The 126,272-nt window shown below is 49.3% G+C and overlaps 1 protein-coding gene across 1 annotated transcript; it reads left to right on the top strand.

The window, feature by feature from the left end:
• The first annotated feature begins 16,737 nt into the window (after positions 1-16,737).
• GABRA3 (gamma-aminobutyric acid type A receptor subunit alpha3) lies at positions 16,738-90,449 on the top strand. The gene is made up of 10 exons (XM_033072341.2): positions 16,738-16,811; positions 26,260-26,379; positions 30,375-30,496; positions 55,668-55,735; positions 58,933-59,153; positions 66,889-66,971; positions 70,499-70,642; positions 72,128-72,280; positions 75,410-75,621; positions 82,212-90,449. Exons 2-10 carry the CDS (start codon positions 26,291-26,293, stop codon positions 82,539-82,541), a joined length of 1,422 nt encoding a protein of 473 aa, XP_032928232.1. The 5' UTR covers positions 16,738-16,811; positions 26,260-26,290; the 3' UTR covers positions 82,542-90,449.
• The last annotated feature ends 35,823 nt before the right edge of the window (positions 90,450-126,272 follow it).

Raw genomic sequence — 126,272 nt, 5'->3', positions numbered from 1 at the left:
ACAGCCCTGCTCTGTGTGACACTGGGTACAGCAGCGCTGGCAGGACACGGCCGGGATTGTCCTGCCCTGCTCTCACCTCGAGTGCTGGGGCAGTGTTGGGTGCCACAATGTAAAAGAGATGTAAAGCTGCCAGCATCCAAAGGAGGTTACAGGGTTGGTGAAGGGCCTGGAGCTGCTGAAGTCCCTTGGTCTGTTCAGCCCAGAGAAGGACAGACAGAATGCTACAGCTTCCTCCCAGGGGACAGCACCCACCTCTGCTCTCTGGTGACAGTGCCAGGAGCCCAGGGAATGGCCTGAAGCTGTGTCAGTGGAGGTTTAGGTCACATCTTAGGGTGGTGGGGCACTGGAACAGGCTCCCCAGGGCAGTGGTCACAGCACCAGCCTGACAGAGGTCAGCAAGTATTTGGAAAATGCTCTCAAGCACATGGGGTGACTCTTGGGGTGTCCTGTGCAGGGCCAGGAGTCACACTGTGATCCTTGTGTGTCCCTCCCAGCTTGGGATATTCTGTGAGACACTCGCTCCCCACGGGGTGCCAGGGCTGGTCAGAGCTGTGTGGTGGCAGTGCCTGTTGGGGCCAGCCCAGTGTGGATGTGGCTCCTCCACTGGAGCCCTCAGGGACAGCACCTTTGTGCCAGGGACAGCACCTGGGCTGGACTGGGCTGGGCTGGGCACAGCACAAGGATTTTTCTCTCTGGAGCAGTTGACTCCAGGCTCACATTGATTTCCATTTGAGTCAGGCACTGCCTAAAAGGCCCAGAGGGAGCTTGCACAGCATCTGTATTGCTGCAGCTTCCAGAGCGAGCCTTGCCAAGGCTCTCAGGGTGTGAATAGCTCAGGGAATCCCTCTGCAATCCCTCTCAGGGATGCCTCTTCCTAGGTCTGACACAGGAGTTGTGCTGCTGATCAGTGCCAGAGCAGAGGTCCTGCCCTGCACAGCCCAGCTCCTTCCCAGCTGTGGTTTCACTTCCCTTGGCAATGCAGGAAAATGTGCAGCTGTTCTCAGCACAGAGGCACAGAATGGCTTGGTTTGGCAGGGACCTTAGAGCTCATCTCATTCCAGCCCCTGCCATGGGCAGGGACACCTTCCACCCTCCCAGGTGCTCCAAGCCCTGTGCAACCTTGAACACTTGCAGGGATGGAGCAGCCACAGCTTCTCTGGGCAATCTATTCTGGTGCCTCACCACCCCCACAATAAAGAATTTTTTCCTAATATCCAATCTAAACGTGCTCTCTGTCAGTTTGAATCCATTCCCCCTTGTCCTGTCACTCCATCCCCTGTCAATTGTCTCTCTCCACGTTTCTTGTTGGCTCCTTCAGGTACTGGGAGGTCCCAGTGAGGTCACCCTGAAGCTTCTCTTCTCCAGCCTTCCCTCCCAGCAGAGCTGCTCCATCCTCTGGCCATGCTGCTGCCTCCTCTGGGCTGGTTCCAGCAGCTCCAGGTCCTTCCCATGCAGGGATCACAGAGCTGAGGGCAGCTCTGCAGGTCAGGTCTCACCAAGAGATGTTCCAGCAGCAAGGACAGGGGCAGGCTGTCACCTCCCAGCCCCTGAGCACCTTCCCAGCTGTGCAGTGCCACTGCAGAACACCTCCCATGGGTCTGGGGGTTCCCCAGCCCCACCCTCACAGCCAGGGCTGGCACTGCTCCTTGTTCTGCATCGATTCCTGCTCAGCACTGCCTGCCTCCGAGGCTCTGAGGTTTGCCTTTGCTGTTATGCTTTGCAAACTGGTTGATATTATCAGCCCATCTTCAAAAAGTATCTTTAGTGACAAGTACTAAACCCTCTTTCTCTTTTCTTTTTTTTTTTCCTTTTTTTTTCAAGAGGAATGTCTTAGAATGAGAGTTGAATCTGGTTCAAATGGGTGGTTTCTCATCCATTTTCACCTCAGAAAGCTTTTTTTGTTCTGGTTTATTTTTTTAACCTTTTAATGCAAAGACTTACCAGGCCTTTCCACCTCCCTCAAAGTGATGAAAACCCCTCATTGCTTTTCAGACTGGTAAAATGGGAGTGAAGAAAGGGACTAAGGCAGTAACTACTTGCTCAAATATTATGACTTCTTTGTCACTCAGGTGAAAATAAAAGAATAAAGGGAGAAAAGAGCTGAAAGAGATTGTTCTGTTTCCTCTGAAAAATTCATCTTTTTTATTGTTAGTCTGGTTTGTGGAGAGCTTAAAGTGGATACATAAGAACCTACAGAAAAAAAAAATGCAATTTTTTCAAAAGATTCGTTTTACATTTTGAAAGTAAAAATTTTTGGGGGTTTTTAAGCAGAAAGGTAAAAGACCCAGTGGAACAGGAGACAAAACACTGGAAAACAAAGGTGTCCAGGGCAAGGTGCTCTGAAGATGGGGCACAAAGAATCAAACCAAAGTACCTGAGATGACTGGGATGGAAAGCACTCTGCCTGCAGCAGCCTCAGCTGGGAAGGACTAAATTCCCTGAGGAAGCCAAGAGCTGCAGGTGGCCCAGGGAGCCTTTGCAGTGGTCCCTGGGCTGCAGGCACAAAGTGCCATGTCCAGAGCAGAGCCCACCCAAACGCTGCCCAGGGCACCACAGGCGTGGCTTTCCCCAGTCCCCATCAGGACATCACGTGGAATGCAGAATGTGAAACCCTCCTGGTGAATCCTCTCCTGGCCAGCAGCAGTTGGCCATCCCCAGCTGTTCCAGATGTGCTTGCTGTGGGCTGCAGGCCAAGGACAGCTGGCTGCTGCTCAAGCTGCAGCTGCAAAAGCCAAGGCAGGAGAAGGCATCAGATGGCTGAAAATCCCTCCCCAGAGCTGTGGTGAGACCTCATTGGTGTGGCAGGGGTAGGAGGGGTGAGCAGAGCTTGCTGGGGGTGCTTTTAATGGTTTGTAGGATGTCTGGACTCAGCTTTCACAGAATCTTTAAGATGTCAGCCCTGCTTTCGTACATGTGCCTTTCTACCTTTTTATTTGCCTGCTGTTCCTCTCCTCTCACCTCTACAATGGATATATTTTACAGCCAAGGGCTTTAGAGAAAATGAAGTTCTGGCTCTTAGATCAGCCTTTTCAAGAAGTTGTGCTTCCTTGTCAGCAGCTGGGCTTTTTTGCAAACCTGGTATTCTCTACCTTGATTTCATTAGTCTTTTTGGCCTAAAACTTTCCTTTTGTGGTGCTTGAGTTCTTGTTTGGTTTTTTGCTTTTGTTTTTCTCTGGTGTTTTCGTTGTCTGTGCTTTTCCTGTTTGTTTTTTTCCCTACCCTAATTTTTAACCTTCTGCTCTCTGCCAGGCTTTTCTCTGCTGTGCATCCTGATGTTACTGAAACGTTTCAGCAGTGAAGCCTGAAGTTCAGGGGGATGAAATTTGAACCTCTCTTACCTTACCCCACTCCTTGCTGTGCCTGTGCATCAATAGAGCCCAATTATGTGACCCCCACTGCTCTTCTCCCCAGCACCTCTGCCTCTCTGAGCACTTGCACTCAATGTGGCTTTTAGGGCTTTTTCTCCTCCCTGTTGTACAATCTGCTCCTTTGCTGGGTAGTACTCATCACTATTGTATTAGAGTGCTTCACACATGGTAATGAATTTAATTTCACACCACCACTACTGGAAGACAGGTTATTTTTAGCCTCTCTTTAAATTTGTGAGAATTGACATGCAGAGCTTCAAGCAGGAGAGCGCTGGATGCTTCTGGCTGGGGTCATGATTTCGGAGTGCTTCACCCCAGAGGGTTCTCTGCAGAGTAAGAGTGAGGGGTGCCTGGCACAGCTTTCAGTCAGACCCAGGATGTCTCTTATACCTCTGGGAACCAAAGCAAGTGGCTCCCTGTGGAAACTTGGGATCAAATCCTTCTGTAAGAGCCAGAGGCAGCACCTGCTCCCACAGTGTGCCATTACAAGAGGAGATCCTCTGTCCTCCTGCAGCTTCATGGCTGTCTGCTGTTTGTCCCTTGTTATCAGCCACAAATGGCAGCTCCCTGCCAACAGGAGCTGCTGCTCCTCACCATGCTGATTCCATCTGGGACACACATCTGGCTGGCTGCAAGAGCTGGAGGTGCTGTGCTGAGGTGAGGGGATTCTGTAATTAAACCCTCTCGTAATTTGCTGCTCTTCTGTCGGTGCGGGAGGGCAGCAGGGCTGCTCTGAATCCTGGCACTCCTGATTGCAGAGCTTGACTCTCTGACCTCGTGGATATTGCTTCTGGAGAGGCTTCACGGGCTGTTGGCAGCAGACACTTGTGGCCATCGCAGTGTTTATGGGCTCTGGTCCCCTCCCCACGTGCTCTGGCTGCTCTTTATGACCCAAAGTCCTGTGTTTTCAGCCCAGAGTCTGAGCAGTGTGGCCTTGTCTGAGCTGCTCCCACCTCCCCCACCAATTCCAAAATCCCTGTGCTCACAGGTAGAGCTGTCAGCCAAGGAACTCCTTCTTGTCCTTTTCAATTACAGTAATTTCACGATTATAAGCTGCACCATTTTGACTAAAATTTTGGTCCGAGCTCAAAGTGCGGTTTATAATCAGGTGTGGCTTATATATGGACAAAGAACAAAAAGTTGCTGTTTTAGTTTGGAGGACAGGTGTCTGCTGAGAAAGGCAGGAACTTCTCTTTGAAATGGAGAATGTAAACCCCCTCCCTCCAAGTTATTATAATTTTGAAATCAAGGGGCTCTCAGGCAAAGATATGGGAATTAGGAATAACAGTTCTTTACTAGGGAAATTAAAATAGAAATACAATACTGCAAAGAAACAAACTACAAACCCTGACAGAGTCAGAGTACAACCTGACACCCTGTCAGGCAGGGTGTTGGCAGCAGTCCCATTCCATGGTGGCTGCATCCTCCTGCAGTGACAGATGTGGCTCAGTTGGAGCAGTGCTCCTGTACAAGGTGCAGTTTCCCTCTGGAGGTCCAGTGGTGATGTGGAGAAATCCAGTTTTCCTCTGGAGTCCAGTGGAGAAGGGGGCTCCCTTAGTGTCCCAAAACCTCTGTTTTTATCTTGGTAAGAAATGTTGAGCTCTTCCCCCTGGCTGGAGCAACTTCCAATGGGATGCAGTAATTTTATCAGTCCCACAGTGGGACTCAATGGGCCATTAGCAGAAAATGACTCGCTGGAGGAAGGATGGGTTGTGCAAAGGTAAAGAACAATGCCCTGCCTGGTTTCAACAGATGGTCCATTAGCAGAATATCTCCCATGGAGATAAGGATTACTGCCCCCACCCTCAACAGATGGTGATAGAACAGATAATTTTTATCACACTCTGTATTGTAATGTGCGGCTTATAATCGTGAAATTACTCCCCAAACACCTTCCTCAGCTTTGCCAGCTCCAAGGAGACCCTGCTCTCATCACGGCTGCCACCAAACAGCAGCATAAAGGTGCTGGAGGATAAATCCTAAGGGAAGAGTGAGCTCTGCACTCGGGACCTGCCACAGCTGGACACAGTGCATTCCACACAAACCAGATTTATTCCCACTGTTCAGTGTGTGTTTCTTGAAGGGCACTCAGGTTGCTTCAGGGCTGAGTGGAGTCCAGCTCCCTGCAGCAGTGTGGGAAATATATATGTCCCCTTGTCCCTGGCATTTCTGCTCCTGCTAATAGTGGTGTTGGCCAACACTCCATCAGGGATAATGATATGGACTCCAGGCATTGCCATGTGATGGCTTTTCCTCCTGGATCGATGCTGGGGTTGGCTCAGCAACACAGCCACAGAGCACGGATGTCAGAGAGAGATGGGGGAGCAGAGCAAGAGAGAAGGAAGGTGGCAATTCCTGCAGGAATATGTGACTAATTGCTGTGCTTTGAATCCAGGGGATTTGAGAAATGTCTGTACAGAGGCTGATTAATTAGTGGTGATGTCATTCTACTGGCAATCCCAGGGCAGGCCAGCTGAGACATCACCTTTGGATGTAGATCTAATCCTCAACAGAGCGTTCTGCATTGGAGTGCATAATGTGGAGCTGCTTTAAGACAGCCACAGGGAGCTGAAAATGCTGCCACTGTCAGGGCAGGGACAGGGAGTTTGCCCTTTGGTTTTGGTTTGGTTTTTTGGTTTGTTTTGTGTGACTGAGGAGCTGAGTCCGTGTCTGAGGGACCTGGAGAAGTTGTAGCTACATCAGGTTACCCTGCTGCTCACAAAAGCTTTCCTGCTGCATGCCCCTCCCTGGCTTCTTTGCCATCTGGAGACTGCTTTACTAAACCCCTACATCCCCCAAAAATAGGAAGGGGTGAAATTTTGCAGTAATATTGTGTTGGGCTGAATGCAGTGCTGCCTTGCTGAACTTTATTGCCATGCCCTGCAGGAAAAAGCTTGATTTTTTTCATTGAAAGGATGAATCTTTGCAGGCTGACAAAATGGCCCTTTGGTAAAAGTCTTTCTCATTTGAGGACAAAGCTTCCACCATTCCTTCCTAATAGTGTTGAAGTAAAAAACATGGGAGGGCTTCTCTCCCTCCAGTGGTCTGCCAAAGCCTTTTGTGCCTGGGGGCTGCTTTGGCTTTGTGGAAAAAGGCAGAAATAAGGCAAGGACTGACTTCTGTGGTTGTTGGGGTGAAGTAGAGCCAAACCTCCTTCTTCCCCCACAGCTTCTCTTCAGTGTCTTTTATTCTCATAGGTTCTGCTTTCTTCCCACTTGATTTTTTTTTCCCCTCCTCTTTATATAATTTTTTTCAATTTTGTTGTTGGCAGCTCCTCTGTTTCAGATCCTCTTCAAACTTAATTAATGTGCTGCTTATTCCCTCTTCCAGATCAGTAATTATTATATTTAATAAGACCAGATCTAGTCCTGATCTGTGCATTACCTCCTGCTATCTCAGCCCTTTCCAGCTTTGCCAGGATGTTCCAGCTCACAGCAATGCAGCAGCACATCAGCCCATGCAAAAAGGTCAGAGGGGCTTCCTTGGCAAATGAAGAGCAAAAATGCATCAGACCTAGGGAAACCCAGCTTGTGTTGGTAAACAGGAGGTGGAAGGAGAAGCTGCTGGAGTGGTTCTTTCCCTGCCACAGCTCCTGACACGTTGGATGGATCCAGGTTTGCAAATCCACGGAGCAAGGTGCTCTGTGCTGCTCCTGGCAGAGGAGGTGAGCCTGCTCCCTCTGTGGAATGGGACTGGGGGCTCCTGGAGCTCAGCAGAGCTCTTTTTTTTCTCTCTGCCTTCCTAATTGTCATCTCTGCATCTGCTAATTGTCAGGTTTCCATCAGAATCTTGGTGGTTAGCATGTGGAGAAATTTCCACTTATGGAAAAGGGGAAAACGCCCTGTCCTGCTGACTGGCTCTGTCTGGGGCCCTCTGAGGAACTTTGGGATGTTCCACATCCCCAAACGCCGCCTCCATCGCCTCCTCCAGACCAGGGAAGCTTTCTGAGGCTTGCATAGCTAATGCCTGATGCTTCCCACTGATCTTTTGTGCAGAAGTAACAAAGTAGTCTGATTAACTGGGATTGAAGGAATTAAGCCCGTGTTTGTGGAGATAGTGATCAATGAGGTCCCTTTTAACACACTTGTTACTCTGGGCTTCCTGTGATTGGCATTTCAGGAGCTCCACACCATAAATTACCTTGATGGATTCCCCTGTGCACCTGAATTTAAAAGAGATGAGGCAGAGGGTTATTTTAGTTAATATTCCAGTGTGTGACTTGCCAGGTGCTGTGCAGCTTCTGCCTTGACTCATAACCTCTGTTCTTTCCCTTCCCAAGTCCTGTCCCACAGAAATAGCACTGCAGCTGCCCTTGAACCTTCCTCTGGGCTTTCTGCAGCTCCCACATTCCCTGACCCAAGAGTCCTTTCTGCCTGGACCATTCTTTCAACAGTGTATGCCTTGAGGAGGGAGCAAGTGCTGTGAGGCTGAGGCAGATGAATTACTGACCCAACTCCTGGCAGGACCTAGCAGCTACTCCCAGGTGACCAGCTGGGGCTGCTGGCATGGAGAGTTTTGCTAAAGAAGTGTTCCTGGGTGCATGTGGGTCCAAGGGAGACATTTTGGTGCCCCCACTGCAGCCCATTAGCTCAGTGAAGTGAGAGGCTGCCTTCCTCGGATTAGAAAGCACTTGAGGATGTCATTTACTCAGGCAGATTTCCCAGCTGACTGAGCATTCTGATTCCACTAATTACAAATCAAGAGGGTGGTGTGTGCATTGGCTCCCAGACAGGAGGAGCCCTCCTCCCTAATGGTGGGGCTGGCTGGGCTGGGGGAAGCTGAAGGGATGCTGGCCATGCCATTATTATCCTGTCCCCTTCTATCAGCTGGAACAAAGTCAAGCTCACTCTGGTAACTCCTGCTAAATTTGGTGCTCAGATGCTGCAGCATGGTGCTCTCTGTGTTGCTGGGCCCTGCAGGTGAATTCTGTCAGCACTGGGGCTCACTCAGAGCCAGACCCCCACTCATTCTGCTGCTGTGCCCCTCACATGAAGGTGAACCACTGAACCAGAACCTTTGGTAGCTTTTGATCAGTGCTGTCTTATTCAAACTGTTTTCAGCTGCTGTGGGAGGGAGAGCACACAGGAAAAGGTGCTGGTTTCAATTTCCCAGGGCTGAATGCTGGTGGGCTTTGGGATGTGGAGTGGAAACCACACAGCCCAAGCAGCCCCAGGGCTTCCTGCTGAGTAGGGCTGTTCTGGATCACACAGCTTGGCCTGTTGTGAGCATTGCTGCTTTGGGGGAAGTTACAGCAGCTCTTTTCTCATTTTGAGAGTCCCTGGGTCTGTGTTTTCCTACTTGGCTGAGGCAGGCTGCATTTCCAGAGGCTCCACATGCCATTGGCAGGCACTGAGAGCAGCAGAACATCTGCCTGGCTCCGTGCCCCGTGCTGCTTCCTCCCGTGCAGAGCTGCTCTGCTCTGTCACCAAATGCACAACTGCCCTGGCTGTTTGTCTGGGACCTGTTTGCACCAAACACCCCCTCCTGAAGCAGGCAGGCCCTGGGAGAGTGCTGATGATCAGTACATTTGTATGTATGCTGTGCATTTGTAGTCACAGCTCCAGCTGGATCCTCCCTGCCAGGGAGGAGTTCCTGGGACCCACAGCCTCGTGCCTGGCCCAGTTCTGGCAGCAAACTGCTGCTGGGCTGTCTAAGGGATGTGACTGGGTGTGTTCCAGAGTGGGGGTCTCCTGCAGTCTGGGGGAAGCCAGGGAAGGCCAGGAGCTGGATCAGGGCTAAGCCAGGGTACCAGATGGAGCAGCATGAGGAGCTGTGGCTGTAACAGGAGAGTGCTGGGGCTCTGAACTGTTCTTATTTTGGTGCCTTTCTGCTAGGACAAGGCTAACACACAAACCATTTCTAAGAATGATGCCTGAAGTTTTTAGCTTTTATGTTTTCCAGGTCCTGTACTGCATTAGTGAATAATTCTGAACTCCATACAGTGTCAGTGAGCTCTCCTCACACTTTGGGCAGACAAAACAATCCTGCCAGCCCTGAGAACCAAGGCCACCATCACAGCCTCAGGCCCCAAAAGGTACAAACAGAAGTGAACTGGGGGGGAGCAAACTGGGGGAATGTGACTTCATTACCTGAAGCTGTAATTGGACAATTAACCCCTGATATGCAAACAGACCAAACTTATATCTGCCAAAAAACCTGTGACCATCGTGCATCTTGGGTGTAGCCTCAGAGGCTTTTGCACTGCCCAAGGTGTTCCTGTTAAAGGCCTTTAATAAATACCCACTTTATTCTTTTAACTTTGTCCAGCCTCTATTCTAGGTAGCCATTCTCAGCATTAAGAAATTCCTCCTTTCATTGACCTGAGCTGCTGGGTCAGCCCCAGCTTCCACGAGGGTGGGTCCAGCAGCCAGGGCTTGGAGTGGCCTGGCCCTCACAGCCAGTTTAATACATGAAGAGCTTTTATTCCCTGGGTCTCTGCTGTTTTTTTTCAGCTAATTAGAGTTGTTAGGCATTGCCTCAGCCTTCCTGTAAACTTCACCAAACATGACAACATCTGAATCCTTCCAGGGACCATGGCACAGGCAGAGTGGTGACATTTAGAGCTCTTGTTAAAGCAGCAGGTTCAGCTGAGGTCTTTGGGAATCTTCTGCTCTGCTGCTGACAGGCTCTGTCCACACCCACACTGCATGGGTGACTCTCCTGCTTGATGGAGAGGATCCTGAGATGGCTGTTTGGAGAGAAATAAGCTCAGAGTACAGATGTGGTAGGTCCTGAGTGCCCCAGAGCTGGGGATTTATTCTCCTGATGCCCTTTGCACCCCGAGCTCAGCAGCATCTTGGTGCCAGAAGGCTGCTGATGTAAACTGAGCTCAGTTTATCAAGCTATGATGAGACCAGGGTCTCCTCTGAGTTGCCAAAGAAAGCTGAGGAGGGTGTTTGGAGGGGAGGGAAGACATGGTGTCACATATTGTGTGAAACATGAACAGAGGGCATTTTCCGAACGCTTCAGCTGGCGTTGTCAACCCCAGCAATTTTTAGTGTAAACCTCCTCATATCTGGCCCTGTTTCAAGTTCTAGGTTTTGGCTCCATGCCACTCGATTCCTTCAGAATAAAAATTGAGTTCACAGCTTTGTGGGTGCAGAATAAAACTCAGGACCCTGGATCAGAAAAAGCCAAGCCCAAACAGGGACTCTCCAAGCCAGCCTTTGTAAGCACTTGGTTCAGGTGTTAGGTATCAAAATTGTTTAAGAATATTTGGAGTTGACAAGCATGTGCAACGTTGGAAATAGAAATGCTGAGGCATCGAAAACCCTGTGGCTCCACAGGGGGATCTTTGAACTGCTGCTGTTGTAGCTGCAGAACAGAAAACAGGGAGTATGTGAACAGGTCTTTCTCTCCAGGTTTATTTTTGCTCTTGCCAAGGGACTGCAGGACAAATACAGTCTCTTTCAGGCCCATTAGCTTTTATGAATTTGTTCTACTGCCAGCACACAGCTTTTGAATTTCGAGACAGCTCCCCCTGCTAAAAGAGCTCTGGTACTTCTCCATGTAGTTGGACCTGGCTTCTGGAGATTTGGATGGCATGTTTTGTCACAGAAACAAGACTCCAGCTCTCTGCTTTACCAGGATCTGCCTAGACACAGCCCTTGAGCTCTGCAGTGCCTCGCAGGAAGGGATTTTTAGCTCTGTGAGGTGTTGTCTGGATATGCATGTTGAGCATCTGTGTGAAATGAAAATTTACAGCCGTCCTGATGGTCATTGCTGGGTTTCCTTGGGCATGTCTGAGCTGTTGGTAAGCCCTCAGATATGCTGGAACCCTCATCTAAGGCAACAAAGATTGTGGTCTTGTGTAGAAACACTGCAAACATCACTCAGGATTTTATATCAGTAGATACATTGATCAGGTCCTCTCAGGAATGTGGAAAGGAGAGGAAAAAATATCTTTTCCACTAGTGCATGTTTGGCTGTGGATTGTGAGTGATCTCAGGTGAGCCACTGGATGGCTCTGCCTTAGCCCATCCCTTCCCACCAGCACAGCCCAAACAGCTTCTGAAAATGATCATTTTTCTCACTTATTTTGCCAGGCTGCTTCTTCAGTTGCCTGAACTTCTGGTGGTGGCAAGAGCCACTTTTGGATTTGTCTTGCCAGGATTTAGTCCCAGCATTATCAGGTGCTTGGAATTTATGGATGGAGTGACAACTGCATAACACGTGGGATGCAAAGTGAGAGCTCTCTCCATTTTCTGAGGTTTAGGTGGGGGAGTTTCAGCAGCAAGAACAGGTTTGGCTGTTGTTTGAGAGGGTGAAAGGAGCGTGTCCTTTAGCCCCTTCCCATGAGGAAGAAGTGTGTGGGGAAGTCTGTTCTTGTGGGGACCAGCAGATTGAAGTCACCTGCTTTGAGCTGTGCTGGGCTAAAGTATCTCTTGAGCTGGGACACCAGGGACAGCACAGCATTTTAGGTGGCTTTTGTCCCCTCAGGGGCAGGCTTTGAGGGCTTCACCACGGACATGGAGGGGCAAGGGGGAGGAGATTGTGAATAGTGCCTGTGTCCCTCAGCCCGGTGCTGTTTGGGGGATGTCCCTGCACTCTGCCCAAGGGCAGCAGAGCTCCAGCTCCGTGCTGCTATTGGGGTGGCTCCAAACCACCAGCGTTTGGATGCTCCCTCTTTGGATGGATATTTCTTTGCTTGAGGGGTGAAGATGGGGTGCCACAGATGGCAAGCAGCAGCCCCAGCTGGAGGCTGGGACAGTGGCACCCAGGGCGAGCCGTGACCCCGCGTCCGAGCCGGGATGAGGGCGGGTGGCTGATTGATGGCAGAGAGGAGCCGGGGGTCTCTCCGAGTGGAGCTGGAGGCGAGTTGCCATGGAGATGGGCTAATAAAGCACCGGCAGCAGCCGGCTCTGACGCTGCTCCGGTTGCAAAGAGCGGGCGGGTGGGGAGAAGGGGCAGTGCCACGTGGGGATGGAGAGGGAGAAGGTGACACCAGGAGAGCGGGACGAGAGCTTGGTCTGTCAGGCTGTCGAGCTGTCCCTGAGAGCTTTAAAAGTGGAAGGGAATGGGAGGAAAGAGCCCTCCTGTCCCAGCTCTTTGGGAAGCAGGACATCATCATGGTGCTCCTTGGCGGTGAGCGACCAGCAGCTTCCAGGAAAGGCAGAGCATCTTTGTTCTGGCCACTGCCTGCAGGCTGGCTGCTTCCCCTGCAGCAGGAGAGGGCTCTGAAGTGGATGCCAGCTTGCAGGGACCCCCTCCCACAGGACTGGCACAAAGAACCCCTGTGCCCAGCACTGGGTCCTGTTTTCTCCACATGCCAGCTGCACTCAAGGCGAGTGCCTGAGCCCCAGCAGGACATTTGTGACCGCAGCGCCCTCCCCGGGCTGGTATCTGATCCTTGGAGCGGCTCTGTGCCTCGCAGTGCCCCTGTGGGAGGTGTTACTGGGACGGGTCCCTCCCTGCTGCCTTTCAGCCCTGGCTCAGCCCTTCCCTGCAGCCAGCTTCCTTGGATTTTGGCTTTTGGGAAGAATGGGGATGGCCTGGACTTGTCCCCAAGACCTGTGTGCCCTGCAGGTTTGCTGCACATCCCTGAGCTCTTGCTCCAACCTGCACCTGCAGAATGGACCCTCCTACTTTGCTGTTGAAGGGCTCAAATCTGCAATTGCATTCCGTTCAAGGGCATTGCAGCATGGACCTGAAAGCAAGCAGACTTTTATTCTGGTTTGTTGAGCAGGTTGATGGGAGGGAAAGGCTTTGCTAATTGTTAGCAAGGTATTCCCAGGCTGCTGTACTTCCATTTTAAGAGATTACTCTTCAGTAATATGGTGGCAGCCACATTTTAACCTTGATCACCATAAGAAAGGTTTTGCCTCAAAGCCAGGAGCTCCTGGACTGTGCCAGAGCTCAGAGAGATGGTCCAGCAGGTAAAGGCAGAGATGGAGAGGTTAGATAGTTTAAAAAAGAAATTAAAAGCCTTATGAGGGAGAGATGCATTAAAAGATAATTGCTTACAGGTTTCACAAGATGTTTTTATGTCTCTTAAATTGATGAATGTATCCACAGGGGCTGATACTCTTAATGAAGGGTTACCTTTACTTCTGAATAGAGCAGAGATCAAAGCAATTACAACTAGGTATTGATAACACTACCCATACCCCCTAGAGAAAAGGTTGTCTAAAATTGGACTTCTTAAGCTACCTAATGCCTGCTTCCCTGGCCAAAGCATCTTCCTTCCATCCTGACAGCATCCCCTGTTGTCCAAACCCCTCCTGTGCTGCTGCTGGATAGCCCTTATGTCTTTAATTCCATCATCATGCACTGTGCAGATGGTGGGAGCACTCACTTCCCTCATGGGTCAGCTGGTTTTCAGCACTGGCTGGGATAAAGGAAGATTTCCACAGCCTCCCTTGATGTCTCTGCAGGCCTAACAGGTGGGGTGAGCAAATCATGAGGGGCATGAAGATTTTTGGCATCTCTGGCACAGCCTCTCTGCTGCAGGAGGGCTTTGACTGGTGGATATTTTGATTAATGATTTGGCAGCTGGAAGCAGACCTTGCTGTGGTGCTCTGCCAAGGATTGGCATGAGTTGATGATGGTGTGGATCAGCACATCTGGAGGGGCAGAAAGGGTTAAAAAGCCCACAGACTCCGTGGTTTGGGAGGTGTACCTTTCTTAGGTGCTGCACCTCTGGCTCTGCTCTCAGCACTGTTCATGTGGTGCTTTCTTTTCTGTCTGACTCCAGTTGGTCCCTTCCCCACCTTTGTAAGAACCTGGCCTGTGCTGTGGCCACAAGGAGAGGGATTCAACTTGATTTTTAGACTCTTGGGAAAGCTCTTCCAGTAAAGGGGCTTACACCCAAGACTCATCCAGGCTGCTGGCAGTGTCAGAGACCTCTGAGCAGGGGAGGCAGCGTTTGGTGAAGGCATCTCAGGGTAAAGTGAGAGATGTTGCTCCTGGGGAAGTGTGTGTGACTGTTGCTTGTGGAAGAACAGGCCTCAAAGAGAAGCATGGTTTTCATGCCTCTGACTGTTGTTAGCAGTACTTAAATGTGTAAATCTTGGAATGTTCTTCAATACGAGCCATTTGAAATCCTGAGTCACTTCTGTCTCCGGATATGCCTGTCTCACTGATTCTGTTTCATGCCTCTTCTCATATCCAAGGCAGCTCATGCCAGCAGCTGAATCAGTTTGGAAAAGAGGAAGAATAAGTATTAGGATGATTTCTGCTCCCAGCCTCAAGGCTCTCAATGCCCTTGAGTAGGCCAGGTGCCCTGTCTGGGCATGGTCATCCTGGTGTGGTCCCCAGTGGAGCACACCTGCCAGTGGGAAGATGGTGGGCCAGATCCTTGGGGCTTTTAGCTAAGGGAATGGCTGTGCCTTGGGACTCCCTCTGAGCTCTTCCCCGTTCCCTTGCCAACACTCTTTTGTTCACAAGCATGTAAACGAGGAACAGAGGAGGTGGCTTGGAGGAAACGTGGATGTAAGCAGGAATTCCGTGTGAAGAACTACGGCCAAATTGTGTTCCTTAGCTGACCATGCCCTGAGCAGGACACTGGATTAGCTGATGATGTCCTGAAATCTCTTCCAATATGAGTTTTCCTATGATCCTATGATTTGTCCTAGTTTTGGAGACCAGCAAAAAGCTCCTCTGCCGGCGTGCACACACAGCTGTCTTCTTGAGTGATGCTTTATTATGGCAGGAGGAATTCAATGCAGAAACAGACTTTTTTAAAATGGCAACAGCCCTACACCCTCTACTGGGTGCTGTCATTCATGTGTGAACAGTCTAAGGACAATTAAAATGCTGGCTGTCCGCATGAGATCTCTAAAGTTAGGTCTCTGCTTCTCAGGCAAAATATTTTTCACAGGACAGAAAATAACAACTTGAAGGTCTTGCTGCTACTGCAAAATTGTCCTGTGAGTATTTAATGTCTATTGTCTGGGGTTGGATGTGATGTTGAGGGCTGGAGAAATTTATCTTGATTGGGGTTTGTGGTGGTTCAGAGTTCCTGTAAGTGAGCCAAGTGTTGCAGTAACACCAAAGATGCTTCCTGCTCTGGTCTAAAACACTGCAGATTTGATTGTGGGGGCAGTGACTGGTTTTTGTTCGAGATGTTGGTCTTCAGATCTTGTGAGCTCCTCAGGTCTTGCCTGTGGACCCTGCCAGCAGAGGAAAGCAGAACACTACTGGCATTTAACCTGCTGCTTACAGAAACATCTGGATACACGGGTTAGTAAAGACCATCCTTAGATCACAGGGAGATGAAATTTGGTTTTGAAAGAGAGATGAGGTTCTCTTCCTACTGTCCAGGAATGCCATGATAAACACTCCTATCTCACCAAAGTCAGGATGACTGTGGTCTGCAGGGATGAGGTAGAACTGTGATTGCCCCTAACCTTCTCCTGGAAGCAAGAACTGGGTCATTTTCTAATACCTCAATGCAGAGAACTGACAGTTAAAGTGGATTTAATCACCCATGCCTTGAGGGCCCTCGTCCTGAAGTATGTTTCCGTGTTACTTTAAGTATTCAAAGCCAGGAGTATTTTCCAGAGGAGCTGTGGGGTGGTCAGCAGTGCCTGCAGTGGTGCTCACCCCGCACCCTCAGTGATGGAGGGCTGGTTCTGTACCTCCGAGTCAACTGCGGCTGAGCAGGGAGAGCTCTGCAGGGACAATATATTTTGAGTGTGCCTCACTGTCAGCTTTCGCCTTCCCAGCTTCGCTGCCGTGTGGCTCTGCAAAACCTCCCGAGCCCAGCCAGCTCTGGCCAGCCCTTCCTCTGGGATCCCTGCGATTCCACATCGCTTCTACCCCTGCCTTCGCTGCCTACTCCTTGCTGCATTTTAACCTCTCTTCTCCTCTCTCCTTCCCCGCGGTTGTTTTCTTGGTTTTATTGCGATATAAACCTCGGCAACCCCAAGTTGTGGGCCAAACTTCCCTGCCCGGGGGTTCGGCCGGGCCTGGCAGCGTGCAGGCGGCTCGGGGTGCTGCCCACCTCCTCTCAGCAGCATCAGCGCCTCCAGGAGCTCCCCCCTTCAACAGGTAGGGAGCAGCCAGCCCCGCTCTGCTCGTGCTCCTGCGCCCGAAGGATGGCGGGGCTGTGAGGCCGGGGCTGGGCGGAGGACCCCGGAGCATCCATCGCTCGGGGGAGGTGGCCCCAAAAACCGGGGCAGCGCCAGCGCCCGCGACCCATCCCCGCTGCCTACGCCGCGGGGCGGGCGGCTCGGCACAAAGCGGGTGGGTAAACCCTCCTCCGGGCGCGGGGAGAAGGAGGAGGAGGAGGAGGAGGAGGAAGGCGGGGGGATGCTGCTCCCCTCCCTCGCTCGCTGTCTGCCTCGCTCGCCGCGGCCGGAGCAGCGCGCAGGCGGCACTGGCAGCCCCGGCCGGGCGGCACGGCGGGCTGGGGCGCGGAGCCCAGCGCACAGCAGCGGAGCCCAGCGGGCTCCGGCCGCCCCCCGAGCCCCCCGAGCCCCCGCCGGGGCAGCCGGAGCGCCGGTGAGTGCGGGCGGGGGGCGGCGGGCGCGTCCCCGCTCCCCCGGGGCTCCCCCGGGGCTCCCCCGAGCATCCCCGGCGGGAGAGGACGCGGGGGGCAGCGCGGAGCCGGGGATGGGATGGGATGCGATGGGATGCGATGGGGCAGCCAGGGTCTGCGGCGGCTCCCGGGTATTGTCTGGGGGTCGGCGGACAATAGGTGGAGGGATGAAGGAAAGGGGGGCTCGGCCGGGCGGGTTTGGAGCATCCCTGGTACCGCGGCAACTCCCGCGCGTGTCGGTCCGGAGCGGAGCCGTGCCCGGTGCTCCCCGCCGGGCACACAGCCCGCCCGCCCGGCACCGCCGGCTGGAGCACGGGGAGAGCGGCTGCGGGGACAAATACCTGGAGGAGAACAATCCTGAGCCCTCCCGCGGCTGGAGCCGGACGGGGAATGCAGGGGAAGGGCTGAGCGGGGACAAGGGTGTAGTAAAGCAAAGTCAAATTTCCCCCTGAATCCTGCTGCCAGGCCTAATGGGCACAGATGTTGTGTTGGGCTGGGGAGGGAAAGGAGTTTTGGGGGCTGCGGTTTCTGAGGCTACTATGAGGGGACAGGGCAAAAGAGGTCTAGGTCTTTTCTCCTTCTCCCAGAGTTACTAGGACTGAGATATGGATCATTAAAAAGGAATAGCCTTAAAGCAATTAAGTGACAGAGAGTCCCCACTGCAACACTTATCCATTGTTCCTCGCTCTGCCTTCTGCCAGAATGGTTCTCGCCTGGACAAGAGAAATACAATTGAATAAATAGTTCATTTTCCTGGCCAATTGCATCTATAGTGTCTCCCTCGAATCTGCTGCTGACTGGCTGCAAATGCAGCAGCGTCCCCAGACAGAAACAGAGAACCAGGACCCTCTGGTGAGATTCCCGCTGCTGAGGGCTGCCAAGAGCAGCTCCCAGTGGCTGCTCACCCGAGTTCTGACGGCAACAGCAGAGCAGGTTTGCTCCCTCACCTCTCCATCCCCTTAGTGCCCTTCTGGGAGTGCAAAGAAGGAAACCAGCAGGTGCTGAGGCAGGACCAGCCCACAACTAGAAGATGCTACTTGTGGTTCAGGCAAGTCTTCTCCTTTCTGTAGTCTGTCTCTTAACTTTTCCCTTACCTGGAGGATGCGGGATTTTGAGGGGTTTTGAGGTGATGATTTGTGGAGTGGGTTTGTGCCCGTGGTGCCCCGCACTGCACAGAGGCAGGAATGCTGGAGCCTGACCCTGCTGCTCCTTTCCGAGAGAGCCCCAGCAGCTGGAGGGATTGCAGCTGCACCTGGGCCCTCGGCACAGCTCTCCTGGAGGCTGCTGTGTCCTTTCCCCTGGAATCTCCTCCTGGCTCTCTGCGTGGGGAGGCACAGATGCATTGTCTGCACTGCTGCGAGACACCCTCGGCACGGGGGAACTGCTGCTTTTCCTCGCTTTGGAGCTTCTTATCACAAGTCTGCATCATGGAGCTTTTCTCCTTCTGTTCTTTCTCCTTTTCTCTCCCTTTGTCTGTAGACTGCCACCTGTCCCACTTCACGCTCAGTTTCTCCTTCACCTTTTCCTGCTTAATGTGTTCTTTCACCTCAGTTTCTTTTTGTCTAAGCAGACCGTGTCCTCTTCAGCCTGCCTCCCTCAACGCTGGAGACAGAGCCCAGCCCCTCATCTCAGTCAGAGTATTCCTGCCAACTGTTTACAAAAAGTAGCACAATACCCAGGCTGAACACTGACATAATTACATACCCAGCCAGAGAGTGTAGTAAATAATCCAGCTTTTCAGGCTTTTGCCCAGTGGTGAGTCTTTTGCCATCTCCTCTGCCCATGGGCTAAATGTATTATACTTGGCTTGCATTTACTCATATTCTGGAAGCACGGAGTCAGCGCAGCCGTGTGTGGATCAGAGCGGATGGACAGGGATGCCTTGCACCATCCCCGCTCCCCGTGCCTGTGTGCATTGTGTGTCTCAATCTGCTCCTGGGGCCAGGCTCTGACAGTCGTGCTGGGCTCCTGCAGGGGCTGCCAGGGCAGGGACGGCTGCTGAGGTGTGGAGATTGTTCCATCAGCAGGGAAAGATGGCTCTGGGGTGAAGGTTAACAGCACCAGCAAAAAACCGCGGGGCTTGGTGCGCAGTGTTTGCACTGCTGGCCAGTTTTCCAGAGCTTGGTGTGTACGTGGAATTGCAGACACACAGAACTGAAGATATTGTCAGCACGGTTGTATTTCCAGTTGTGATTGTGAGCCTGAGTCTGTCTGCAGTTGCTTTGATTGTGAGTCAGTCTGTCTGCAGTTGCAGTAGCTGTGAATCAGTGTCTGCCTGTAATTATGTGGGTGAATCAGTGTTGGCTTGTTACACTATGAGTGCAAACGGTTTCCCATAGCAGTTGTGGGTGTGAATCACTCTACAGTCCCTCTGGATGTGTTTTTGAGTAGAGAGATGCAATACTTGGATTAATTTTGTTTTGATGAGGAAAAACTGTCAAGCAGCTTCTCATTTTGGAAAATTAAAGCTGGTTTGGGAGTTGGGCACAGACCTTATTTCTTCGTTACCAGCAGAAGAACTTACCAAAGAAATCCACTTTAAGGCTTGCTCCCAAGATTTACATGTTGATCTAAACCTTTAATTTCTTTGCCTGGTGCCTCTGCTTCCAAGTGTCTTCTTCTGCTGGCGTCCCTTGCAGAGCTGCAGCCAACACATTCGATAACCGTCACGTGTGCCTCGTACCTTGTGTGTGTGGCAGATTCACAGGAAGGTTGTTTATGGCTGTACAGTGCCTGTGTGTTTGCAGGGACGAGCCACTTGGCTAGGTGAGCACAAACATTTCTGTGCTCAGGAGTCGAGGGCTGTGTGGTTCCCCTGCCCTGCTGCGAGCCAGGGCTGTTTCTCTAAGTAGATGGCAAACAGCAAGTTGGATTCAGGTGGATGGAGGTGCTGCTGCCTGTTTCTTGATCTCTGATTTCTCTAAAACATCACAGCAGCTTCTGGCCTTCAGCAGCATCTGTACAGCACCAGCCAGCACTGAACTGAAGGCAAGCTGGAGAAATCTGGATGACCTCAGGTGATGGGAGCAGAGCATGGGGCTGGATCCAGGCTCCCCAAGGCAGCCTGGCCCTGTGCTGGGTGCAGGGAGAGCTCGGGGCTGGCGGGGCTGGGCTGCTGAACTGGGTCTGTGCCTGCGCCGTGCAGCGCACACGGGCGTCCCAGCGAGCTCATTTCAGAACAAAGGGATGCAAACAACCTGGGAAGCGAAGGGATGTGAGACAGGGGTCTGGTGAAACACCACAGCGTCTTACTCAGCCCTTTCAGGGCTTCCAGTTGAACTCTGGCTGCTCATTGCTGCCCCTGACCTCAAATGAAAAGGTGCTTTTGTTACGGGAGACTCCTTTTTAGCTGGAGGGATTGAGAACTGAAGAAACCCCTCCCCAGCAGGGACACAGGGCAGCGTGTGCCTCGTCTGTGTTTATTGCTGCTGCACTGAGCACTTGCTGGCTGCTGTCTCTGCGGAGAGAGCTTGGAGCTTTGCTCAAGGAAGCATTAGACAGGCACAGCAGTGGTCACCAGAAGCCTGGTGTGCTCACAGAGGGTCAGGGACAGCTGGACAGAGGCCAGCCCATGCAGGCTGGATGATTCTACAATCCTTGAGGGGTGTTGAAGGACCTCTCCTACTGCCTGGGACCTGTTTTGGAGAGGCTCCAGTGCAATGAGGAAGTGCTTTAATGAGCTTCTTGTGCTGTGCAAGTGCTCCCAAATTTGGGGGTAAATATGCAGGCGTTGGGAGGTCACTTACAGCACTGTGCTTGGCTGTGCTGCCCTGCAGGTGGGCAGATGGTGCTTGACACCACCAGGGTCTGCATCACCCTCTTCTTCCTGCACAGAAGTGCTTTGATCTGGGCTTTGGGGCTGAGGCTGCCTTTTCTTCCCAGTCTGATTTCCATCTGACTCCCAGCATCAGCTCCTCACTGCACAGCCCTCTCTGAGATACCTGACTTGACAAAAGATGCGCAGCTGCTGCAGGTCCTGGGGGTTGAATAGGAGCTGTCAGTGCTCTGCACCCTCCAACTGATGCCACTGGTGTCCATGCATGGCAGTGGGGATGCTGATCCAATGACACAGGTGGACAGCATCTCTGGGACTAATTTGTCCTTTGGGCTGTTTCTGAATGCTGTCTGCATGGTGAGACTATTGCTGAGTGAATCAGATGGTTCCCCTGGCTGTGCATCTTCCCAGGAGGTAGTAATTCAGTGAGATACTCATGTGACACTCACAAACGTGCCCAGGTGGGTTTATGGGCCTCTTCTGCCTTCATTTCTTTTCTGGTGCCTGCAGTATCCCCCTCTCTGGCTGTTCTCTCAGGTGTTTTTGCAAGCTTTACCTTCCAGTCTCCACCTCCAGAGTTCTGTGTCTCTCCCTTGTCAGTGGTAAGCCTGTGCTAATCACTCTTTCCTAGGAAGGCACTTGAGAATATTTAATGGTTTCTAGAATAAGGATTTCTGGGAAGATCAGGCTCAGTGTGCCAAGTCAGGAGATACCCAATGTTGGCATAGTTACTAAGGTACCTTGCTGATTTGAAAATTTCCAGCACTTTTTTTTTGGTTCTCAAACCCACTTCAGTGGGAGCAGGGGCTGGAGCATGTCACTGGCATGGGAAGGAGGGAGGGAGGGAGGGAGGGATGGAGGGAGGAAGGAAGGAAGGGAGGGAGGGAGGGAGGGAGGGAGGGAGGGAGGGAGGGAGGGAGGGAGGGAGGAAGGAAGGAAGGAAGGAAGGAAGGAAGGAAGGAAGGAAGGAAGGAAGGAAGGAAGGAAGGAAGGAAGGAAGGAAGGAAGGAAGGAAGGAAGGAAGGAAGGAAGGAAGGAAGGAAGGAAGGAAGGAAGGAAGGAAGGAAGGAAGGAAGGAAGGAAGGAAGGAAGGAAGGAAGGAAGGAAGGAAGGAAGGAAGGAAGGAAGGAAGGAAGGAAGGAAGGAAGGAAGGAAGGAAGGAAGGAAGGAAGGAAGGAAGGAAGGAAGGAAGGAAGGAAGGAAGGAAGGAAGGAAGGAAGGAAGGAAGGAAGGAAGGAAATGTTTTCCAATTCCTTGCACATCCAACAGGAAAACTGTATTTCCCTGGAGTGTCATTGTGCAACAACACTCTGGAGATTGGACAGATTGTAATGGAGAGGAGTGGGAATGTTTGTGAAGCCCTTAGGTGTGTGGTTATAACGACACCTGCCAAATTCCACGTGTTGTGAACTTCAAGTATCGCTGGATTCCAGCTGCAGACTGTCAGCAGGGCTCCTTGGAAAATCTGCATTGGATTCAGCTGTGGAGGTTACCAGCAACTGCACAATTAGTGCTGAGCGCATTTGCTAAGTGTGCCATTAAGGAGTGAGCAATGGACAGATGGAGGCAGGAAGAAGTGCAGGGCTGCTCTGAACACACACCATCCCTCCAGACTCCATCTTGCACAGACACAGAGGAGAGCCAGAAGCTCTGGGGAGATGTTCTTTAACTTATATGGAAGAGGGTGTCAGTCTAAAGAGTTGTATCGCTCTTTTCTGAGATTGAAAATTTTTGGTTCTGCACGTTTTTCTTCATGGGCACTGTGCAGTTTTTCCTTCAGCAAGTCCTAGTGAGAGATTTGGGGTTTTTTTTAATCTTTGAGGCTTTTGAGAGTCAATTAACATTCCTAAACCCTCGCTTGGTTACAGCAGTTAAATGCACGTTGCCTGCATCCTCCCTCCCCTTCCCGAGGATCAGGGATCCCTGCAGGTATTCAGATCAAGGCGTTGGCTGATTCAGAGCTTTCCTGAGTGGGAAGTGACAGCTGAATAGCCTTGCACGAGGACAGCCCCAGCACGGGCTGGAGGAGCTCCAGTGCTTTTCCTGAGGCACTCTCGTGGGTGTTCCCATTCCTTTCTGTGCACCGGGGACTCCTTTGCCTGCTCTGCCATCAGCATCCTCTCCCAGAGCTACTCCCGTGTGCTAAAATCTGAGCAGCTCAGTTACTGGGCTGTTGAAACCTTGAGAGTTGTTTTACAAAGTGATTTTATTAGGGAGGCTGTGTGGGCCTCTGTTGCCTGGAAAGGCTGAGCTGGAACAGAGACTAGACAGAGCAAAAGGAATAAAATAGGTGTTGATTGAAAGGAATAACATAGGTATTTATTGAAAGGATTCACCTTGGGCAGGACAAGAGCCCAGCCAGGGCTACACCCAAATCAAATCCAAGATGGATCCTGGTCATGAGTTTTTACACTTTTATCAGTTTTGGTTCATCTTGGGGTCAATTATCCAACCACAGCCCCAGGCTATGAAGCCCCCTGGCTTGTCCACTTTCCCTTGCTGTTGTTTCTGCTTTTTGGGTATCAGTTGTCCTTGATGCTCTAGCTAGAAAGGAATTGTTTTTGTCCAAATACCCTGTGAAGAGAACTTACTAACACATAACATGAAGTTTCAGAGTTACACACTAAGCAGCAGAGATTCTGAAAAATATAAAAGCTAAAACCCAAGACATCACTTCTAAAGCACTTGCACCAGTTGGGTTCTTGTGTGTGCCTGTGACTGGGCTGGCAAGAGCCCCAGGAAAGGGTGGAGGTGATGCTGAGAGCTGCTGTGCCATGGGAGCCACTCTAGGATCTGGCTATGGGAGCTTTGGATGATCCCCTAAAATGTCTGAATGGTGAAATCTCCTCCTCTGCAAAAACCTCCTTGTATTTTCCAACACGTTTCCTGCTTGGCAGCAGGGTGATGAGCAGGACTGGGTCTGCTTCTCAATCCATCTCCAAGTGTGAAGTAGCCACAGAATGAGGGAAATGCCCTGCAGCCTCTTCTATCCAGCTCCCCAAGAAAAATGCAATGCATGAACCCAAGGCAAGAGGTAGGAAACAGTGCCAAGCTGCTTTCCATGCTGTGTTGTCCTTCCTGAGTCTGTAAGTGCAGCCATAGCAAACCCCCATTTTGGGGACATTCTCAGTGTGAACGAACTGAGATTTGACTGCCAAAATGTCTACTTGGGCAAGTAGTGAAAACAGGCTTTGCCCCCAGTGCAGGTAGGTAGAGCTGGTTCTGATGCTTAAAATGAGACTTAAGCACAAATTTGACTTAATTCAAACACCCCTGTTGTCCCTGCCTAGCATCTTCCTCATCAGATCTATCCAAAGGAGAAAATTAACTTTCATCTCTGTGTAATATTGAAGGAAAACTCTGTGAACAAATTTTGGTGAAAATGCAGTTATTGAGAGCTTCCTGGCACAGACAGGACACACCTACATGGAAGGTGTTCTGGATTTTGTCACTGTTCCTGACCCTCTGAATAACCTTGTTCTACAGGAGCCACAACAGTTCCTGCAGAGCCAGGAGGTACCTGCTGCAAATCCAGTGTCCTCCTTTGTGTGGGGATCCCTGGTAAAACTCTGCTGGCTGTGCAAATTCTGCCCAAACAAAGCATTTTTTTTTTTTTAATCAGCAGTTGAATGGGAAAATGTTGATTTCAGGGAAAAATTTCAGCGGTGTTTTGGGGAGGGGAGAGGATAGGCAGCAATGCTTCTTTTAATTTTTTTTATAATTTTATTTTTTTTTGCTTTTGGCTAGTATTTGAAATTGCCTTAGGGGAAACAAATCATTTAAATACTATTGTATAATATGCAAGTTGAAATGAAACAAAAGGCAAGAGTTGAAAGGAAATCTGTGGAGAAGATGCTTACTGAAGTTCTGAATTTGCCTTGTAAGAAAAATCAACATTTTATCTGTCCTTGTCGAGATTTGGAACGAGCCTCCCCGAAATGTTGGAATTTCCCACAGAACAGATGTTCAGCCAGTTAATTTGTGCTTCAACAGCAAATACTTGAATTTCCAAGACTGTGTGTCCCTTCTCAGCTGGAAGGTGGTGAGAGCCAGAGGAGCCATCCCAAATCAGAGCTGTGGGTGTGTCCCTGCCGGAGGCTCCTGCACCTCCTTTGCTGTGAGGATGAGCTTCCCTGGGGGCATTCAGGTAGAATCCTGATTAATAAAGCCTGAGCACACTGTGCCCAAATTAATCCATGCATTAATTTCTGCAAGGATTTTAAGTGACTGATGGGGAGCAAGATAAAGGTAACTAGGGCCAAATGCTGGGTTGGTTTGTTTTTTTTCCCCTCCTGTGCCTGCTGTTAGTGAGTATCTTGCCAAACAAAAGCTGAGGTGGGTGGTGAGGGCTGGTGGTGTCTGGCTCTTCCCTCCTGCCTGCCTGGCAGCTCGTGTGCTCCCAGAGCTGAAAACAAGGATCAGGCACAGCCTCCAGGGAGACTGTAGGGCCACACTGCTGTGGGGAGAGCAGCTAAATGCAGAAATGTGATAAAACACACCCAGCCCGGCCTTGTCCCTCCTCTCCTGCAGGGACAGGGGTAGCCAGGTGCACACTGAGCCATGTGTGATCTCCAGGTGTTTCATCCTGCTTGGCTGAGCCCTCTGCACGGGATTTCTGCTGGGAGTTCTTCTCTCCCACATCCCTGCAGAGCCGCTGCTCCCTGGCAGCACTCAGAGCTCCCCTGCCCGTGCTGGGGCAGCCTCAGCTGGCTGAGAATTGCCATCCAGGTGCTGGGGTTTGGCTGTGCAGCCAGGAGGGAGCTGCCTGAGGCTCTGCAGCGTTGAGTGCAGAAATCCAGAGGTCACATTTGGCTGGCACCAGCACCTTGCCCTGGTTTCTGCCTGCTGTGGTTGACTGGAGCCTTCCCTGCTGGCTCTGGGGGCTCAGAGTGGGGCTGGCTGTGCCTGGCTGCATCCCCTGTGTGAGGGGGAGATGTCACGACAAGCTGTATTTATCCAGGCTGTTGCTTGGCAGTGCTGCTCCAAGGTGCATCACCATAATGAGATACATAAAAGGAGAAGGCAGTTAAATGTGCAATAACATCACAATAAAAGTAAAACTGAGCATTAATGAAAACTCTGAGCACGCTAAGTGTGGTATCGTCGAGCACTCCCGCCACCTCAGGCCCCTTGGTCAAACTTAGTAATAATGTCTGGCAGTGTCATTACCGGAATTAAATGAGGTTTAACTGACTAGAAAAAAGATGTTGGGGGAAATAAAAAAGGGTCTTGAGACTTCACAAGTGGTTCTGCTGTGTGGATGTGAACAGGTGAGCTGGGGACAGGTTGTGACTGAGACTGCAGGGTGAGGTGGAGGAAGGGATGGGTGGAAGAAGAGCCATTGTGGTTGCTTTGGAAAGTGAGTTTTGCACTTGCTGCTGAAGCACCTGGGGAGCTGCAGGATCTGCTGTGAGGGTTTTGATGTGAGTACCTGCTTGGCTCTGACCCTGTCATGCAGCCTCTCCCAGGGCAGCAGTGCTCCAGGACATGATGCTGCCTTTGCCTCCTGAGATTTCAAACCCAGGACCCCAGAAATACTGACTGTTGCCCAACATGACAAACAGAGCTATTTGCTTGTCCCTAGTAACTAAAATCTCTTTTCTCTCCTCTCGTTCCCCTGTGTCCCTCCCTGGCAGGTTTTGGAGGCTTGTTTTGAACGCTGACACCATGGCACTGAGGCTCCTGGGAATGGCGCCCTTCTCCCTCCTCAGCCTTGGAGTCCTGGTCCTGCTTCTGGCTCTCCCTGCTGATGCTGGGTAAGGTGGTGAGTGCTGAGCTCTTGCCCAAGGCTGCAGTCCTCTTACTGAACTTAAATATCCTTAATAGGGAGCCAGTCTGTGTATGAAACAGTCCAGGGAAAAGCTCTAAAGAGTCTCTGCTGTGTTTGACCCTCCCCTTGTCCCCATCCCCAAGCCTTTCACCCAGGGACTGTTCAGGCCCTAATGTGGCTGACTCTGGCATTATTTGAGGTGCTCTCACTGACATCAGCTGTCAGCGTTTTTTGCAACAAAACCTATTTTCAGATTTGGCTCTGCACAATTCATTCCGGGCAAGGACTCTGTTTGCCTGAGTTTTAACCTGGAAGAGAGATTCCTTCCACCCCATTTAATATTTTAATACTTTTTTAAAGAGCAGAAAATCAATCTGCTTCCTCTGTTTGGCTGTTAATGGTGTAAAGACCCACGGGCAGCACACCTGACCTGCTGCAGCCCCGGGGTTCTCTGCCAGCCCTGGCTGGGCTTGCTGCCCTCCTGTGCCTGGGTGTGCAGGCTCTGGCTGTCCTGGCAAGGAGAGTGCTGCTGCCAGCCTCACCTTCCCAGCCTCTGGAAGCTGTCTGGAGGAGATGAAAGCCTGTTAGTCTGTGACTGCATCCTGCCAGAGCCTGTGCTGGGTGAGCTCAGGGAGCCCTTCGAGGAAGGAAGAAGGAGATGCCGCCAGCTGTGGGGAGGGAGGAGCTCTGCACAGAGGTAGAGAAGTGCAAATAATACATGACTTCTATAAAACATTTACAAAAGCCTTTAGAGTGCCAGATACGGACCCTGAAATGCTGTGCTGAGTTAGAAGTCCAGAAGGGATCAAGGATCTTCATGCATGAAAAGATGTCGGCGCTGCCCCTCCTGCCCTGTCCTGCCTGTTCTGCTTTGTCTGCTTGGATTGGACTCTGCAGCTTGCCTTCCCTGGAAGTGCTGCCCCCTCCCCACAATGGCTGGGGGGGTGTCCCCATGCCCTGTGCTGCAGCTCTGCCTTCCTCACTGCTGCCTTCTCCTCCCCATCACGTACTCACCGGAGCCGCTGCTCCCTCGCCTCCTGCCACGCAGGGATTGCTCAGAATATCGGTCCCCAGGAGGATTTGCTTCCTAAATTGTGTGTGAGGGGACCTCTGTGCTGATGTGGCACAGCTCCCCAGAGAGCCTGTGCACAGGTGGCAAGGTAATGACTTTTCCTCAAGCCTATCCTAATTAAATTTGCTGTAAACCTGGGTTCTTCCTGCCTAAAGGATTTTAATTATTTTAAAACCTTGATCCCGCACATCTCTTTGCAGTTCCTTTTTGCCTTGCTAAAGGGCAGCTTTAGCTTTATGCTGAGGTGAGGCAGCCCAGAGCTTTCCTGGAGAAGGAATTATTATCCCAAATCAGGTGCCAGGCAGAGGGGCTGCTAGCTCTCCCCTGCCTGCACCTTCCCTTGTCCTGCCTACGCTGCTCTTCCCCCAGCACCTCCCCAGTGAATCCCACACTGCTCACATTGAAGTCAAACCCTCAAATGTCAGGCTAAGTAAAACAGCTTTGAAATTTGTAAACTCATTTTTTCCCATCACCGCTGAGCCTCCGCCAGGAGTTCCTTCACAAAAATCCCTTCTCTCGCTCTTTATATGATGGGTAATTTTTAAAGATAGCTTATAAAACATTAATGAATGAGCTTTTCATGAGCATGCTAGCTATTCATAAGTTATAGAGAGTTATATACTCATCAGCAGACACTGGGACAGATTGCTTTTAACCATGACATCTATTGAAAGCTGGTACAATTGAAACCCCACTAATTACTGCAGGCATTTGTTAAATTTCTCAAAACTCTCCTTACCTGCAGGGAGTTCAAGTCCAGATGAAAAGCCAAACCCAGCGTTTGGATTCAGCTGGAAATCTTAAAGGCTGTGATGCAGTTTGTAATGTCAAGGCTGTTTTGATGTTTGGATCTGGCAGGTTGCAAAAGGGTGGGGTCAGGTGTTATCCCAACCCTATTGAAACTGGAATTTCAGCACTGTGTACCCTCCTTGTGTTCCTGGAGGCTTAACTTCCTGCCCTGACCACTCCTCCAGGTGTTGCTTTGCTGAAAAAACAGAGGCCAAGTGGTCCTGGGAAAGGTGGGATGTGCCCCTGGAGAAGTGGACCTCAGGCACTTTAAATGCAATTTCCCAGAGTGTTTGGTCAATGAAGCCAATGAAAATTAATGTCAGAATTGCCCAAAACGGAATATTTCAATTAACTGCAGCATTCTAAATAGTATTGATTCAGCCTGACTCTAAAAGTACCCATGTCCTGCTCTCAATTTTTCCTCTTTTGCTAGGCAATACTCTTTGTTGCTCTTTCATCTTACAGAATCTGGGTTTTTCTGTTGGGTGAACACTTTGGTAGAGAATTCCAAGCCAGCTCTGGTACCTGTCACCTTACTGACCCTTCACAGTGTATTTACAGGTGCACCAGCAGTGTCAGGGCTAACCTGTCTGACCAGATGGGATGCAGCAGGAGTAAGCTTTGAACTCCTTAAATAACATTCCTTTTTCTGTAGATTTTTTGGTTTTTTTCCCCCAGTTATTTCATGATGCATGCTGAAACCAGTGGCTGCCACACATCAAAGGATATAAGGCTGAGGTGGCAAGGAAAGAGGCAGAAATGTTAGAAAGTGGCAATTTAGGGGCTTTTTTCCCCCCAGGGTGACACTTCTGATAGTCATAGGTGCTGTCCTTGGTAATTTTAACCATGAATTTCATGTCTACCACCTCTGGTTTGTGGCATTCATGGTCTTCCTCTGGCCAGTGTCCCCAGCTATTCACCTCTCCATTTAGTGTCAATTTGCTGGTCAGGGCTTCCCTGCTCCCAAGGGGTTCCTGTAGCTGCTGCTGAGCATCCCTCTGCTTCAGCAGCCTTTTTTCCCCTGCCTGGCTGGGCTTTCTCAGCCATCTCACTGCCTGTTTGTGCCTCTTAATCTTTTTTTTTTTGCCTCATTTGTCTCTCTCTTATTTCCTCTTCCATCTTCCTTGAAAACTCTTCATCTCTATAGATTTTTCTTTTTGTTTTCTGTTACTTAATCTTTTGCCTTTCCATTTGTTTTGGTCCTAACAGCAATTTCTGCTGGGGAAAGCTGTGCTTGGAGCCACAGCACTGCTGCTCTGTGTCATCTGAAATCTCTTTTAGAGGCAGGTGGCTCCAGAAGGACTCACAATCTCCTTTTCTGTTGATTGAAAGGGAGACACAAAATGCAAATGTATTACTTGAGCCCCTTGTGTTTGCAAAACTGCATTGAAGATTTTGTTCAGTGAGATGTGCTTTTTTAGAGGAATTTACTCCTTGTTTTATTGCACCTGGGGCAGAATGTGTTCTGGGGAAATCATCTTGTTTGGGGGCTTCCAGGCTTCTTGTGTTGAGCAGAGATGGGAATGTGGAAACTCATTTGTTTTTATAAACAGGGAAAGTTCAGCAAACCGCAGAGATGGTTCAGCAAGTGTTTTAATGATGAGGCTTTAAGCCTGTTTACTGAATTCTTACTTTTCTGTCTCCCCTCTTCCCTGGGGCAGAGATCTTTGAAATGGCTCAATCTGGCAAATGACTGGTGTCACTTCTTCCATGCTGCCTGTGAGGAGATAGTGGCACTTGAATAACTGAGCTTCTCATAGCCTCTGCTCAGAAAATGCCCATTTTGGGGGGCAGGCAAAGGATACTGGGGCATCTTGTTAAAACAGGGCTCCTGAACTGCTCCCTTTGGTGCTGCTGGCTCTGGGAGGGGACAGTGGGGAGGTCTGTAAGGACAGAGGGGAGTTGATCAGAAATGCCCTGTGCTGAGTCCTGCAGACAGGATTTTATTTATTTATTTATTTATTTATTTACTATTTTTGATTTTATCAAAGCTGAGTCCCATGCTGCCCTTGAGGCTGCAGCAGGCACCACCCTCCCCTCACTCCCTGCTTGCAGCACACACGGTGCACATTTCCCTCCTAACACTTGTCCCTGGTTTCTCCCCCTGCCCCACGTGCCAGGCTCTCTCAGAAGCACGTCTCAGACGTCGTGGATGACAGCAAAGACAACATCACCATCTTCACCCGCATCCTGGACAGGCTCCTGGACGGATACGACAACCGCCTGCGGCCTGGGCTCGGAGGTCAGTCGGGTGCTCCCACAGCTGCGTGGCTTTGGCAATAAAAATTCCTTTTTTTATTTCTGGTGCTGTCAGGGGCGGGGGCTGTTCAGTGCCAGGCTCAGTTTGTGGCTGTTTCCCCATTTTCTGTTTTGTTGTTGGGTATCTCATGGGCTGAGCTGCAGGTCCCAGGGTGCTGTGGAAGCCTGAGACAGGGACAGGCCTGTTGGTGGAACAGCTGTGGGTGAACCCATTCCTGCTATTTGAGAGGCATCACCCTTCCAGAAATGCTGATACATTCACAAAGGGAGACATTGAGGGGCTGAGGAGTGTCCAGAGAAAAGGTTTGGAGCACAGATCTGATGAGGAGCAGCTGGGGGAGCTCAGCCTGGAGAAAAAGGGGGGACTGGCTCACTTCCTACAGCTCCCTGAAAGAAGGATGTGGCCATGTGTGGGTCAGTCTGTTCCACAAAAAAGGGCAGGACAAGAGGAAATGGCCTCTAGATGCACCAGGGGAGGTTTGGATTAGATGTAAGGAAAAGCCTTTCACAGAAAGGGCTGTAAAGCACTGGAAGAGGCTCTCTGGGAAGTGGTAGAGCCACCATCCCTGAAAGTGTTGCTGTGGCACTCGAGGCCATGGGTTAGTGCTGAACATGGTGCCCAGTTGGACTTGATGACCTTTCGCAACCTGAACCATCCTGTGGCTCTGTACCACCAGTCTGCAGAACCTCCAGCTCACCACCAACATGTTGGTGTTGCCTTTCAGTCAGCTTGCTTTGCTACAGAGCCTCCATCTCCCCATCTTCTCAGTGATTTCCCATGCAGCTGTCACCTGGCAGGCTCTCCCCCCGTGCTGCTCTGGGCACCGGGCACTCACCCAGGCCCTGCTGCCTCCTGAGCTGCATTCCACACTGCTGCCAACATTGCTGCTGCTGCAGAGCTGCTCTGCAACTCCTACACTTCTTTGAGGCTCTTCAGAGAAAAAAACACACAGCCACCTTCCTACCTAATGCCTACAGCATGACCTCAGGGGGCAGAAGGAATGGGGAGAGGTGTGGGGAAGACAGCTGTGAGATTAGGGAGGTGTGGGCCTGGGTGGTTTCCTGGTGTGTTGTTGCTGTGGCAGAGGTGGCCCCTCTCAGGTGCTGGTGGCTGTGTGTCCCTGGGGATGTCTCTGCACTGCTCTGAGCTCTCCTGCTCAGCAAAGGTGTGCTGCTGGACTGTGATTTCCATCCAGAGCTGGAGTCACCACGTGCTATCCCATTTTCTGAAGGTCCTGCTGCCAAGAGCTGCTTTCCTGAGCTCCTGCATGCTGATGGGATCTCCTAGAGTGGCACTTTCCTTCCTCAGAGCAGCCTTGCCTCCTCCCAGCCCCTGTCCACCCCTGTGCCTCTGCCCTCTGCCCTGCAGCTGCCCTTTGAGACCATGCCAGACCTGGGGAGGAAGGGCTTTTCCAGTGAGCATCCTCACCACTGCTGTGCTGCAGGACCCAGGCAGGGAAGGGTTACAGTGTCTGCATAAGCAATCAGTCAGTTTTATTGCTTTTGTTGCTTGTTTCTCTCCCCCAGAATTAACTGTGGTCCCACTAATAGCTTTGCTTCCTCAAGTGTCCCCTATGGCTGTATTGATTTAACTGAAACGAGTTGTGCACGGGGGCTGAGGGGGCATTTATGCTCACTGTAGGCTCAGCTGCAGACAAGCCCATGCTAAGTATTAACAAGAGGAGTCCCAGGAGCCCCTTGCTGGGGAAGTTCAAACCTTTCTTGGAACATCTTTGCTCTGTTGCTTTAGATCCTTTAATAACGTGTTTAACATAATAAATTGCCTTTGCCTGAGCCAGCCCTTGCATGTTTAAAGACTGCTTTCACCTCTGTGTTCTCCTGCTGAGGCACTCTGGCAGACCCAGATGGGAGGTGTTGATGAGGGCTGCAGGTTTTGGGGGCTCTTGACTGGCAGTGAGTTGCTCTCTGTCTATGGAGCAGCCTGGTGAGCCAGGCTCTCCCCACTTTTAGTTGTTTTCTCAAGGCTGAAGCCTTGGAGGTCTCTCAGGAGGAGAACTAGAGCTCTGCAGAAGTGCTGCAACCCCAAACCCTGCTCAGCCCTCCATGTCCCAAATGTCTGCAGGGGCATCTCATCCAGAGCAGGAAAACCAGCCAGCCAAAGAGCCTGCATGTCCTGCTTCACACAGGTTACTCACAATTTAGGGAACTCCATCCTTCACCTGTCTGGGTGTGGACACAAAACCACCACACCTGCGCTTTCCATGGATGCTCTTGCCTGACATCTTCAGAAAAGCAGTGGAAGACATTCCCAAGGGAAATGGGCAGACTACAGGGACTACCCAGTGCTGTCTTACAGGAAAACCAATTCTCCTTGTCCGTCACCCAGTCCCACTGCTGCTGGTGGCCAGAGAAGCAGAAATAGTCCTGCTGCAGACTCCATTTGGGGTTAATGGAAGAGCCTGGGGTGGCAGTCAGCAAGAGATGGGCTTCTGCTGTCCAAGGCTGTGTGAGGGCTGGGAAAGTGATTGCCTTGCTCCAGATGAGCAACTGTGCTGCAGTGGGACTGGGTGATGGACAAGGAGCATTTCCCTTGGGAATGTCCTCCATGGCTTTTCTGAAGATGTCAGACAAGAGCATCCATACCCTGCAGTCCATGGAAAGGGCAGGTGTGGTGGTCTTGTGTCCACACCAGGCAGGTGGAAGGATGGAATTCCCTAAATTGTGAGTAACCCGTGTGAAGCAGGACATGCAGGTTCTTTGCCTGGCTGGTTTTCCTGCTCTGGATGAGATGCCCCTGCAGACATTTGGGACATGGAGGGCTGAGCAGGGTTTGGGGCTGCAGCACCTCTCAGGGCTCTGCAGTGCTGTGTGTGCTCAGCCCTGTCCCCTCCTTCGGCTTCCTGTGCGCCAGGAACCGAGCAGTGTTTGTTTAGACTTTGGGAGAAGACACTGTGTAAGCAACAGAGTGTTAATGTGGTGACTTCTCCCCTCAAGATAGCCTCTTTGTATTTATTTTCTTATCCCCTCTGCTTTCACCATCTGCTGCCACCCACTCTAATAGCTGCCATGCCAGAGCTCCTCTTCCTACCAGGATGCTGCAGACACGAGCTGAAGTGAGCCTGTGCTGAGGCTGCTCAGGAGTGCCTGCTGCTGCAGAGCCTGGCTCCAGGTGAGGCTGGCCCTGGGCCTGGCTGCTGCTCCTGCCCCAAACAGGAGTCCAGCCAGGAGTCTGTGCAGTCCTGAGGCAAGGGGGACATTTGTGAGCTCAGCTCAGGTTGACTTGGAAGAAGAAAGGCAGGGGAAGGTGTCTGTCAGACCCCTTCTGCAGTAACACCCTGCAGCACTGGGGACACGACCATTTGTGTCACAGTGTCTGGCAGGAGGTTTCTCCCTGTCTCTGCCAGCTGAACCAGGGCTGGATTCCTCTTAGGAACAGAGCTGAGTCTTTTCTTTGGCCTCACAAGCACTGAAAGATAGTCTGGGCTTGGGGAAGGGGTAGCTGTATAAACAGAACATCTTCCAGGACCCAGAGTGGGGGAGGAAAGGAAGGAGCTGTCAGCAGAAAACCTGTGTTTCCCCTGGGAGAACACGGGGCAGATTGGTTATTAAGTCAGAAGAGGAACAGCAATGGTCCCCGAGGGAATGGAGACATCTGTTGTCATGGCCAACCTTGTAGGATCAGAAAATGTCCCAAGAGAGCTTCTGTGGACAGCAGGGGCCTCTGCTCCTGGTCTGGAGCTGTGAAGTCACACAGAACCTCTCCCCAGCCTGGAGGGGCTGCAGTGGGAAGTGCCTGACTGTAGCTCTCAGGTTCTCCTTGCTGGGGCTCCCTGCAGAGCCTCATTTATACACCTGGAGCTTCCCTGGAGCTCACAAGAGCAGGAGAGAGCAGATGTGGCCAGGAGAAGGAGGTGGAACTGGCTGACCAAGGGTAAGATGTCCTGTGTCCAAAGAGAAGAGATGCTCAAGGATGCAGGAGGAGGGGACCACAAGTGATTCTTTATGAATGACAGATGAACAAAGCTCCCCTGTGTGTGCTTGCAGTCCTTACAGGGCCAGTGTGATGTCCAGCACAGTGACCATGAGGGGGAATTCGAGGGTCAGTGGTGCTCCCTGGACAGATGTACCTCCTCTACCTCATTTCCTAACTCATGACATTTGGGCCTGTTGTGCTGCAACTAAAACAGAGCCTTCCTGGGAATACCTGGGCAGGGGCAGGAGGGGACATTCCCAGGCTTTTCCATCCTTACAGCCTCGAGAATGCTTTAAATATGGCAATGTAGGGCTATCAAGGAGCAGCTTACTGCTCGAGGAGGAGGCATGTGGGACATTTCCAGAGCTGTTTGCAAAGCAAGGATGGATTTTTTCCAGCTCAGCCAGAGCCTGGCTGTTCCACAGGGCCAGAGGTGTGCCTGAGGTACATTTGGGGTAAGGGTGAGGAACCCAGAGGGCATCTGGAGCAGTGCTGGAAAAAGTCTCTGTATTGAGTGGTTGGAAAGCATTCCAGAAAACTGCTGTGCTTTTCCAGGGCATGCCAGGAGGGAAAGAGTTTGCCCCAAGGAAGAGGAGTAGAGAGTAGGCTGCTCAGTTTTCTAAAAGATGAGTTGTAAACACCCCAGATAAGCCAGTTTCTGCAATTGCAATTAAAAAGCAATTTGTACCATGTTTAGCAGCCAGGCTGGGATCGATCAGTGTTATCCCTCCTGGATGCAGCATGACTGACAAGGTAACTTGTGGTATTTCCCTGAAGCTTCTGCAGCATCTCCGGAGTCCCTGAACAGCTCAGTCCTGCTGAGGGGATGGTGGCTGCTGAGCATCCTGCCAGGCCAGCTCTGTGCCAGGGGCTTCTGGGCAGCTGAGGTTTGGGAGCCTCCTGAATGTCCATGGGGTTTAGGAGGACCAGCAAACACAGGCACCTGGATGAAAGCAGCACAATCTGAAGTGTCCATGGGGTTTAACAGGACCAGCAAGCCCAGGGATCTGGATGAAAGCAGCTCAATTCCCCAGGCAGAGCAAGGCCCTTTACCTCTTGTGGGTTCCTTCTTCCCTGGGGACAGGGCATGGCACCCATTCCTTGTCCCTGGGGTGGTCCCATCCAGGCAGAGGGGAGCCCCACTTTGTGCCCTCCCAACTGGGCATATCCAGAGGGTGGAAACAACCCAGGCTCCTCCTCCTCTTCTCCACTGTGTTGTTCTTTAGTGTCAGCACCTCCCAGCCCACATTGAGCTCGAGCAGGACTTGGTGCAATCAGGGCTTGCTGCTCACAACAGGGCTCAGATCAGGGCTGCCCACCTGGGCCTGTGGTACCTTTTATCTGTCCTTACTGTGTCAGCTCTGTCTTGCTAATGGTTTTGATCTATAGCCACCCGTTAATATTTATCCTGCTGTTGTATTTCATTATTATCTTGCCAGCAAAGTGCACCCTCAGTTGGAGTTTCTCTTGTTTCCTCTTTCTGCGGTGCAATGTTGCTTCCTGCTCTTTTAATGACGGTGTAGTTTGGCAGGATGGCTCCTGAGGAACATCTGTATCCCTGTCTGGCCACCTGTACTTCGCTAATTCAAGTGCTGATGGCCAAGAGGTTTTGGATTTGGGTTCAGAGCAGCGACATTCCCAGGAGATGCTTGGTGTGCTACACCTCAGTGCATCTGTCATTTTGGCCTGGCCTCCTGCAGCTAAGGGCTTTTCTGTTACTGTGGGAGCATTAAGGCAGAGGGGCTGAAATAGTCAGAATAATGAAATTACAGAACTGCCTTCTCTTGAAAGTACAGTGCTCTCCAAAATGGAACAGCAAGACCTTATCTGGCTGGCAGGATCCAAGAAGAAATCTGTTTGCAGTGGAATTAACTTATAGTAGTGGTAAAATTGTTAAATTCTCCAGATTGAAGTTTATGGAACTTTTATTTCCTAAAATCTGGATGAAATTGTCCTTTTCACTTTTGGATAGGTTTTTCACCTGTGTCTGAAGCTGCCTCATAAACATGATCTAGACCTGCTGTTTGTGTGAGAGGAACACGAGTTGACAAACAGAGTTGTCATCTGTGGTTTATTATGATTTCTAGGGTTTCAGGTCAGTGTTTAATCTGTTTTTCTGTCTTAATGTTCCACTTCTCCCAACTTCTCATCTCTTCTCTCTGATCTGACTTCATGCTTTGTATTGATTACTCCAGGGAGGAATTTGATCCTTTCTTAGGGGAAAAAAAAAAGCAAAACAAAAATCCATGTCTTATCTCAGATTTTTGTCTTTGTCTGAGCTTCCTTGATGAGTTTTAATTTGAAGCTGAGGCATTGCCTGAACAGCTCTTCCTTCTGTTTACCTTTCTGGGCAACGGGGACCCTGCTCTCTCTCGTCAAACTTCTGAAGTCAGGATCTGTGAACAAATTAAAGACAGGTTGTGTTCCCCTCGGGGGCAGCTCTCCAAAGGCAGCTTTGCTGCGCATTTGCAGAGCCCTTGTGCTCCTCTCTGGCACAGAATTCCCAGTGGTGCTGCTGCTGGAACCCCTGGTGCACAGCTCTGTGTGAAAAGCCTCACACACATCAGAAGGCAGGCAAGGAACACGGCCCTGACAGCTGTGCCTAAGGGTGGAAGTCTTCTCTTAAATAAGTTATGAATGTGCTGAGGGCAACAAGCCTGTATCAAAGCTTCAGGGATGTCACAAGCACTCGGGAGGGGTTGGGAAGCCACGGTAGAAGGAGACTGATTGCTTTTGGTGTGAAACACCTGGCTTTGGGTCAGCACTGGTGCTGTGGGGGCTGCCAGTGCCAGTGCAGAGCTGTGAGTGGGTCACCACGCCGGGTCTGTGCCCAGCCACCCTCTGAAAGGGCACTCAGGGGCCAAAGCCCATCACCAGCTGGCCTTGCTGTGCAGGGGCCAAAGCCCATCACCAGCTGGCCTTGCTGTGCACAATTCTGGGCTCTCCAGAGCAGCCCAGCCGAGCCCCCAGGCTGTGGGGCTGTGATTTGTGAGAAGGAGGTGTTTCTGCTGCTGCTGTGGATGCCTTTTTTAGCTGGTGCCTTCCCTGGTCTGTGTTTCCAGCGAGGAGCTGCTGGCCCTGCCCTCCACCCACATATGTAGGCACGATTTTCCCTAGGGGGGCAAGAAATTTTTCTAGGAAAGGAAAGGCATGTGGAGGGGATTTTTGCCCCAGTACTACTGGAGTGCCATCTGAGAGCTCCAGTGCTGGCTCAGACACCTGCAGTGAAGCAGTGAGACCGTCGGGCAGCTGATCCTGCCCGAGGGGAGCTGTGGATGTGTCAGAGATGGGATGATGGTGTTTGTTTATAATGACTCTGGAAGGCGATAGCTGATGTTTCAGCATGTTGAACATGTGTTAGATGGGTTTAAGAACATTAGTAGATGATGTTATAGATGGCTATAAACTCCTTGTGAGGATGTCTTTATTGATCTGTTGGACTAGGGCAGCTTCTCCTTTATTAGAATTTCCATTCATTCAGTCCCATGTAAAGGATTTATAATGTGGCTTTGATAGGGATTGAGAAATAAGATTATTTTATTGGATGTAACAGAGTTTAAAAACAACTTTAATTGGTTTGTTCTGGGAAGATGGTGGTGAAACAACTGGTCAAGTACTGAGAAAGCAGCAGCTATTTTATTTGTTGAGCTAGAGGATAAAATGTTTGCAGCAGTTCATGTAGTAATATAGAGGTATTGTTTATGTCTGATGAGGCAAAGTCATTGATTGTGTTGGTGGTGAATTTCAGCCTTGATCCATCTGGAAGAAGCAATCAAATCACATCTATCTGAGCCCCCTGTGGAGGGGGGATTAATGCTGCTGCTTCAGACCTGTTAGCTTCTTCATGCCCTTCCATTTATTTAAAGGTTATTATTTGATTAAATAAAAGTGCTGGAGTGTTTGTGACAGTGGAAGATGCATGGGGCTTTGGAGAGTGCTGCAAGACTGAGGCTAAACTGTGAAGAGTCCCTTAAGCAAAGATTATTAAAAGTCAGAGGGAAATACCCTGCTGCAATAAGTGGCAAAGCTCTTGCCTGGTGGGGCAGGAATTTCCTGTAATATTTCTTTGTCTGCTAACTTGTAACTTAACTTTAAAAATGTGCCTCTGAAGGATGTGCAACTAATGTTTATTAAAAAAAAAAAAAAAAAAAGAGTGCTTGTGGAGTACTGACAATTATAGGCACAGAGTATAGCCTGGAGAGGGATTTTAATCTGCAATTTGCATTGTGAGGAAAGGACACCCCGTCCTCTTTACCTTCTGGAAGGATATAATTCGAACCAAAGTGTTGAGAACAACAGGCATGGCAGAAGCATATGATTTTTATTTCCCCCCACTCTCTCAACCTGCTGGAAAATCCTATTGATGACAAAGTTCAGGCTGAGTCAGTGGATGGAACAACTCGTGACTGGAGCGAAATAAATTGTGTCTGAAAAGCCGAGATGCTGTTGTGATGTCGCAAAAGCCATTTCAGACAGCTCTGGTTTGGAAGGATCAGTTCTGATAGGAGAAACTTTGCTGAGGAAAGGGTCTGAGGACCATAAAACCCCCCCAAAGCATGGTGCCAGAGGCTCTGCACCTTCAGAGCTCTTGTTGAGGAAGTTTTGTGTTCATACAGGCCAGATCAGGTTTGTTTTTATTTTTCCTGTCCCGCGTTTGTACCCACTCATCTGAGTTCTTGTCATGTGGGTGTCACTTTAGCCATCTGTGGCCACTGTCCTGTAAAAAATAAAGGTGCAAGCTCTGTTGGTTTTTTTTTTTTGCCCCCAAGCTGTGTTTTGTCTGAAGGGTCTGTGCACATGTGGGAATTGAATTTCAGGCTTTTGTGCACAGAAGATGAGAGCTCTTCCCTTTGGAGGGATGCACCTGGTCTCGTCTGGGAATTTGAAAATCCCTTTTCCTAGAAAAGGGCTTTGTGTGTTTTTATGAGGAAGAGTTAAAAAACAAAAGCATGAAATCTCCTTTCTTCTTCCCTGATCAATCCAGCCATCATTATGAGAGAGGCTTTCTGATAGCTCCTCTTTGTCATGTAATGTCAATACCATTAAGTCCACTTTGGCAAGGGAAGCGATGTATAATTAATTTGCAAATCAGTAAAGTGGATGTGATTTTTATACAAAGAAGAAGGTCTTTAACTGCACAAGGCTTTGTGTGGGCATGGCCATGCTTGGATGGCACCTCCCTCGAGCATCCCTGTCCCAGCAGTTCCCCTGTGTGTCCTTCTGGGGAAACACCTTCAGTGGGACCCATGTGCTGCCCTGCAGCAAAGGGACTGAGTCAACAAATAAACAGGAACCAAGTGGGGCAGGGCTGAGGTTAGGAGTGTAAGTGCCTCTGAACACCTGCCCAGCAAGCTGGTTGAACCAGAAAAATATCTTTAAGACTTTGCCTCCATCCACTGGTTTTGTTGTTATTTTTTTTAAGCTTTGGTTCTATTGGAATTATTATTATTTTGATGCAGAACGCATTAAAAAGGGAAAAGGAAAAAAATCCAAGCCCTATCCGGACTGATTTGTTCCCAGAAAGATGTTCAATTTTGTATGTATAATTGAAAGAGGCTAAATATAGCTGTATTAATATTTATGGGCCTTATGTTGGAATCAATACAAGAGTTGCTGTTCAAGGCAATTAAGCTTTACCTTTTCACATGTAGGATTTCGGTGTTTGGAGATGACATTAGTGGTGTGACCTGCATCCAAGAGAGAAAACACTAAAAGCATGCCACCATCTGTGGAGTATGATACCCTGTATTTAGTGCTGTTTGCTGACAGGCAGTTTGTCTCCAGCGAGGCTGATCTCTCCAGAGCAGGGCTGCTGTCTTAATAGCAGGGAAATCAGGGAAATCAGTGCTCTGGGAGGCTTGCAGAGAACTGGCCCTGCTGTGTTTTGGGAGGAACTGAGCAACGAGACTCTGGTGACATCACAAAGTGAGGATTGCCCACCTCTGCTGCATCTGTAGCTGCTGGGCATAAAGGGAAAGAGATGATGGTGGCACTGCGTGGATCCTGTTTGTCTTCACACCACCCACACCTGGAGCTGGAGCACGGGAAATGTGACTCTCATGGGTGGAAGCACAGGGGGCAAGGAGGGCTCTCCATGCCCTGTCCCTGGGCTCAGGCTCTCTCTGCTGTCTGCAGGGCCAGTCACAACCTTCATGTCATCAAAGCACAGAGAAAGCAAATCCTGTCCGGGGCTCTGGGCTGCTGTAGGGAGCGTGTGCGCGGGGAATTAGGTCGGGGCTGTAACGATGAAAACAAGTCAGTTTGTGTTAATAACAAAGGCAAAGTGATGGTGTGCTGGATTTCTGAAGCACTGCCTTTCAAGAGAAGGGTATCACTGGATAACATGACAAGACTCCTGGCAGTGGCTGAATTGCCCTGCATTGCTGCTTTTTGGGAGCTGCAGCTCCTTGCTGCTCCAGTTAACAAAGAGCTGTTAGATGCTGTAAAATCTCTCACTGATAGGGACTGTCGGAGTCCTGCCTGTCTCCTAAATTTGATCAATGTGTCAGGCTTTTCCTTTCTTCCATCTGGCTCTGACAACTGCCTTTGGGAAGGAGGGCTGCAGCAAGGAGCCTTGCTAGGGGTTAACCTGCTCTCCCCAGGGCTGCAGGTGGAGATTTTCTCCGTGATGCTGATCGTGGTGCTCATCCCTTCTCCAAGGACTCTCAGATCCTGAGTGGGTGTGTTTCTGTTGTTTCCCCGGTGTGTGTTGTGTTTTGGTAGCTGGAAGCCTTTTAACCTCCTTCAGTAACCATCGGGGGGGTGCATTTTCCAAGGATTTTTATTATCTTTGGCTGCTGGAGCACAATGGCTGCTTAAACAGGGAGGGAAAAGTGGAAATCAAAGGGCACACCTGCTGAGGAGAAATTGGGGGCCTGCTCTCAGTGGTGGAAAACAAGTTTTCAATCCAAGTGGCCCTTTGGAATTCCACCTCAGCTTTGGGGGTTTGCTGCAGGTGACACTGACCCCAGCACTGGTATTTCCAATTACTGGTGACATAATCCTTGCCCAAAGGTGCTGGCTCCAGAGCAGAGGAATTTTCCTTGGTGTGCCTGTGAGTGAGCCAGTCCCACCTCATCCCTGTTCCTGAACAAGGGCAAGCCAAGCCATACATTAAGGAACAAGGAAATTGCACCAGTTAAATTTAAAAAACTCATTTAGCTAAAGCAGTGTAAGCGCCCATGAATATTTATCTGATGTTATGGAAGCGTGTGGACTCCCACCTACTTTATTAAATTGATTTTCAATAAAAATGCAAGTGGAAGACGTTTGATTAATGGCTGCTGGGACGGGACAATTAATGTGAAGTCTGGAGTCAGCAAGAAGTGTCCCCTGAGCCTGTGTGTCCCTGCTCGAGGCTGGGCTAAGAAAATGTTTCCAAACTCCTCCAAGGGACCACGGCAATGTTTATCCACGTGGTTTCTGAAGTGGGGTGAACAGGAGCTGCTCTTTGGCTGGTGCATGGTTGTGCTGAGGTCCTGACCTTGAAGCTGGCGTGTGATGTTTGCCCCCAGCGTTCTGATTTCCCTACTTTTCCCACCCTTTGGAGCAGGCTGCACCTGAGAATTAAACCCAGCAGCGAGCTCCGGCGCGCGCGTCGGGTTGGAGTGAGGCTCCCTGGGCCTTTGCATTTAAACATGCCTGGGATTAGCTCCATCAGCTTCCAGATCTGCTCAGCTCCTACCAATTTCCTCGCTCGGATTTGTCTCCTGGAGGAAGGCAATTTGGAGCTGTAACGTTACAGCTCTATTAAGGATCTCCAGCGCGGGTTCCCGCCGGGATCCTCGCGGCGCTGGTGCCGCCTTTCCGAGGAGCTGCAGGGAGATGCTGATGGTGGGGCAAGGGAGGGTTCCCAGGATGGGATCTGCTCAGTGTGGGCACCTGAGCAGCCCTGCAGGGCCTGGGGGCTCCCCTGTCCCTGAGGGCAGCAGGGCTGGGGACTCCTTGCAGCCTGGAAGAGAAACTCTCTGCTGGGATCTTGTGAAAAATCTCTGGAAGCTGCCGTGGGAGGGATGTTACATCTCTGTTCTCTGCAGGGTTGGCAGATTTTGGGGGGTGAGGGTTAGGGGCAGGCAGCGTGCCTTGGTGTGGCAGGGAAGGCTGGGGTTGGGCAGGGAGCTGGCTCCATCTCAGCATCCCTCAGCCTCACAATGTGGGGCACAGAGAGGCACCACGACACCACAAGCCACTGAAACTGCTGCCCAAGTGGCACCAGATAAACAACACCTGGGGCACAAATCCTTCCCCCAGCCCAGGCTCCTGCACTGGGGAGCAGGATGAGCACCTCAATGCCCTCAGCCCTTCCCAAGGGGCACATGGCACCCAGAGAGCTCTGGCCAGGTGGCACAGGGAGCTCCTGCTGCTGCACCCCCAGGATGGACAGGCTCGTGCAGTCCCTGTTTTGCAGTACTTTGGGGTTTTCTCTACATGCAAATGTGGCAGCAGGGAATGGGCACAGACACTTCTGGCACAGTTGGGCACTCCCCTGCTGTGCTTGCTTTGCTGGAGTGATGGGAACAGAAAGGAATTAAAGAAAATAAAAGGGGGGGTAGCAGATGCTGGGCATGGACAAGAGTGATGGGAACAGAAAGAAATTTAAGGGAAAAAAAAAGGGAGCAGGTGCTGGCAAATAACTGCATGGCAGAAAAAGAGAGGGAGAGTTGTGGTTGAAAACAGAAGCTGAGGAAAGGCAGATTGGCAGGCAGCATATTTCTGGAGACAGCTTTCTCCTCTGTAGGCTGAGTCACCTAAGAAACGTGTCAATAAAACGCACTCTCGGGCACTGTCTCTAATAAATATATATTTAAGAGAGACATTTCTTCAAAACTTCTGCGAGGAGATGTCGAATTCTGAAGGGATGGCATGAAAAATGACATCTCCACTGGAAGCAGAGAGTTGCCATGGGAACTGGAACGCTTTGAACATACATCACTAAAACAAGAAAACATTTTCCCCAGCAAAGGAAATTTAAAATTACATACATCTGGAGGCATCTGCCCTCTGCCTGTCTCTGATGGGAGTATCAGAGTACCATGCAGCATATAATAACTCATGTAGTGGGCAGGACTGACAATTCCATATCAGTTGCTTAATTTTTGTGAGTAACTGTGATTAAAAACAGCCTTCCTGTTGCCTGGGACAGGCAATGCTGGTGCCTGAACAGTGCTGGGGAGGGGGAGATTTAGAACCAAAATGGAATTTCCTCGGAAATTGCTTCTCTCTCCTGGGGATAAAACAATAGCCTGAATGCACAACAAAGCTCGTCTTGCCATGTGGGCATGAATCCACTGCTGCCAGGGTTTGCTGGCCCCATTTGGCAGCCAGGGACTTTTCCTGGGAATCAGGGGAAGGTAGGTGAGAGGGGATGTCCTGGAGGAGCACAGTGAGTGTTTGGGGTTTATCTTGTGCTTTGGAGACTCTGTTTTTCTGTGAAAGTCTGGGGCAGCAAAGCCAGGAGGAGTTATTTGCCCCTGGCAGTCAGTGTAATTCTTTCTTTCCTTTGTTTTCCAGTACATTTCCTTTTTCTTCTTTCCCAGTGCCTTTCTCAGAGTGTGACAGAGGTGGCACAGGGTGAGCCCAGGGGAAATGCTAAATTGACCAGTACAGGGCAGTGTGAATTAAATAAGTTTATTTGCACACTGTATTGGCATTGCTGCAATAAATAAGCACTGGCCATGCAGCCCAGTGAGCTGTGCATGACAGGGGACAGACAGCTCAGTGCAGAGCTGGGCTCTGCCACAGACACCACACTGGGGTGCATGAGGAAAGGAAAACGTTTTTTGCAGTGCCCTGGGAGTGGAGGTGAAGGATGCCAGCAGCATCACCGGAGGCACACTGTCTGAGGGACTGATTGAGTTCTCTGCTGAAGGAAATGCCAGCCAGGAGCTAATGGATAAGGGAACCAGAGTGCAAATTACAGCTTTGCTCCCTGCTATGGTACTCTTGTATCTTGTCTCAGTACCTGGCATTGGCCTCGGGGGACAGGCTTGAAAATTAAATGGGCCCTTCCTCTGAGCTGTACAGCAACCCCCAGGAGTCACTTTCTTCTTCTATTTTTTCATTTCCATTTTTTGCCCACTACAGCCCATCACGTGTTCTGGCAATCCTGAGCCTGCAGAGCAACCTGGCAAGAGATTCAGCCAGGGGCAGGGGCAGGCAGCACTGGGGCTGAAAGGCAGATGGGGACACTGAGGCACAGCTCCTTCAGTGCGTGCTCAGAGCCACAGTGCAGAGCATCAGAGCCTGCAAACCTCATGCACTTCACTGAAACATCTCTTTTTTCCCTTTTCCCTCTGCAATGGCATAAATTCAATGCAGTGTGTGTCTCGTTTGGTTGGAGTGAGACTTTGGTTTGGGATCCCTCATGACAAGAGGGAGATTGAGGGGCTGGAGCATGTCCAGGGAAGGGAATGGAGCTGGGGAAGGGTTTGGAGCACCAGGAGTGGCTGAGGGGGCTCAGCCTGGAGAAAAGGAGAGACCTCATTGCTCTGCACAGCTCCTGACAGGAGGGTGCAGCCAGGTGGGGATTGGTCTCCTCCCCCAGGGAAGTGACAGGATGAGAAGAAATGGCCTCAAGGTGAGTCAGGGAGGTTCAGGTTGGATATTAGGGAAAAGTTCTTCACTTACAGGATTGTCAAAGCCTGGAACAGGCTGCCCAGTGAAGTTTTTGGAATCACCATTCCTGGAAGTGTTCAAAAAACACGTGGATGTGGCACCTGAGGACATGGCTTAGTGGTGGACATGGTCATGGTGCTGGGGTGATGGTTGAACCTGATCTTAGAGGTTTTCCAACCTTAATGATTCTCTGATTTTTTTCTTGCATTCCCCTGTTTGCTTCCTAGCTTTCCAATCTTTGCAGCTGTTTTCTCTGTTGTCTATCAATGATTATCAGGTTGGCAACAGCGGTTTTGTATTGCACCTTCGTGCTTATCTGTTTCCTGGGGATCTGCCTGATGAATTGCAGAGCTCAGTAATTGCTTTACAAATGCCAAGGATGTTACTGGCACTGATCTGAAGATTTTGCAACTCCTATCAAAGCAAGGTGGTGATTTCTGTTCAAGAAAGACTTGCTGTGAGTGAGTTAACAAAAGGCTCAGTGTTGTTTTAGCAAAGGGAGTAAGCAAAAACCTGCCAGGGCCAATCTGCCTGAGGAAGAAGCTTCAGAGGCACACAGGGTACATGCAGGTTATGGATGAGCCTGTTGGGTTTCCCAGCTGGGCTGTTCATGTGTGGAGGCATACAGCAATGCTTTGTTCTGGTGCCTCATCTCTCCTGTGTTTGTAGCCTCAGCCCCAGCACTGAGGTGCTGAACCCCCTGCAATCTTTCCCTGAGGGTTCTGCTCGCCAAGAGCCTTTGACATGGTCAGCAAGAGCACTGCCACTGATCCCTAAGGGGAGAATTTACTGAATAAGATCATCAAGGCAGGCCCAAAGCAGGACACAGGTGGTGTGCAGGTAACATGGAGTGGGTTTGCCCAGTGCTAAGGTAGCAGACTGGCATCTATGCCCTCACATTACTGCTCCTGCAGCAGAATTTTCCTGGCTTTGGTTTCCTTAGGACACAGCTGGATGTACCAGCTGGCACCAGGGCATTGTCTGACAGCTCTTCCCATGTCCACAGGGACTAGCAGGGATTCCCTTTCCCAAGCTAAGCTGGTTTAGCCATCAAGGCCAGGCTTTAATACTGAGTGTGTTAAATTATGCATGCTAATTTATATTCACACATTTTCCCGTTGTATTTATAATATATAACAAACATGTTGATGTAGCATCTCCCTTCCATTACCACAGGGTCTCAGAGCTCTGCAGAACCTCTAAAAGCATGCTCATACATACATATTCCTCCTCTGTCTCCCTGGCATCTGAGGGTGTCCCGAGTCCTTAAAATAGTAACGACAGTAGCTTTGTTCATTCTGTCGTAGTTCTGTCTGTGGCAAAAATAGCACAGCTAATTTGTAGGCTCTGTTTGTAGTCTGTGTGTGTGAGAATGAGGGGTGTGTATAAAGCCTCCATGGCTGCACACCCTCCAGCAGTTGCTGCTTCTGACTCTTTCTTCTGTCCCTGCTGGACTGGATGTTTATCAATAACTTGCACCACATCCTGAGTCTAACCCCTAGATGTGTATCTGAATGTGCTGATAAGAATATGTGCACGTGGATAAATGGGGGGCAAGCTAAATGAAATCACATTCTGTGGAGTCTTGTGGTAGGTTTTTAGCCAGGGCTTCTAATGGTGTAAGGCTTATTCACACCCATCTTGCTGCCTTTTGTCTTCCATAAGCTTTAGAGCCTGCTGGCTGATCTGAGCAAAACCTGACAGAAGAGGTAGATAACTCTGAGATTTGGAGTCCCTCCAAGATTTGTGGAATTATGGAGCTGAGTGGAAAAAGACCCAAAGCTGAGAGAGGTAACTAGGTGGGATCAACTGGTGTTAGGCATCAGAAAAGGAGGAAAAGCTGATCTGTGGGAAGCAGGGTTGGCTCCTGTGCTGGTACAGCAGCATCTCTCCTAGGCTGCTCTGCCGGATAGAGCTGTAACCTGCACCCCACACTTTTGACAAGTGTGAGAAAATGCATTTCACCAGCACGGGGGGGTGTGAAATCCCTGTAGCACCTTCTACAGAAACACCTGGACTTACCCAGTGTGCCAGGTATGCCTGGAGTGCCCTTGCCCAGTGTGTGCTGAGACCAAGGGGCAGTGCAGTGAAGTCAGAGCAGACCACTGGGCTACCTGTGCTGTTAGCCCCACACAAGTGCTGGGGAGGGAGTGCAGTTACTCACCCAAAAGGGACCAGCAGATGCCCCCTGTGCCCCTCAGCACTGTGCTGAGGAACAAAATGTGTCTGAGTGCTCTGCTTTGAGCAATGGTTGTGCCTTCATCCAAACCCTGCTGGTTATGGAGTTGTGTAGGTGTAGAGAGAGCTCAGACCTGGGTCAGAGCCACCAGCACATGTACAGCACATTTGCAGACTCCTGAGGGATTTCTCTTCCCAAAGCCCAGCTGATCTTCCCTGTGCACCCCAAGGAGTTTGTTCCCAGGAATTAGACATCCATCTATGCCTGAGAGTGTGCCGTAAATCCCAGACAAGCCCTACTCAAGTGCTAACTGGGTCACTTCATGGTCCTGCAGCTCCTTCCTGCAGAGGACATTGGCTGCAGCCATGTGAGAACTCTGCATCTGCAGCATGTGGTGTGAGACAGGGAATAAATCTATTCCCTGCCTCAGCTCTCCGTGGCCCTGCTAAGAAAGGGAGCCAGGGCAGGCTGTCTTTTTGAGGCTTTGACAGGCATCCTCTCACTTCATCTGTGCTGAAGAATTGAGCTCATATAATTGCAGACCACGCTGATCTCTCTCATCACGTGTGAGCAGCTTCGTTGTTGGCTGTCTCTTGAGACAGCCCCTGAAATTCTTTTGAACTCCTCGTTCTCCCTGAAATATCCAGGTTGAGGGGAGAAAGGAAAGAAGCACAGCTGGAAGTGACACCACATGCGTAGCTGTGTTTACAGATTGGATGATTTCTCTCTAGTCTGGCTGGAGGACACACAATTGTAGACACTGATGTGCCATCACACCAGAGAGAAGGTAGTAATTAATCACCATGGCTCACAGAGCAGCAACTTGGGAACTGGCTGTACAGCAAATGCTGGCAGTGCCAGGGGATTGGAGCAGCAGCAGTGGGTGAGAAAACGCCTCAGCACCCCAGGATTGGGGAAACAGGCTTGATGCTTTCCTGGCGAGCAGCAGACAGCCTTGTTCCCCATCTAAATGTGATGTCCTTTTGATCATAACCCTGCAGAAGTCACTGGAAGCATAACTGAGGGTGTCAGAGCTGTTACACAGACCCAGTTACTCTGGAATCAAGCAAATAGCCGGGCAAAACCATGTGAGACAAATCGTTCGTGACATGGCAGAGCTAGATAAGGATCCAACCCAAAGGTCTTGTTGGCAACCCCCTGCAGGCTCTTACTCACCCCTGCTTTTGCTGAGATAAGACATTTGTTTCAGACATTTATATTGTTTCTTTCCTTACTATGTGGTTTATTCTGCAGAGTACAGATTTCCCAGTGCTGTGTCCTTGGCTGACCTCACTTTGCAGTAGATGAGCATCCTGTCATCTTTAGCCACACTGTCCCAGGTCACCAGCCTTCATCCATGGAGCCTGCTCATCCTCATCTCTGTGCTCCCTAGAGAGAGGCAGGTGCCATCAGTTGGATATTAGGAAAAAGTTTTTCACAGAAAGAGTGATAAAGTACTGGAATGATCTGCCCAGGGAGGTGGTGGAGTCACTTGGTGCCATGGTCTAGTTGAGGTGTTAGGGTTGGACTTGATGATCTTGAAGGTCTCTTCTAAGCTGGTGATTCTATGAATTCTGTGAATTCTGTGAATCAGACGTGGTGAGGTCTGGGTGGGCAGAACTACCTATGGGATTTCCTGTGTGGTCTTGGCTCTTTGTGATGCTTCTGCCCAACTGAATCTTCCTGGAGATGTGTGGGTGTTTCAGGTAGTTCAGGGAATTAGAGCTGATGTTGCTGCTAGCTCTGTCTGGCCTCTGAAGGGCTGGGCCACCTGCCAGCCCCCTGGTGACACTCCTGGCCCTGCTGGCCGCCATTTGGCACTGACAGGACTGAGACATCCTGTGTATGTTCTTTCTGCTTCTTCTCAGGAGTAGAACACTGCTATGCACTTTTGGGAAAGGTGCCCAGGCTGAGCGGCCAGACAGGGGTGAATGTTTGTGATAGGAGACTTGGCTTTCACTTCTGAGCAAGTTATTTCATATTCAAGGTTGCTGGAGTGCTGCAACAGCCAAGCAATGTCTGAAAAGATGTATTTTTACTTTGGGACTGGGAGTTTGAAGATGCTGCTCATGACCTCTGTCTGTGTTGTCTTAGATCCCCAAGCCATACCCAGCTGAGGAGAGAGAAGGGCTTGTGCTGAGACCTGCCTGCAGCTCTGCTCTCCAGCTCTGCTCTCCCTTTCCCAGAGGCTGGAGGGACTGCCAGGAGATTCTCATGGCTTTTTGCCCCCTCTGTTCCCCAGCCTTTCCCTCCTGACCCCAGCAGAGCCTCTGCTACCAGGATACCTGGTGTGGAAGCGCTCCAGGGGATGTTTGTGGTCGTGACTTTAGCAATAGCTCATGCAGTTTTGTGGCCTTTTGTATGGCAGGAGCTCTGCCAATGTCCTTGGAGTCAGCTTTATCCCCTGGCTGGGCTGGACAAGCCCAGGAGGCATCAACAGCACTGCAGTGATGTTCACTGAAATGTTTCCTTCTCTGCTGCTATTTCTGAGCTCCCTCAGAAAAAAATGCAAGAAAAGCAGCTCTGATGTATGTGGGGGAGCCTTACTGCCCCCACAGCAGGGGAGCAGCAGTGAAGGCCACATCAGGGCTTTGTGGTCTGTGCTTGGTGATATAGATGTCTCCATTTCTGCAGCTTTGGGTGATGGAGAGGTCACCCTTTCCTCTTGGGCACTTACCCCTCTCCTTGTGCCTCTCTGTCCTCTCTCAGCACTGGCCTGGCATTCACAAGTGCCAGGTCACAGTTCTCTGTGCCATGTGTCACCCAAAGATGTCCCTCCCTTCTTCAGCACCTCTCATCCGGCAAGGAGACTCCATTCTGCTCCCACTTCCCAAAACAAGGTTAAAATCTGGCAGAACCACAGGTTAAAAGAGAAAATTGGAAAAACCACAGGTAGGGACTGGGAAAGGCAGCCCTGGTGTGATGGGGCTGAGGTTGTCAGAGGCAGAGGAGGGTCCCAAGGGTGGAGTTTCTGGCTGGGGCTGTAGAGTGACACCTCTGAAGAAAAGGGCTGCCCCAGGCTCTGTTTCAGCTCAGCTCCAGTGGGCTCATGGAACTTGTTGCAAAGGTCATGGAAACCTCTTTTGTTCCAGAGGCTAAAAGTGGAAGGAAAATTGAATTCCCCCAGTGGGAGGCTGAGAAGGTGAGGAATGAAGCACACAAAGAGCTTCTGTGTGCAGCTGCAAAACTTACCTTCTGCTGCTTATTAATTGCTGTGGCTGGGGGAGCTGGGGGAAGGTATGAGGTGGAGGTTGGTAGTACCAGCTGACTTCTTGTGTTTCCCTTCCCAGAGATGCTGAGTTAGCTGGAAAACACCACCTGTGTTTTTGGGTGTCACCCTGGTGTCAGTTTGGGTTGTGTGATGGAGAAGAGAGCAATGCTGCATTCCCCCTTTTCATGGTGCCTCTGCTCTCAGCACAGGCTGGGACTCCTTCCTGAAGGGTGAGGAGACCCTGGACAAGGGGACCTCAGAAATTCTTGATATGAGGATACATGGAGTTATCTAGGAGGGAGTTAAGGGGCGTTATCAGCTTGCTACCGCCCTTCTTAGGTTGAGATCACAGCTGGAGGCGGGATATTGGAGCACAGAGAAACATCTCCCTCAGGAGCTGACTTGGAGTGGTTAAGGGCTTGTACCCCCGGGTGCAGAAAATCCCGAACCCTTCTATTCTCAGCCACACCGCACAGAAACACCAGTACAGTGGGTTTGTCACCCCTGAGCTCCCCTCGGTCCCCGCACAGCCCTGGAGCTGTGGAGGGGCTCCCCATGCCCTGGCTCATCCCGTTCCTCCGCGCCGGGGCTGTGCATCCTCCCTGACGTCAGCGCAGCATCCCGGAATCCCCTGCACGGAGCCGCAGCCGCTTCGCCCCTGCTCTTCACAGCGCGCATCTCTCGGGAGCCCCCAGCGCCCGGCTGCAGGCACAAACATCATCCTGGATGGCTGCGGGCACAGCATCCCGGCTCTGGGCACAGCATCCCGGCTCTGGGCACACCATCCCTGCTGTGGGCACACCATCCCTGCTCTGGGCACATCCCTGCTCTGGGCACACCATCCCTGTTCTGGGCACACCATCCCTGTTCTGGGCACATCCCTGCTCTGGGCACACCATCCCTGCTCTGGGCACATCCCTGCTCTGGGCACATCCCTGCTCTGGGCACACCATCCCTGTTCTGGGCACACCATCCCTGTTCTGGGCACATCCCTGCTCTGGGCACACCATCCCTGCTCTGGGCACATCCCTGCTCTGGGCACACCATCCCTGTTCTGGGCACACCATCCCTGTTCTGGGCACATCCCTGCTCTGGGCACACCATCCCTGCTCTGGGCACATCCCTGCTCTGGGCACACCATCCCTGTTCTGGGCACACCATCCCTGTTCTGGGCACACCATCCCTGCTGTGGGCACACCATCCCTGCTCTGGGCACATCCCTGCTCTGGGCACACCATCCCTGTTCTGGGCACACCATCCCTGCTGTGGGCACACCATCCCTGCTCTGGGCACAGCATCCCTGCTGTGGGCACAGTCCCCGGGAACCCCCGCTCAGCACAGCCCCGAATCTCCGCAGCTGGCACACAGCCGAGCTGGGCTGTCCCGGTGTGATTCTAGAATAAACTCGATGTGTGCAGGGGAGGTTTAACACTAGCCCCCTGTGCCCCCCGCCCAGGATGACTCGCAGCTCTGCAGCCGGGGAGGGGAGGCAGCGAGGCGGTGGAATTCGTGTTCCTGCTCTGCCGCTGCTCCCGGTGCTTCCAAGGAGCGAGTAAAAATAGCACTCCGTCATTTTGTAAATAATAGCTATCTCCTCCCGGCCCGGGGAGTCACGAACACGCAAAGGGGGGGATTGCAGGAGAAACGGGGGTCCCCTTTGGGACACGGGCTGGAAGATGGGGAGGGCTCGGATGGGGACTCAGGGGAAATGGGAAACCTGAAGCATCTCAGCGACAGCTGCTGCTGCTTTACACCTTGTGCACACAGGGAAGTGCCAGCCCTGCGGGTGCGGGGTGCGGGGGCTGGGTCTGTCCCTCCCCTCGGGCTGCCAGGGGCATTGCGATGTACACCAGCAGCCAGATCTGGGGCAGCACATTCCTGGAGGAGAGGGGTAGCTCTGCGAAAGCAGGCAGGTGTAGGAAGTGCCATGGTAACACCGTGGGAAGGGTTGTTGTGTTTGCCATTTGCATTGCAGATGTGCCCAGCTGTGGGGGATTTCTACAGGTGGGAGCAAGGCAGCATGGCCTGGCAGGCAGAGAGCAGCTCTGTACCCCAGGGGGAAGGGGCAGCCCTGGCTGACCTGCAGCACCTTGTTCTGCTCTCACACTCCAAATTGTTCCTAGAAACATGATTGTGCTGAAGCTCGGGAATTAGCTGAGCCTGTAAATGAGCAGAGCCCCCAGACAAGGGAATCAACCTCAAACAAATGACTTGGGAATATGGCATGCCACTTGGATCTCTAAATTCAGTTCAAATATTGAACCTGAAAATCTATTGCTCTTCCAGTTTCTTGTTGGCTCCAGGCTATTTTTTTGCTTTCCTGGTGCAAAGTGGCTGGAAGGGGCTTGGGCAGCCCACCGAGGGCTCTGTTGGGCAGTGTTGTGCCAGTGTTGAGCCAATCTTTAGGTCAGCCAGACCTGGACTCTGAACCCAGTCCTTGCATTTTTCTTTCCCTGGTTATAAACACGGCTGGCAGCATCCACCTGCCACCCCAGCAGCCTTGAAGGCTCAACTCATGCCGGTAAAAAAATTGAATTACAGGGAAGGATGCTACTAGGAAATGAAAAGTGCCATTTTGTGTTCTGCAGCAGTTCTAGAGAATGTGCCTACCCCCTATACAGCCCTTAATTGTTAAATCTTTGCAGAGAACTAGGCAAGACAGCCAAGCTGCAGTGTGAGCACATCCATGGCTTGAGCAGGAAATAAGAATTTCCCTGCCATGTCTCTAAGAGGCAGGAGTTGATTTTCTCTCAGTTTTCTCTTAAAAAAGCAGACGCAGTTTCATCTCATTCAGGCTCTGAGTGGATCAGTGTGAGGGTAAGGAGAGGGGAGGCTTCTGGGGCAGCTCCTGGTTTCTCTGCAGGTGGAGGTGTCAGTCAGAGCTGGGAGCAGTGCAGATGCTCTTGGGCTGTGGGATCACAGAGGGAGTGAATCTCTGAGGCTGGAGCTTGCTCTGTTCTGCTGGTGTTTTACTTATCTCTGGATTTCCCAGCTCTGCTGAAATCCCTGCCTGCGTAGCAATGATTTAATTTCAGAAATCCCTCCGGATCCCAGCCAAATCCTGCCCTTAGGAGCACATATTAACAGGGAGGGTTCAGTCTGGCTTTTGCCATGAGAGGTGCAGGAAGCTCATTTTTCTCAGTGCTGAGGGACATCACTGAGGCAGCAGTGAAGCCCCAGCTTGTCCCTTCACTGGGTGCTGCATGGCCTTGCCAGGGGGTAAATCTGGAGCCTGGAAATGGGGGATCCTCTTCAGACATGGGTTGTAATTAGTTATTAATATTAATAAGTTATTAATAGATTATTGAAGTTTCCTAATGCCATTATCTTTGATTGGATTTGCCAGTAGATTGAAGGATCAGGAAGAGATCTCTGGAGCTCTGTGACAGCCAGGTTACAGCATGATGAGGACATAAAGGCTCCTTTAAGGACTGCAGGATCATATCAAAAGGTGTCCAAAACTAATTCTGCCTCTTTATCTTCCCTTGTGCTTGGATCCAGCAGAGCACATTGGAAAGCACAGACCATTCTGTGACCCCCTGTCCCTCTGGTGCAGGGAACAGCTCATCCTGCACCTCCCAGGGACTGTCCTCCCTGGCCATGGGTGGCCACAGCTCCTGATCTGCTGTCCATGGCTGCAGAATGAATGCCAGGAAGGGGAGGGAGAGTTTTGTGTTTTCTCCAAGACATAATGAGCTTTCTCTCGCAGCATGGGGTAGCAGAAAGAGCCTCGCATCACTAAATGTTCTCTGCTGTGTTCCTCATCTGGGGACTTGTTTGGAGGGAGACTGAGAATACCCAGAGTGTTTCAGCCTTACAGGAGGGGCTCATTTTGTTTAGACTTCTGGGTGTTTCACAAAGTGTACCGCATACATATTTCTCTTTAACCTTCTTTTTATCGCATCAAGACGAGATCAGGGGTTACTTATATAGCACAATAATATCAGCCACTGGCTGCATCAAAAGCTTCCCAGCCATAATAACTAAAGACATGTATACGTATATTTTAGCCATTAAGGAGAAAACCCTGCCAGAATGCATTATCTTATTTTGAGATGTAAAACTTTGAAGCACAAACCTAAGCTTCATAGTATTGCAGTATAACTCTCAGGGGACAGAAGGATTTCCATAACTAAATTAAACAATGGGCCATCCAGGCCACTTGCAAGGCTGCTGCAATGGCCAAAATTGGGTGCATAAAACATGAACTCTGCTTTGCAGCTTTAAATTGGTTCTTTCATTAGGAGAGCAGCTCTGAGCCAGCTAATGTCACACAACAGCAAGATCTCTCCCTAAAGTGGGGAGGATTTATGGGAACTGAGTGCTGAACTCAAGGCAGCTCATCCGTCATGTTTTGAGCACAACCCAGTGGGCAGAGCATAGGACTGTAAATCTGGGAAATCGCTGTGCCTTGATTTCCCTGCAAAGTGGGGTGGCAGCAGAGGTGTCAATTAGGAAACACGCCAAAATCCGAGGAAGTCAGGAAGGAGAGCTCTGTGTGCTGGTGGCTGTGTTCAGCACTCCATGGTATCTGAAGGCATGTGGTTAAAATTGCCCCTGGTTGTAGCAGCTGGGCAGGCAGTGGGGCTCTGTGGCTTTGCAGGGGCAGTGGAGCTGCTGCTCAGCATCCATGAGGGAATCTCAGCCCAGGATGCAGGGACAGCACGTGACGTGGGGGAGCAGCAGCTTTGTGAGAGTGAGGCACTTAGGAGAACAGCAAGCACGATGGCAGTAAAAGGCAATCAGAATATTGATTCTTTTTACATACAGATAAGCCTGGAGCTGTAACAAACCCAGGGTTCCCTAAAACCGCTGGAACATTGCTAGGCTGTTTATGTGGCTGCGAGACACAAAGAGATTTCAGCTTAAAAAGGACTTTCAAAGCATCAGGGCTTACCTCTGTACTGAAAGCATGCGGATCTGCACCAGGGTATGGATCATGCAGCCACACAGATTCTGTAAATATGCATTGTCTGGCCGTGTGGGACAGATTTGTCCTCGGTGTAAGCGTGGGAAGCAGCAGGGCTGCACTGGAGATGAATGTGCCCAATTACCAGTGATAAAATCAGCTGTTGTTTGGGGCACAGAGCACAGTGCTGAGGGTTCAGCAGAGCAGGAATAAACACCATATAACAAACCTCAAACCCTTGCCTGCGCAAGGAAATTCAGCTCTCTAATTGCTTTCTTTTCCCTTTTTTTTTTCCTTTTTGTCCCAGACAGTGTAACTGAAGTCAAGACAGACATTTACGTGACGAGTTTCGGCCCTGTCTCGGACACAGACATGGTAGGTCATCTCACGGGGAGGGGGCTTCTCCTCAGCTGCTGTGGGTGTGTCCCACCCTCATCCCAGGACAATATGGGCAAAAGCGGGATTTTCCTAAGCAACAAGAGCTGGTATCTCAGTTCCAACTTGTTTCCCAGGTGTGCTTGAGCTTTTGGAAAGCAGTTGATAACTGGAGGAACAAAGCTGCTCCTTGGGAAGAGGGGAGGATGCCAGAACCTGGTCTGGTTTGGTGGCAGTGTCAGAGAGAATGGTTCACCATCAAACCATCCTTAGTGCCTGCACCGGGAGGCAAAAGAGAAAACAAAAAAAGCATGGACTGATTGCACTATCTGGACATGTTCAGGGAAAATTATTAATGAAAAGGCCTGAGGTCTGAATTTAGGCTTGTATTCCCACAACAGTTTGTCTTCTAATTAAAACAGGACTGTGGAGCATAATTAATAGTGAGGTTTCTCAACAGCATTTCTTGCAGCTGGTATTCCACACGCACCCAGAGAAGGGTTGGCAGTGGGTGGTTACTCCAGAGTTCCAGGATTTCATGTGAGGACAGTTGTGCATTCAGGGCTGAGCCCCTGCTGCATGTGCAGCCCCTGAGGTGAGCTGGTGACAGCCCAGGCCAGAGGTGGGCAGCCCATGCCACGGAGGGAGCCTGGTTTTGGGGAGGGAGCAGCCTGTCACTGGCTAGGCCAGCCTGGAGCAGTGTCCTGTGGCTCTCACAGCCCCTCCAGAGCTGCAAGGGTTGAATTTTCTGGGCTGGCATGGCCTGAACATCTCTTCAGCTGTCCCACAGCAATCCTGTGCTGGCAAACAGAGGAGCTGGGGGAGAATAAAATCTCTGTGTTCCATGGAGTTGCTCACTCCATCACTCAAACCCGTGTGCTTTGGGAAGGCCACTCCCTCCAGGGCAAGAAGTTAAGTTGATGTCAGTGTAATCAAGATTATGAACCTCATCTGAGTTCTCCCTCTGTCTCTTCTGCTTTCCTACCACAGCAGAGACCCATAATATATTCAGCAATCGTAGCCCTTGGGGAGTATCTGATAATTACTTCCAAGGTGGAGCATATTTGATTAAGGGAGTGTGTATAATGAACTGTGAAGAAAAAAAATATGAGGTATTGAAAAGAGGAAGGTATTCTCTGCAATGTGATTTGACAAAATGAATTTAAAATTAGGAAGACAGTTAAAGAATAATAAACGATTTCCCCTCCGCGTGCTTTCGTTCCGTGTATTTTACAAATGCATAGCGAATTGAGCGTTTAGCTCTGCTGCTAAAAGTGAGGGAGAGAAACCCCATCTCCTTGGGCAGCGTGGGGAGAGCCTGCTCTGGGGCTTCCTTTCATCTCAGGAGTGGGAAGTCCCTCCTTCCCTGCTGGCATCTCCCTGGTGCTGCGCTCCCACCCCTCCCACAGCCGCTCCCGTGCGCTCCTGGCGCATCCCAGCACCTGGAATCACAGTGATGGGGGAGAGGCAGGTAAAGCTGCTGTGGGGAGAGGGGCAGAGCAGCTGCTTATGAAGCAGGAGGAGGATGTGGAGACCTTCCCACTGAGGTGCTCCAAAGGACTCCTAATCTCTCTTTTTGGTTTGGAGAGCAGAGCCTGATCGGAGCTGCCGCGCGCCCCAGTCTTTGGGACTGAGTTCTTGCAACTTTGCCTCAGTCCCCGGGGAATTATACAAAGGAAAACAAAATTGAAGGGGATTTTTTTGTTTCGTGGATGGACTCTGAGGACAGAGTCAGTCTTGATGTTTTCAGTCACTTCTGTAGGCGGAGAAGAGAATAACACAGAACTAAGTGTGCTCCTTAGAAAGGGTGAGTTGGGAATAATGCTTTTATGGAAAGAAGCACAGTAAAGAGTGGAAGATTCTGAACATGATTTCTCTTTTCTTCAGGAACGACTCTAAGCATTAAAGAAGATAAGCAGGACCTTGGAAGTCATTAAAATGTTTTGCTTCTTTGTCTGGCACTTTTTAAATAGGAACAGGGAATGAGAGAGCTCTTCTCCCGATAAGGACTTTTCCCAAACCTCCTGGGACTGCACACAGGCTCATTTCTCTGGGTTTATCCCAAGAAATAATGAATTAGAGATCACTTCAATGAAGGGGCAAAATACCTTGTACAGAGCCCATGAGAACACAGAATTTCTCTTTCCTTGCCCAGCCAAGATCCAGAAGGTTCATATTTGAGCAGGGGTGTCTCCATGGCCAGGGAGCAGGGATGGATTTGTTTGCTGAGATGCTTCCATTCAGCTGCCATCTGCTGCAAAACCTGTAGGAATTTCTCTGTCCTATAGGAAAGTGATGCACAGCAGTTTTCAAGCGCTGCTGAGAAGTGCTGCAGGAAAGAAATCACTCACAATGATAAGTTTAGTTGGTCCTGCAGCCTCCAGGAATGCATAAATAAAGACTACGAGTCTGCAGCAGGAGGGGGAAGGCAGAACCGTTGGGACAGACAGGTTTTCCAAAGACCTCTCTGTCTCTGAAATGGTTTCTGAATCTGCATTCTCTGAGTGAGGAGCTGGCCTTGGCTGCAGGGTTTCAGAGAGGAGACTTGTAACTGCCCCAGCTGGAATATGGCCTAGGAAATGGGTCTCTGCACTGGCAGAAAGAAGGGGAAAAAAAGATAAAAGGCAAATAAAATGAGAAAGAGAAGACAAAAGAAAGTCACAGGATCTTGTAATGCCTGTGAAGTCTTCAAGTCATGATTTTCTAAAGGTGGCCTGGGGAGCAAAATGACATAAAGACAATGTCATGCAAGTCAAGTTTATTTTCTTTTTTCTTTCTTTTCTTTTTTTTTTTTTTTTTTTTTTTAATGAGCAGGGATATAATTCCATCTCCAGGATCTTTATTTTTGCCTTCTAAAACACCTGTGTAGCTGCACATAATGTCCTTCCTCCCCTGAAACATCTGGATAGAGGTGGTGCTGCAGCAGGGCTACCCCAGCTGTGGCCACTGCAGGCTGTGCTGCAGCTCCTCTGCAGTGCTCAGAAACACTGACACGCACATTTTGACATCATGGGTAAGTCATTATCCAAAATGTGCTGAATCCCATCTAGCCTGCACTGCTGTTACTCCCTGCTTCTTGTTGCACCACTCTTCGTGCCACCAAGGTGTGCCAAAACCCAGTTTGCTCTCTGACTGAAGACACCACCTCTTGAGCTGAGTAAAACACGAACTGATTTTTCTCTCCTCTCTCCCCAAAGGAATACACCATCGATGTCTTTTTCCGGCAATCCTGGAGAGATGAAAGGCTGAAGTTTGATGGTCCCATGAAAATCCTTCCCCTGAACAACCTGCTGGCCAGTAAGATCTGGACTCCTGACACTTTTTTCCACAACGGGAAGAAATCTGTTGCCCACAACATGACCACCCCCAACAAGCTGCTGCGCCTGGTGGACAATGGCACCCTCCTGTACACCATGAGGTGAGCCTGGGTCTCCTCCCAGGGAATCCCTGCACACACAGGGACCTCAGGCTGCATCACACCAGGGTTTATGCAGCCTTCCACTAACTCTTGTCAGTAGATTTGAGTCCTACCCTGCTGCTTTCCTTGCTCTCCTTGTTTCTTACCTATGCACCATCACTGATCCTCAGCCTGGCACATTTTTACAGGTAGATTTTCCCTCATCATTCACACTGATTTTTTTGCTTTTATGTGCTGAGGTAGAAGTGTTGAGATCTATAGTCTGTGAGGTTGATGTGCCACCTGGTTTAATTTGGTATGGGAACATTCTCTGGGAGAATTTGTTATTGTCCAGCAGCTTGAGAACAGATCTAAATTTGTTCAGCATGTTAGAGCAGAACCATTTCACACATCTAATGAGACCAAGCTTCTTGTGACAACAATGGGGTTGTTTTTTCCCACTTTGTGAAATTAAAAAAAAATCCAGATCTGTGTGATCGATGCACATCATTAGGGAAAAAACCCAACAAACAGCTAATTAAAAACTGTGATTTGGAGAAGCCAGGGTTGCAGGAGCCATAGGTTGTAAATGAAACATCAAGCTGCTGATAAATGTACAAGAAAGGTATTGAGTTGGCTTTGGCAAGGTGTAAATCTTTGTTTTAAAAAATTATTTTCTCTGTCTCCATCTCCAAGCCAATCCTACCTAATAAAAGGCTTCATTGTGGATTCTGTGTGCTGAGATGCTGCACTTTCACCTCTGTTTATGAGGACCAGGCAGAATTTCATCTCTTCATAGTTAAACTGGCTGGGAATCTACATGGTGTCAGCAAGTTTTACAACCTACATTGATAAACAATGCCTTAGTTTTGTGCAGCAGTTCTCAAATATGAGCTAATCCTGCCAGTGCCCTGGGGGTTTAGGTCTCCACACATCAATGATCTCACATTAAGGCAGATGGGGTAAATGAAGGGAAAAGCCCAACTTGACTTAAGGGCTCTGTTCTGCTCCCTGCTCTCTGACCTACAAGTAGACAACTCACACTCCCTGCACTTTGTACCATTGTCTGACTGTAAAGTATTACAGGAGCTGCTGGCAAAAGACAGGAAAAAAAAAAAAGACTCAATTTCAGAGCTTTTAAATCATTTCACTATTTCTTTATTCAGCAAACAGCCATTAGCTTCAGCAAGTTTTGTGTGACTAAGAAAGTATTGGATTTATTTTTCCATTCAGGGCTGGGCAGGTGCCAGGATGGCAGCAGCATCATGAGACTCTTGGGAATGAGCTTCTGGAAGAAAAGAGTCTTGGGATTTTTAAAAATAAACTCAAACCATCCGTCAATTCAGCTGTCTGCTGAAGAATTGGGGAGTAAAGGACAGGTGCTCCTGTCCCCTTAAATACATCCCTAAGGCTTTGTCAGAGGTGAAGAACCCACTCAGAGGCTGAGGGCTGGATATGAGACCTTTTGTCATGTTTTGAAGTGCACAGAACCAGGAGCTCTTGTGCACAGAGATCTTTTCTTTACCCAGGTGGGGCTCTGGGCAGCACGTCCTGGAGCTGCTCCTGTGGTTAGAGCTGACCAGATGACCACAGCGTGCTGGGACAAGGCAGGACTCCTCTGGGACTGCAGTTAAACACATCCAGGATGGGGTGTCTGTCCTGGAACATCTGATAATTCCCTTTCTTCCTCCTGGTGCTGCTCAGGACCAGGGTCTCTTTGGAGTGAGGTGTCAGAAAGGAAGGTGCAAGGGCACAGACTGCAGGGCCAGGACCATGCCTCAGGCTCAGCCACCAAATCCTACCTGGCTTTGCCATTCCAAGGCACTCCCACTCAATTCCCCTGTCAAACGATGATGCTTGCTAACTGCTTTGGAACCTCCTCCCAGGGAAGGGCTGGAGGGAGTCTCTTGTTTTCTGTCCAAGTGATGCATTTGCTGTCCTCCCCCATGCCCAGGGACGTGCATGTGTGTCCTTCTTAAAGGAAGGAGCAGGACCTTGAAGCCAAACTTACACAGCTGACATGCAGCAAAGTGCAAATACTAAAGGGGTGCCCTGCTGGCTGAGAGAGAGTTTGGGACTCCACCAGATTTCCAGAGGCCTGGCAGCACTGCCCAGGTGATCCCTTGCTGGCTCAGTCTAGATTGATACCTGGCCATGCAGTTTGACTCCTGAGAATATCCTGCTGCTGTCCCTTGTACCAGCCAATATCCTTGAGGGATCAGCTCTTCTGATGTGCAATTAGAGGCACATCTCTTGTTATTTATCCTGCTGGGAAAGCCAACTTCTCTTAGTCAGGGCTTACAGTTATAGATGAACTTGCTCTGGTGGAACAGCAAGTCTGACACATGCATCCAGCAAAATTACACCTGTGTGACAATATTTATAGTTCCTGGAGAGAGCCTCTTTATCACTGACCTGAGCTCCCAGGAGCTGCACAGCAGCTGTAGCCAAGCATCCAGAGGTTTCCTACAGCCATGGCACATTCTCCTGATGGAGCAGTGCAGTGTCACAGTGCACACCCCTGAGCACTGACAGGCCTGGGCTCCTGGGCCACAAAACAACCTTTGTGGCTGCTGCACTGAACTGCATTTCTCTGCTCCCCAGGATTACTGCTCCCTCTGCATCCTCCCTGCTCCTCCACCTGCCTCAGAGGGCATGGGGAGGGCAGTTTTATGACACAGCCCTGCCTCTGCAGCCTCTTTTTGTGGAGCTCCTACATAATCCAAGTGTTTCACAAAAGCCCAGCTATGGACTCTGAGCTCTGGTGTCAGACCTGAGTGCAACAACCTGGGAATTGTGCATGGATTACATAAGGAGGAGACAAAAGTAGCCAGCCATGTCTGGATGTGCTCTGGCTCAGATTGTGTGGGGCACATAGATAATGTTCTGGTTCTTCCCAGCCTTGAAGCATATAAAAATAGTGAAAGTTTAATGCTGCACTGAAGGGATTCAGCTTTGTGAATCAAGGCTTTAAAAAGCTCTTCTGCTCTTAACAGGCCTGTCAGAATGGCGTGTTGAGGCTTTGTGGTTATTGTCAGAGTGGTTCCCAGACAATGTGTGCTCAAGTTCTGCACTTGGAGGATGTTTTCTTTACCTGCCAGGCTGACACAATCACTGCATGCCCAAAGACTGCCTCAGGAGCCTGTGCTGCTGAACACAATGTGCAATACTTGGGAGGAGGGTCTGTGAACCATCAAGTGAGGCAGAGCAGGAGGGAAAGCCGAGCCCAGCCCAGACCTACATGGGCTGTGGAATGCCAGAACAGGTTCTCTCCCTGGTGTGCCACACTCAGGTGTCTGGGCTCCCCACGCTGCCTTTTGAAATCAGAGCTTTGCAGTGTCTCCCTCAGCAAAGGCTTTGGGTGTCTTTACTGGATTTTTTATTCCCCAGGCAAGTTGTGGTGGCTCCACGATGGAGGTGCAGCCCCTCTGCAGGAGCAGCAGCCCAGCACCAGCTCTCCTGGGCTGTATGGCTGGCAGCTGTTTGCCTGTGTCCCACACCAGGGCTGATCCCAGAAAACATCACAGATGGATCCAAGCAGAGCAGAGCTTGGCTGGCTGATAAAAACACAAGCAGGCAATGAGATGAGATTTGCTCCAACTTTTCCCTGAAGGAGCAGATCCAAAGACAAAAATGATTTGTTTTCCAGGCTTGGCTTGTACAGGCAGAGTTTTTTAAGGAAACTGTCCCAGGAGGGAGAAATCTTCAGAGAACACCTTATCTCACTGCATTTCTGCCATCATGGGCTGAAATCTCCAGGGGCTGGGGGAGGATGGAAAGTGCAATCAGTGCTTCCAGATCCAGCACGAGGATCCTAGAAGCAATTTGGCTTTCAAGCTCAAACCCTGGCAATTAAAACCTAACCTAGATTCTCCCACAGCCTGAACCGTAAACACCGCTCGTCCTGACTGTGGTTGTTAATGAACCTGCTGGAGAAGAAATCAGGACAAAACTCCAGCAGCATCCCTGGCATAAACAAAGCCAGCCCTGCCGTGCAGGGTGCTGTCATGTTTTTGTAGCACTCACACACCGAGGGATTATTACATTTGCGTCCCAGAAATTGGGCTGAGATCCTGGCTCATCCTGCAGCTGCACGCAGGTAACGACAGGGGCTCTAATGACACATCAAAGGCTTTGCTAAGCTCCTGGTAACCATGAGAACACAGCTGAAGAGGTTTGTTATCCCCTCAGCCCTGGCAGAGCTATGTTGAGCCTGATTCACCATTCTTGCCATTGTGTTGGTGCAGTTCAAAGGACTTTCCATTACTTTAAAAGAGGAAAAAGACACAGTTTCTGTCCTGGGTGTTCCACTTTCAGTGCCATTGTGCCAGCAAAGTGGAGAGAAAACATGAGGAGTTTGGGGTTTGGCTTCAAGACAGTTCTGCCTAAGTTACTGCAGGTGCCTGGGACAGATGAGCCAACGGCTAAAACTGCTGGCTGATGTGATTTCTGGCAGCTTGGCTATTTTTTACGTGCTCTTTAGGCTTTCTAAGGACATTTCAGGGCTCCTGGAGGTGAATAGCCCATCAGAGCAATGGAGCAAAACGCTCTCTGGCCATCAGCTCCCTTGTACAGGATAAGGGACAGAGATGAGAATTTCTGCAATAAACACTTTAATCCAAATGCTGCAGAGGCTGTGGTAATTGTCTGGGAAAGGAGAGACATTCCTTGTGGCTTGACATTTTGATGTTTCATGTGTTACCTGTGAACCTGCTGACATGTGGCTAGCTGAAGCTGCTGAATCAGACTCATCTTGCTGGACTGATGTGACTTCTCCTTTTTTTATTTAATTTTGGAAGACTTTAAAGCTCCTTCAGTTGTAGGCAGAAGTGGCAGATTAGGTTGCTTTTTCAGTGGTTTGTTGATGGATTTATTGTTTTATTGCTTGCTGGCTCAGCTAATAAAACAGGCTTTAGATTTAAAATGCAACTGCTGCATTCCCAAACATAGAGGGAGTCATCCAGCATCCATAAAAAGTTGTCTCCTTCCCTTAACAACACTTGCTCTAGTTGGCTATGGCCTGGAGAGGACAGGAGGGTTTGGCCAAGGTCAGTCTCTGCTGCTGTCCTGGTCCCCTCTGAGGCTCTTCTGGCTGCTCTAAATGGCACAAACCCACCAGACCCACAGTCTGCAGTCCTTGGGGTCCTTCAGCCTTTTTCAGAGTGGCTGATGGTCACAGCTAGCACTTGCAGACAATAGAGTGGATGGAAAAGACTTTTCTGGGTTTTTTGGGGTGAGTTCAGGATGCATTAGAAGGAAGGCAGTGGTCAGAGATGAGATCCTTTGGAAAAGCCAACTTTGGGAACTCCCAGCTAAGAGCCTTTTGAAATAATACAGCAGTGAGTGAAGCAGATAAAAAAGCAGGAAGGTAAAAAGGAAAATTCTGGTGTGGGCTGCTGAGGGAGACAGGGAAATGCCTCGACATTTTCCTGACACAAGTGACAGTGACAAAATGAGAAGCAAAAAGTCCTTTGCAGTTGGGAAAGACACAGAAAGAATCGAAGACTAAGATCTGTGAGAATAAGCTTGACAAGCTTGCCTGCCATGAGCTCCCCAGGTGGATTTTGAGCTGGCTGAAGAGAACATCACAAAAAAAACAGAACAGGAAGAGCAAGGCAGTCAAGTCTCCACCAAGCTGCCAGGTTTTTATACCTGCTTCTTGAAATCCATATTGGAAAAGTGAGGCACGAGAGCAAATGAGCAATTTGTTCATGGTGGCCTTTGAGTGTCCAGGAGAAAATAACTTCAGCACTGTGCTCGTAGGCTTGTCAAAACCACAATCAGTCTTCAGTGAGTCTTGACTGAAGTCTAAAGGTCAGGTTTTCTTCTCATTCATGTAAAACAGGTGCATTCCATGCAGTGAGGAAGGAGAAACCATCAAGTCAGGGAGAGTGTTTTGTCTCCAAGGAGTTGCTTTGGGCACACAGTGGTCCTTGGCTTGGCTGAGAAAGCCAGGCTGGAGCCAGACGTGAAGCAGGACAGACATTATCCCCTCTTTGCCAGGTTCTCACAGGACACTTTCCATGGGCATGCATTCAGAAAGGACTGGCACACTCACTGCAGGCCAGGCCCTTGCTCTCTGGGGCACTGAATTGCCAGATATTCCCAAAGACTTGGACAACTGGGGGTTCATGCCCTGTTCTGAGCACTGCAGGGGCTCCAGAGAGCTTGGGCAACTCAGCTCTGCCCCACCAAAGTTATGGCAACTCTCCTCCTCTGCTTCTTGATTTAACTCCTGTGCTCTCTCTCGTGGGGCTGCCAGCCTTCTAAACCCTCTGGGGGCTGCAGCTGAGGCTGGGTGTGGGTCTGAAAGCCCAGGGTTCCTTTGCTCCCCTGGCAGAGCAGAACTCACAGCTGATGGGGAGGTTCCAGAGCAGCAGCTGGGCAGGGTTTGCTGCCTTGGGCCCTGTGTGGTGTCCCCTCTCACAGCACCAGCTGCCACATGCAGCCACTGTCACTGCAGCTGTGCTACCCCTGCCACCTCACAGCCATTCTGCCTTGTTTCCTCCATGGGGAATTTGTGAAGGGTTTGTTTTCGTCCACTGAATTTTATCATGCCAAATTTTAAAAACAGTCTTCTCATCTTCTTCTTTTTCTTTTTTTGGTAGAATCATTTAAGGTTTGTCTGCCTGAAACAAATAACCTTTTTTTAAAAATTTTATTCCTTTTTTTTCTTTAATTTTTATTCTTTGCTTTTAGCAAACAAAACCCAAACCCTTTATTTTTTCAGGGTTTATTTTGCCTTTGACTTAAGCCTCAGTATTTTCTGTGAAGAATAACTTAGCTGAACATTTTTCTAGCCAAAGGAAAATATCTCAATAGAAGCTTCTTGACCTTTTTGCACAAGCCACCTTTAGTCTGTGCACCTGCCCTTTGCATCCACATGTTGCTCCTGCCGTGGTTTGTTTGCTGTTTTGCTGAGCCATCAGAAGTGAGTCCTTTTTTTTTCTCCAAAATAGTTCCTTCAGAGGAGATTGTTTAAGACATCTCCTGGGAAGTTGTCTCTCCTGGCTCCCTCTCCCTGGCTGCATGCTTTGCAGTGTTCCAGGAAAGAACACGACTCCCTTTTTTAGAGCCCTTTATCATGGATCCTTTTATGCCTGGCCCCACATTTGGCAGCACACTGCTTTTATGGCTGTGCCTCCTCACAAAGCTGCTTCCTGACAAGGTATCCTACGGGGATTTGGGGGATTTGGAAAGCACAGGCTGTCCTGCACACCCCCAGGCAGCCCCAGGATGTTCCAGTTCTTCTCCTGCCTGCAGCATCCTCTGCCTGCAGTGCTGCCATGCAGGGAGGAGCCAGGGCAGGTGGATGAGATGTCCCACGTGGACAGGGGGTGCTGTGTCCTGTTGGCTTCATGGGTCTGAACCTGGAACAAGCTGTCATCCCCATTCCCTGGCAGCCCCTGAAGCTATCCCCTCTGCTTTCCATGAGGTGTGCCCTGGCCCAGGAGATGTTCACAGCACATGAGCAAACAGGAGCCCTGGGCTCTGGCAGATTTCCCATTGCACTGAGTGCATGAAGATGAACTGAGTCAAGGGTTGAGTTTGCACTCTGGACAAGGCTGCCAGGTGTGTGTCCTGTCCTCTCCACAGCTGGGGACAGGACCCTCTGCCCAGAGACCTGAGGCTGGTGAGCACCTTTGGCACTGCTGCTGCTGCAGGAGGCTGTGGCAGGAGTGCCAGGCCTGTCCCTGAGCTGTCCCTGAGCTGTCCCTGAGCTGTCCCTGAGCTGTCCCTGTGCTTTGTCCTGCAGGCTGACCATCCACGCCGAGTGCCCCATGCACCTGGAGGACTTCCCAATGGACGTGCACGCCTGCCCCCTGAAATTTGGGAGCTGTGAGTACCCCCAGCAGCCTCTGTGAGGAGGTGCTGCAGAGCTGGCTGATGTCACACACTATTTTAGTGACAGTAATACTCATTTTTGCTAAGGGTAATGTGACCAAATTTTTTTTCTGGTGTCTCATACATGCAATTCCTACATCACTGATCAAGCTGTGCTCAATTCAGGCTTACAGGATGGGTTAGGCAGCCATGATTTTGTTGTAAATTTATTTAGAAAGTAGCCAGGTGGTCTCTTCCCCCAGGTAACAAGTGACAGGATGAGAGGAAACAGCCTCAAGTTAGGCCAAGGGACATTTAGATTGGATATTAGGAAAAATTTCTTCACTGTAAGGGTGGTCAAGCATTGGAACAGGCAGCTCAGGGGAGTGGTGGAATCACCTCAAAGTGTTCAAAAACGTGTACTTTGGGCACTTGGGGACATGGGCTTGGCAGTGCTGGGTTAGTGGTTGGACTTGATCATCTCAGAGGTCTTTTCTAACATTAATGATTCTATGATTATAAATCTGAGTTGTGCTTTTCCTTCATCACAAAGGGATGCTGGGGAGACAGATTTGGGACAGCTGCTGGGTGTCCCATCCTGCCAGCCTGTGGAGAGCCTGAAATACCTGAATGGTTCCTCTGGCTCCATGCTGCCATGGAGCTTACAAACCCCCTGCCCCACTGTCAGGCAGGCTGCTCTCAAGGGAAAGGCTTGGAAACTCTGGGAATCTCAGCCCCAAGGGTCCTGGTTTAGGGAAGATTTGCAGGCTCCCAGACTTGCAGCTGCTCAGCTGCTTGGGCTCACCATGGAAGATCCTTTATCTCTCCTATAGTTAAATTTCATTTGGTTTTGTTCCTAAAGTGAGTGGGAGCCAAACCCCAAGATCCTGGTTCACCATGATGTGAAAATAAACATCCTGGTCTGGCTCTGCCTGGAGTCTTTCCCAGCTCCAGCAAACTGAGCACCACTTTTATCCTGTATTTGTGTTAGATGAGAGAGTTTCCCATCTCCAGCTAAAGAATGAGCCCACACCAGCAACCCCCAGAGAAACCCCAACCTTCCCAAACTGACACTTCCTTCCTGTAGCCATTTGGGAGCTAACTGAGGACAAAGTTGAAAGGTTTGATTGGCAGGAGGAGAAATCATATTTATCATGTGCATCTGCTCTTCTGCCTCATGACAAACTGTACCCATGAAAGTGGATTATTCAGAACTACTAAAACACAGCTATTTCTTAGGCAGCACCTAATTAAATGTAGAACTCATTGCCACGAGACATCACTGAAGCCAGTAAAATAGCAAGCCTCAGAGAAGGATGAATTATTAATGTTAATTGACCTTGTGAGGAGGAATATCAAATCTCATACCTCAGGCCTAAACTCTGGGATTATTACAAGACTTGCAGGAAGGCAGATTACTCCACATCTAATTGCTTATAATGTTCCTTGGTGAGGAAAAGAGATTAATGTGTGTATTTCTGCTGGAACACCCTTTGGGGTTATTTTTTGACTGATTTGACCTCTGAATTATCAGAGTTTTGAGACAGGGAGCTCAGAAAGCTGCCCCTGGTTAACATGATTGTGACTTTTTCTAAAGCACCCACACAGCATCTGAGCTCACCTCTCCTGTGTTGGAGTGGGATTAAAGCAGTGTTTTCACTAAAAAGCCATCCACAGCTGGAAGCTGCTCATTTTCAAGAAGCCTAAAGTGGGTCAGACTTGCAATTAGAAGGACAATGCCAGTGCCAGACCCATGCTGCTCAAAGGATGCTGGGTTTGCCTCACAGACCATTTTCTGCTGTTCCCCACAAGAGGCTCAGCAGTGCCCTTCTGTCCCTGGGCCGCCCTGGCAGCCCCCTGAGGGGGCAAGGCAGAGAATTTGCAGGGGAATTAAGAGCACCAGGCATTCCAGAGAGCTTCAGCTGCCCACCTGCATCATCCCTCGGGCCCAGGGCAGTGAGGGGATGGCTTTGCCTGTCCCCCTGCTCCCTGGGAGATGAGTGTGCACTGCAGAGAGCTGTCTCTAAGCCATCACAGGGCATTGGTACAGCAGCTATCTGAGACTAGGGGAGCACAGGATGTTGCTGAATTTACCAGCTCCTCTAAATGCCCACGAGCTGTCCCTGTTTGGATGGGATTTTGCATTGCAAACGAGGCATTGAGCAGAACCAAAGCAGCTGCCTGGCATTAAACATGTTCCAAGCATCCATGCCATGCCATCAGATGCCCTTCTGTCCCAGACAACCTGACAGACACACAGCTGAATTGTCAAGAAGGATGGCATTGAAACTGTGGGCAGGTTCCTTTTGTAGGCTGGGAGTGGCAGTGGATGGACTGTGACAGTAGAGCAGCAGGTGCTGCCCCTCAGGTGAAAGAGCAGTGGCTCTGCAGAGCTCTGAAGGAGGATGGAGAGCTCCAGAAGCATGTGGAGGTCTGCAAGGAGGGGTTGGAAGAGCAGAGTGTTGCACATGGGGTGAGAGGTGCCAGCCTGCATCAGAAGAGCTTAGGCAGCACTCTGAGGAACATTGGCTGATCACCAAAACCACTCCCAAGGCTTTGCACAGCCCCTGCTTAACACTGAACAGGTCTGCCAAAACCCACAGGGCAGGGATAACAGGGGTTGTTTTAGAAAGATCACAGAAATGTGGTTTTCTCAGGACACAATCTTCCATTCTTCCACATTCTTCCACAATCTCCAAAGCTGGAGCTGAGGTGTTCTCTAGCAGATGACACATTTCTTGACCTGATCCTAGCCAAAGAATTCCTTCAGGTCTTCACCAGGAGAAGGTGGTAGGTGAAAAATGAACTGGAAGCTTGGTTTAGTGAACTTTGATCTTGCTTAAAAAGCTGGTGCAAAGTTGGTATGGACAGGAATTTTGGGTATTATGGGGAGAAATAACTCCTGGCAGAGTCTGGAGAGACTCAGTTTTTATAACCAATAACCATAGGACTGGAAAAGCCAGGAACACTCTTGAGAGGAGGACTGGCTGTGAGGACAGAGCAGGGGCTCAGTCACAAACACAGGCAGAAAGGATTTAGGTGTGAGAGGACACCACCTCTAAATCTGAGAGTCTTGCAGAGGGTTACTTTTGAGTGAGAGTAAAGACTTTTAACTTTTTAACCTAAAATTCAGCCCCATTTGCATTCAGCCTTTGTCACCAGCTGCTGCCAGCAGGACTTCCCCTGTCCCTGGCATGGCAGGGCTGTGGCTGCCCTGCTGCCCCAGCATCCTGCTGGCCTGGATGCTTTCCTGTGCTGTCCCTGCTTGGAGCCAGCCCCTGCAGAGTCAGCATGTCACAGGGACAGCCTGGCTCTCAATGACAGAGCTCTGCCCCTCTGCAGCTCCCTTCCAAAAACCCCAGCTCACTCCTCTCACTTGATTTAACAGTTGTTGATCTGCCTTGGTCTCTGGCCATGCTTGGCTGTGCTCAGCCATGTGGCTCTGAGAGATGCACAGCAGAGATTAATTTGGCTACAGGCTAATTTTGGTGTATTTTAGGTCGGGCAGAAGCACAGACCTCGTTCTTCTCCCTCCTCTGCAGATGCCTACACAAAGACAGAGGTGATCTACACCTGGACCCTGGGGAAGGATAAATCTGTGGAAGTAGCCAAGGGTGGATCTCGCCTGAACCAGTATGACCTGCTGGGCCATGTGGTTGGGACAGAGATGGTTCGATCCAGCACAGGTATTTGTGGGACCACAGTGTGGGCTGAGCTCCTCCTGGGATGAGATGGCCTCATGGGCTTGGAATGCCACGATTTGGAATAATCATAGAGGCAGTCCAGGACCACAGTGCTCCCTGAGCCAGGAGAGTGAGCCTGGTGACATCTTCAGCAGTCACCAAGAGGCAGTAAAGGGTTTGTTTTTCAGTGCTTTCCACTGAAAGAGCCTTATTGCCCACAGCTCTTTAGGACAACTGATCTCAAGCATCTAAAAATGATCTGCTGTGTGGAAAATCTGCCCCACGTTGTCCAGCTGGTTTGTGGTGCTGAGGGTTCATTTGTCTTGGATTCCTTTCCAGCCCCTCAGGAAAGCACTGCAGGCAGGGGAGGCGAAGGCAACATAATGTTCAGTGTGATTTTCACTGCATCTGCTTGCACAAATATTATCATAACTAATAGAAGATTATCCCAAACAAATGTTTCCTCTGATTAATGACCAATATTAATCATCTTTCTCTCCCATCTGCTGCTCCTCCCTTCCCCTCTGAATCCAGGTACTGATAGCTTCTGTTATCTCATGTGTGTCTCTCTTATTTCTTTTTTCTTCCTTTTATTTTTTCCCTCTGTATGCACCAGTAGTTCTCTCATTTGAGGATATTTCCTCTCTGGTGCACTTGATTTTAATAGTGTCTGTCTGTAACAACTCATTTCACCTCCCTTGGGGAAATGTGGGGAGCCCAGGGAACTAAATGTCATAATATCTGGCCCATCTCTCTACTTAAGTTGTAGTAAAATGTACAGATGAATAACCTGGAATGGTAAGAAAGCTGCTAAAGGCTCCTGTGTGTAATGATTTAGCAGAGCCACGCTCACAACATAAAGGCACAATAATCCAAGAAAATACCCAAAGCTTTGTGGGGAGGAATAGGATGGTGAGGGAAAATAGGAACTGCTGCCTCTTCAGTTCACAGGTGAGACCTTTATCGAACAGCACTTGCCTTGATTTTTGAGATGGTTGCAGTGAGGGAAGGTGGGATATTTCAGGATTGAAGAGCAAATAAAATCTTGTGTCCTGAAATCCTATTAAAGCACTGTTATGATGTCTCCAGGCTTAAGGGATCTTACCCAGAGCATGTTTCCCTGGGATGGGAGCAGGGTCAGGAGAGACCCTCAGGGTCTCCCCCTTGTGCCTGGGGCAAAACAGCAAAAGATTTTATTGCCCAGTTGCTGACAGTGGTTTGCCTTTGTCCCACACACATTTTGTAGTGAATTTAAGAAGACTCAGAGAAGTGTTTTGAAAGGACAGCTGTGATGTGAAAGGGGCTGTGCTGGGGCACACACCTGGCATGGCACAGAGCTGTGAGTGCCTGCACCCCTCCTTCCCGAGGAAATCCCACCAAAATCCCACCGAAAATCCGGGAAGGGTGTTCAGGGCAATCTCTGGAGTGCTCAGCTGGCCCCGGGCTGGCAAACTCGGTGGCTCAGCCCCTCCCTGGCTGTCTCTGCAGGGGAATACGTCGTCATGACCACTCACTTCCACCTGAAGAGGAAGATCGGGTACTTTGTGATCCAGACCTACCTGCCCTGCATCATGACCGTCATCCTGTCCCAGGTCTCCTTCTGGCTCAACAGGGAGTCGGTCCCTGCCCGCACGGTGTTCGGTGAGTCTGGCAGCACAGGGCATCCTCCCAGGGTGGGGAGCAAGGGAAACAGGGAGGGAAACACTCTGAGCATCAGAGCTGGTCTTTGCCAGGCCCTGACCAGCATTTCTAAGCTGCTGGCCATTCCCCAGGATAGCTTTCAGTGCATTCCCTGTGAGCCTGCTCCCTGCAAATCACTGCAAAAATACTCCTGGCCATGTCTCTGCTACAAGCCAAGCCATAAATATTAACAGTAATCAAGGTATTGATCATCTAATTATATGCATTTGGCTGTGTCTGCTTATCTGTGCTGGCTTTAGAGCTGGGCAGAGGATAGGTACAGGGGGAGGCATTTAAAGCCCTACCTTTGAAATTGCTAATGTGCCCCTGGTCACAGCTCCACATAACAAGTTCCTGGGCTGAGGCAGCATAACTGCATGGTGAATATAGTGTTATTATTTCCTTCAGCTGCTTTCAGATCCTCTCACCGAAGCAAAGTGCCAGGCTGGCACTGCACATACATTAATAGCTTTTACAAGCATTTAATAACTGAATTGCTTTGTGCTTTCCTGTCAAGACCTTTAGTTCAGGATCTACACAGGCACGCTCCCAGAGCAGGTGTGATGCTGCAGGACTGGATATCCTGGAAGTAACACAGCCCAGCAGATTCCACTTAACAGAGAGGATATTGGAAAAAAGTCCCCAAGCAGACAGGGGCTATGTGGTATCATATGTAATTCCCTCCAGTGTTATCCTGAGAATTGCAGTGAAATAAGTTTCCTCAAGCAGCAGCTCAGATCGAGCAGGCAAGAGCTGACTGAAAAATTAAAACCTACCTGTGTGACAAATGTCTTTGCTCCCAAATTGCCTTGCTTTCCTATTAAGAAAATAATGAGAACTCCAATTGTTTATTTCTTTTTTTTTCCCCTGCCCCTCAGAAAGTATTGTCAACAATATTGAATTGAAACTCTTAAATTACCAGGAGTGTGGCTTAAGGGAACTGAAAATTAGTCAATATTTTTATAATGTTTTTAATGCATTTTTAATTGAAAAGCACATTATTGAGGAAAATGGATGGTAATGGTTGCTTGCTTTAATGAAAAAAGCTTTAAAAGACATTTTGCAACAGATCATTTGTTTAAGATAAATCATTGTGACATTTATTCTGGCAGCTTGGGCCACTGACAGCAGGACCCAGGATCCCAGGTGTCCATCCATGCAGGTCACAAGGCACTATTTCTAAAACCCTGAGAGAGCTGTGTTGGATGAGCGGCCAGTTTCTGATCCTGCCCGAGGTTCATGACCATCCAGCTGCTCTTTTCACTGTCATTTTATTATTTTTATTTTATTGCAAAAGCAACTAGAGCCTTCCCCATGACATATTCTACATGAGCTGGGTGCAGCATCATGCATTTTACCCTGGCAGCAGATGAGGAATGCAGTGCAGGCGCCTCCCTGTGAGCTAGGACTCTCATGGAGAGCAGAGGTCTAGTCACTGGTGTTTGGGGAAGGCTAATCTCATCCTAATGAAAATGTTTGCCACTGATTGTACTCCAGACTGAACCAGAATAATTCCCTGAGCAACCTGAAGTTGATTTGAGCAGGGGTTGGACAAACTGTTACCCAGAGCATCTGTGGCTGCCCCATCCCTGCAAGTGTTCAAGGCCAGGCTGGAGGGAACTTTGAGCAACTTGGGGCAGTGAAAAGTGTCCCTGCTTGTGGCAGCGCTGGAACCAGATGATCTCTAAGGTCCTTTCCAGCCTGGGCCATGCTGTGATTTTATGTTTTATGAACATGACCTCCTGCCAGCCTGGCTGCTCTGTTATTCTGTGAGTTGTCCCTTAATTACAGCGCAAATGTGACTCCTACTTTTCCATGAAGGGAGTAGCAGCTGTTTTGAGAGAAAGGGATACAAGTCACTCTCCTCAACTTCCTGAAAGGTGGCTGTAGTCAGGTGGGGTTGGTCTCTCTCTCCAGGCAGCACTGACAGAACCAGAGGACACAGTCTCAAGCTGTGTCAAGGGAAAATTAGGTTGGATATTGGAAAAAGTTTTTTATGGAAAGAGCGATGAAGTACTGGAGTGGTCTGCCCAGGGAGATGGTGGAGTCACACGTGGATGCTGGTGAGAGTCAGGGAAAACAGCAGGTTGAGTTTTCTCAAGCTATTCAAAGGAAAACAGAAGGGAAAGAATTAATAACAAAGTTTAGCACCTGGTGTTGTGGACAGGAGGAGTGTGTGAGGAATGTGATGTTTTGGTAAAACCTGTTTACAAGAGGTGCTGCCTTCCTTGGACCAATGAGCTTATTCTATCCTTGGTTCAATGAACCAGTCTATAAAAATGTGCCTCCTCCTGCAATAAATTGCTTCTCCTGCTTTCTGGATGAAGCCTGTGTTGCTGGATTTTTTCACTGCTCCCCAGCCTTACAGTGACAGTCACCATCCCTGGATGTGTTTAAAAAGAGACCGGATGTGGCACTGGGTGCCATGGTCTAGTTGAGGTGTTGGGGCATGGGTTGGACTCTTCATCTTGAAGGTCTCTTCCAACCTGGTGATTCTGTGAATTCTATGAAAGTGCACGACCTCACATTGATAGCGTAGGGTTAAAAATGTTTCTAAAATCATGAGAATTGTATACAATAGATTCAGGGGGTGGAAAGAAAGGTTGGATTTGGTAGGGCTGGGAAAGGGAACCAGGCCCTGGGAACAAATGTTGAGCTTTGTCTTTATTAGATCATGTGAAACTGCACCTTTGTAATTATCATGTGATAAATAATATGATTGTTAAATGTATTAATTGTTTGGTAAATTGAATATATTATTGTTTAATCATAATAAGAGTCATGAGAAGCAATGTAATTGTAACAAGAATCATGAGAAAGGGTATTTGGGGATCTGATGAAAATTACAAGAATTCTTGCTTGGATAAGATCAATGCATACAATAGAACAATATGGGTTTAATAATTACTATATAGTTACATAATGAAAAGAGTATAAAAACATGTCCCTCTGGAATCCATGTGGGAGCCAGATTTGGGTTTGTACCCCTGATTCCCAGAGCTCTGCAATAAAAACCTGCCTATAACCATCCTGTGATGATGTGTTTCTATGCTAACAGCATCATCCCTGTGCCCTGCTGTGCCCCCACAGGTGTCACCACGGTGCTCACCATGACCACACTAAGCATCAGCGCCAGAAACTCGTTACCCAAAGTGGCGTACGCGACGGCCATGGACTGGTTCATAGCCGTCTGTTATGCCTTTGTGTTTTCTGCGCTGATCGAGTTCGCCACCGTCAACTACTTCACCAAGCGCAGCTGGGCCTGGGATGGCAAGAAGGTGCTGGAGGCCCAGGAGATGAAGGTCAGCCAAGGCTGGGGGTGGGGAAGAAACGCTGCACGAGGGAGCTGTGCTGTACAGCAGTGGGTAGCGTGCAGCCCCGCAGCACTCGGGAGGCTGGATGCTACTCACTGCCTTCCCAGCCCAGCTCCTGACTGCAGCGGTTCTTGAGGGCTGGGGGAATGGCCTGGGGCTGCTCAGTGTGCTTAGCTGGAGGGAAACAGCCAGGCATGGCCACTGGCTGTTCCTTTGTCAGAGGGAACACGGGTGCATCCATGCTTTGGGTTTGCTCCGCTCGTGGTCTTGTGTTTCCTTCCTTTTCTTCCAACCCAACCCTCCCAAACCAATGAACCAACCCTACCCAACCCCATTCCTTGTTGCTAGCATGCCAGAAACCCCAAACATGCCCCAGGACACCCACTGAGCCGTGTCCCCTGGCCAGCTCTGACACTGGTGCCATTGCCAGCAGCTGCCAGCAGCTGCTGCTCTGTGAGCTTGGGCACAGAGGGTGGGTGGGCAGCCAGCAATCCCAAACGCCAGCTGGCAGCAGATTAATGCCTGGCATCACCCACGTTTTCCCTCCCCACTCGGGATCAGCCTCTCTGGCAGCTTCATCCTGACAGGCTCTGCTACCCCTGCTCGTGCCCTCCTGCCTCTGAACTGATTTAATCTTGGCTGTGCAGAGAAATCGCTTACTGTAGCATGCTGCTCCTTGTGTATATTTATTGAATCAATTTGAAAATCAGCTTTGTCCTTGTTCTTGGTTCTGGAGCCTTTATATTTTTCTTCTTTGCATTTTAATGTGTTGTTGGGAATTGTTGTGGGGCTGTATGTTAAACACCTGACAGAATTGCAGCAACTTTTGGGAAGACAGCAGCCAGTCATCTCTGGTGTGGAGGTCAAAGAAGGTGAACAGAGCCATCACTGGGTGTTGGATGCCTCTCTCTTGTCTTTCTTGGACTCTGTCTATCTGTTTGCTTTTGCAGCTGTGGTCTGAGCAGCAGACTCATGGCAGAAAGCGTCCAGAGGGGGTCAGGTGATGGCCTTCCACCTCCACCATGAACAGTGATGCTAACCTGGCCTCTAGAGATGAGAGAAGCCTTTCCTGAGTCACTGGCATGAGTGAAGAGTCAGGGCAGGTCCTCAAAGCTGTGGTTCCCTTTCAGGGATGGGCAAATCAGCACCAAGTCAGGATTCACACAGCCTGGGGCAATTATGTCAACTGGGCAGAAAAAGCAGTAAGGGCTCAAAAGCTGCAGTTTATCTTAGAAGCAGCGTGTCCCTCAATTTATTCACTGACCCAGCTCTGCAAGACTAACAGTGCTGAAACAATAGGGCAAGAGCACTCAGAATGTTCCTGCACATGATAATCAAACTAGAGAACAAAGCAGGACCAGGAATGTTTCAGAGGAGGAGCTCTCCGTGACTTTGCTGCAATTGGTATCAGCCTGGAGAATCAGGAAGGGCTCCAAATCTGTGGATGCTTTTTCAAGCTATCTCTGATCTTCACTGAAGAAGCAAACTCACTCCCAGTCTCTGCAGCTCAGAGAGCTCCCTGAAGAGTGATGGGCTTTCAGGGAGCTTAGGAATACCCTGTGTCAACATATTTGCTTTCCATCTTTATCCCAATGAGTATTTCCAAGCAGTGAATTTGCTGCACAATGGAGGTGCCTCATTGGCTCTGTTTCAGCCTTTAATTAGCTCTTCTTGAAACAATTGACAAGCCAGGTGGTTGAAACCACAAAAGGAAAAAAAGAGGCAGAAGAATAACTCTTGGCATTTTAAATGTTTGTATCAAGAGTAAAAATGCCAGTGACAAGCCCAGGCTGAGCCCTGGTCTCTGGAGATCCTTCTCCCCAGCCAAAAGCAATGTTCTTTATTGGTGTGATGGCAAGGATCCTCCCTCCAGGTTTGGTTGCATTAACATGAAAGAAAAAATCACTGTAGGCAACAGCAATGCTTTCCATCCCACTTGGACAAAATCACTACTGAGGAAAAGCTGCTGGTTGCTGACAGACACACCCCCAGTGTGTTTATTCTTTTTTTGTCCCCCTCAGCCAAACCATTGGTTTAGTTGGGAGCACCTGGGGGTTTTTTTCAGAGTAGAGTCTAAAATGCTGGGCTGATCTTGGTGAATTGCTGGTCTCTGCATCATGAAATCATGATGATGTTCTGGCTGTAGCCACAGCTGGTTCTAGCTGGGAGTTACTCTGCACATTCTCCGCAGTTCTCCCAATAAAAGCAGGCAGATATCACCACAGATGTCACTAAAAACTCCTTTTAGCCTGCACTCTGATAGGGTTTGGCTAATGTTTCTTGGACCCAAAGATTTTCCAAGCCTTCCCAGCCAGCCATCAGTAATTGCTAATTGTAGATAAAAAGTTTATTTTCTTTTTGTATGGTAAAGTGGCTACCACCAGCCTAGAGGTGCAGATCAAATTGGAGAGAGGTGTTTGGGTTCAAAGAGCAAAACTTGTTAGGAAAGGAACAGTGACTATTAAAAATAAAACATCATCAGGAGGAAGGTGTGAGATAGCAGAGAGGTGTGAGATGAGTGAGAGGCCAAAGAAATTGAAAGATGAGTGGGTTCAGTCACCAGCAAGGCTCCTGATCTCCAGCATCCTCAAAATACCTTGTGAAAAGGATCAACTTGGGACAGAAGGGACACAGAGATCCATCCACCATCCCAGCCACAAGAATGACCACCTCTGGAGCCAACAAAGCATTTCTTGGGTGGCTGTGACAGTGAGGATCCAAAGAGAGAAAAAACAACGATGACTGCTGCTGGGACACTGCAAGGATGACATTTACCAGTGAGTTTGCCACAAAAAGTGTTGTCCCTTCCTCAGGATGGAAGATGCTCTGGATTTTGCCTGCAAAGCAATGTCTGTGCACAGAACCTGGTCTAGCTCTGTATCTGTGCCTGAAAGACACTGCCCTGAAATTCTGGGTGTCAAACAGCAACAAAACCAGTACAAGTATCTGCAGTCAGACACATGAAAACAGAACGTGCTTTGGATGGAGCAATAACCCTGGATCTGTATTTTTGTTGTACAACAATAGTTCTACAGTGCATGGTGAGGTTAGGTTTGGGCTTTTAATGTACTTTTTACTAAGAAAAATATGTATGAGGTGCCTTTTCTACTGGCTGGGTAAAGCCTGGCTTTTTGTGCAACCCACTCTTCAGCAATTCTCAGGTTTGCCCTTTGATCCAGCTCCCTTGGGAATAATTTTTTTTTTCCTTTGTTTCTTTCCATTTGTGGCATCTTTGTTACAATGGTAGAGGAATTAGAATCAAGCTTGACAAGCCACCATTTTCACCCAGGTTGAAGTCTTCAGGGCTCAGGATGGCTCAGACCCTTCTCCTTTTTGTCTGCCTCTCTATGGTCAGGATGTTTTTGCTGGGACCTTCCCTTGCTGGTCATGCTCTGCAGCCCATGTGTCCTTTGTTCTTTGCACTTGCAGTCTCCATGATTTCCATGAGGATTTCAGAGGTCTTTTCCAACCTAATGGATTCTGTGATAACACTGCAAGTGATTTATGTCCTCAGCACCTTCAGTGCAGTCCATGAATCATTCTTCAGCAGCATTTCACCCTCTTTCTCTCATCACTGTGAAGTGTGTTGGGCTGATCATTTAATCCATCCAACCATCCAACCTCTTTGTCTGATGATCCAGGGAGCATAAAACCATGGGGATCAGTTCCATATAATCTGAATTATCAAGTTTCTGGCACACTGCAGGAGGAACTTTGGCTTGGTGTGGGGAAGGAGGATACAACAGCAACTGCAGCTTGGGCTTTGGGTTGTGGGACACAGGTGTGTCAGAGACTGGAGCTGCTTGGGGTTCACTGAAGTGACTCTGCTCTAGAATGACAAGTGGCACATACTGGGATTTCCCAAGTTCTGCAGACACTGGTGACTTTCAGAGTTGCCTGTCAGAGGCACAGTGCTTCCAATCCAAATTTCTCCTGCCAAGGAGCAGGAACAGAGAACTAAATCTCAAACAAATCACAGACAGAAGCAGTAGCTCCCATAATTTAAATGTTCAGTTGTTAGCTCCTCAGCAGAGAGGCTCAAAGACAAGAATATTTAGCAAAAATACTATTATTTTCCAGTGTGTGTGTGTTGTTGAACAACTTGTCAGACTGCACTATCTAGGGAACAGATTTATCTCTACAGCAGATTTTACAGCTTTTCCCTCAGGAGAGCAGCACAGGGACATCTTTGTACAGCAATTCAGTCTCCCTGTGCCTCAATGGGGCCATAAGTGCAGGAATTGCTTTGCAAAATAGATGTTTTAAATAGGACAAGTTTTCAAAGCAAATGTGGAGGTTCCTCCTGTTTATCCACTCTTCCCTTCTGTTGCAGGAGGATGTGGAATTCCTCACAGATGAAGGTGCAGAGTGAGGGCTGGAGGCTACTTTGCAGCTGACAGCAACAATTTTCCTTTGTTTGACTGTCAAAATCATGCCTGAAACACTTATTTATAAAGCACAGCCCAGCAAACAGGCTGAACCATTTCTTCTGACATCTCAGGGGCAGAGCACATCGAGAGCACACCGTGCCTTGGTGTGGGCAGTGTGGGTGTTCTGGGTGCTCCCAGCCCTGAGCAGGGTGAGGACTCGTGGCCAGCTGGGAACAGGCCCTGGCTGGAGGTTCCCAAGCCTCTGCTCTACCTCAGCAGCCTGATCTGAGGTCCAGGAAAGCCCAAATTAATGCTTGGGGTCTCTGGATTGGGAGGAGCAGCACCACCCACAGCACCCAGAATTGCTGACTTTACTCCATTTCAGCTGTTTTCATATGGATCCACTTTCTTTCCAAACTCTGGGGCAGGAAAGCTGTCCAGGTTGAAAATGTCATGTATCCATCTTATTCCTCTAATGAATAACAGGGCTGATTAATACTAAGATAATCACAGTGCACTGCCAATTACATTCTACCAACTGTTTTTTCATTTCACTACTGATTATTAATTATTTTATTGCCTCCTGTAGCTGCATTAATAAGTAATCTTACTTAAGCATATTTAAGTGTTTTAATAGATGAAACATCTTTAGCCTCTTACTTGCTTTTTGTCAGCTCTTTAGCAGGGAAACTTCATCTGCTGTGCAGAGGGAATGTGTTAACATGGCTCTAATGAGTGCAGAATCAGACTCAGTTAATTGTTAAAGACCATAAAATAAAATGAATATGGTCCAAACATTGGTTTAGTCTGGTCTGGAGTCTGACAACACCTAGACGTCCTCCTAACAAGTTAATTTCTGTAATTGCTGGCATTATTACAAGGCTGCCTGGCTGTGCTGTTATTGGAGAGGGGTTTAAAGATTTCACAGAAGTCTGCTTTTAGTGTCCCTCTGAAAATCACTGTGGAAAATTCACTTTCCTAAGGTAACCAGGAACATCCATGGTGACTGTAGACACGTTTCAAATGGAAGTGCAGCACTGAAAGCCAAAGCCCTGGGACTGTCTGCAGAGCAGATCTGGCCATTCCAGCTGCCAGTGCTGCCCAGTTCCCAGGGCAGTGTGAGCACAGGGACAGGTCCTGCTGGCTGCACTCCCCTCCTGAAGTGTTTCCCTCATAGGAACATGCATGACCATGCCCAGCAGCCCTAGGAAAAGCCTCACCTTGTGTTTCAGTTGCTTTTGAACAGAAAAAAGTCATCTAAAGGCACCCCTTGTTCTGAGTTTAGAGCCCAGAGTCACACCATGAGGCTGTACCTGTTGCTGGTTCCCAGTGAAGCAAGGGGCACCCAGGGGGTACCTGAGTGCAGGTTTCATTCAGTGGCTTTCTCCTTGTAGGCTTGGGTTGCTTTACAGGTCCCTGGAAGCAGCAGCAAGATCCCCAGAGTGGGAGCAACATCTGCCATGACCCCCTAGGTCCATCTTCCTGCCCACCCATCCTCATGAACATCTGAACTGTCTGTATCCAGCATTCACCCTCATCCTTCAGGGCATCACGTCTGACACACAAGGGCGTCTCTGGCCATTCTCTCTGCAATTTGTCCTCACTGCAGCACATATACCATCCCCCAGAGCCCTGTGGGAGGGATTCCCTCACCTCCTGTGATTTCAGCATCCCTTGGGTATGAAGGCAGGAGGGGAGTCTTCCCTCTGCCCTGCAGCGCTGTGTTGAGCATTCCAGAAATCCTGGTTGGTGCAAATGCCTTCATCTGTTCTGTATCTTACCTGGGTGGGTCGTGAGGTTCTCCAAAGGGTTCCAGAAGCAATTTGAACATCATTATGTTAAATTGTAAGGTGATCCTGTGAGGAATTCAGGGCATTGAAATATGGTGCAAAAATATTGCAATGCTCTTGCCCGTATTCTTAATATGGCTTTTTGCCACCAAAAAATAAAATCGAGCTGTAATCCTCCTCTCACCTGATCCAGGAAGGAGCCAGCCAAGCAGAAAATCCAGTTCTTGCCCAAGGATGACCACATTCCTTTTTGCCATTCTTCTTTCACAAGGTACATTCCTCCCTTCTTACACCTTTCCCCACCATCTCACCCGGACCAGCAGGTAAACTCAGAGGACAAAACGCTCCCCGTGCCGTTCTCTGCCTCTTCATCTCTGTTTGTTGTTTGTTTGTTTTTTTCCCCTCCCACCTCCCCTAGAAAAAAGAGCCGGTGGCGCTGGCCAAGAAAACCAACAACACCTACAACATTGTTGGCACCACCTACGCCCTGAACATGGCCAAGGAGCCCGGGCTGCCCACCATCTCCAAGAGCGCTGCTGCCACTGCCACGGCCACCAGCGTGCCCCCCAAGCTGCCCCGCCTGGAGGAGAAGCTCCCCGAGAGCAAGAAGACCTACAACAGCGTCAGCAAGGTAGACAAGATGTCCCGCATCGTCTTCCCAGTGCTCTTTGCCATTTTCAACTTGGTCTACTGGGCCACCTATGTGAACCGGGAGTCGGCTATCAAGGGAATGATCCCCAAACAATAAAGCCGGTCACACAAACCTTCCATCAGTGAGCATCATCCCAGCAGGAATTCTCCAGGGCTTTCTTCTTTTCTTCTTTTGTTCATTTATTATTATTATTATTATTATTATTATTATGTCACTCTTTTATAAATGTAAACAAAACTGTGGTTTTAATTTAATCCCATATATACTTTGGTTTTGTTTACTTTGATGATGAAAGCTAATAAGAAAAAAAAAATAAGGGATCATAACAAGTTGTGCCTCTAACATCTTAAGTCTGCTGTCACCCATCTAGCCAAGTCACCCTGTGCTGCCATCTCTGCCACCTCCTGTGGTCCCCATGGTCTTCATGCCTCTGCCATTTCATGCTGTGCCCTGGGGCTGCTGCTCTGGGGCTCCTCCTCTGTGCTAGGCTGCCCTAGCATGAGGGATGCTCCTGGACACCTGGGCTGTAGGGTGTGCCAGTCACTCAGCCAGGCTCCTCCTCAGTGCCTGGCACTTTGTGCTGGGTCCTGCAGCTGGGCTGTGAATGCAGGTGAGCTGGTCACCTGCAGGGACAAGGCAGCAGCCTGGCATGGGCCAGCTTGTGGCCCAGCGCCTGCTGGGGCAAACCTACCACTGCTGTGGTTCCCAGAGCCATTGCAGGGGTGGCAGCATCTTGTAGGTATTGCAGGTCTTCTTCCTCTCTGTCTTCACCAAACCCAGCTGGTTTTGTCTCTCCAGACAAGAAAGGTGGGAAAGGTCCTGTCTGGCTGGCATCCTGCACTCTTGGTGCAATTCATGTTAGCAGAAGTGTGGTTCCTAGCAGAGAATTCATTCTTCTCAGCATCAGTCAGGAATCCAGGCAGAGGCTTTACAAAGCCTTGGAGGAGATGGCAGCTGTGAGGGTGCATGCCCTCTGCACGAGGACTGGGAGCCACGGAGTTCCTGCTCAGATGATGGTCAATCACCTTCTCTTATGGCTCCATCCACTTACCCTTCTTAGCAGATCCTCTCTGTCCCAGCTCCTTCTTCCAGCTTCCCCTTCATCTTCCTCAGCAGCCCTCACTGGTGTCTCAGTGCTCACTCGTGGGTTTAGGCAGGAAGCTCCCTGCTCCTGGGTAAGCTGATGGGGAGCAGCAGAGCCTGGGCAAGTCCAGCTCATGGTACCTCCCTGCTCCAGTGCAGGATGTCCCTGTGGCACTGCCACGGGGATGAGGCAGGGGAAAGGGGGTCCCCAAGAGTCCCCCTGCCCCTGGTGAACTCAGCACCACAGGAAAACAGCAGAAGGGGCTCTTTGGAAGAGCAGGGTGACACTGCTGTCCCTTAGAGCCATGTGAGCCAGGTGCTGTCCCACAAAGCAACTGAGGTAAGACCTAACAGTCTAACACTGCACACTGTTCCAAGGAAAGCCCTCCAGTGCCTTGGAGAGAGGCTTTTTCTCCCTGCCTGACCACCCCAGTGCACCCAAACCACAGTTTGTCCCTTTCCCAGCAGCAGCAGCACAAAGTGGTGACATCCAAGCCATCTGTCCCTGCATCTATGGGCACTCTGTCCTCCTAAAGGGGTGACATCCTGTCCCTGATGATTCCTTGGTGTAGCACAGTCCTGCTGCCACAGAGGGGTGCACCCCTCTTCCTTAGGCCTCCCTCTGCTCCCCTGGCTGCCCCCCAGAGCTGCCCCAGCACGTTTTGGGCTCATGCAGCCAAGCCAAGCCCCCAGCACCCCCAGGGTGACACCTTCAGCCTTGCTTTGAGCCACTGTGCCAGGCTCAGCTTCCCCCTGCCCGTGCAGGAGCAGGGCTGAGCACAAGGCACAGGATTTGCCCCACCTGGAATATCCATGGGGGCAGCAGGATGGAGGGAGGAAGGCCAGGGCACTTTGTCCTGCAGCGTGGGTGGCACTGCTGCATGTCCTGCCTGTCCCTTACCAACCTCACTGCCTCAACAGCAGTGCAGTCACTGCCCCTGCCCACAGCTGAGATTTGGAGAGGAGTTTGGAGATGTTTAGCCCAGTCCCAGGGTGCTGAGTCCACAAGAACATCCACATGGCTGGCAACATAAGCAAGGAGGAAACAGACCCTCCCCCAAGCTGCTGCTAAGGAAACCAGCTGTGTCCACATCCTGTCACAGCACCTGCACCCCAAACCCTGTCATTTCTACAGTGCCTTGCATCCCCAAGGGCTCCCTGGTGGGTGGGACCCAGGAGCTCTGCCTGCAGCACTGGGGTGGAGGAGCAGAGGGCAGGGTGCACCATCCCCAGCCCTTCTGCTGGGCAGGGAGGACAGCCTGGCTTCTTTGGCACCTGGTTCTGCCTGTTGGGCCTCCTGCAGCTGCTGCAGCCACCCCACTGTGACACCCCAGCTGCCCATCACTGCCTCGAGGTGTCCCCAAGCTCCGAGGCACCCCCACACTCCCTCCAGCAGTGAGCTCCCTTCCTGCCACCCTTCTGCTCCCTGGGCTCCCCAGCTGGCTGGTTTGGAAACATTTTCTTAAATAAGCTAGATGAAGAGTGTCTCATAAAACATTCATGTCACTATAATACTCAGGCCTAAGTGAATGGAATAGATACCCTACAACAAGCAAAACCAACACAATAAAGTGGTCACAAAGAGCATGTTGTGTTTGCTAATGGAATTACAGCAAGTTTAAATACTGCATCCAATGGCTTAGCTGACTGAGCTGGCCCTGCTGCAGAGGTGGTTTCCTCTGCTAGCCTGGGAATTCCCCAAAATCCCTTTTACACCAAGAGCCACATTGCTGTGTGTTGGTGTCTGCTTTGTAGAGCTCTCCATAAATTGTCACAGAATCACAGAATCACAGAATGAACTAGGCTGGAAAAGACCTTTAAGGTCATCTAGTCCAACCTATGAGCTAAAACCTCCTCATCAACTAAAGCATGGAACTGAGTGCCACGTCCAGTCTTACTTCAAACATCTCCAGGGATGGTGACTCCCCCACCTCCCTGGGCAGATGATTCCAGCATGCAATCATTCTTTCAGTGAAGAGATTCTTTCTAACATCTAACATCTAACTTCCCTTTGTGCAGCTTAGGACTGTTTCCTCTCCTTCTGTCAGTTGTTGCCTGGGAGAAGAGACCAACCCCACCTGACCACAAGCACCCTTCAGGGAGCTGTAGGGAGTGATGAGGTCACCCCTGAGTCTCCTTTTCTCCAGGCTGAACAACCCCACCTCCCTCAGCCATTCCTCACAGGGTTTGTGTTCCAGGCCCCTCACCAGCCTCGTTGTCTCCTCTGATGTGTTCAAGAATCTCAATGTCCTTCCTAAACTGAAGGGCCCAGAACTGGACCCAGAAAGGTGTCAGGTCTTGCCATCAGCTTCTCAGCAGCCCAAGCACCCTGGGGCTGCCTCTGCTGCCTGCCCAGGCCAGGTGGGCTCAGTGCTGTGGGGTGATGCTCAGGAGAGGGGCTGGACACAGCACTGGGGCAGCCCCTGAGCCTCCTCCCTCCCTTCCTGCTGTGATCCAGTGCTGTTCCTGAACTGTTGGGGTGAATCCCTGCCCGTCCCTCCCCACAGTGCTCCCCTCTTGTCCCTGCCCAGGACACTGCCCACTGCTCTGCCTTGCCCATGGCACCCATCTGCTGGCTGTTCCAAAAGCAGTGCCTGACAAAGGCTGCCTTCCTGTGCCTGTGTGAGCACGCCTCGAAAGCCAAGTCTATTCCCAACCAAAGGCTGGCATGGGCTCTGAGTGTCTTTGCCAGCTGGAAGCAGAAATACCGGCATCCTTTGGTTAAAGACAACAAACCAAACAGGATTTCTAGTTTGGCTTCCAAGCAGGAAAGCATTTCGGGAAGATAGTTATAAATAAGTGGTTTAACATCTCCTGCCAGCAGACATCACAGAGAAGATAATGTTCTTTTTTTATAAAACTGTCAGTGACTCAAATTAGGACTTTTCCTTCCCAGTTAACGCGAGGCTGCTGATGGGGGCTTCTTCAAAGTGCTTGCCAGGCCAGAGCTAATCTAGCATCAATTACTGGAGTTTTAGGCTTGCTGTGATAGCATATAAGGGTTCCATTTTTATGGCTGATCTGTATAGAAATTTATCTGTGTTATGACCACTGATAACCTAATCCACAGTTGTGCAGAGAGTGCGCACTGTGAACCTCAAGACTCCAATATTTCTTTTCTTCTAGCAAGGCCCAAACTTCCCTGACTTGAACACACTCTCCTGGGAAAATATTTGGAAGCCTTTGAGGATGATAAAAATGAGCTGTTGGTCTGGACTCTTGTTTTGCAGCTCACACCACCTGAGAAACACACAGTGCAGTCCCAGCCTCCTGGAAATGTCATGGGGATGTTGTGGCACTGATAGCTCGCCCCTTCCCCCTTCTGAAACAGCTCATGGGCAGCAGAGAACTGAGCCTGGGGAGGCAGGGACAGCTCCCCTGGGGTCCCTCAGCAGGCAGGGACAGCAGAGTGCTCACTGAATGCTGGCACAGAGAACATCCCTGTGGGGTGACAGGAGAGGGCTGGGGCAGAGGGGTCCCTCAGTGCCACCCATTCTCCTAAGGGCTGGTGAAGTTCCCCTCACAGAACATCCTGAAATCTTCTCAAACATCACCCAGCAGGGCTGTGACACTCCAGACAGAGCTTCCCTGCTCTCCTTTGTGCAAAGCTCTCTAAGCAAAGCTGGCGGCACCACAGCCAGCAAAGCCCCCCCATCCTGATCCCTGCCAGTTCAGTGGCACTGGCAGGCTCCTGGTGTTTGCTGCAGGACATCCCTGTGTGAGCAGACCCCAGCCTTGCTGCTCCCAGGCACGGGATTGTCCCCAGGCTGTCCCTGCTAGCCCATCCTATGGACACCAGGTGCATCCATTTCTCATCCCTGATTTCTTCTGTCCATGTCTAGGATTCCTTTCAGCCCTCCTTGGGGAGGATTACAGCACAGCCCAGGACAGGGTTTCTCCTGTGGCAGGTCACCTCTCCTAGGAAGAGCCTCTGTTCTGCTGAGAACCTCTGAGAGACCTTCACAAACCTGGGGCTGCTGCCTCTCCCAGGGGATCCAGGAGAGTTCTGCAGCACAGAGGTGCTCTCCCAGCAGGCTTTCCTTGGGAAGGCTTTGTCAGGGATGTGCTAGTGCCCCCCTTCCATGTTCTTGATCCTGGCAGTGGTGCAGAGCTGGGTGGGGCTGTCACAGCACAGAGTGTCAGGCCAGCCCCACTCCAGGCCCTCTCCCCCAAATTTTATCCCTCCCTGGGGCCACACTTCAGCCCACCTGGTCAGACACCTGTGTGCATTTTGCAGACTGCAGAGAAACATTTCCATGATTCCTGTTGAGGTTGGGGAGGGCTCAACCAGGGCAAAGGACACATTGATGGAAACATAACCGCTCTATTAATATCAAAGTAGGAAAAAGAAACATCTAAGCAACTCACCAATCCTCTCCATATCAAGCTAAACTACTTCTGAAGGTAGTTTTGGCAAGAGGCCACAGCACAGATGAGATTGATGGCTTCCAGGTATAAATATTTACTGTTTGACCTTGTTATTGTTCCATCAACCAAAGGTTTTTGCATATTTATATATATATATACATGCATGTGTGTGTATATTTATGCTCACAAACTCTTTACATCTAAATATCAAACCTCTTTGTCTTTGAAAGACAGAATGGCCACTTTTAATTATTTTACTTCCCCTCATTCTCTTTGCTGAATCTTCTAGAGTGAGGTGAACCCTCTCCACTGGGCTGTGGGAGGCACAGGGAATAAAGGCAGCAAGGGAGCCCCACTCTGGGGGCTCAGGGCAGGCTTGTTGCTTGGAGCCAGGTCATTGCTGGCAGTGCTGCCCAAAATCTTTCAGGAAAACTCAATCCCCAGTGTCACAGCTGTTCCAACACAGCCCTGGACACAGGGATGTTCCTGAGATGGCTTTTTAACAGCTGAGTGCTACAAGCAATTGGTCCTCACCCCACTGCACAAGCAGGGAATGTGCAGTGTGAGCTCTCCACCCTCAGTCTGCTTCAGGAGGGAGCACAAAACCTGCTGGGATCCACTCCAGCTGTCCCTGGCCAGAGGAACACCTTGGCCTCTCCTGCCTAGCTCAGGGGAGTGCTGGCATCCAGGTGGGATGCAGGGGTACCTGTGTGATCATCCAGGTGGGATGCAGGGATAACTGTGGGATCATCCAGGTGGGATTCAGAGATACCTGACTTTGTGATCATTGTGGCAGGGGTCAGCAGGAGCTGCTGCTGTCCTGATCTCAGCACAAGCAGGACCACACACAGATGCTGGGCAGCCTGGGAGTGTGGCCCCTCAGAGAGGCACCCAGCACCAGCTCCCTCAGCATCACCCCTGCCTCTCCCCTGGCTTAGAGGAAGCATTCAGGCAGTGAACCTGCAATTGCACTTGTAGCTCCTCTGTTCCCTGCCCTGCTGCTGGAGGGAGGCTGTGGCAGTCAGCAGTGAGGCCCTGTGGTGTCCCAGCCAGGAGAATGAAGGATGTCACCAGTTCTTGTCCTGGGTCTGTGCCTGCCTCCCACCACAGCAATCTCTGCTGCTTTACACTCTTGGGTTTGGGTTGGTCCCAGCACTGATGCTGGGTTTTGCTTGTGAAGCTCTAGGACAAAACATGTCCTGGCTATTGTCCTGTTCCTCTGTGTCCTGTTCCCCACTGGTGCAGATCTCTCTGTACAAAACTTCACCAGTCCCATCTGCCGAGAGAGGGAAGCCTGGTTCCATGTTTGCTGTGTGAGCCAGGGCGCTCCCACAGACTTTGAAGGCTCTTGGCTCCTCTCTTCAGCACTGCTTGAAGGCCCTGTCAGCTCGATAAGACCACTGTGAGCTGCTCTGTCTCCCTGAAAAGTCTGTCAGTGCCTCCTGTCTTTCTGCAAGGCACCCAGCAAATGTAACAGCAGTCATACATGGCATGATTTGAGTTTTGCAATCACAGAAAGTAGGGACAGAGCTGGGAAACGTGAGTCACTGCCACACTGCCTTTGCCAGGCTGCATTTAGAGTGGAAGGTTCCTCTCTGCTGTCACAAGGGACATTCTCAGCCCCCCCAGCCCAGCCAGGTGGCCTCGAGCATCCCTTCACCACCGGATTGTCACTGTCACTGACCTGGGGATAGCTGCAGGCACATGTCCTGCCTGAAGGTGAGGGCACCAGCTGCTCCTTTAGGTACAGAGAGTGGCACTAGCACCGTGCCAGGGCAGCCCATCCTGAAAAAGAGCACACCCAGCAAATCAGAGACCCACCATTGTCACTGCCCCAGGTCCAGCCTGTGCCCCAGTGCATCCTCAGCTTTGTTTTCCATCTTGTGAGACTTTCTTTACACCACTATGAGAAAGGATCTAGCTGGCAGCAGTTTAATGCATGACAATCCTGTTATTACAGCTGTAAATAAATAACAACTAGGGGGAAAAAAATGCATTTTTAAAATTTTTTGTTGACTTTATTTTCACTATTGACTAGCTGGTAGCCACTTTCTTAAGGGATTTCTCATGGAAACTGTGACCTTTCTTCTCTCTATTTCTCTCTCTCTCTTTCTTTCTGAGATTTTTTTTCTGTGTTTCAAATGCTTTTTGGTGCAATGTTCAATGCCTGTTTGTATTTTTGAATTGTATTTTTCAACCTTTGCTGGAAAAAAGGAAAAAAAAAAGGCCCATTCTAACTGGCAGGATTTTTAGTCCTGCCATTTTTTTCAGTTTTTAGCTTTTGCAGTAAGTTAAAGCAACAGAAAAATGCCTCAAAAAATTACAGTGAAGTTCTGAGGAGAGATTAGAAAACACCAGAAACAAGAAGTACATGAGTAAGATCAGCAAGTTGAGTGGAGGAGGAGGAGGACTCTTGTGACACCTGCTAACCTCCTGATGTAGCACACAAGGTGGGACTAGACCTCTTCACTGAATGAAATCACTCTGCTTTTCCACTCTACCCACTCTCTCGAACTCCAATCAAAACAAATAAAAATTCATATTTTAAAAAAGTCTGTGTTTTGCCATTGGTTATTTTCCAATAAATCTGTTTCTCAAAGCTGAATCCTCTGGGCTTTGGACCACTTGTCCATTTGGGGAGTTTGTCCCACTGACAAGCAAAAAAGCCACCCATTAAATAATAATATTCTGGGGGAAAGTCAAAGAGCTTGAGAATATTTTCTGGTGCCCATTGTGTCACATTTAAAACCCTTTCCCTTCCAATGGCAGGGGAGTGGAGGGCACAAGGTTTAAGTCAGACTGGCTGGGGAGTTTGGGATCAGCTGGAATTCAGGGTGGGGTGATGTGAGTGTGGCACTGCTGTTCCAGGTACCTCTGGGGCATTTCTGTGTGCAGCATGAATCACACCTTCTGCTTCTCTAGGGACAGGAAGAAGAGACCTGGCCAGGATCTAAACTGCCAGAGGGCAGGGTTGGATGGGATATTGGGAGGGAATTGTTCCCTGTGAGTTCCACTCACAGAGTGCCCAGAGAAGCTCTGGATCCCTGGCAGTGCCCAAAGTCAGGCTGGACAGGGCTTGGAGCAGCCTGGGACAGAGGAAGGTGTCCCTGCCATGGCAGGGGTGGCACTGGATGGGCTTTAAGGTCCCTTCCAACCCAAACTGACCATGGCTCAGACACCTTTCCTGCTGGGAGTTTTGATTGTGGCTCCCCTGTGGATATTAGATTTACACATGCTACCTTTAATAGCTCATGGCTGGCCAGGCCATGTCCCCAGCCAGTGTGATGTGCTCAGAGTGTGGTCTGAAAGGGAAATTCAAGGTGTGGGGGTTTCATCTGGACACTCCACTGCATCCCCTTGGAGCCATGAGATGTTATATTTAGCAGCTAATGGGAAGAAGGATTTTTCTCCCCGTGTATAAAGATCTGAAATTAAGTAAATCTCTCCAAATGCAAAAGCAGAGGACAAATCACCTGCAAGAAATGCTGAAGTTCATCCTATTGCATTGAGCTTGAAACTTTCAGTGTCTCCCTGGACCCTTTTCTGCATTTTTAGTCAAAATGTTGATTATTTACCCAAACCAAACATATTCAGTGAGGACTTCCCCCTCCCCCCAGCTACCACTGGGAAGTAGCAGGAGTAGAAAATAACTCCAGTGACAGCATCAGTGGTTTTCCACTCCTGGAGAGGGAACAAAACGCCCTCTGCCTTCCCTGGATTCCCTGAGCACCATCTGCATGCTGCACCAGGGACTTGCTGGTGGGACAATATCTCCAAACATATTGCAACCTTGGACAAAAAATATAAAAGTTATGTGTTTGAATTTGCTGCATTCAGCTGAATCCTCCCTCTTCCTCTGAGACTCAGATGACAGAGGAGGCTCGGGAGAGCTGGGGCTCGCAGCTGCTGTGGCAGATGGAGAGTTACCATGTCTGAGCAGCACAGGCTGCATGCTTGTGTCTTCCTGAGGAAGGAGCAGAGCTTGTGGCCCCAGCAAGAGCAGCCCACCACTGTTTGAAACCATAAAAACTCGAACCTGAAGTTTTCACCCTTTCCCCACCACTCTGCCAGCTCCCCCCGCCTGAGTCCTTCCCTAATCAAGACTGCACAGGGTTGGTCCCAGCCTGAAAAGATCTTCCTGACTCAGAAGACAAAAATAAACAGCAATGTGAAATGCTTCCTTGCATTATCACTTCTCTACTTGAACCTAGAACAAGGACCCTGAAGAGGAACAGAGTGTAATTGCAGTGTCCACAGAAAAGAAATAGTAATGAAAACAGACAGAGCCGGGAGAATTGGCAGAGAAGAGGCAGAGCTGAACAAGTATTTATTACCCCAGCACTTAGTGCCCAGGCTGACAGGTGTCTCAGGAATGCAATAGTGGGGGTTTATTATTAGCTGCTCATAACACAGAAGTGCTCAGGGTGAGGGGAGGGCAGAGCTGCTGAGGTGCCAGAGCTGGGGAGCAGAAAATCCCTCCTGGAAAAGGCTCTGCTGTGGCCAGAGAGGATGGCTCAGCCCCACAGTCCTGTGGAGGAAAGGAAGCACTGGGGTTTTCTTCTGCCTTCAAAGCTTTGCTGTTTCAGGAACCTCTTCTGCAAACCAACTTCTCATTAGGTGGGGTGAGCCAAAGCCAGCCCTCACACATTCCTGATGCCTTAGGATTTTAGCTTTTATATTTCTCATGTATTGACAATCCTGCAGTTCTTTAATGTATAACTCTAAACTCCATACCCAGTGTGAGCTGCTGCTTTCCATTTGGTCAGACACAACAATTCCTCTCCAGGCTGGGAATCAAGGACACCTCACTGTCTCAGGCCCTGAGAAATGGAAACAAAAGTGAGTTGGGAGAAGCAAACTTGGGGTACATTACTTCATTACCTGAAGCTGTAATTGGAATATGGCCAATATGCAAATGGGCCAAACGTATTAAAGTGTGAAAACACATGACCTGTAATCTATTTTTGGGTGTAGCCCCTGGGCAGCTTCATCTGCATCTGCAGCTTTAGCTACACCCAAAAGCCCTTCAATAAATACAGGTGCTTTTTATTCTCTTAGTTTTATCTGGTTTTAGGCAGCCCCATAAAGGCATCCTGTGGGGTGGTATGATCAAAAATCTCAGCACCAAGGCAGGTTCCTCCTGCAGAAGGAGCTCTCTCCTGTTTCCTTCCCCCTCTGAGACAGGTGGGTCCAACACTGCACAACTCCCATCTGCAGGGCCCTCCCCAAAACTATTGATGCTGAATGATTTTTGCCCTTTTTCCTCCTGTATATTCTCTCTATTCCTTACACATTTGTAGCTCTGTAGCCTATTATTCACAGCTAGTTTACCTTTTTGCTACCCTGATAGGCAGAAAGACAAAACACATCCTAAGGCTGAAAAACACTCTTAGAGACATGTTTTTGTAAATAAAGTTTAGTTTCCATCTGAGGGGGGAGGATTTAGAGTGGGGGAAATTACCTCACCTGTCTCTAATGGTGATTTTTGTCAATTATGCTGATTTGCTAAACTTATAAAACTGGATTCACCCTGTGGGGAGGGGTGGGCATTTTGTGGATATTTTCCACATCTGCCCCTGGAGGCCTCCAACAACGACCAGCATTTATATGATGATCTAATATGATCTCGAGAGTGTTCTGGTTTATTTTGAGGTTCTTTAAGGCATCACTGTGGCTGTGCTGGCTGCCCTGTAAGCAAACACTTCTTTATTCTGCAATTCCCCCGACCAAACGCATCCATCAGCAGCTTGTCAGCAGGAAAACACGGCTGGAGACTTTGTGGTCACAGAGAACCCCCTCATCTGGCAGGATTGTGTTTTCCATCCTCTCTCTCCTTGGCAGCTGCAGTGGCTGCTCAGGGAATCTCACAGGTACATCACTGGAGGTGGGAGCAGTGCCTGAGACTTCCCTCTGCCCCCACCACCTCCCCTTTCCACACTCTGAGACTTTTCTCTGTCCCCACCACCTCCCCTATCCCCACTCTGAGACTTTTCTCTGTCCCCACCACCTCTCCCTTCCACACTCGAGGGATGGGTGAGATGTGAGCAGTGAGCACATCTGGGCACATCTGGCACATCCATCTCGTGCTAGCACAGATGTGCTCAGCTCCCTGCACGGATCCCTCACAGGGATGAGGATGTCCCCTTGTCCTGCACCCCTAAACCACAGCAAGGCTGTACAGGGGATGGGTACCACCCACAGCCAAACCCCTTCACCCCACAGCCACAGAAATTCACCCAAGTGAAGAAGAGATTTTCTGGGGTTGTGTTGGACACACATATGGTATTTGAACTTAATACATGAGCTACAGTTAATTAAACATTTGCTTTAAGTTGGCTGATTGGTAAATCCATACTACTAAAAGTAAACAAAGTAAAACATATCAGTAAATCTCACATTTTTGTCACACTATTACCTAACAAAAAAATTCTACAATATTACTGATTTCCACACTTAAAGTCCAAAGTTCACAATCTTCTGCAGGTAAAACACAAGATGTCAGGTACAAGTTGGAATCCCCGTGCAATTCATGCCTGTGTGTTTGCCTTTTACTTATAGAATGATCAGTGTTTTCCTACATTAGGGTTTCACATTCTTTGGTGGAATCTGTCTGTAAAAATACAAACAAACTGTTTGCTCCAAATTATTAGAGGAAATGGACCTTCAATGATACGTGCAGTAAAACTAGAAACTTAGAATCAGGGAACATTTAGATACAACAATCAATAATATTTTAAATTATAGACATACCTTTATAAAATCAGATAATTATCAATCCTTGAAACACTGTGCTGCTAACAGCTGACAAGCCTTGATTGAATGAGGAATTCCATGATCATCTCAGGATAATGAGCAGGGAAAGGGCAGGGCTTCAGGGGAAGTGGGAGCTGCCCCAGCCTGTTGGATCCCACAAACCTGGGGTTTGGAGCTTTCTGTGCTTTCTGGCTCTGACCCCCTGCAGAACACTGCTTTGGACCTGAGCCCTTGGAGAAGGCTCCAAATTTGAGTGATGGAGTTAAAATCACAGGTGTGCAGTTAAATAGAAGTGTGTGTTTTCACATGGTGAAGGGTTTTAAATTTGAGGTTTTTGTAATATAGTAATGGGTATGGGACAAGAAGGAGGAATTTGGGTGGTGTCTCTTTCTGTGCTCATCTTCCTTCTTCATGGTTTCAGGCAGCAGTTTCTGGTTGGACAGTCAGTGTCACAATGAGGGTCACAGGAGTTTGGTTATTAGGTCAAAAGTACAAATAATATAGGTGTTAATTCTCTATTAGACTGCTTAGCTTTAAGAGACCTTGTAACTAAATTCACCTCCATTTTACTCACTTTTAGCTGGTAGCTAAAAGTGTTGCAGAGCTCTCTGTACTTCAGATAAGATTTAATAAACAACCAAGCCCAAACAGAAGAAAATTCATCTCCTTCATGTTTTAAATCCTGACTCTGAGTGAAGACAGAAGTAAATTAAGACAAGCACTAATTAAGTGCTGCAGATCCCACTTTACACAGCCCTGCTCTGAGCAGGGAACAGGAGTGGAAATTCCTTAGGTCTCCTCCTGGAACAACTCTGCAGCATTAGCAGCAAAGCTGGTGTCTGCCCCGTGGGCTGCTGTGGTCCCTGCTGCAGGGGAAGAGCCCAGGTGGGATTCAGGCCTCCCCTACACCTCAGCCCAGGGCACAGAGGGTGTCCTGCAGGGGGGATGGGGCTGACACGGCCACAGGACGCTCAGCAGGGACAGGGGACTCACCAGCCTGGGAACAGCAGGGACCCCGAGCCAACAGGGCTGTGCCACCCCTGTCACCACCACATCTGGCAGGCAGAGAGAAAAATCCCTCTGGAAAACAGCCTTGGGGATCTTCCCCGAAGGGGAGAGGGGCAGGAGCTGGCTGAGCATCAGGAACTTTATGAAAGCACTTTGGGATGCCCCATAACCAGCACTGGAGGCTGTGGCAGCAGTGGGAGAAGCAGGGCTGTGCCAAGGATAGTCCAAGGACAGAGGGAGGACAGGCTGCTAGGAAAAAAGCAGTATTTTGTTTATTGCACAGTTAGCACAGCTGGGGAATAGAAGCCAAGCTTTCCAGTCTATAAACTCTCCTTGGGATGTGGTGCTGTAAACTTCAGGCTTAGAGCTGAGAACTGGTCTAGGCTAAGTCTGTTCATGAGGCAAGCAGAAGGCAAAGGCTTCCAGCTCCCAGCAAAGTGGCAACTTGCTTGAAAGGAGAAAGGTGCTTCTTGGGATTTTTGTGAAGAATAAGAGACAAAATAGTATTGCTGAGCTTATCCAGAAAAAAAAATAAAAAGGAAAAAAAAATCCAGACAGTGATCTAGATTTAAAATAATACAGAAATCAGTATAATACAGAAAACTCCTCTGAAGTCAACACACAATTTTCTCAGCATATGCAGGCTGTACCTTGCCCAAAAAGCCTGGCAGCAGTAAGTCCATGGTCTGAGCCCAGCTCAGCCATAGATCAGCCCAGACCTGTGCTGGAAATGGCCATAACTCACCAGCCCATCTCCCAGCATCCAAAGGAAGCTGCTTAGGCTTCTCCTATGATTTCTTTTTTCTATAGTGAATTTTTCAATATCTGTGGCTGCCTGTAATCCCCAGTTTGCCTGTAAAACTAGCCTTTGCCTTCTTAGTGCCTTATTACACCCAGCATAAATCAGGAGGGGTGGTGAGACAGGATTGATAAGGAGGATTTATTGTGCTTGAATAAGCATCTATAAGCACTCATTGCTGAGTGACTCCCCCTCCCTCCTCTGGAGAGCAGCTGCTGCCAGAATACAGTCCTGGTTAAGTGTGAGCACTCAATCAGCTGGGACAGGGGAACCTCAATCACATCCTCATTGTGGGGAGAGGGTTGTGTTCACCTGGCTGTGCTTATCACAGAATCACAGAATGCTCTGGAAGGGACCTCAGGGATCATCTCATTCCAACCTCCCGCCCCTACAGGCAGGAACACCTCCCAAAGGAACAGGCTGCTCAGAGCTCCCCCCAGCCTGGCCTTGGACACTTCCAGGGATGGCAGTGATATAAAGGGAAGCATCTCTGAGCAATTTTCCCTGTCCCAGAGATGCAGAGGTTGATTTATAGGTGGAGAAGCCCTGAGGTGGAGGTGTGTCATCACAGATGTCCCAGGTAAGCAGCAGAGATGTGCAGAGTTCCCTGCTTGGGGTAAGGGTGCTCCAGGGCACATCATGGGGAGCTCAGGGTGGCCAGAAGTTGCATTTCACCCACAGCAGCCACTCCTCTCCTTTTTGGGCTGCCATGCAGGCAGTGCAGTGCAAACCAACTTCCTGGGGTGTGCTGGGGTCACCATCCCACTGGGAACAATAGTGCCTGCCTGCTGGGGTGAGCAGGCAACTGGGTGGGGAATTCAGGATGGAAATCAAGTCCAGATGTCACAGGGCAGGTCCCCATCAAGGGACCTGTTTGGTGGCTTTTATAGAATTATTGCTGGGGAGCTGGGTGGCATTTTCCTTCCCTTGCTAAGTTTAGAGAGTAATTGTTGTGCTGCTTGTTTGGGCTTTCTGCAGCCCTGCCATGGTTGGGGGGTCTGGTGGTGTTGTTCCAGGGTGCTGTGACCTTCCTGGAGAGGTGTCAGCAGGGACATCCCAAGGGGCACAGGCACTGCCTCAGCAGTGAGTGAATCCAGCTCTAGTGACTCCAGTTCTAGTTATTTCTAGCTCTAGTGATTCCAGCCCTAGTGATTTCACCTCTAGTGATTCCAGCTCTCCTGTGAAGCCACTCTTGGGTGACACAGAGATGAAGGAAAGCAGCCTCGTACAATATTCCACAGAGAGCAGAGCCTTTATTATAGGAGGCTGTTGGGTTTTCCTGGGATATATTTTTTCTCTTACCTTGTATTTACACATGTCTATATACACAAACAACAGGACAGGAGTGCTGGAGCAGCTCTCTCAAAGCTTTATTCCATCACAATCATCAGTGTCATTTTACAGAACCAAGCAAGGGAGATGGAACAGCTTCAGCTGCTGGCACAGCAGACCAAGTTCTCTCCGTTACAAAGTTTTTAACAACTTTCTAGCCAACAGCATCATATTAAAAGCTGACAAGTGTTTGCTCAGGCCAATTAATAAAGCTGCATGTACATCTTGCTTTGAACAATGCTTGCTTGTAACAGCTTAAAACAATGGATAAAGCTTCATTATTAAGCTTACATATTTCTGCTATCTTGTTTAAGATATTTTCCTGAGGTCTGTCTCTACACAGCTCACAGCACTGCTGTTCCTTGTCCTTGCATCTTCAGCATTCTTGCATTTCTCCATCCTGAGATTTGCTTTCACACAGTTCTGTGCCTTTCCTATTTCCCACAGGACGCTGCTCTGTGAAGGGTGCCAGGGTGAGAGCTCCCCCAAACTGGGGAGAAATGGGGATTTATATGGGGTAGAGCAACAGGACAAATAGTCTGAGGGCTCAAAACCAAAACAAGGGAAAGGGACCAACAGGGTGCAGATAATTAACATGAAAAACCAGAGCACCATGGGGGCAGTGCCCTGTTCTCTCCCCACCAGCTGTAAGGGGACATCTCTGGGGAGCACCCCAGATCCCTTTAGCCCTCAGGGCTCCCAGGGGAGAGCAGGGTGTTCCTGTGCTCAGGGTTTATTGTCTTGCTGTCTGGGCACCTCATTTGAGTAATTTTTTCGGGTCCTGGCTAATAATGACATCACGTAAAACCAATTCATTCTGCTGGACTGAGAGTGGGCTTTGTCGTCATGGTAACTTTTGATTTGGAGGCTTGCAGGAAGGGGACAGGTAAGTGCTGGAAATTGCCATATTTCAGCATGGTTTCAAATGCCTTGGACGTCTGAGGCCCATTTTCCATAAATGAAATTTCAAGCCTTGTTGAAGTACTTTGTAAACAAAATTCATTTGCTGCCTGAAGAAAATGGAGGGGAATTAGCTGCAGAAAATACTTTTGGAAAAAAATAAGGTTTCATGAAGCACTCTACAAAATAATGGGAGTTAAACACAAGCAGAATGTGCTAATGCTGCTTTGTTCCCCAAACCCAGCCCTGGAGAGAAGTGATCCTTTCCCTGGGAGGAGACAAAGCCCAGTGGCTCCCAGGGCTGGGCCAGTAAGGCAACTTTTGTGCTGGGGATGTAATGAAGAGGGACAGGGGCAGCTCTGATGGGAGCAATTTCTGATTAGTTTCAAATGCATCCCCCACAAGTGTGCTGTGCTCTACCTAGTCTGAATCAATGAGCCTCTCTGTTCCCAAAATTTGGGTCAATGTGTACTATATTAGTCAAAATACTCTGGAAGCTGAGATGCTCATTCAGAGCTGGATATCAACATGCTTGTTTGGAGCTGTGATTATGAGTGCTTGTGGCTTCTCTGGAAATCAAACAGGAGTGGTGATCCCCTCTGGATACAAGTTAGTCTGAGCTGGGGTTGGAGGGATATTTCCAGCTAGGAAGCCCTGGGCTTCTGAAGAAAGATTCCCAGTTTGGAATCTTTGTAAAATCTGTGTAAAATCAGCAAAAACTGTACAGAGCTGATTTCCTTCCCAAATGGAAGTCAGCCTGCACCCAAAGGCATCCCACGAAAGGCAACGCTCAGCATTTAGCATCTGGATCCAGCCAAAGCTCTGGGCCTGGAGCCTGTGGTGCTGTACCCCCTAAATGCTCTCCAAGGGGACAGCCAAGGGCTCTGAGTGCAGTTGTCTGGCTGTGTGGAAGGAGAACCTGGTGCACTGCTGGTACCAGGATCTGGGTTGCAGCCTTTATCCAAACCCCCAAACCCTCTTCAGCATAATTTATATTTTCCCCTGGAGTGCTGTGTCTCTTCCTTTGCTTGGAACAGGGTGGCCACTTGGGGGACCCTCCCTCCAAAGCTAAAACAATCCCCTAGCACTTAAACCAGTGCATAGAAAATATCATTTCCTTCAAGGCAGGTGGTAAAAGAAACTGTTTAAGCTCAGTTGGTTGGGGAGGGAGGGAAGGAGGGGGATAATGAGAGGAAATTCAGTGTTCAGAGTCAGTTTGGACAGGGCTTGGAGCAGCCTGCTGTGATGGAAGGGATTCCTGATGGAACTTGATGGTCTCCAAGCCCCTCTCCAACCTAAACCATTCTGTGATTCTGGGACTTTATAAAACCCAGGGGGGTCTGCAGGGCTTGTTGAGCCCCACAGCTGCTGCAGGGAGCAGAGGCAGCAGGTGCAGAATATTTAGGATGAGGCTCAAGCAGAGGGGAATCTGGAACTGCTCTGGGCTGGTTGAGGGTCCTGCTGCAGCCCCCTGGATGCTCAGAGCCCTTCCTGGGAATGGCAGCAGCCCTGGCAAGGCAGAGAGCAGTGTGATGGTGAGGAGGGAGCTCACCCAGGCTGAGCAGCAAACCGGGGCTGTGCTGCTTGGGCTCACAAGGAGCTGTCCCTGGTGTACAGAGGAAGTGCCTAAAATGGAAACATTTTGGGAAAAGCGAGAAAGGAGGGGATTTGAATAGCTCCAACCCTTCTCCATGTGATTTTTCTCAAACCTTCAGTGCAGTTGTTACTTCTCTTGGTGGCAGAATCTATTCAGGGAATTGGAACTGAATTTTTGCACCACTTTAGGTGCCTAGAAATTGCATTTATTTAAAGGAAATAAGTCATTTGCTGAAAACATCTTGTCCTGCTATGCAAAGGAGAAAAGGCAGGTATTCCTAAAATTAACCCAGTGTCAGTGCAAGTGTTTGCTGGGCTCCCAGTCTGCAGGCACTAGGAGCCCAAAGCCTTACCTAAAGGGTGTCTGATTCCTGGTAGCACTCACACAGCAGATGCTCCCTGTGATCTTGGGCTCTCCTTCACTCTCATGCATCTCACAGATCCTCAGCAGAGCACTCTCCCAGCCCCCAGTGATCTGTGGAGCCACATCCCTGTGTTTAATTATGTTCCCCTTCTGTCAGGGAGCCTGAGGGGCCCTCACTGCTCTGCAGCTCCTGAGGAAGGGGAGCAGGGAGGGAGGAGCTGAGCTCTTCTCCCTGGTACCAGTGATGGGATACCTGGGGGAGGTTCAGAGCAGATAATAGGAAGCATTTCTTTCCAGAGAGAATGGTCAAACACTGGAACAGCCTTCCTGGAGAGCTGCTGGATGCCCCAAGCCTGTCAGTGTTTGAGAGCTGTTCAAACAATGCCCTTAATAATTATTTTCACTTTTGGTCAGCTTTGAAGTGGTTGTGGATTTGGACTGAAGGATCATTGTTGGTCTCCTTGGACTGAAAAATCTCTGATTATAGTAACTCTTGATGGGCTGTTCTATGAATTGGTCTTAAACTCACCTGTGACCACAGGAAGGAATTTCTTATTTTAATTGTGATGTGAAACCCCCACTTTATTTAGGTTTGGGGACTCTGGTTTTCCTTTCCATTTGATGTCTCCTTGCATGCTTTCATTAGAAGAGAAGTTGAACCCTTGATCTCTGTCCATCACACAATAATACACTTGGATTTTATGCACTATTTTAAAGAATCACAAAATAGTTTGTGTTGGAAGGGACCTGAAAGATCATCTAATTTCAATCCCTGTGGGCAGGGACACCTTCCACTAGAGCAGGACGTATCCCAGCTGAAATTCCTCAGCCACAGGGGCTGGGTGAGCAAGGGCTGTGCCCGGTGACATCCCAGCCCAAATCCCCACAGCAGGAGCTGGCAGTGGCCCAGCCCTGGGAGAGCTCACCCCTCCTGGGTCTGACAGCCACAGCCTGCTGCACTCGGGGATCATCCCCTCCTGGAAGAGCTGCAGGGATCACTCTGGCTTTGGGCAGCCCTGTGCTTTGTGGGAGCCTGCTGAAAGGGAACTGCCAGGTTGCTGTGACTGGGGACAGATGAGAGCTCCGTGGGGGCAGTGGCAGTGCCTGAGCTGCTGTCCCCTGCCCTGACCCCTCTGCTGGGGCTGTCACAGCCCTGAGGAGGCTGCCCCCCCTCTCTTTGCCCTTGCTCTGCTCAGCTGGGGCTCCTCAAACTCAAGCTGAAGGACTTGCATTGTCCTGCTCCCGTGCAGGGGGTTCTAAAGATGTAGATAAATATTTCTTGAGAGCAGAGTTCATTTTATTAGTGATCAGCACAGATTTTCAGGGACAAAACATGGATTTAGAGTTTAATCCCTAGCTCCTGCTGTGTTGCAAGCTCTCTCTGAAACCTTTATGGACACCAAGGCCATTTTGGAGTTTCAAAGTTAAACAATCCCTCTCTCCCCTGCATGTGACCACCAGGAGGATTAGACAATCAAAGCCCCAATGGTGAATATATTCTGGTTCTCAGGTGTCTTCCTGCCTTGAACCTGCTTGTGTGGCATGATTCCAAATCTTCCTAGTTTATTTCTTGTGCTCAAGACTAGAGCTGGTCAGGGAAAATCAAAACAATCACAACCCTCCTGATGCATGAATATTCTGTAAACAAAAGGACAGTGAATTTTAGCATAAATAAATATTAATTTGGGTTCCTTTTTTTTTCTGAAGCTTTTCATTTATTTCCCATCTGCGATTCTGCTGATTAAAAAATCATCCCATCATCTGATCCAGGACAGCAAAGGTCTGGCTGGGGCTTGCCTGGCTCACTCTGTGCCAGAGAGATCACTTTGGAGGCAGATGAACCCTATGGTTAATTTGTGCCTGACATGCTAAAAATGGCTCATCAAAAGTAGCAGGGCAAAGAGATGAAAATTTAGCAGGGAAAATTCAACAAACACAGTCAGACCCCAGTGCAGGGTTCATGTCCCCTTTAGAAGGGCAGGTTCAGATCAGCAAAGCCCTTGCTTCCAACTGCACCTTCCTGGCCTTGCCTGAAGTGCTGGAAATATCTCCCAAACACAGTAATTTGATGTTGGGGAGAGAGAGGGGTGGAAAACACAAAAGATGACCAGTGAAGTAAATGTGCAAGGAAGACAAAATCAGTGGACAAAAGGCTTAGCTCTGCCAGCAGTCAGACCATTCAGGCAGCCACAATAGCTGCTCCCCCCTCACCCTGTGCACCCCAACCCTGTGCATTTGTGGTTATTATCTCGCCTGCACCACATTGGTGTTGACAAACAAAAACCCACGTAGCTTTGATTTTCCATGTGTGCACAGCCAGAGGGAAGCTGTCACCTGTTCCTCAGTGCCTGCTTCTCTCACTGCCCATGCTCTGCTTTGCTCCTGTGGAACAAAGACCTGGACGGTGGCAGAAAATAAATTAAGGGTTTGAAAAGCTATTAGAACAATTAGGCACTGAGGCACAGTGCAGGGGGAGAGCTGAGGGTCGCTCCTTCGAGGGCTGGAGGGCTCTGAGTTTTGGGGAGGTCTGGCTGGCTGCACACAGGTCCTCAGGAGAGGAAGAACTGCAGAAAGGCAGGAGTGCTGGTGGCTGCTGCCATCAGCTGTCCTGTGACTGGCTGCCCACGTAAGGGAACCTGACAGCAAAGGCTTTTTTGGCTCCTCTTCTCCATCCTGAGCTGCTGCAGGAAGCAAATCCCAGCTCTGCCAAGGCATGGGGGAGTGAGAGCCTGGAAAGCAAACAGAAAAGGACAAGGGTATGTTGGAGTGTATAAAACAGAAACCTCCCTGAGTCCCTCAGAGAGAGAAAAGAATGCAAGGATTCAATTAAAACCTTTAGAGAAATTAAAATATATTAAGCCACACAGACATGAAGTAGAAGTGTAAGTTTTAGTTTTAAGTAGGAATATATTTTAAGTGCCTTAAGAGAGTAAAAAGCCCTAAAACCCAATTTAAAGTTCAGTGACTTAGCTCCAGACATAACAAAAACATAGCAGAACATTGCTTGCATTTCTAGATAGAACAGATAGAAGCATTTATGTGAATAGACAGAACTACATGTGTAAATTGTGGGTAAGGACTGACACCACTTTCATACTTTAGAATTGAGCTCTGATAGGTGTAGGAAGAATGTTTTAGAATTATGTTTGTAGCTGATTGGATGATTTACAAATAAATCCCCTGTATTGGGGTGAGAGATCTAGAAGGAAAGAAGGAGAAAGGTGTGGGAGCTGCTGTTCCTGCTTCTGTTTGGGACTCTATGCCAGAAAGCTTTTAGCATGGACTTTAATTCTCTGAACTCTTGCCTTGGAGATGATGCATTCATGCAATAAACAACTTTACAGCAACCAACAACTGCTCTTGTCTCTTTGAAGACCCAGACCCACGAAAAATTCAACAAATGGTTCCTCCTTTTAAGTGGCAGTAAAAGCCTTGAGCTGACAGTCGAGCCTCTCCAGAGAACTGATTTTAAAAGACTGTTTAGACAAAAACAGAATCCCGGGATAAAAAGGACCTTGAAAGTAAGGATCAAGCAGACACCCTAATATCTGCTGGAGGAAGCAGTAAAAATCCAGAACGTGGGACAACCTGCAAAGGGACCGAGATAATCACCTTCTACGTGGACACAGGTGAGCTCTGGAATATTCTAGAAATGGGTAATTATATATCCAAAGAGCAGAAACATGTCTATGATCATTTAAAATCTGCTGATAAATAATGGCTATGAGGTCCCAAATAAAGATCTAAAAGATCTCTTAATATATGCTCAAAAAGATTTTCCATAAGCAGACCCATATTCTGCTTAATATAAATGACTTTGGGACCAAATTGGCATTAAATTATTTGATGACACCACCCAAAGGGACAAAATAGCTGCTTCTTTGTTACCAACTTGGAGGTTAATTGTAGAAGTTTTTAATAAGCCACTTGCCAACCTTGCTGTCCCAGTTTGAAAGACAGGTATCTGCTAAGAAAGGCAGGAGCCTCTCTTTGAAGTGGAGAAAATAAACCCCTTCCCTCCAAATTACTATAATTTTGAAATTGAAGAGATCTCAGGCAAAGATACGGGAAATAGAAAAAACAGTTCTTTGCTAGGAAAATTAAAATAGAAATACAGTATTACAAAGAACAAACCCAAAACACTGACAAAGTCAGAGTACAACCTGACACCCCTTCAGTCAGTCAGGGTATTGGTAGCAGTCCCATTAAATGGTGGCTGCAGTCCCCCTGGAGTGACAGATGTGGTTCTGTTGAAGCTCCTGTAGAAGGTGCAGTTTTCCTCTGAAGGTCCAGTGGTGATGTGGAAAGGTCCAGTTTTCCTCTGGAATCCGGTGGGTAAGGGCTGTCTTGGTACTCCAAATCTCAGATTTTATCTAGATGGAAATGCTTGGCTCCTCCCCCTGGCTGGAGCATCTCCCAAATGACTCATTAACAGAGGATTAGCAGAGGATATCTCTCACAGAGATAAGGATCACTACCCTACCTGGTTTTAACAGATGGTGACAGAATACATACTTTTGGTCACATGCTGTATTGCAGCCCAAGACACTCACAAACTCAGAAGCTGCCTCAGTCCTGTCCATGCTGCCGCAATCCGTCAGGGAGCGCCGCGATCACGACTGGTCCTTGGCACAGGGCTCGGCAATGCCACCATCGCCATCCCCTGTAGCTGGGGAGAGTGGCTTCCATAAACAGCTGGTGACTCTGCCATCACCACCAGGGCTACCCACACCAGTGCACCACCACCCAAGCTGTGTTTGATGGTCACAGGGGTCCCAGTTTCTGTAAGAGCCGAAATGAAGGATACGGGACTCCAGACTGGCTCTTTCAGATGCTGTTTGTTGTATCCAGATGATGCAGCAATTCACAGGTCCTGGGCAACTAGAGCCTGGCCTACAGCTTTTCAGCCACAGCTGTAGGCTCCTCTGAAGCCAACTGTAGTTCTGGTTACAATGCATGACATACTTTTCATTGTAGATCACCTTAATACGTGACAACCAGTCAATACCTTTACTATTCTCTATAGCCCATCATAACCACTAACATTACCATATTCATGTTGCTATTTTCCAATCACAGAAAGTTACTATGCTACAGTTTAAGCTAGAAGTTGTTTTTTCAGTTTTCTTGCAGTGGAAAATTCTGAGACCTTTTTTCCTACTTGCAACATTGGCATTCTTGTTTGCCTGTGAAATCTTTCTGCTTGGTAAAAACATCTTTTGTTTGAGGTGGATTTATCTTTTGCTCTCAGCTATACAAACCCCTTCCAACTAACATATTCTTTGCCGTCTAGTTATCCAGTAAGTCTGGGTCAGCAATTCTTTTCTTCTGTATCAGAACTTGCTATCATTTCTATTCCTTCTTCAGATTCTGCATTCAAAGATCTTTCTGCTATACATACATATCTGTGAGACTTTCTTGTCAAACTTTCATCTCCCAACAGGACCCTCCAAAAAAGACTCAACAATACTCCTTAACAAACTGGGCAGCAACAAGACTCCAAGCAATAAAAGACTGATCTAGCTGAAGAGCTTCTCTTAGCCATGCCAGTTATATATGGCAGAGGAGTTGCTGATTTAAAGTGGAAAGTGTTGGATCATGACCTTATCAAAGATTTGAAGAGAGCAGTAAAGGAAGGTAGATTAGGCTCACCGCGTCTAAAGGAACTGCTGAATGGAATATACCGTAATGTGGTGTTAACACCGTATGACTGTCGTTATCTCCCCTCCATAATATTGACAAATTCACAATACATCTTATGGGACCTGAAGTGGAGAAAATTCTTGAATCAATTAATTGAAAGCTACACCGGGGGCCCCTATGCCGCATTGACACTGGCAGATTTAGCTGGAGACCTCCCACATGACAGGGCTGAAGAGCAAGCAGCAGACCTGCCTGCAGTAGTACTTAATGCTATCAGAGATGCTGCCTGCAAGGCCCTGCTGCTGACTCAGCCAGTGGGGACTCCAGAAGAGTCTTACACACAAATAAGGCAAGGGGCAGCAGAGCCCTATTCCGCTTTTGTTGGCCGCCTGACACAAGCTCTGGAGAGACAGTGTGAGGATGATGTGGCCGCCCCACTTCTGCTGCACACTCTTGCCTATGCAAACGCCAATGAAGAATGCAAAAAGGTCATCAGAAGCCTGCAAGATCCCGAACCTGGCTTGCCCCAAATGATGGAGGCTTGCAGTAAAATTGGCAGCCCTCAGCACATAGCCATCATTCAAGCAAATACTCTGGGAGAGAGTCTTGCAAAAGCTGTTACAACTCAACTACAAGCAAGCAATGACAAACTTGCAAAAGCCTTTGATGCCCTTAGTTCAGCACTTCTGCAGTACAATAAGACACGAAAAGATGACACTTCTAAAAAATTATGCCACCAATGTGGAAAGTCAGGACATGTGATAAAGAATTGCCCAGAGCCAGCAGGGGGCACAAAACCAGCCAACCGTTGCCCAAGATGCAAAAAGGGAAGACACCGTGCTAGCCAGTGCCATTCCAAATACGACGTAGATGGGAACCTCTTAACGGGAAACTCCAAAAAGAGCGTGCCTCACCATGTGACAAAACAAGAAGTGGCATTCCAGCAGCCAGGGAGCTTCCAAGGGACCAGATATCTGAACTGTCCATATGAACTATATGACCCCACACTGCTACCACCAGGGGCACATTGTGAACTAGCAACTTCCAAGTTAGTTTACTTTCTATGTGGTCGTCATGCTGTGGTATCCACAGGTGTGACAGGAACATCACAAAGGAGACAAGACTTTCTGATTGTAGGCAAAGAAACAAACCTCATGTTGAGACTTGTAGTTTTTCCATCTATTGTTTCAGCAAACTGCCATGAAGAATTAACAGTTTTAGTACAACCATGTAGCTCAGTTGTCATTCCAGCAAAAATTCCAATAGCCACAGCTATTTCTTTGCCAGCCAATATGGTGGAACAACTTACACAACGCCAACAGTTTCCACCTGAGAGCTCAAGTGTAGCACCAGACACCGTTTGGGTACAACGTATAGGTAACAATCGACCAAAACTGACCTGCAGTTTAACGCACAACAACAAAACAATCATAATTACAGGTCTCCCTGACACCAGTGCAGATGTCACAGTGATTTCTTACATGTTCTGACCAAAGGACTGGGCTTTAGTGACACCTTTAGACCCTCTCACAGGTATCGGGGGAGCCACTGCATGTCTACAAAGTAGATACATGATTGCAGTTAAAGGACCTGAAGGGAAAACAGCAACTATTCATCCCTTCATTGCACAGGAACCCATCAGAATATGGGGAAGAGATCTGCTGTCGCAATGGGACAAGAAAAACTTGTAGTGGATTTTGGATGGGGCCATGATGGCACTCGTCACTCTGAAGCTGTTATGGAAAATGAACAGTCCTGTTTGGGTGAGTCAATGGCCCCTGGAGAAAAAGAAACTGAGTGTCCTCAAAGAACTGGTAAAAGAACAATTACAGAAAGACCACATCAAAGAGACCAACAGTCCCTGGAACTCATCAGTGTTTGTCATCCACAAGAAAACTTCTGATTCTTGGAGACTGGTCCATGGTCTTAGAGGAATCAACAAAGTGATAGAGGACGTGGGACCTCTATAACTGGGACTTCCTTCTCTCTCAATGATCCCAAGAGACTGGCCTCTTGACATCATAGACTTAAAAGACTGTTTTTTCAGTATTCCACTTCATCCAGAAGATACTCCACGTTTTGTTTTTCAGTTTCAAGTATCAACAGACAAGAGCCACTGCAAAGACACCACTGGATGCTCCTACCCCAGGGAATGAAAAACTCACCTACTACCTGCCAATGGCTGGTGGCTCTAGCCCTGTCTCCAGCTCAACAGAGGCATCCACAGGCAATGATTTTACATTACATGGACAATTTGCTTATTGCAATGCTGACCCAAAAGGAAAGGGAAGAGGCTCATGACAGCATTGTTGCAGCAATCCAAGATGCTGACTTGAAGTTTTCACCTCCAAAATGCAAGAAACCTCACCATGGAAATATTTAGGGTGGAGAATGACAGAACAATCAATTAGGCCACAAAAGACACAGCTCCAAAACAAGTTAACACTTTGCAAGATCTGCAACAACTTTTAGGGGAGATAAACTGGATCAGATCCATTTTAGGAATCACCAATGACAAGCTTGATCCAGTTTTTGACCTGCTCAGGGGCCACTGGGACATTACCTCTCTGAGATCTCTAACACCTGAAGCTCAAAAGGCTCTTGAAAAGATTACTGAAGCCCTTCAGCAGCGACAAGCTCATCAATGTATACCATCACTACCCTTTTTTCTTGAGGTGTTAGGAGAAAACATGCAGCTTATGGTCTCATGTTCCAGTGGGACACTTCTAAAAGGGATCCTTTGTTGATAGTAGGATGGATCTTTTTGCCTTACAGGTGCCCCAAAAAAATGTTCACAACCGTGGAAATGACGGCTCAGATTATAATGAGAGCCACAGAAAGACTGTTGGCCATAGCAGGTCAAGATTTTACTGTGATTTATCTGCCTTTAAAGAAAGGGTATTTTGATTGGGCTTTGCAAAAATCAAAATCATTACAAATTGCACTGTTAAATTATTCAGGTGTTTGTTCTATTCATTTCCCAAGCCACAAAGTGTTGCAAGCAAATTAAGTTTCAGGGAAAAGCCCATTTCAAGCGAAGTGCCTCTAAAGGTTGTCACAGTATTTACTAATGGTTCAGGGAAAACACACAAGTCAGTAATAACGTGGCAAAACCAAACAATTAAAGAATGGAAATCAGATATCCAGACACTAGAAGGTTCCCATCAGGTGGTGGCATTAGCAGCTGTAGTTAGAGGGTTTCAGCTTTTCCCACAACCTTTTAATTTGATCACAGATTCTGCATATGTAGCTGATATAGTCAAAAGAATAGAAAGATCAGTTTGAAGAGATGTTAGTAATGACAATTTATGGCATTATCTTACATGTCTCTAAACAATTTTGCAAAACAGAACTAACCAATATTTTGTTTCTCATATCAGGGCCCATTCTTCACTTCCAGGATTTTTGGCAGAAGGAAATGCAAGAACCAATAAACTGACAGTGGCTATTGCTAGTACTCTGCCCAACATTTTTGAGCAAGAAAAACTGAGTCTTTCTTTCACCAAAATGCACAAGCACTCATATTTTGTCTTTCCAGAGATCAGGCAAAAGCAATTATAAGTGCCTGCCCTGATTCTCAGCTTGTGCAACCTCCTGTCTCAACAGGAGTGGTCAATCCGTGAGGATTACAAAGCCTGGAATGATGGCAAACAGCTATTACGGAATACCCATCTTTTGGGAAATTTAAAAACACCCAAGTGTCTGTGGACACTTTTTCAGGTGCAGTCTATGCCTCCCTGCATACAGGGGAGACAACCAATCACATATGTCAGCATTTTTTACAAGTGTTTGCTTCATTAGGGGTGCTCAGGGAAAAACAGACAATGGCCCTGCATGCACAGCCAAAAAACTGACTGAATTTTTAATGGATTGGGGTGTTTGCCACACTTTTGGTATTCCTCATTTTCCCACAGGCCAAGCAATTGTTGAAAGAACACATCACTCTTTCAAACATGATTTAGACCCACAAAAGGGGGGTTGACACAAGCAATACCACAGATGAGGTTAAGTAAAACTTTGTATTTTTATAATTTTTGAACAGTTCTTTTGCAGAACTCGATCTGCCAGTTTTCAGGCATTTTTCCAACAGCACAAGGGGAAAATTTTTTACAAATCCTCCAGTTTTGATTAGACACCCAGAAACAGGGCAAATTGAAGGCCCATTTCCTCTACTAACTTGGGGCAAGAGTTTTTCTTGTATTTCTATAGGTTCATGTCCCAGGTGGATTCCAGTGAAGAAGGTGAAACACTGTTGAGTGCAACAAAATGCTGAGCACTCCACAAGCAAAGAAGCGAACACACAGACATGAACTGCACAGAGATCCCAATTTGCACCTGACATCTCGTGTTTCACCTGCAGAAGATTGTGAACTCTGGGTTTTTAAGTGTGGGAATCAGTAGTATTGTAGAATTTTTTGTTAGATGATGGCATAAGGGAAATATGGGGCTCAATCATATGTTATGTTTTTGCTTTGCTTGCTTTTAGTAGTACAGATTTGCCAGTTATGCAAGCTAAAGCAAATGTGTGGGTGACTTTAGCTAATGTATTAGGTTTAGACACCATATGTCTGTCCAACATAACCCCAGAAAAACCATTTTCCACTTGCCCAGTTGTGTGTGTGTGCCATGGATGCTTGGCCAATCCCTAAAGAAATTGATGAAGCTGTGCAAGGTACATTAGCAAGATTCTCCACATGGGAACTTTGGTCCCCAGTAGATGTGTGGGATTGGTGGGTTCCTCACCTTCCCAAGGCATCTTTTTAACCTCAAGAACTGGAAATCCTTGACTCTGCAAAAATAGCCCTTTTTTTGCAAAATTAATTATACAGGGGAAAATCAATCTTTAACTAAAGATGTTTCTCCTTATCACACTACATATAAAAATCAGACCTTTGGGTGTAATCATACTTCTTTAGTTCAGTCTGCATTTAATGATATCTCTTTTCAGTTTTCAATTTTTTCAATTGCCACAGGGAATGTTTTTCATTTGTGGAGATTGAGTTTAGCCTGCTATCCCATCACACATCATAGCTGGACCATTTTACTCTGCTAACACCCAGTGTAAAAATGTCTGTGAAACATAGAGGTAAAAGATCTACCAATCAGTATAAACCAGACTGCAAAGATGATTTTGAACCTTGGAGTTTTGGGAAAAAGGTTCTCCATCCCTCTTTTTACCACAGCTTAGTTCAGCAGTGGCACTGGAACAATTAGATCAACTGGGGTGTTGGCTGAGTAAGGAATTCAATTCTAGTTCCCTTGCATTGAGTGATAAACTAACTGATATTAACAGTAATGCACATGCAACTTTGCAAAACAGGGCTGCAATTGATTTTCTCTTATTAGCACATGGACATGGATGTGAAGATTTTGAGGATCCCTTCAAAATGAATCTGTGTTTTATGAAACTGGTCATTCAGAATCTATCCAAAAAAGCATACAACTCAAGGAAGGTGTGTCAAGGATTAGAGCTGATGATGGAACTTAGTTAGATGGCCTGTTTGATGGATGGAATTTAACAGCATGAGTGGAAAAGATTTTGAAAATAGGTTTATACCTTTTAGTCATCATAATAGTTGTGCTAATCATAGTGCCTTGTTTTCTCCAATGCATTCGACAAATTATTGATAAGGCTATTAAGGGAATCTACATGGTTCAAAGAGGAGGGGGAGATGTTGGAGTGTATAAAATAGAAGCCTCCATGAGTCCCTCAGAGAGAGAAAAGAATGCAAAGACTCAGTTAAAGCCTTTAGAGAAATTAAAATATATTAAGCCACACAGACATGAAGTAGAAGTGTAAGTATTAGTTTTAAGTAGGAATATATTTTAAGTGCCTTAAGAGAGTAAAAAGCCCTAAAACCCAATTTAAAGTTCAGTGACTTAGCTCCAGACATAACAAAAACATAGCAGAACATTGCTTGCATTTCTAGATAGAACAGATAGAAGCATTTAAGTGAATAGACAGAACTATATGTGTAAATTATGGGTAAGGACTGACACCACTTTCATACTTTAGAATTGAGCTCTGATAGGTGTAGGAAGAATGTTTTAGAATTATGTTTTTAGGTGATTGGATGATTTACAAATAAATCCCCTGTATTGGGGTGAGAGATCTAGAAGGAAAGAAGGAGAAAGGTGTGGGAGCTGCTGTTCCTGCTTCTGCTTGGGACTCTATGCCAGAAAGCTTTTAGCATGGACTTTAATTCTCTGAACTCTTGCCTTGGAGACTGATGCATTCATGCAATAAACAACTTTACAGCAACCAACAACTGCTTTTGTCTCTTTGAAGACCCAGACCCACGAAAAACTCGACAAGGGTGAGTCATGAGAGCTGTCTGAAACGTGGAGGGTTCTGGAAAGGGAGGAAGTGTCCATGCACCTGCCCCTTTCCTGAGCATCTCCTCTGAGAAGATGGGAAAAGAGGCACAGCAAGAACCTGGCTTACCTGCTGTGGCCTCTTCTAAAGTGTGCTGTTACTGTGCAGACCTCCTGCCTTATTTTTTGGGGAAGGAAATTTCTGAGGAGAACAATGGTTGATGAGAGCAGTGCAGAGTTCCTTGGTGCTAAGGGCCCATGCTGGAGATAAGGATTATTCCTTCCATTACACGGCTGGGGAGCTGAGCACTGAGAAATCCCCTGCAGGCTCCAATCAAGACAGTTCAGAGCTGCAAACAGCCCTAGTCCATGATATTTCTCAATGGAAAATGCTGCCTCTCAGGATGGGATGAGAGGTTGAAAATCTCTAGGGCACCTGGATGGCAAGAAATAGCAGCATAGAGGGGGAAGAGAAAAACCCACAGAGTCAAGTCACTGTCATTAATTTAATGTTTATTAGATGTGCTGGGAGGCTGAGTGGTCCATAGGTTTCCCTTCTGTGCTACTGTTCCCAGAGCACTCTGTTTATTCTTTAGCCCAGGTTTGGAGAAAAGCTTTTACTTCCCCAAAATCAGACTCGGTGTCGATGTAAAATGAGATCATTACTTTCTTGCTGGCAGAGCAGTGTGAAACAATGGTGACTCAAAAAATAGTAATCTCTATAAAACCAAGGCCTGGTCTCACTTGGCAGGTGTTATTTATTTTTCCTAGCAGAGGGAACAAGAAACTGTAGCTGGAATCTCCAGTTGGCTTCCCAGGGTACTCCTGTGACATTTTAATGATCTGATTCCCCTCAAAGGTGGCATTTTCGCTTGTTCCCCTGACCTATCAATGTACATTTGTTGTGAAACAAACTGTCTGCTATCAGCCCTGACATCTCAGGCTCAGAGGAAAATAAAATAAATATCTTAGAGACCAGTGCAGTGAATGGACTCTTCCCCCTGTAAATCCTTATGAGCTCTTTGGGACCATGTGAGTGCCACTCACCTTGGCAGAGGCTGTGACTCTGTGCCACCTGTGGGATGTTCCTGGCCCATTAACACTCTGTTCCACTCATTAATAGTGACTGAAGTTGTTGTTCTTGTTGTGAGACTCTTCTCTCCTCTGTTTGCCTTGTTTGGAGGAGTAACATTGGGCAGAAATGCAGTTTGTGATGGGCATGGCTTGGCTGAGGTGACCTGCCGAGGATTTGGCTTGCAGGGTGCCCTGCCCCACAGCCAGGCTCTCCTCTCCCCTCTCTGGAGAAAAACTGGTTCATGCTGGTGTAAATGCGTGCAATGAATAACACAACTACAGCAAAATAGTTTATGTAAAGCACTGATGTGGGAGAAGTTTCATAAGAGGTTTCATACCTCAAAAAGGCCTTTTGTCAAAAATAGAAGCCTTTTCTGTAAAGGAAAAAAAAAAAATCAAGTTTCTTGCACAGTCTTCCTGTCGTGCTAGCTGCCATGGAGACCTCCTTTCCTCCCAGAGTGCAAGATGCTGCTCCAGGCCTTTTGTGAGCAGGACAGAGAGCAGAGGCAGCCCAGTGGGCAGTGACTGGGCTGGGGACACTGAGCCACCAGCCCCTGGCACAGCCCAGTGTGGGCTGAGCTGTGTGAGATGTTCCAAAAGGGCACGAGCAGGGGCTGCTGAGTGAGTCCAGGTTGGTGGGACACAGCCCAGGGATGGGTGAGCTGCCAGTGCCACCTGGGAGGGAGCAGAGAGGAGAAACTGGCTGGGAAATCATGTGGGGAAACATCCACCTCTGCCAGGAGACTGGGACAGACCAAAGCTCTGAGTGCACTGCTGCTGAACCCGTTGGTAAATGCTGACACCCAGCTCCAACAGCTGGGTTCCTTCTTCTGGGGAGAAACAGGGACACACAAAACCCCCAAAGAGGCAGCAAACCACTGCTTCTGCTTCAGAGGGACAGAGCAGCTACAGGACAAGAATCCAGGCAGGGAAACCAGGCCATGGAAGTCAATGCAAATGACTTTGATCACGGAGTTTCAAGCCCATTTGCTCTGTAGGAAGCACGGCTGTCAGCAGGGGTAGGCAGTGAGAGGGGTGGGATCTCACAGCTTGAGAGATGAGATGAAGAATGTGGCAGATGCTTTTTTTTCCCTCCCCTAGCTTCAGAGGGCCCTTAGCATCACTTTAGGGGCCCAAGGGAGGCTGATTGCAAGCTCCAGCTCCATGCCCTTGCTCCTCCCTTGGGTTAAGTGGGTGGTGTTGGGTTTGCTTCTGCAGGGTGATGGGATGGGCTCCAATGGGACTGGGGATGGAGCACCTGTTTTGGGGCAGCCTTGGAGCACAGGAATCCCCAGGAATGCCCTCAGAGGTGCCTGGGGAAGCAGCAGAGCCCTCCAGGAGCCACAGCAGCAGCATGGGAAGGGAGAGTGGCACCTGCACAGGGCTCTGCGCCGCCCCGGGGAGCGCTCCAAAGAGGAAAAGCTCCAGTTCTGTCACTCATCATTTCTAGGCATTTTAAAAAAGAAATCCCTCTGGGGCAGAGGCTCTGCTTTCACTCAGAGCTGCACATGATGGGATGTGTGCCTTTGCTCTAGTTGCCGAGTGCCACTGTTGTTGTAGGTTAATTATCATTAGTAATTAATCATCACCACTCACAGAAAGGCTTTTCCCTGCTGGTCAGGAGTCACACAGAGCATTAATAGTTTTTTTTCCCCCTGCAAACACAACTCTAGTTTGATTCAGGGACTCTTCTGGCCTTGGCAGCTGCCTTGGAGCTTCACAGCCCCTTGGAAGGTGGTCGAGGGGAGCCTGGGTTGTTGTCCTGCCTGGTAACTTTTTCTTTTTTAACACAATTTAAATATGGGTAGCTAAATTGTCTCCATGAGAAGCGTTGCACAGACTCTCCTAGACCAAGTCTTGTTGACTTTTTCCTTCTTTTAATAAGTTTCTGATGCAGTGAAACAGCTGGGGAAAAAAAATTGATGATGCATCCAGTAGCAACACATCACTTTTCAAAGACGTGGCTGAAAAAAACCCAAGTAACTGTAGCTACTGCTTTCACCAGAATTGAAAAATAAAGCCAAGATAAAGCCAAGAGAAGGAGGGTGGCACCAGGATATGCCTGCTAGGGAAGGAGAGACCCCAGGAGAGCCAGTGCCCTCATTGTCACCCAGCCATGGGCACACCGTGAGCAGAGGGGTGTCAGCAGTGCTGCCCCCTCCAGCACTGGCCTCTCACAGCACTCTGGGGTTGATTTATTTTTTCCCTCACAGATCCAGCCGCCAAGATCCTAAAACAGGTCAGGCATATGGGATCATGGCATGAGCAAACTCGGCTGGCTCGAGCTCAAATTTATAAGGAACTCAGTTGCTTTTCCTTTTTTTATTTTACCCCCCCCCTTCCAACTCCAACCAACTCCCCAACATAAATTATGGCAACCAGGCGCTTCCTGGTGCCTGCAGCTGCTCAGCAGAATTGACTTTTCCGTCAGTGCCGCGGCTCGGAGCACAAACCTGGCAGCTGAGCACCGGACCCAGTTGCAGCCCTGCTTTTCCCATTCAACAAAAGTTCAGCCAACTCGGAGCATTTCAGACTCAGCGAATTATTTTCTGACAAACCCGTGGGTTTATTGGGAAATTTCCGGCTGGCTCTAATTGGGACAGCTGTTAAGGCGGCAGTTTTCACAAGAGCTAAGAGTCGCTTTCAGATGAGCACAGCTCTTAAAACGGCTGCTGCTTTGATAGCTGCTCGTTGCCTTTCTTGTCTGATTATTGGGCTTAGTATCTCCCTGCAAGATTAAAAAAAAAAAAAAAAAAAGAATCCACTTTGCCTGTCTCATCTTTCTCTGCTCTTCACCCAATATTATCTCCTGCCCCTCCTCCTACTTCAAGGAGACTCTGTCAGTTTGAATTTGACCCTAAATCTGAGCTTTGCAAAAATTAACATGTAGAGCATTTCAGATTAAGATACTTTCTCTCTCTCTCTCTTTTTATTTTTTAGCCCCCCCAGGGCTCACAAACACTGTTGAGAATTCCAAGTAAACATTTGCCTTGTTGCTTTAACATGGGAGATCCTGCCAAGAAATTAACGGGGCCTATCTCCACAAAGGGAGAAAATCATCTCCTCCTGATGGGGGTACTGAGAGACTCGCTGCTTTTCAGTAATGACTTTGGTTTTAATTTAATTGTGTTTCTTTCCTAATCCCAGATACATTTTTTCCCATTTAGCAAGGAAGTTGAATAAAGCATATGAAGGTTCCTAAACAGCTAATTCAGTCCCAGAATCTGTGAGCTGGAAATTTTGTGTCCTCAGGGAGCCTTGAGGGTTTGATGAAAGCCCTTGATAAAATGAGGCTGAATGTTGCTCTGATCTGCTGGGAATTCCCACCAAACCCACCTTGCCCCCCACTTGGCAATGGGAAGACCTGGAGCCCCAGAAGCCCCAGGTATGTCCTGCAATACACACTGCAGACAGGAAAATTGCTTTGGAGCAAAGTGAGGAATGGATTAAATTTGGTTCATATTGCATCAATTTGTTTTGGGTTTTTTTAATATGGCTTTCCAGTGTAAGAGGAAAAATGAAAAAAATTCATCTTGCCATTTCAGTATGTTGTTCAAACCAAAACAGTGGTTCTTTTTCTATTCTTTTATTTAAAGAAAGTTAGGTTTTAAATGAACAATGGTATGCTGAAGTGGAAAAACTTGAAACATTTAATTTGGAACAAGGATCAATGAAACATTTTGGCAATCTTAAGCAAAACATTTTATTCCAAAACAGGTAGGAAAAAAGTGCTTTGATTGCAGCTGGTTTTGCTTGGACTGTGGTTTTGTTTCTTTTTCTTCTCATTTAAACTAATTGCCAAATTCTGCCTATATTTGCCAATTAATTTGATGCCCCAGGGCTCTGTTGTGCACCAGATTTGCGGTTCATTTGGAATGAAAAATCTTTGCTCACAAATCCTGTGTCTACAAGGAGCTAATGAAGGGGCCCCTGACTTCTGGGTCATGATGTGCAAGGGTTTTTTGGTTGTGCCTCCTGCCAACCCCCATGGGCAGTTCTGCTGCTGCTCAGAACTTGGAAAATCACACACTGCCCCTGGTTCTCCTCACCAGAAAAGCTGCCCAGGACCCATGGAATTCCCACCGTGCCTCCAGCTGCCAACCACAGCCCACCCCTGGGTGGCAGAGGGAAGGGATTTAAATCAAGAGGAGACAAGTTTATATTTAGAGCTGGGGGTTGCTCCTTCATCAGATGACGCTGGTTTTAAGTAGGTCAGGCAGGAGACCCGAGATCTCCAAGTCCCCTTCAAAGGCATCCGTCCGTCACTTATTATTCCAGGCATTTCCCTTTCACTCTGCCTTCCCTTCACAGCCCTTTGTCGCTGCTGCTGGGCTGTGCTGGCTCTGGCTGTCCTTCCCAACACTCACTCTTTTCATTGCCTGGCCCACTCCTCCTCCCTGCTGGCTCTGGGACAGCCCTGGGGACAGTGGTGGCCTCAGCTGTGTCCCCAAGCCAAGGGGAGGTGCTGGTGTGGGGCGCTCCTCGGTTGGGTTTTTAACCAGAGAACACCTGGGCTTAGGTAAAAGCCAGCAATGATAGCACTAAAACCACACAAAATGCAAAAATATTCCTCAAACCTCCTTGTTTAACTCTGTTCTAGGAATACAATTCCTGCCCTGCTCAGCCTGGGAGCACTTGCAGCCCTGGCACTCAGGCACCCGCTCCAGCCCGTTTCTCCTGGAATCAATCCTAATAATAATAAAGGTTCTGGGCACATCCAGGGCTCTCCCTGCACGTTCCTGGGCTGCACACAAACAAATGCACACGAGGAGAGCACGGGGTGCTGTCACAGGGCTCTGGGAGGCAGCAGCCTGTCACCTTCATTAGCCACAAAGGCTGAAATCCCCTCCCTCAGCACGGGCAGGTCTGACAGGGGCGAGGGGATGGAGACCCTGAGGCTGCTCCTCCAGCAAACACTTCAGAATGCATTAGGCTGTGTTTGCCCAGCTGGCTGGGGTTATTTCAGTGCTCACAATTACAGATTTTGCAGGGTGGTGGCAAGGACCTGGCACCTGGGAGAGAAGGGGCTGGGCTGATGATGGGCAGGTCAGCAGTGCCCTGTGTCACCCATCCCAGCCTCCCTGGGCTCAGCATGGACCAGACCCTCCTGTCAGGCACCCCAACACACCCACCAGCCAAACCACCATCAAGCCAGCCCCACTTGGATTTTTTTGAGCCACATTCTTTGCTCACTCCCAGTCTATTACGTTTTTCAACTCTTGGTGGAATTTTTTATTTTTTTTTAAACTCAAGGCCTCCTTCAAGCTGATCACAAGGGAATGCTGAGTGCTTGTTTTTTAATATTCTGACAGGTGCTATTTTGCTATTTGCTTGTGATGATTCAGGACATTTGCATGTCTTTGTCCTTAATTAAAAAGCACTTCACCCTTGCTGCAGGGGTATGGAAGATTTCTCTTGATCTATTCATTTTGGGGGACTTTTAATCAACATACCCACTCTGTAGATGCGGGTGCCTTTCTGAGAGGGGGGTGAAGCAGTGTGGAGAGCTGCGTGGGTGTAATTATGGCTTGCTCTTTTTTTTGGGGGTGGGGGGGAGAGAGAGGGGGGTGAATTTGACTGCAGTTGAAAGGCATTTTCTAACATCCTCCTGGAAGGCAGGAGTCCCCTGTCCACCAAGCACATGGGCAATGACAAAGGCAAAATTTGCTGCAAAGGCTGGAGCTGGCAGAGCTGCCTGCAGACATGCTGTCCCCCAGCCTGCAGCACCTTCTTCAGACCCACCCTGCCTGCACAGACAGCTTCTGCCTCAGCTCACCTCCATCTCTGCAGGGCAGAGCCCAGAGCTGGGCATGGCCCTCTGCAGGGTGTGGGACAGAGGGGTGTGTGCCCTGTTTGCTGCACTGGAGCATGCCATGGATGATTCTTGCTCTCCTCCAAGCACAAGCTTTTTTGCAAGGTGAAATGACAGCACTTTTCACAGCAAGGTCTTTTTAAACGGCAGCAAGGGTTGCCTTGGGCTGCCAGGGAGCCTAAAAGTGAGTTTGGAGGAAGGGGCTCAGCAGCAGCAGCTCAGCCAGCAGTGACAAGTGCAGAGTCTGAAAGGAGCTCCCACTGTAGGATTTAGGGGAGGATATAAGGGGAGGGGAGACCCCTCCATGGATGCCCCCTGTTTGGGGATGAGAGGGTGCTGGCACGGGGCTCCAGGGATGCTGCAAGGCAGGGATGCAGAGGGCAGAGGCAGCCCTGGGCAGGGGGGCAGGAACAAGGTGCTGTTCTGCCCTGGTGATGGCACCATCAACCCGAGGCACAGGTATTTCCTTTCATCCCCCAGCACAGGGAGTTTCTTTGCAGGTGTTCCCACCTGACTGGATCACCCTGCAGGTGGGGCAGGGGAAAGGGGCTGCAGACCCACCTGGAGAGTGTCACCCAGCAAAAAGCACCCAGCCCCCCCTGTGCCTCTGCTCTGTCTGGCCCTCACACCCGTGGGGAAATGGGAACCAGGCTCTGCCTGGGGACCTGAGCCTGCCAGGCAGAGGAGACCCCAGGAAAGGGGTCAAACCCTCCGTGCTGAGATCCATAACTGCTCTCTGATATTCCAGCTTTAACACTTCTGTCTTCTCCTAGAAAATACCAGACTGAAAAACAACTCCAGCAAGGCTCAGTGTTTATCTGTTCTGCTTTTCCAGGCTGGGGAGCACAGGCTCGTGGGAACCTTTGAAGATTATTTCTCTTCAGATTTCTGAAGAGACTTCAACCTCCTCTTGAATCTTTTTATTTTGCCTCCTTTCAACGCATCGGCCCGATTTCTCTGAGACTTAACAGCAATGAACAAGATTAAGATTGGAGCTTAGAGAGTATTAGGAGACGATCTCTCTTTCCCTGACGTGCTGGCAATTGCCAGATCCTAGTGCCAGCATCCCTCTCTTGGAGAGGCGCTCTGTGCGCAGGCATTTCTGCTCCGATGGCTCTGGAGCGCAGGAGCTGCAGGGCAGCTCGTGTGTCTGCTCCCTGCATTCAGCTGCCACTGATGGCTGCTGGCAGAGGGGCTGGCATGGAGGGAGAACCACAGGGGAGAGGGAAGGTGGGTGCTGGATATTCAGCACTGATGTTGGTGGATGGGGTCTGGTTTCCACAATTTCTGTTGGAAAGGAAAATCCTGGAAAATACCAAGGGGTACCTGGGTGAGGCTGGCTGTGCCCAGCAGCCACAGCAGCACAGCCCTGTGCAGCACAGAGTTGATCTAGGTCAGTGTTTCACGGGGGATGCTAGAGCTGAGGAGCAGAGCAGTGCTGGCATTTCTCCATGAACTCCTGCGAGCGTGGACTGAGGAGCACCGTGGGTGCAGTGCTGGGGGAAAAGGAGCAAAAGGCAGCCATGGAGGGGTCTGGGCTGGGGAGCAGCTCTGCTCTGCCAGGCACTCAGGGTGGGAGTGGGACAGCACCCTGATGGCAGGACCATGGGGGGGCTCAGGAATGCTGGGGGGTTCAGCTGTGCTGCTGTGTCCCACCTGAGCCAAGAGAGGTTGGAAGGAGAGGCACTCCCGTTGATTCCCCATCTGGGAGTGCACAACAGCAGCACAGCACCTGCTCCCTTCTCCCTGCAGGAATGATGCTTTGGGGCAGGGGCGCAAGAGGATCTGCCAAGCTGCCAAGGGAAGGAGCAGCCTGGGCTGGGTGTGCTGGAGAGCCCAGCTGGATGGGCAAAGTGCCTCTGGGTCTGCCAAGCCTGCTCCCAGCTGGCCACCTCCCTGCTGAGATCTCACTGATGAAGCCCTATTGGGGTGGCACTCAAGGCCACAGTGTCACAGTCCCAAGCAAAATAACAAAAACAGCCTAAAAACAACAAACAGCCCCTCCAAAAAGATGTCCCTCGAGTTCAGGTATTTGAGAGAGAAGGGCATTTCCCTCTTTTGCACAGGAGACACTGGAGCTTCATGCAGGAGGAAATTAAAGAGGCCTGGAAAATGTCTAAGAACTCTCAAGAAGGAAAGAGGCGTGAAAACATGGGCTTGCTGCAGGCAAGCACCACATCACAGAGCTCCAGAGTCAGTCCCATCCCAGACAGCACAGAACAGCTCCTGGGACCCCAGATCAGACAGCACCTGCAACAGGAGGGGCTGTGCTCTGCCTCAGCTCGGGGAGGAAAGCTCTTTTCCCTGTTTTCTCTGCTTGTCAACAGTTCTGCATTATCCTCAGGCTGACAAAATGTCAAACTGGCAGCAGAGCGCAGAGCCGGGGCGAGCGGAGAGCAGAGCGCAGGGCTCGGATCAGTGCGGGAGAGGGCTGTAATTGAACATCCACACTCGGACACAGATGAGCAGTTCCCATTATTTACTGGTGGATAAACATTCCTGAGCCAGTGTAGAGAGAAGGCATTGAAATCCCCACGCCTCTGGGCAGAAATGCCGACAGGTACTAATAATAAAAAGCAACACTGCCTCACTTTCTCCTTTTCTTAAATCCTTCAGGGTCAGCAGGTGCTGATGTGGCCTCAGCTGAGCCCTCAGGGCTGCAGCAGGGGCAGGGCCAGGCAGAGTCACTGCTGGCCACAGGGTTCTGATGGCCAGCACCACCTTCCACGTGTTGGCTCTGCTCTGAATCCCAGCCTGTCCTCTGGAGAGCCCCAAGTTTTTCCCAGCTGTTGAGTAACCCTGGCAGGAATCACTGTGCCAAACACAGTTTGCTTCCCAATGACAGTTTTTGTTGGATCCACGACCTTCCTGGCTGCTTTTCCCCTTCCCTGAGCCATTGTGGCATGGGGTGACAAGGAGGAGTGTACCTCCATCCAGAAGCAGCCACGATTCTACAGTGAAGAGAAGCAGCTGTTCCTGTTCCTGCAGCTGCATGTCCCCAAAGTTTGTGTCAGCAGTTGCACAGTATTTAAAATAAGGATGGGAGTTATTCTGGGGTCTAAGATACCAGCTCATGGTCCTGTGCTGGACGTATCACATCAGATGTACAGATGGCATAGCTGCAAATTCCACTTGAAAAACGCATTGAAACACCTGGTGCTCAGTTTGCTGAGCTTTTTCCCTTTTTTCTCTCAAATGCTGCCAGTTCTCTTCCCCTTCCCAACCTCTCCCATGTACATTTTCTCTTTTTGCATTTCAATCCCTAGGAGAACAGTAACATGTTAAGCTCTGGGCTGGGGAGGGTTTCAGAAAAGCAGAGCCATAAAAGCACAAGAAATGGCACCTTTCCCATCCCCAGGGTGACAGCAAGAGCTCTTCTGACACACAGGATCAGATCACCTAGCATTTGGTGATCTCTTTGCACTAAGAAACTAATTTTGAAGAGGGGCTGCCTGCAATGGAAGGAAAGCAGAGGCTCCTGCAGGCCTGATGCAGCAGCAGAGGATGGAGGTAAAGTTCTCGCTCCCATCAGAGCTCTCGTCACCCCCGGGACAGCTTGCACCAGCTCCTGTCAGGCCTGGGCTGTCCTCCTACACCCTTCACTCTCCTTGCAAAATATTCACGTCACATTTTGTTCAGGCTCCAAACACATTTTTTTAATCTGTCAGCACTGCAAGTTCACTCCAGCACCTAAAAACCAAACTGTGCCCTGTCTGCTTCATCTATCATTGCTGTCCATAAAGGTGGGGAGGCAGAGCCCAGCTGAAGCTGTTATTGATGTCATGTGTGCCCAGATACAGCATCTGCTGCTGTGCCTGGCGAGCCTGAAAAAGACAAAACCTGAGTTATGTTGAACAAATGTCCTGGTAAAGTAAACAAACATTTCTACTGCGCAGGACATGTCCCAAGTCAGACAACAGGGTCAAGCCTTTCATCCTCCAAGTTTTTCAGAGGAATCTGTAAGCAGCTTCTCCCCAGCTGTCCTTGCCCATTCTCATGCTGTCAGGGTGCTCATCCTCATGGATGCTGCTGCAGGAGAGTGACCAGCCCCTGCCTCCTGCCCTGGCCGTGAGGAGAGGGCTTGGCTTGGCCCTGTGCTGCTCTCAGGGGATGCTCTGGCTTGGTGACAGCTCAAGGACCAGTTCACTGCCAGAAGGACAGAGAGCATCAAGGACAGCGGCTCTGACTGCGCTCTGTCCTCAGCCGTGTGACGTGGAGTGAGGAGGAGGGGAAGGCGAGGTCACCTCCATGCAGCCCTTCAGAGCAGTCTGCTGCATGGCCCTGGCACTGCTGCCTGCCAATGCCCTGGCAGCTCCTTGTCCTGGAGTGCCCAGCTCTGCCAGCAGTGCTCTCAAACCTGACCTGCTCCAGCAGAGCCCGTGGGATCTGGCTCTGCCTGGGGTCCTCCAGTCCTGCTGCAGGTACTCCTCCACCCTTGGGAGAGACAGATCTGTCTGAGGGAGACCGTGCAAATGCCAAGAACTTTCTCAGCAATGAGCTCCTGAACACCTTGGGATAATACATTTCCCCACTGGAATCAGTTTTCCCTCTGATGTGGCACGGCAGCAGTGAAGCAAGCAGTGACCAGCCCTTCGCACAGGCAAGAAGCAGCAGATCTTTGCTTCCTGCCTCCCCCTGCTGCTCCAGCCTGAGCCCCAAACACACCCCCAGCGCAGGAGCAGGCAGCACACACCCCAAAAAGGGGCTCTGAAAGAGCACAGAGGGGTTTGGAAAGGGCTGCAGAGGTACCCAGGCTCATCCCTCTGAGAGCACTGCCATCCTGGCTAGGTTTGGGATCCTTGGGCCAGGGCTGGAATTGTCTCCTTGTCTCCCAGAGCTAAATCCTGCAGTGAGGACTGCACAACCAAACCCTCATTTGCTGTGGCAGCTTGACACCCCAGGCTCTGGGCTCATGAGGACTCTGTAAATAATAGGTTTTATTCGTTTACCAGTTAAACTGAAATACCAGAAGGAATAAAAAACCTCTTGAATAAAACATTGCATCTCCTGTTTAAGTTTCAAATCCCATGACAGTAGACCTCAAAACAAATGTCTCTTCAAAGTGGAAAATAGGGCCTGCTCCCTCCCAGAACATAAGAGCACAACATTTTGTCCTTCTCAGCGTTTGGACTGAGGATGCTTTTCCTGGTCAGAACCAATCACGGTGAATTTTAAATGTGTTTCTCCTCAGCTGAGCTGTGCTGCTGATAGTTAAGGTATTTGCTTGAAAAGCAGTGCCCTTGCTCTCCAACACCATCAACAGGCTCCATTCTTATCCTTGGTTCTAGGGAAAACTCAGCACCAGTTACAAAATGAAATCCCTGGAAATGAAGAAGAACAGAGAAGAGAATTGCTTGGAAGCTCCTGGTGCATAAAACTGTCTGGAAGGTGTCCCCAAAACAGCATCATGAGGGGATGCTGTGATTCCCTAACACTTCCCAGCCCATCTGCACTGCTCCAAGCACAGCCCTCCCCAGATCCCTCAGTTCCCAAGTAGCAGAACTGGGTAGTCAAAAGAAATCAGTCCTGTGAATTTCCCCACGTACCACTTCACATCCTGCGTCTTGAGGGGGAGCTGAGAGCACATATATGAACCCCTGGATTTTCTGTGATCTGCTCATGATCAGAATCACTGACAGCTACATCTTCCCTGCTGCTATTCTTGCACCTTCCCCAACTTCATCTGCATCCCTGAAGAACTTCTGGAACAATCCAGTGGCTTGCTTTGAAGCTTAAAGAGCTCTTTCCACCTTCACTGCAGCTTTGATATTCATTATTTACTCTTTTGACATGTGCTTCCTGTAAACTCTGCCATCCAGAGCTGGCTCCTTTGCATGAAGTAAAGGCAACATCATCTGTAGCTGCTTCGTTCCAGGGAAATGCCATCACGGAGCCCTGCTGCCTGCAGCTGCCTCTTGTGGCTTTGGGGCTGCTCAGATCTCACACTGAGGGCTTAAGGTGGTCATTGCAGCAGTCAGCAAGGGAGAGAGCCTCGAAAAACCACCCAGGTGTGCTGCTGCTCCTCCTGCTTGTGCTCCTGTGGCATCCCCATCGCTGTGAGGCACCGGGTGTGCCTGGGGAACGGGAATCTCCCGACCCTGGATAAATGAGGCAGCAGCACCAGAGCGCTGCAGATGGAGAGCAGAGGAGTGATTTGCCCCTGCTCGTGTGGGGAAGGCTCAGCAGTGAGAGGAGAGAGTCAGCTCTCAGTAAAAGGGATGGTCCTGGCCGGGGAGCTGGATTTGCCATCAGAATTACCAGACCTCCGGGAGATGCTGGACCAGGCCTTTCTGGGGACCAGCTCCTGCATCTCAGCCTGTAACCAAACATTACAGGACAATTATTGGTGCCTCGTGTAGGTCTGACAAAGTTTGTTCTGATCAACCCTCCCCCAAAGCTCCTCGGGAAGGAATCTCTCACTCCTGCTTGCCAGTCGGGTGTCGGCTCAGTAAAGAAATGCCCGAGTGCAGCTTGGTAAAGGAGCCCACAGCCCAGCCGCGATCCGCAGCTGTCCCACAGCTCCTCCCCACACACCCTCCCGGCTGCTTGTGCGGACAGCAGCTCCAACAGGTGGGAAAGGACCCTCTCCCTTCTGCTTGTGCGGGACAGCAGCTCCTACAGAAGGGAAAGGAGCCTCTCCCGGCTGTTTGTGCGGGACAGCAGCCCCGACAGGAGGGAAAGGAGCCTCTCCCGCTGCACCTCCCTGCACCTCAGCGCAGCGGGGCCTGGCGCCTTGCGTAATTTAGCAATAATTACCCACTCTTTCTTTTTTTAGGCAAA

The sequence above is a fragment of the Catharus ustulatus genome, chromosome 14 (genome assembly GCF_009819885.2).
Source record: "Catharus ustulatus isolate bCatUst1 chromosome 14, bCatUst1.pri.v2, whole genome shotgun sequence".
NCBI classification, from domain to species: domain Eukaryota; kingdom Metazoa; phylum Chordata; class Aves; order Passeriformes; family Turdidae; genus Catharus; species Catharus ustulatus.
The sequence above is the reverse complement of the archived record's forward strand: the minus strand, read 5'-3'. Positions and strand labels throughout refer to the sequence as shown.

Excerpts from the sequence above, each read along its gene's own strand:
- GABRA3 (XM_033072341.2), top strand. The coding sequence starts at position 26,291 with ATGGCACTGAGGCTCCTGGGAATGGCGCCCTTCTCCCTCCTCAGCCTT. Across the intron at positions 26,380-30,374 it reads GCTCTCCCTGCTGATGCTGG|GCTCTCTCAGAAGCACGTCT; the intron begins GTAAGGTGGTGA and ends CCCACGTGCCAG. Across the intron at positions 55,736-58,932 it reads CTGTCTCGGACACAGACATG|GAATACACCATCGATGTCTT; the intron begins GTAGGTCATCTC and ends CTCTCCCCAAAG.